At 40.3% G+C, this 110,451-nt stretch overlaps 1 protein-coding gene across 5 annotated transcripts; it reads left to right on the forward strand.

Moving 5' to 3' along the window:
- Window positions 1–34,773: 34,773 nt before the first annotated feature.
- On the forward strand, window positions 34,774–106,064 carry UGT8 (UDP glycosyltransferase 8). 5 transcript variants are annotated; one of them, XM_084627529.1, is made up of 6 exons: window positions 34,774–35,325; window positions 59,631–60,454; window positions 88,957–89,099; window positions 96,733–96,809; window positions 100,745–100,964; window positions 103,782–106,064. In XM_084627529.1, exons 2-6 carry the CDS (start codon window positions 59,633–59,635, stop codon window positions 104,143–104,145), a joined length of 1,626 nt encoding a protein of 541 aa, XP_084483655.1. In that variant the 5' UTR covers window positions 34,774–35,325; window positions 59,631–59,632; the 3' UTR covers window positions 104,146–106,064. The 5 variants fall into 5 exon arrangements, with proteins under 5 accessions (XP_084483655.1, XP_084483654.1, XP_084483657.1 ...); XM_084627528.1 differs by lacking the exon at window positions 34,774–35,325 and adding an exon at window positions 35,572–35,637; XM_084627531.1 differs by lacking the exon at window positions 34,774–35,325 and adding an exon at window positions 48,609–48,687.
- The last annotated feature ends 4,387 nt before the right edge of the window (window positions 106,065–110,451 follow it).

A 110,451-nucleotide genomic window follows, 5' to 3' on the forward strand; every position in this document is an offset into this window, starting at 1 on the left:
GTCTCAGGATCAGCCGGGGGCCTTTCCTGTGCACATGGATCTCTGCTGGGTGAAGGACTGGACCATACAGGGAGTTAATGAGTACGCATGCACTAACTGTTTTGCAACATCCCTTATGCTGGGGAACTCAGCACAAGTGGCTAGTAAGAGTCCTGACAGCATAACCTAACTCCCAAGAATACCAAGGGATTTGTGATTGGAGGGCAGAACCATTTCTGTTTCCTCTGAGCATCAAAGATCACCCTCCAATGGGCTGATACAATGATAATTCTGTGATAATGCTCTGGGTGTCCCTAAACCCGGGGTGGGCAAATTGCGGCCTGTGGGCCGCTTTCGGCCCATCAGACGTTTTTATGCAGCCCTTGAGCTCCTGCCGGGGAGCGGGGTCAGGGGCTTGCCCCACTCCACCCACCCTGCGCTCCCCAGCTCCCGACTCACAATTCTCTTGATGAGCCCCATCTTCCAGCATGTTGAGCCACACTGCACAGGCATGACTTCACCACACTCTTTCTGGGATCAGAACCCCCCCCCCCTACATGGCAGCCCCTCCCTACCCCCTGGGCAGCACATCGAATCCCCTCCCAGTCTCCTACGGCCCCACCCTTGAGAGCCTCGAAATCGCCCAGGGGCCACACCCATCCCAGCTAGGGTGCCTCCGCCCATGGCAGTGCCTGGTATGGCCACCTTGCTGTCACTGCCAGCAGGGCTCCTAAGAGTCCCTGATACGGTCCCTGTAGAGCCCGCCCCCGCTCCCCAGCGCCACACCCCAAGAGTTCCCACTCCCTGCACCTCGGTAACATCCCTTATAGAGCCCCCCCTCCACCACCGGGCACTCATGGCCCGCCATATAATTTCCATATCCAGATGTGGCCCTCAGACCAAAAAGTTTGCCCACCCCGCCCGAAACCTCTGACAGCTAGAAGCTGGAACTGGACACAGGGGGGATGGATTGCTTGATAATTGCACTGTTCTATTCACTCCCTCTGACACATCTGGTTCTGGCCACTGTTGGAAGACAGGATACTGGGCTAGATGGATCATTGGTCTGACCCAGCATGGCCATTCTTATGTTCTTAAGAGGATCCTGAAGGAGTTCTCCCCCTTCACTCCCCTATCCTACAAATCTTCTCATAAGAGAAAGCAATCAGGACCACAGGTAGCAGTTCCAGATTTTTCATATCTTAAAATGTATTGAATATGCTCTTAAGTGTATTCTCATTTCAGTGCCAAAGTTCTACATTCCACTCAAATTTGATGCCCCTTTGCATTTGATGCCCTCTTGCTTTTATCATAAAGAAAGAAACTGAGGTTGTAGAAGTATTCATTTCTTTAGTGTAAACAATTCTTACGTCATTTTAATTTTTCTGTATGAGTACATTTTTTTGAGTCCTGTTGTCTTTTGCTTTCTATAGAACATAATATGAAGGAATCCATGAACAGAGGGGGATTTAAATAACCATATTTACTAATTCTCTCTCTCTCTCTCTCTCTCTCACACAGCATCTCTGGCAGGGTTCTGGATAGCTTCTGCAACATAGAAAACAGAGCTCAACTAGAAAACAGAGCTCACACAAACTATTTTAGAGGACTTCTACTACCTAATTCCTATACACTACAGGTACCTTGTTCTGGGTCTTTGTCACATTGTGTCTCACACTCTGACCTCATCAAGTACTAAGGCAATGGAATATTCTTTAAAACCCAGTTAGGTTTCAGTCACATCCAGTTCTTAACACCCCTGAACTGAAGGAGGGGAACGCATTCTTGCTATAAGTTGTATATAAAAAGCAACCCTAATTTGTGTTTTTTCCCCCATATCAACATAAAAGAGAAATAAAATAAGTGTATTATTGAAACATACATTTAAAAATATACCTAGTTCCACAAGGGCAAGCTTCTTAACTTCAATGCCCTTTCTGCCAAAACAATACAAGAGTAAAAGTCAGTAATAGTGGGGGTTTTTAAAGCTACGAAGTACAATAAAAACAGGCCTCTGGCAGTTGGAAGTGTAAGAGCCAAAAAAAAATGCAAGCCAGTTTTCACAAGACACCTTGTTAACTAAACACTACTTTTGACAGGCAAACTGTTTTTTTAATAGACTGATTTGCTAAGTAATAAATCACGAGGGCCTGATTCTCTTATCCCGACTCATTAAACTCAACCCTGTGCAGCACAAGTCCTGTGCACTACTTGAATTCTATTTAGGCCCCATTTTACATGACACTTAAGTGGTGCCTAGAGGTACTGGCCCAGTGAGCAGAGGTGAATTTCAACTGTTGAGAAATACCTTACTCTGCAAATAGTCCCACAGATTCCACAGTCCCATATGAAGACTGAAGCTGTGCATAAATGGCACAGCCTAGTTCTGAGTTAGTTAGTACTTGGTCCTATCACGCTTTTATTGGTTTTATTTAGTATTCTTATAGACTTGAAGCCTACTAAGAGCTTCTATTTTGACCTGAACAACAAAGACAAGGGGATTTTCTGCATATTCTTTTAGAATATAAATATACTACTCTCTTTGAAAGCCATTTGGATCCCTTTTTAATTTTTTTTTCTTTTTCGCAATCAGACTTCTAAGTATTTGCCTTTCCCCACCTTTCTTTTGCTCTTGGGTACAATTCTGCCACCATTACTCACTTTGAGAAGCAACTTATTCAGCAAGTACTCCCACAATAGGCCCTGAATGGTGTAAGATCAAGGGAAGTTTTCCAGAAGGCAAGTAACCTTCCTTATTTGACCAGGAGTCTGCCAAAAATTAAGAAAGAATAAACTGATTATTCAATGCTTTGCATCTTGTATACTAGTCACACATACCTGTTCAGAGGGGCAGCATCTTACACCAGATTTCCCTCAGATGTAAATGGGCACACAAGTGCAAGGCAGTGGAGAATTAGACTATTTTTAATTATAGAAATAGAAACGTTTTATGTTCAGTAGGAGTACTCAGGAAATAGTAAGTAATGCTAACAAAAGCAGAAATAGCCAAGTAGTAACTAGCCAAGTGATAAGGACATAGGTAGAGGTCATAGCAGAGCATGTTGCTGAGACACAATACCCCAAACACCAAAAGGTTTTCTTCCTCCGAAAGGCAGACTATCCAGGTTGCATGACTACTACTTTTGTATTAAATTAAATTAGCTTGTATTAATGGAAATCCCATATCTATCCTTGTAGTAAAAACAAAGTATTGTTATTTTCTTATTTCCATAGGAGAGGGAAAACTGCATGTTCTGTACAAGTGGCAAGTGCCTTCACGCTAAAAGATTTTCCCAACATGTCTCCCTTCATGTGAAAGTCCTATTTATATTTAATTTTCTAACTATTTCACAGATAAGTTCATAATGTTAAGAGTTTGCATACTCAACATATTCCCCAAGTCTACCTCTCTGTATACACTTCAATTTAACCTATCAGACACATATGCCCATTTGCTCTAGTGTCAAGTAGTTCCGATAAAATGTGGGGCTGATATGAGTCATGTACAATGCAATTCCAACCTAGCCGGTTGAGAATATTTCTCATGTGCTCTATGTATGTACTGTGTACACTAAGCTATATTGATTTTTAAACAGTTTTTTTTTTGTTTTGTTTTTAAATTTGAAGGGTTTTCTACTGGATCTGACTCTTCTTGGTTTGATGTTTTTATTCCACTCTCTCTACTTCTAAGAGTAGTTATTATCTCAAACACTTTATTACTCAAGTCATTTGGGCAAGCCAGTAACCTGTCTTGAATGTTGATATTAACTCTATTTACAGAAGTGCCAGTTTCTAAAGACCTCTCACTGTGAAGCGGATTCAGGAGATTGAGGTTTTTTGTTTCTCTGGGAAAGGATGTTTATTTTCAGAATTACTATTAAATAGCAGCCCCACCTCTACTGTTTTTGCCATTCCAGAATCTTTGCTTCTTGTCAAGTAGATTTACAATAGCGTTAGAATTGTCCTATTTTGGTATTATAAAGGAATTTAAGACTATGCTGAGGGTCCTGCTGAAAGTATGAATAATGGAGAAGATAAAGTTATAGAGTATAAGAAATAGCAAGTATCATAAGACTAGTTTCAGAGTAGCAGCCGTGTTAGTCTCTAAGGTGCCACAAGTACTCCTGTTCTTTTTGCGGATACAGACTAACAAATTTATTTGAGCAGAAGCTTTTGTGGGCTACAGCCCACTTCATCAATTGCATAGAATGGAACATATAGTAAGAAGATATATATATATATATATATATATATATATATATACACACACACACACACACATACATACACACACACAGAGAACATGAAAAGGTGGAGTAAGAGGTTAATTAATTAAGATGAGCCATTATCAGCAGGAGAAAAAAACTTTTGTAGTAATAATCAAGATGGCCCATTTAGACAGTTGACAAGAAGATGTGACGATACTTAACATGGGGAAATAGATTCAATATGTGTAATGATCCAGCCACTTTCAGTCTCTATTCAAACCCAAGTTAATGGTATCTAGTTTGCATATTAATTCAAGCTCAGCAGTTTCTCGTTGGAGTCTGTTTTTCAAGTTTGTCTGTTGCAAAATTGCCACCTTTAAATCTGTTACTGAGCGGCCAGAGAGGTTGAAGTGTTTTCCTACCGGTTTTTGAATGTTCGCAAAAAGAAAAGGAGTACTTGTGGCACCTTAGAGACTAACCAATTTATTTGAGCATAAGCTTTCGTGAGCTACAGCTGACTTCATTGGATGTTATGATGTTTTGAATGTTATGATTCCTGATGTCAGATTTGTGTCCATTTATTCTTTTGTGTAGATACTGTCTGGTTTGGCCAATGTACATGGCAGAGGGGCATTGCTGGCACATGATGGCATATATCACATTGGTAGATGTGCAGGTGAACGAGCCCCTGATGGCGTGGCTAATGTGATTAGGTCCCATGATTGTGTCACTTGAATAAATATGTGGACAGAGTTGGCATCAGGCTTTGTTGCAAAGATAGGTTTGTGGGTTAGTGTTTTTGTTGTGTGGTTGCTGTAGAGTATTTGCTTCAGGTTGGGGGGTTGTCTGTAAGCGAGGAGTGGTCTGTCTCCCAAGATCTGTGAGAGTGAGGGATCATTTTTCAGGATAGGTTGTAGATCTTCGATGATGCACTGGAGAGGTTTTAGTTGGGGGCTGAAGGTGACGGCTAGTGGCGTTCTGTTATTTTCTTTGTTGGGCCTGTCCTGTAGTAGGTAACTTCTGGGTACTCTTCTGGCTCTATCAATCTGTTTCTTCACTTCAGCAAGTGGGTATTGTACTAGGCAGCTCTCTAACGCCACATTCTACAGGTCATTATCCTCTGATCCCACTGAGGATTACCAAAAGAAAGTACACCATCTGCTCAAGAAACTTCCTGAAAAAGCACAGGAACAGATCTGTGCAGACACATGCCTAGAACCCTGACCAGCGGTATTCTATTTGCTACCCAAGATCCATAAACCTGGAAATCCTGGATGCCCCATCATCTCAGGCATTGGCACCCTAACAGCAGGATTGTCTGGCTATGTGGACTCTCTCCTCAGGCCCTACACTCCCAGCTGTCTTCGAGACACCACTGACTTCCTGAGGAAACTACAGTCCATCGGTGATCTTCCTGAAAACACCATCCTGGCCACCATGGATGTAGAAGCCCTCTACAGCAACATTCCACACAAAGATGGTCTACAAGTTATCAGGAACAGTATCCCTGATAATGTCATGGCAAACCTGGTGGCTGACCTTTGTGACTTTGTCCTCACCCACAACTATTTCACATTTGGGGACAATATATACCTTCAAGTCAGTGTGGCACTGCTATGGGTACCCGCATGGCCCCACAGTATGCCAACATTTTTATGGCTGACTTAGAACAATGCTTTCTCAGCTCTTGTCCCCTAATGCCCCTACTCTACTTGCGCTACGGTGATGACATCATCATCTGGTCCCATGGAAAAGAAGCCCTTGAGGAATTCCACCATGATTTCAACAATTTCCATCCCACCATCAACCTCAGCCTAGATCAATCCACATAAGCAGTCCATTTCCTGGACACTACTGTGCTAATAAGCGATGGTCACATAACCACCACCCTATACCAGAAACCTACTGACCGCTACACTTACCTACATGCCTCCAGCTTCCATCTAGGACACACCACATGTCCATTGTCTACAGCCAAGTTCTAAGAGACAACCGCATTTGCTCCAGTCCCTCAGACAGAGACAAACACCTACAAGGTCTCTATCAAGCATTCTTACAACTACAATATCCACCTGCTGAAGAGAAAAAGCAGATTAACAGGGTCACTAGGTCTTGTCCTTTTTATCTAGATGAGGAGAAAAAAAAAGGGTTGAGCCTTCCTGCAAATCCAGCATAGGCAAATGCAGAAATACTCTGCAGGGTGGAGGATAATTAGAGGGCAGGACCAGGAGCATCACCTGATGTCAATGTTAAGAGAGGACAGGACTACCTTTACTGAACACCTTTATAAAAAAGTCACATAGTAAAAGCCTTATCCAACAATCCATCAATACAGAAATAGCCTGTAAGTATGGATCTGGTAGGTATGTTCCTCTCTTTCCCTATCATTTACTTCAGTTTATAATGATGACTCTTTGGAAATATAATTATATATATAAATATATATAATTATATATAATTATAGGGTTCTAATGTTTGGGGCTGGACGCTCACCTCTTGTTCCCTTCTGGGTGAGCAAGTAGTTTGGAGAAGGAGGGGTGGGGCAGAACTAGGTGTCCTTAATGAAGCATCTTAGCTATATTCTAACTTCTTGGGGAACCATTTGTAAAACAGCTAGTTCACAGCTATTCTGTGGCACAATCTCATCAAATCAATTAAAGGAAATATAGTAGCAATAAGGCACCAAAGGGAACAAATGCCACCTTTGCTGCTTTGTTATGATATTGGAGCTGTGTATATATGTGTGTGCCTTGTAGCCAAATCTCCCACTCTGTTGCAGTATACTTCCTACAACAGATGGAAGTACCAAAAGTCACAAGTCTGTGAAAGGCAGCACATTTTTCTTTGATGCATGCATAAAACTATCCCTTTATAAAAGTATCCCAAATTCTTGCATGCAACACTGAAGGCTGTTATGTTCAATGTGAGCATGAAGCCAGGCACTGGGGGCAGCAATGTCAATAATCTTTATACAAAGATTTGTGTTAAAAAAAAAAAAGCTTTATCTATAAATAGCCTTGCTGAAGAGTCCTTCTGGATGGTTTTGTAATTACCACAATAACTTTTCTTCCTATGGACTTGCACTAAACTCCACCTTAGTCTTTTGTTGATCAGTACCGAAAGCTGAAACTTCTACTAGATCTTCAGTAACTCATTCATAGATTTCTAATATTATTTGTTTATAAACTGACTTTGAAGATCATCATCAACTGCATAGGAACAAACAATTTTATAAAGAATGGCAAATAAACCGAAAACCTTTGTTTGGTGCACAACTGGCTGGGAAACCATAATAGTAGTTGTCATGTATGTGACTCTGGTAAGCTGAGTGCCAGTTCTGGCCAAAGCCTAGGTATCAGCTGAGAACTGACAAACTCACAGCAGGAATCGGGGCCAATTCACTTGTGTATTAGTATAGATCAAAGTGATTTTTAAATGCATAAGAATGTGTTTGGTGTTTAAACTTCATGAAACCTAATGAGATGCTGCATACATTGTTGTCACTTACCTGTATCCTGTTAGAATGTAATAGCAAACGTTCTCAGTGTATTTACACCTATAACTAAATAACCCATCAAACAAGAAAGAAGCCTTGTGTAATGCAACTGAAAAACTTTAACAGGAAGTGCTATTTGTGCGTTTGAAGGCAAGTGGTCATTGTGTGTGATGATCAAAGACTTTAAATGCACTCCACTCTCTCTGCTATGGATAGTTACGCTGTCAGGTTGTTTTCTATGAGAAAAAGTTATAAATATGGACCCAAGGAAAAAAATTTCATGTCTGGATTATTTGGATTCTAACTGGGCAGAATAACCTAATGAGAAGATGGAGATCCCCAGAGTTATTCTGGGTAGCTCTGAGAGACTTTTGGGAAATTGGCAGATTACTACATCTCTGCTACCATCTGGAATTATTGATTGTGACTCACCCCTCCCACACCCCAAACCCAGCTCCGTTGAGTCATGGGCATCAACAATTTTCCTCCACTGGGTAGCCAGAAAAAAAAGTTTGAAAACCACTACTCTAGGGAAACAAAGACTATATTGTATGGTATCTATCCGTACACTTAGGTGATGAATCCTCTGTACCAGGGTGGGAGCCAATTCATTTCCAAATTCATAATAAAACCTTGATTTAACAGTAAGTATCTGTTCAAAGATGGGCCTTGTTTGCCTGTTTCAGTTAGGGGTCTAAATCAGGCAGAAAGGAGACATGCATATTTCTTGTTGTGTCAGTTGTGCTACCAGAACTTTTGTAAATAATCTTAGAGCTGTAGACATGCCAAAGGGTGGAGCTTTCAGTTGGTAGAAGCCAATATCATAAATGAAGTTGTAATGTCATGAAGGTAACCCTGGCATGTGGTCAGGCAGAGCACTGGAGGGGACTATCACCTCAGTTTCCCCTTATCTGGCGTATAAGCAAGTCCAGGCTGGCCTTTTTAGTGTTAAAAAATGTACTCTCTTCACAGGGTCTCATTTATTTAAGAGAAAAGGGCAACACACATATAAACAAAAGTTTCAGTCAGCTACTCCTCTGGAAGCTCTTCACCCTCAGCTAATAAGTCTTTTCTTGCTTCTCCAGGCCCATAGCACTCTGAGGCTGAGTTACCTACCTGGAGCCTGGCCCTCTGGTGGGCATTCTGAGGGCAGTGCATCTCTCTTTGTTGAGCCAGTCTCTAGTACTTGTCCAGTAGATGCCATACCCAGTTTTTTCTCCTGGGCTGCTCCAATCTTTTGCCTGGGAGCACTTTCTCTCTGAGCCTGTTCCTTTATCTGTGAGCCTCTGTTCTCCAGTGAGATACCACCAAGTGTAGCTTCCTAAATGGCTCCCCTGAGGAGCCTCTCTCTTCAGGAGCTTCCTCTGTTCTGTGCTGACCCCCCACTCCCCCCCCATAAACCTTTATTTGGTCCAGGTGCTCCTCACTTAATTAACTGCTGCCCAACTACCTAGGCAATTAATTATCTGCAGGTGGATCTGGATTGGCTCAATCTCCTTAACAGAGGAGTTCCGCCCCCTGTAACAATAATGTAGGGACCATTTGTGAGAAGATTAGACAGGTTTCATTAAGCTCTGTGAATGAGGGGAAATCTATTTGAGTAAGAGGCAGCTACGGTAGATTTTAGGGTTTCCATTTTGAATCTATGCAGGAATTTGTGGAGAAACTTCAGATTCAATATGACCTTACTACCTCTGGATCTTTTTTGGTAGTATAAAGAGAAAAGAATATGGGCCTCCACTCTGGAAATACAGGTCTATGGCCCTTCCCATAGTGGTGGTCTAGTGCCTCTAACAAGGCTACCCTTTTTTTTACATCAGTATCATCAAAACCCAGCCACATTGTAACACATAATAAAATCACTCTTGGGCCTTTTAATGTGGAGAGCTTTAAAAAGGATGTTATCACCATTTTACAATTGGGGAAGCAATTTGAAAATAGAATAGAGGCCAAAGGTCATCAAGTAAAGTATTTGTTGCAAATTGTTTAGCTTTGATGTCTATTTCCATGTTGATGATTAAATTAAATAAGTGTTGAAACTACCATAACCACATTGTCTGTTTGTGTATATTTTAATCACATAACAATGGATGTGAACTATGTGAATGGTGTCCCTAGCCTCTGTTTGTCAGAGGGTGGAGATGGATGGCAGGAGACAGATCACTTGATCATTACCTGATCATTAAGGTTCTCTCCTTCTGGGGCACCTGGTATTGGCCACTGTCAGCAGACAGGATACTGGGCTGAATCAACCTTTGGTCTGACCGAGGATGGCCATTCTTATGTTCTTATCAGTAACACAGCATAGTTCTCCAGCTATCTGTCTACAAGCAAGATTTAGGAGGTAGCTTTGGTGAAGGATTTCTATAGCTTCCAGCTCTTGCTTCAGATGGAAACTTTAGTGGCCCTAGTGAAATGTACAAATTCATTAGAAATTTGAGATCAATTTTCTTCTGGAGAAATTATGTTTAGCGGCAACCGATACCACTCCAGCACAAATGCAAGTACTGAACTTTCATTTTCAGTGGCCAATAGCAGGCCCAATTTGTGCAATTCTCTATGACTCTGTAACACTTTAATTGATCAGGTGGCACTGACACTTACGTTTCTTTCCCTCCTAATCCAGTATCATGCGAGATCCATATATGTTATATTTGTGACTTTCTTCCCATGCTAAGTATTTGCCTGCGTCCACTTTGCTAGGCACGGCCTTTGCCCACTAGGCCAGTACAATCCTTCATGAAAAGTAATGCTTGTGTGCATGCTTGCAGCCTCTCCAATGTATACGTGTTTACAGCCACACACCCTTGGCAGAGCACCTCTTGGGTGGGCAGTCACCAGGCTGTCGTGTTTGAGGCCCACCATACTGGGCCCCATCTGCTCTTTAAGCCTCCTAAGTTTGAACACAGTCCCAGTGTGGGCCTTGGTTGAGGTCTCTAGGCACAGTCATGGGGTATAGCTCCTCTTTCTAGCACATCCTAAGTGAGTGCCCTAACTACCAGGCTACTGACTCATTCTCACACTCTTTCTCTTGCTCAGTGACTTATAGCATCATGAATGACTATGAATTGCCACTATGAACGGCAAGGGTTGGCCTTGGATGAGAAACAGCAAGTGAGAATGACTCTACAGCCTGGTGGTTAGGGCACTCACCTAGAATGTGGGAGACCTAAGTTCAAGTACTTGCTCTAGTGACTATTTAGTTATTTATAACAAGTGGAACAGCTTCAGGAGGAGATTGAGAATGCCCCATAATGCAGTGACCAGACAACGCTCTTGTAATGCAAGAGACTCAAATCCCTTCTCCCCATCAAGCAGAGATGGGAAATAAACACAGGTCTCCCATACCCTCAGTGAGTGCCTTAAGGGAGGCACCACCACCCTATTTTGTGAATTCTTTGCTTCCTTTTGTCAAAATGCCTAAAAATCCAAATGAATTTTTTCATAATGAAACAAACCAAACATTGAGGACTGGAGAGGTCTTTGGGCTTGGGCAGAGTCCTCTGGGATGTCCAGGATCCTTCCCCTGCAGTTCATGGCTTCTCTTCAGAATCATAGAGCTTCTCTCTCTCTCCAGATCAGCTAGCATTCTCCGACGTTGGATGGTCCTGAGGCTGAAGAGGACAACCCTGCACAAAGCTTCTTGTATTTTGCCCCCTTATCTACTCCTGGTTTCTTTGCTCTGCTGCTAGGGATTTTCCACTTCCCCTTCCTGCAGAGAAGTTGGAGGGAATAACTTCTCCCAGCTTTGGCCAACCCATTGTCCCAAGGTGTTTCCACATTAACAGGCAACCACTAAGGTTTAATGACTGATTATTTCCCCTGGTCTGACAGAGATATGCTAGAGCCCTTTTTTACAAATGGTGTATTTCTCATCCACACAGAGGCAATTTTATAACATCAGCCAGAATTCATCAGTTTTACTTAGATTCCTCAAATCATCACAACATGGTACACTTCTTTGGTGAGTATCTTGTCATTAGCACACTCAAGAAACAAATGTAAATATTTTTCCTTTTTTGGCACTACTTCCCCATTCCTACATAAACACGGGCTGATCCACGCAAGTTATGCCAACATAATGTATATCACAAAGATGGTAGTTGCTTCATCATTAACGGCACAGGGTACATTTATTTCTTCACATTTATACTGTGCATCTTGGAACATCTCAGCAACTTTGCCAATGTAGTGATGGATAAATTTCATTATACAGCCACTACATCAGGATAAATCACATACCGTTTCACAACTGCTTACTGACGGTTACATTATAAATTCATGCCTACATATATTTTGCAGCCAGGTTTCCGGATCCGTTTATAATTAATACTTCTAGCACAGCATAGATTGTAATACAGTAAATGTGCATTGTTGACTATTTCTGACTCAAACATCTTGTCCTAACTAGTCATACAATTCTAAAGATAATGTCCCTGTATCTCTCTGCTCTACTGACTTTATTGTTCCAGCAGCACATCCAGCTCTTGAACATCTGGAGATGTCCAGGTAATCTCCACGCCAGAATTTAGCATAGAGTGGAAAGAAAATGAAGTAAGAGTGGATACAGCTGTAGGTAGGAGGAAGGGCAGTGTAGATACAAGTCTAATAGGTTATACTGGTAGTAAAATAACCGTGCCTAATAGGGTACAGAATGTGAGTGAGGCCAAACAGCAAAAATTAAGATGTTTGTACACTAATGCAAGGAGCCTAGGTAACAAAATGGAGGAACTAGAGTTACTGGTGCAGGAAGTGAAACCAGATATTATGGGTATAACAGAGACCTGGTGGAATAGTAGTCATGACTGGGCTACAGGTATTGAAGGGTATGTGCTGTTTAGGAAAGACCGAAATAAAGGTAAAGGTGGTGGAGTAGCATTGTATATCAATGATGAGATAGAATGTAAAGAAATAAGAAGCGATGAAATGGATATGACTGAGTCTGTCTGGGCAACAATTAAATTGGGGAAGAAAACTATTAGAGCCTCCCCTGGGATAGTGCTTGGGGTGTGCTATAGACCGCCGGGATCTAATTTGGATATGGATAGAGCCCTTTTTAATGTTTTTAATAAAGTAAATACTAATGGAAACTGTGTGATCATGGGAGACTTTAACTTCCCAGATATAGACTGGAGGACGAGTGCTAGTAATAATAATAGGGCTCAGATTTTCCTAGATGCGATAGCTGATGGATTCCTTCAGCAAGTAGTTGCTGAACCGACTAGAGGGGATGCCATTTTAGATTTGGTCTTGGTGAGTAATGAGGACCTCATAGAGGAAATGGTTGTAGGGGATAATCTTGGCTCAAGTGATCATGAGCTAATTCAGTTCAAATTGAATGGAAGGATTAACAAAAATAAATCTGCAACCAGGGTTTTTGATTTGAAAAGGGCTGACTTTCAAAAATTAAGGAAATTAGTTAGGGAAGTGGATTGGACTGAAGAATTTATGGGTTTAAAGGTAGAGGAGGCCTGGGATTATTTTAAATTAAAGCTGCAGAAGCTATCGGAAGCCTGCATCCCAAGAAAGGGGAAAAAATTCATAGGCAGGAGTTGTAGACCAAGCTGGATGAGCAAGCATCTTAGAGAGGTAATTAAGAAAAAACAGAAAGCATATAGGGAGTGGAAGAAGGGAGGGATCAGTAAGGAAAGCTACCTTATTGAGGTCAGAATATGTAGGGATAAAGTGAGACAGGCTAAAAGTCAAGTAGAGTTGGACCTTGCAAAGGGAATTAAAACCAATAGTAAAAGGTTCTATAGTCATATAAATAGGAAGAAAACAAAGAAAGAAGAAGTGGGACCGCTAAAAACTGAGGATGGAGTGGAGGTCAAGGATAATCTAGGCATGGCCCAATATCTAAACAAATACTTTGCCTCTGTCTTTAATAAGACTAAAGAGGATCTTAGGGATAATGGTAGCATGATAAATGGGAATGAGGATATGGAGGTAGACATCACCATATCTGAGGTAGAAGAGAAACTCAAACAGCTTAATGGGACTAAATCGGGGGGCCCAGATAATCTTCATCCAAGAATATTAAAAGAATTGGCACAAGAAATTGCAAGCCCATTAGCAAGAATTTTTAATGAATCTGTAAACTCAGGGGTTGTACCGTATGATTGGAGAATTGCTAACATAGTTCCTATTTTTAAGAAAGGGAAAAAAAGTGATCCAAGTAATTATAGGCCTGTTAGTTTGACATCTGTAGTATGCAAGGTCTTGGAAAAAAATTTTAAGGAGAAGGTAGTTAAGGACATTGAAGTCAATGGTAAATGGGACAAAATACAACATGGTTTTACAAAAGGTAGATCGTGCCAAACCAACCTGATCTCCTTCTTTGAGAGAGTAACAGATTTTTTAGATAAAGGAAACGCAGTGGATCTAATTTACTTAGATTTTAGTAAGGCGTTTGATACTGTGCCGCATGGGGAATTATTAGTTAAATTGGATAAGATGGGCATCAACAGGAAAATTGAAAGGTGGATAGGGAATTGGTTAAAGGGGAGACTACAACGGGTCCTACTGAAAGGTGAACTGTCAAGTTGGAGGGAGGTTACCAGTGGAGTTCCTCAAGGATCAGTTTTGGGACCAATCTTATTTAATCTTTTTATTACTGACCTGGGCACAAAAAGTGGGAGTGTGCTAATAAAGTTTGCAGATGATACAAAGCTGGGAGGTATTGCTAATTTAGAGAAGGACAGGGATACCCTACAGGAGGATCTGGATGACCTTGTAAACTGGAGTAATAGGAATAGGATGAAATTTAATAGTGAGAAGTGTAAGGTCATGCATTTAGGGATTAATAACAAGAATTTTAGTTATAAGCTAGGGACGCATCAACTAGAAGTAACGGAGGAGGAAAAGGACCTTGGAGTATTGGTTGATCATAGGATGACTATGAGCTGCCAATGTGATATGGCTGTGAAAAAAGCTAATGTCGTCTTGGGATGCATCAGGAGAGGTATTTCCAGTAGGGATAAGGAGGTTTTAGTACCGTTATATAAGGCACTGGTGAGACCTCACCTGGAATACTGTGTGCAGTTCTGGTCTCCCATGTTTAAGAAGGATGAATTCAAACTGGAACAGGTACAGAGAAGGGCTACTAGGATGATCCGAGGAATGGAAAACTTGTCTTATGAAAGGAGACTCAGGGAGCTTGGCTTGTTTAGCCTAACTAAAAGAAGGTTGAGGGGAGATATGATTGCTCTCTATAAATATATCAGAGGGATAAATACCAGAGAGGGAGAGGAATTATTTAAACTCAGTACCAATGTGGACACAAGAACAAATGGATATAAACTGGCCACTAGGAAATTTAGATTAGAAATTAGACGAAGGTTTCTAACCATCAGAGGAGTGAAGTTTTGGAATAGCCTTCCGAGGGAAGTAGTGGGGGCAAAAGATCTATCTTGCTTTAAGATTAAACATGATAAGTTTATGGAGGAGATGGTATGATGGGATAACATGGTTTTGGTAATTAAATATTCATGGTAAATAGGCCCAATGGCCTGTGATGGGTTTTTAGATGGGGTAAGATCCAAGTTACCCGGGAAAGAATTTTCTGTAGTATCTGGCTGATGAATCTTGCCCATATGCTCAGGGTTTAGCTGATCGCCATATTTGGGGTCGGGAAGGAATTTTCCTCCAGGGAAGATTGGAAGGCCCTGGAGGTTTTTCGCCTTCCTCTGTAGCATGGGGCACGGGTCACTTGCTGGAGGATTCTCTGCTCCTTGAGGTCTTCAAACTACAATTTGAGGACTTCAATAGCACAGATATAGGTGTGAGGTCTTTTTTAGGAGTGGTGGGTGAAATTCTGTGGCCTGCATTGTGCAGGAGGTCAGACTAGATGATCATAATGGTCCCTTCTGACCTAAATATCTATGAATCTATCTGTTTTGGTGTGGACTTAGAATTATAGAATATCAGGGTTGGAAGGGACCCCAGAAGGTCATCTAGTCCAACCCCCTGCTCAAAGCAGGACCAATTCCCAGTTAAATCATCCCAGCCAGGGCTTTGTCAAGCCTGACCTTAAAAACCTCTAAGGAAGGAGATTCTACCACCTCCCTAGGTAACGCATTCCAGTGTTTCACCACCCTCTTAGTGAAAAAGTTTTTCCTAATATCCAATCTAAACCTCCCCCACTGCAACTTGAGACCATTACTCCTCGTTCTGTCATCTGCTACCATTGAGAACAGTCTAGAGCCATCCTCTTTGGAACCCCCTTTCAGGTAGTTGAAAGCAGCTATCAAATCCCCCCTCATTCTTCTCTTCTGCAGGCTGAACAATCCCAGCTCCCTCAGCCTCTCCTCATAACTCATGTGTTCCAGTCCCCTAATCATTTTTGTTGCCCTTCGCTGGACTCTCTCCAATTTATCCACATCCTTCTTGAAGTGTGGGGCCCAAAACTGGACACAGTACTCCAGATGAGGCCTCACCAATGTCGAATAGAGGGGAACGATCACGTCCCTCGATCTGCTCGCTATGCCCCTACTTATACATCCCAAAATGCCATTGGCCTTCTTGGCAACAAGGGCACACTGCTGACTCATATCCAGCTTCTCGTCCACTGTCACCCCTAGGTCCTTTTCTGCAGAACTGCTGCCTAGCCATTCGGTCCCTAGTCTGTAGCTGTGCATTGGGTTCTTCCGTCCTAAGTGCAGGACCTTGCACTTATCCTTATTGAACCTCATCAGATTCCTTTTGGCCCAATCTTCCAATTGGTCTAGGTCCTTCTGTATCCTATCCCTCCCCTCCAGCGTATCTACCACTCCTCCCAGTTTAGTATCATCCGCAAATTTGCTGAGAGTGCAATCCACACCATCCTCCAGATCATTTATGAAGATATTGAATAAAACCGGCCCCAGGACCGACCCTTGGGGCACTCCACTTGATACCGGCTGCCAACTAGACATGGAGCCATTGATCACTACCCGTTGAGCCCGACAATTTAGCCAGCTTTCTACCCACCTTATAGTGCATTCATCCAGCCCATACTTCCTTAACTTGCTGACAAGAATACTGTGGGTATTCTGTGGGTAATACTTGCTGAGTATGCAAAAGCAGATCCTTTATAAAGGAAATAAAATACGAGTAAACATCTAGTGATGGCCCATAAAGTTCCACGCTATTAGGACACACTATTTTCCATGCAAAGAGAAACATTTGTGTAATTGTGTCATGAAGCAGTTAGCAACCGTCTCACAGATGATGTGTCTCTTCACATATATGAACCAATGAGGAATTTCAGCACAAGCATCATATCTTACTCGAACAACGACAGGATACCTATGTTCATTTCCATGCCATTTCACATCTGCAACCAGCTGTGTCATAGGTATGGCCAATGTAATCTCACAGCACAGATGGGAAAACTCATTGAAGTTCCTTGCGCTAACAATGACTAGCTGTGCTAAAAATGAATAGTTTCCACATCCCATGTCTATATGGACAGAGGAAGGTTTATATATTTTTTCATAATGTGATGCCTTTCCTGAAACAAAAAGCTTTGACACTTGTATCCACAACGACATTTTTTTCTGTACAATGAATGTTTATGACTTCCTCCCTTTTAGATCCTTTATGCATGGCATGATGATCAGACTGACATGTCTGATTACCATTTGGGCAATGGTGACCATTTGGATACAACAAAACAGTCATCACAATCCTTGTCCTGGGTATGCAGTTTAGTGGGATGATTATATAAGCCTTTTATCTGGTCCTCTGACCACTTTTGTCCCCTTTCTTAGTTAATACCCAGCACATAACATCTTCCTCAATTGCTCCTTACTTTCCTACTTCCATGAGCCATCTTCTCCCTGGTCTTTCACTTCTTGCATTTCCCCACTTTCAGCTTCCTGATAGGAATCTTCCTGCTCCTCTCCCTCCTCTGCTTCTATTGTGTTTGTTACTTGTCACCACTAGTCTCTAAGAGCCGCCTTCCCTCTTCCTGCCTTCCTTATCCTCATTTCACCTTCTGCTTCTCTATAGTGTATGCAACAGAAAGTGTTTGTGTCAGTGGGGGATGTCTGTGTTGTACGGAGAGCAGCCTCCTATTGACAGTGTTTCTCTTGTCTTTGCTGACACGCTCTCCTTGTCCAGAATGAGCAAATAAGGTGCATGTCAGAGATCTGTTTCACCCAAAAATATTTTTCTAGGGCACTACGATCTCTGTATGTCCAGGTGGGAAGGGTGACCTTGCCCATCTACCTCTGATACTGTTATTCCTCTAATTCATGGTACCACTGGCTGCTGCAACACCTTGTTACCTAATTACGATGTAACATTTTTTTAAGTAGACTCACTCTTCTCCTTAGCTACTGCTCCTTTTAAGATTATGCACAAGGCAGCAATAATGAAGAACACAGAGGGAAGATGTGAGGCAGCTCTGCTCAATGCAAACATGCATTAGATGTGGAAATGCATCCTGTAAAGCCTTCTTGCACTCCATGAGGGGAATGCAATTCCAAATGGGTATACATAACTCTGTACAGGAATAGATCTAAATGTCCTCCTACTTCTTCCCTCCCCAAAAAGCAAAATTCACATGAGCTATGTCCTTTAGGTCTGTTTCTTTAATAAATAAATCCTTCAGCTGCTGAAAAATAAACATAATATTGCTTTGCAACCTTATGTGCACTTAATTCATGACCTTAAATTGTTCCATAAATTATTCATTAAATAAAACAAAACCCCTCATTATGTCTATTTTAATAAGGAGAAATTGGGGCACAGAGTGAGCAAGGCCCTGATCTACAAAGTGATTTTAAGCATTGCAATGCTGAGTGTTGCGAAGCTTAATTTTTAGAAACTTGGCAAGTCAACAACAATGGGATCCACAACGCCTGAGTTAGGCACATAGGCTTCCTACACAAGGAATGGGGAAAGATGAGTGATGGGGGAATGGGGAAAGATGAGCCTTAACATATGATCCACAAAAGCCAGTGGACTAAAGGTTCTGAGGGTGGTGGCACCAACGTCTCTTTCTCCTCCAAATTTTGAATTGGAGCCTGATCTGGTAGGCAGCTTCTGAGCATGCCTACTGGATCAGACCCCACAGGCAAGGTAGGCAAGTGAGCATGTATCTTCCCCATGTTTGTGGATCATGCTGGGTTTTAGGTGTGAGACAGGTATCTGGATACTTTGAATGAGACAGCAGTGCACATGCCCAGAGGCAGAATGTCAGGCACCCGGGGAACTTTTACAACAAAAATTTAGACACCAAGTGAACTGATGCATCTACAGTTTGGCGGCATCCAAAGTGGGGGTTTTGTGGATTGCAGTGGTCTCTAAAACTGGGAATTAGGTGCCTCAGTACCTCTGTGGAGCTGGGTCTAAGTGACTTGCCTAAGTTCATACAGAGAGAAAGTAGTAGAGCTAGGAACAGAACCCTGCTCCCCTACGTCCCAGAACATTCCAATGACTGAACTTGCTTGTTTTTTTTTTTTAAACAAATTAGAAAAAGAAAAACCCAGCACCTATTTTTGTGGGGATAATCCAAGATCAACTTGCAGCAGCAACAGTTGTCTAATAGCAAAAACTAATTCAGATGTGCGCTGCCCCTATGACATCCAAATGGGGCCGGTGTAAAAAGAAGGAAGTAAAAAACAAAAACTAACATAGAATCTTGTCTTATGCCTGATTAAAAGGATAGAGTCTAATTATCAGTTACACTAAGGAATCTTTACAATTCTGTAGCAGTGAATAGGAGCTTAAAGTGGGCAGAAACAGCCTTCTGTGAATATCCCTTCTCAGAAGGTCTCTACAACTGGTGTATAGCATAGATGACAGACTGGCAGCACATTGGGGCATTGTACTATAGTGCATTGTACTATAGCCTTTCTCTGTATTTTCACCTATTTTTGCTTCTGAGAGCCCAAATGGGGCTATGAGAAGCCAAATGGATGGCCAGGATCCCCTGGGGGACTAACTTGAAGGGGAAAGGAGTCCAGGAGAGCTGGCTGTATTTCAAGGAATCCCTGTTGAGGTTACAGGGACAAACCATCCCGATGAGTCGAAAAAATAGTAAATATGGCAGGCGACCAGCTTGGCTTAATGGTGAAATCCTAGCGGATCTTAAACATAAAAAAGAAGCTTACAAGAAGTGGAAGGTTGGACATATGACCAGGGAAGAGTATAAAAATATTGCTCGGGCATGTAGGAATGAAATCAGGAGGGCCAAATCGCACCTGGAGCTGCAGCTAGCCAGAGATGTCAAGAGTAACAAGAAGGGTTTCTTCAGGTATGTTGGCAACAAGAAGAAAGCCAAGGAATGTGTGGGCCCCTTACTGAATGAGGGAGGCAACCTAGTGACAGAGGATGTGGAAAAAGCTAATGTACTCAATGCTTTTTTTGCCTCTGTTTTCACTAACAAGGTCAGCTCCCAGACTGCTGCGCTGGGCATCACAAAATGCGGAAGAGATGGCCAGCCCTCTGTGGAGATAGAGGCGGTTAGGGACTATTTAGAAAAGCTGGACGTGCACAAGTCCATGGGGCCGGACGAGTTGCATCCGAGAGTGCTGAAGGAATTGGCGGCTGTGATTGCAGAGCCACTGGTCATTATCTTTGAAAACTCGTGGCGAACCGGGGAAGTCCCGGATGACTGGAAAAAGGCTAATGTAGTGCCAATCTTTAAAAAAGGGAAGAAGGAAGATCCTGGGAACTACAGGCCAGTCAGCCTCACCTCAGTCCCTGGAAAAATCATGGAGCAGGTCCTCAAAGAATCAATCCTGAAGCACTTGCATGAGAGGAAAGTGATCAGGAACAGCCAGCATGGATTCACCAAGGGAAGGTCATGCCTGACTAATCTAATCGCCTTTTATGATGAGATTACTGGTTCTGTGGATGAAGGGAAAGCAGTGGATGTATTGTTTCTTGACTTTAGCAAAGCTTTTGACACGGTCTCCCATAGTATTCTTGTCAGCAAGTTAAGGAAGTATGGGCTGGATGAATGCACTATAAGGTGGGTAGAAAGCTGGCTAAATTGTCGGGCTCAACGGGTAGTGATCAATGGCTCCATGTCTAGTTGGCAGCCGGTATCAAGTGGAGTGCCCCAAGGGTCGGTCCTGGGGCCGGTTTTATTCAATATCTTCATAAATGATCTGGAGGATGGTGTGGATTGCACTCAGCAAATTTGTGGATGATACTAAACTGGGAGGAGTGGTAGATACGCTGGAGGGGAGGGATAGGATACAGAAGGACCTAGACCAATTGGAAGATTGGGCCAAAAGGAATCTGATGAGGTTCAATAAGGATAAGTGCAGGGTCCTGCACTTAGGACGGAAGAACCCAATGCACAGCTACAGACTAGGGACCGAATGGCTAGGCAGCAGTTCTGCAGAAAAGGACCTAGGGGTGACAGTGGACGAGAAGCTGGATATGAGTCAGCAGTGTGCCCTTGTTGCCAAGAAGGCCAATGGCATTTTGGGATGTATAAGTAGGGGCATAGCGAGCAGATCGAGGGACGTGATCGTTCCCCTCTATTCGACATTGGTGAGGCCTCATCTGGAGTACTGTGTCCAGTTTTGGGCCCCACACTTCAAGAAGGATGTGGATAAATTGGAGAGAGTCCAGCGAAGGGCAACAAAAATGATTAGGGGACTGGAACACATGAGTTATGAGGAGAGGCTGAGGGAGCTGGGATTGTTTAGCCTGCAGAAGAGAAGAATGAGGGGGGATTTGATAGCTGCTTTCAACTACCTGAAAGGGGGTTCCAAAGAGGATGGCTCTAGACTGTTCTCAATGGTAGCAGATGACAGAACGAGGAGTAATGGTCTCAAGTTGCAGTGGGGGAGGTTTAGATTGGATATTAGGAAAAACTTTTTCACTAAGAGGGTGGTGAAACACTGGAATGCGTTACCTAGGGAGGTGGTAGAATCTCCTTCCTTAGAGGTTTTTAAGGTCAGGCTTGACAAAGCCCTGGCTGGGATGATTTAACTGGGAATTGGTCCTGCTTTGAGCAGGGGGTTGGACTAGATGACCTTCTGGGGTCCCTTCCAACCCTGATATTCTATGATTCTATGATTCTATGAAATGTAAGTCAGTGCAGCTACAGGCTGGATAGGCACATGAATGGTCCCAGAACATGGAGACTGCAAAGGCGATCTAAATCTACCTTTGGTCCCCACTTTCATGCCTATCCCAAGCATAGGAACTGAGTAAATTATAGTTTGATTCATAGGACAGAAGGAGAAGAGTAGAAACTGATTTTATTTGCCTATGTAAATAGGTAATATCAGGGAAACCATTTTTATTTTTTAAGCTCCCAGGCTATAACAAACAAAAAGGATTTAAACAAAATAGAAAGAAAAAGATTAGCAGTTTCCTTCTCAATGGTGTTTATAAAAATGCATTGTACTTTGTTGTAAAATCTCTTAATGTTGTTGTATACACATATTGATACCAGTCTGGAGAGAAGTTTAAACTGTATACTTTTGGCTTTAGTCAGGTAATGAATAGAACATTGCACAAAAAAAATATATACATTTTAATTTTCGTCTTTGTATAGTCCCATTGTTTATTTCAGCCTTCCCTACTGAGACTCCTTGCACTACACGCCTCTGGTTGCATTCCACTCGAGACAAAGGCTTATTTTAGGGATTGTACCTCTCACAAAGAGATATTGATGGATCAGGAGTCAGAGTTTGGACAAATGACTATTTTATTATAACACAGCCTAATTGTTTAAGCTTTTCATTATTCATCACTGTGGCTCAGCAGTGAATGACTCCTCCCCCTGCCATCAATAAAAATGCAACTTCAGAGAAATGTAGATTGTGTTTCTACTTTCCTGACTCTCTTCTTGCAATGTTTACTATTCATTTACTTTTACTTTTCAGCTTGCCTCCAAGTAACCAGGAAAAAAAGAAAGAAGAGTCATTCCTGCTCTTCAGAACTTGGTTCATTAGAAGCCTAATTCCAGGGAAAGTCAGCTAGTAGATGGCATGGCCAATTGTCTACCATTCAGTTGGTTTCATGGTCATCTTCTTAACTGCCACACTCTGCCCTGCACTTTACTTCTTTATCATGCCCTGCCCCTCCTTCATAATTAACAAACTCCCTCATTCATACTAACCCTGGCTCTCCTTTCACATCCATTTCCTCATGCCCTGTGAAGGTTGCCTGTTGCATAATCCAGAACAGCTACAAAGAAGAAACAAAAAAGGGCCAGTGCCAGGACACCATCAAACAGTCAAACCTATGAGGAAAGGTTAAAAAAACCTGGGTATGGGGAAGAGGAGACTTGTGAGTGACATAATAACAGTCTTCAAATATGTGAAAGATTGTTACAAAGAGGACAGTGATCAATTGTTCTCCATGACCGCTGAGGGTAGAATGAGAAATAATAAGCTTAATCTGCAGCAAGGGAGATTTAGATTAGATATTAGGAAAAACTTTCTAGCTATAAGGATAGTTAAGTATGAATATAGGTTACAAATGGAGGTTACCTGCCTGACTTTGGAGATTTTTAAGATCAGGTTGGACAAACACCTGTCAAAGATGGTCTAGGTTTACTTGGTCCATTGGGGCTGGACTAGATGACCTCTCAAGGTTCCTTCCAGCCCTACATTTTTATGATTCTGTGCTACTACCTTGCTGAATATGAATGCCCACAAGAAGGATCATTAAGAGAACACCACAGCAGATATAATGAAATATGGAGATCTTGCCCAACATTACTTCATGGTTTGGTAGAATACAGGACTCTGTGGTGATGGGAAAGCTATTATTCAAAACTTGTTTCCATGTCTGGAATCTGAGAATAAGGCTATCTCCAGGTAGATATCCAAACCAGACAAAACATCTCCAAACAACATGGTAATTAAGCTAGACCTAAAGAACATACATTTATAGATTTTAAGGCCAGAAGGGACCATTGTGAACATCTAGTCTGACCTCCTTTAGGCCATAAGACTTCCCTCAATTAATTGTTGCTTCAAGTCCACTAGCTTTGTTTGAATTACAGCATATCTTTGAGGAAAAAGATCCAGTCTCGGTTTAAACATTTCCAGTGATGAAGACAGCCTTTGGTAAGTAGTTCCAGTGATTATTGTTGTCTGTGTTAAAAATGTGCCATATTCCTAGCCTGAATTTGCTAGTTTCAGCTTCCAGCCATTGATCTGGTTATACCTTTGTCTGCTAGACTGAAGAGACCTCTATCATCAAATTTCTGTTCCCCATGTAGGTACTTATAGAGTGTGATCAAGCCACCCATTAACCTTCTGTTTGATCAGATAAAAAGATAGAACTCCTAGAGTCTTTCACTTTAAAGCATAAGGTAGAAGATAAGAAGGAAACCGCTACAGGTCAAAAGAACTCTTAAGTTGAAATGACAACGAAGGAAAAACAGGAACCAAAATTGTTTATCTAAAGCAATGATATAATCCTGAATGGATTTGGGACACAAACAAACACTAGACTAAAGACTAGAGACTAATTTTCTACTTAGGAGAATACATCTGGATAAATACATTTATGAATATATGGGGTGGGGGAATGCAGACAAAGTAATCTGAAAGGGTTAATGCAGGAACCCCAAGAAGGAAGAGAGTGAGAGAGGAAGGATGACATGAGACACCTGAGACCAGAGGCCATACTTCTGACATGATGCCTGTCTAGAGGGTTGAAGAAAAGGGATAATATATATTTGGGTCATGTAAAATACTGGTTATTTTTCTGTATCGACAAAAAAGTGGAACTATCTGGGTTAGCTTATGCAGAGAATCAGACCCTTTGGTACACATGCTATTGATTTTATTTTAATAGGACTGAATCTGCCAGATTTTGAATGAGACTCAAACCAATAGCCTCTAAGAACTGGACTGGGCCCCAATTCTCCCGCCAATCTCACCTATCACCCCCTGATTTATGAATGACACTGCGGCTTAGGCATCTGGATTTTAGGCACATCCAGGGTTAGGTTGCAGCTGAGTAAAGATGTTGTGAATGCAAGTGGTGCCTAAATATTGGATTTAGGTGCCTAATTGCTACTTTAGGTACCAAAGTTCCTTTATGAATCCAGTGCAGAGAGACTGGCCCAAGGTCACACAGTAGGTCAGTGGCAAAGGCAAGAATAGAACCCAGTCTCTTGTGTCCCATTCCAGTCCCCAATCCTATCCACTAGGCAACACTGCCTTACAACTCCTTGATGTGATCTATAAGGAAACCACAACAGCAAAGCTGTGAAGCATTCACCCATCTTGTTGCACTTATTTTTCCTTTTATCTTATTTGTGTTTACATTTTAAACTATGGCTCAATGTGTGGTCCATAAACCAGCTAAAAGAAGTAACTTAGAGCAGTTTGGCTTGGGATTTAATGCTTCCATTTCATGTTTCCAAAAGGACTTCCTTTTTGCTTCTAAGTCTGATTCCTGTCTTTCACAGTAGGATCTTGTGTCCTATTCTTTTTGTGTAAGAGACATAGGATAGTTTGTGTGGTGTATTGAGGACGGTGTTGGAATTGCAAGCTATCGCTTTAAGAGCAGGAGTTGAGGGTTTGGTTCAGGGGTCTCTTAGAAGAGTCTGTTTGAAAAGAACCAGTTTAAAGGAAGGTGGGGTGAGTTGTGACTTCCTGCCTTAGGGAGCAGCCTGTTTTTCTCTTTCCTTTGTAGGTGTTAGGTACTATCATTCCGAATTCCACAAAATAAAGTAGTGTTGCATTGCAACCTTACAGTAAGAATATTTATATTTTTATCTAAAAGTATATGTGTATGTCCAATAAGAACAACAGTTTGCTTGGTGTCATCACTGTCAAAAGGATGACAGAGGAAAGCTGATTGTGCAGCAACAGCCCTAGAGTCCTTGGGAATTCACAATGTAATTGAATATTTGTAAGTGACAAGAGACCACCATCATAATGCAAAAAGATAAACCCATCTCCTGATGTCATATAGCTCTGCATTAGACTGTGAGTTCTGAGCTACAGGGGTGGTTCTTACTTCATCCTAATAACAAAGGTTGCTGGAAGAGTCACTTTGTTGTAAACACTGGAAATTGGTCAGTTGTTTTTGTAAATGATGATCATGATAATTATTATTAAAAACACTTCTACAAAAATAAATTGCATACAAAAATATATCATAAGGCCCCAATGCTGTAATCATGTTCCTTGGAGAAAATCTATTGGCCCATGTGAATCCCCACTGAAATAAAGTCTTGTTTGACGATATGCCTGCACTTGAATTTGTAAGCTTTTGTAGCCTTTTATTTTATTTAAAGTTAATGCAGTGATGTTGTATTACACCACCATGGGTTCCGCTCTCGTTGCTACAGTTTCAGGCTCAACAGAATGAAAGTGCCTCTGGTGCTTTTCTCAAATTGGAGGCTCACACAAAGTCTAAGGACAATGACCACAGACACAATCACAAGTAGAAAGTCTTATCTGCAATGACAAGTTTTATTAAAGCAATAAGTACGGTTACAATTACCCATGCATATAGAAATCCTACAAAAACCTATGTAATAATTTAACTGTGGTCATATTCATATCCTCAAAGATATTTTTGGGTCTGAAGGACTTCTCACCAACTGATCATCATTAGATGGATATTCCTGCTGGTTTTTTTCCCCATGGGTATTCCCGCTTTTAGCCAACCAGGGAACACTTTATATATTGTAATTCTAACTACGCCTAACACCTCATGCATATGGCATGAAGATGTCAGCCCTCTGTCCCCTATCTGTACTTTCATGCTCCATAAATCTTAGGGTGCCCCATTTTTATAGGTTGTTTGTAGTTCCTCCTATTCTCATGAGCATCAACACATGACAGGTACCCTGCAGTCAAGACAGACATTTAAAGATGTCACAAGCAGGTGTCTCGTGGTTTCGGAAAATACATTGCCATCTACTGCAATCACCTATTGGCACATCTTTACAGTAATCTTGTGACCTGTGGGGCATAGGGTTATTCCTAGGTCACCCACTCATGTCAAGCATTTGTAAGCCTATGGCCTAGTATGGCTAAGTTAAAATCTTAAAGGTCTCAGTCTATAGGCCTTGTTTTACAGCCATGCTTTACTTACACACCTAATATACACTCATCACTCCTAAATACTGATCAATTCTATATTTCTATGATCCCACAATTTAAATCTATTTAGCATACATGTATATGAAAGATCATATAAATTGACCATAACATCACATAGTACAATGATAAATGGATGATAAAGTTAATTAATTGGCTACAGTTCCCCCCCACCTTTGACAGGTTGAAAAAAACCCCAAAACCCTTTTACACCAGTTATATAACAAACACTGTAATTCATAACTTAACACTTATATGTACTTGAAACCTATATGTAACTTAAATCTAGGTGTATACATGTAACTTAATTCTATACTTATTAAGGGTTAGCTATTTCTTCAGGTATCACCTCAAGTGGTGGATCTACTGTTCTCCTGGACTTCGGTACAGAAGCATATGGAGATTCTGGAACTTGATGTGGGTTTATGCTATGCATCACTCCATAAATACCTCCTTCTCTAACATCAGCTATAGATGCTACTGGTGAGGTAACAGTAGCTAAAAAGGGAATGGAAATAGTCCTAATTTTCCTTGACTATTCTTGTTTCCTGTTGTTCTGGAACAGTCTGTTGTTATTCTGTTTGAAGTGCAGTGTTAAGGCAATAATATAGAATCTGTGTTGTCAAACATGCATTTTTTTTCCCTGATAAAAATGGCTGGCTGTATCTGGTCCTCCACTTCCTCTTTTGTGGTCAACATCGCTGGTTCCTCTGTTTATGGAGAAATATTTATTTTCTGGTACAGCTTTAAGCAATTGGCAGGGTAGAATTTATCTACCTTTCCTTTTCCTCTAATGCTAATTTTGTAACAGAGGAACTGTATCCATAATATAGTGTGGACCACTCCATCAGTTACATAAATTGTATTCTTGTACCACCTATGTTAGGAGCATAACCTGATCTCCAATTTCCCAAGCATTCTCTCTATGGCCTTTATCAAAATAGGCTTTTACCTTCCATTTAGACTTTCCCAATTCAACAGCTACCTGCAAATGAACTTGGTTAAGATGTTTCTTTAATGCTTGCAGATAGGTCTCTAGTTTGACTCCTTCTTGCTGCATGCCACTGATATGCCACAAAAGGTGTTCTGGCATTCGTCAGTCATCACTTCAAAGGATGTACGATCTGTGAAGGCAGCTGGAGTTGCCCTGAGTGTCATTAAAATGCTTGGAATCATGGTATCCCAACTGCATCCACCAGCGTCCTCAGAATTAATTTGATGGTGCAATTTGTTCACTATACCCTTCCCAATAATTAAGATCTATATGGAAAATGCAATTTTTGTTCCATTCCCAACAACTGTAAACACCTTTGAAACACTTGCCCATTGTCAGTCTGTTCCTCTGTCTAGCGTACCAGGGAGTCCCCAACAAGAGAAGACTTGTTCTACCAAGATCTTTGCTTTGGCTAAAGCAGTGTTTAAAGGGAAATGCTTCCACACATTTAGAGAATAGATCAATAACAACAGGAAGGTATTGGTTTCCCCTGATCATAGTAGCTGGACCAATCTATGAAAAAGCAATATGCTTCTGTGATTTTTATTTGGGGAGGCATTAATGTGAAAAACTGGGTCAAAGGTTTCCCTTGATCAACATCTGGGTACACATGATGGTTCCCAGAATACAACAGGGCACCTAATAACAGAGCTAAGGTCTGTACTGGGGACACTGTTATATCCTTGCCCTGCAACAACAAGGTCCAGTGTGCCAGTTGAGCACTAGACACCTGTCCATCATTGATTGGATTAGAGAGCAAAAACTGGAGCTGTGTATGTGTGGAATGCAGCATTATTGGGTTTAAACCAATTAAAAATGCAACATGCTTGATTTCCCAGATGGTGGCCAATAAATATTTTTCACAGATGAAATATTTGAGTTCCACTGGACTCATTTTTCTAGGGGCATAGGCTACTGGCCTGATTTCCCCACGCCTCTCTTGAGAAGCTACTGGCCTGATTTTCCCACGCCTCTCTTGAGAAGCTACTGCTGCAAGTGCAGTTGTACTTGTAGAGATCTCTAAGTGATACCGTTTGTTGGGTTCTGGAGTGATTAGCACAGGTGCTTGCATTACTGCTTGCTGCAGTTCTACAAATGTATTCACATGCTGATCAGTCCAGGCCCAACCAATCCCTTTCTTCAGAAGTTTATACAGTGGACTTGTAATGGAAGCCCTTCTGTTGGACTGGTGTTCTATCCCCTCAAGGCAAGATAATAGCTAAAAAAGAAACTTCTATGGGGGAAAATTTCCTCCTGTGATTACAATAGTCACTGCCATTCTTCCACACTCATGCTTATGCTTAGCAAAAGCATCTATATGTTTATCCACTAATGGCTTCACATGTGATCTTCCCTCTGCAATGTTTTCCCTTGCCGGGGGGCGAGGAACGGGGGGAACCTGAACAGGACCTGTTCGATTCATGCTTTGTGTCCTTGTGGATCCTCATTCTCCTCCCCTTCCTGGCTCCCATGCTCTGAAGTGAAGTCAATGTCCAGGATAATGTACTAGCTACTATAATGGGTTGGTGTGGCTTGGCAATCCAAATTCATAGATTGAAATTCTCTGTCTTTTTCATATCCTGTTACAATCATTCAACATCCAACTCCTTATCTGACCTTTCACTGACACTGCCTGTCTGTTTTCCTTTTTCCCCTTCTTTAGTCCTGACAACCTCTTCAAATCCACCCTGTGCTCCCCTGAAATCATCTGTGCCTAGCTGTTCCTCTTTTTCTGACTCTCCAGAGTGTTCACAAGTCCCTTTCTGTTCTCTTCCTGTCTGTATCTAGTCCTGGACCAGGTAAGTGGGAGTGAGGGTCTATGTCCTAATGCTGGCTGGTCTTTCCAAGGTCCCACCATGGCTCCTGGAGTATAGGAAGTTGGATTGGTACTACATTAACAAAATATACATGGGGGCAGCTGCATATCTGTACACATATCTTCCTCACTCTCCATCTCACTCTCCATCTCTGGGACATCTTGGGCTTCCTTTCCAGTCTCACCATCTATTTTTACTACCTGAAAATATATGCCCTCCAGAGTATCACAGGTTTGTTCTAACTCTTCAATTCTCAGAACTAGTTCTGCAATTTTCACTTCTTGCCCAAACAAACATTCCTGGCCCACTGTTGCTTGATTTCTCCACACTGTAATCTCATAAACAGCTCTTTGTAATTGCTGCTTGCAGCAAGTCAGTTCTTTTGCAAGACCATCTCTCTGATAAATAAGAATAGAATTCTTATTCCATTGTCTGAATAAGCTGCTCTCTCAATGCCTCATTAATCCTTTTCTCCTGGGATAAGGCTTGTTGTGCCCGATTCAACTGGTCTGTTTTCCTTCCTAAAATGTTACATGCAATATGGTCACAACCTATTGATATTCCCTTCACCTTCTGAGGTTTTCTCTTTAATGTTTCTTTCTTAAAAATGGAACAACTTAAGTTCCATGGATCTGGGTGGTCTGTGAGGGTTTGATTATTCAGAATTTTTGCTAACCTTCCACGATAGGTTTCAATGTAGTCCCGCACAGAGGCCTCAAGGGGTGTCTGTGGGGCCACTGCAGCAACTACCTGAACTGGCACCTGACCTTGTTCAATGATTCTCTTAGGAGTTCTCAGTGAGCTGTAGCCCACGAAAGCTCATGCTCAAATAAATTGGTTAGTCTCTAAGGTGCCACAAGTCCTCCTTTTCTTTTTGCGAATACAGACTAACACGGCTGCTACTCTGAAACCTCTATTAGGAAGGCGTCCCTCCCTCCCTTTCTCCATATTATCACTAAATATTCTCTGGCATATTAGCCAGGCTGAGAAGCGCTTGTGGGGCTTTCTTCCCCTTCAGCTGCTAGCAGCCGCAGTACAGAATACACGGAGAGGAGGGGCGGAGATGAAGGTAACCCCACAAAGTTTTCCTTGATCCATCATTGGTGGTGCAATCCAGAGGAGCCTAATGGTTTGGGGAGCTTATTAGGAAATTTTGCGGAGATTACCAGTGGCAACTGACCATCGAACTCACTCTGCCATGCTTGATAAGGCCTTCTTCCCATATGCAAGTGCTGGCTCTCTCACACACAAGAGCTATTTATCTATTTGGTACCACTATATGATAATCTCCCCCTTAAACATTACTCATCAATAAGACAGCTTAATCAATTTCAATAACTGCAGTATCAGTGAGAGGATACTTCCTCTTTACATTTTTCCTTGGGAGCTCAGATTTTACAATATCATATAGACAGATAAACAAAACCACATAATAATGCAATAGATAGCACACAAAACCCAGGAACAAGCAAAACAGTTACTGTGAGCATGACATGATTCTCCTACCTGCATGAAATGATTTTTATCAATTGATTTTCTCAAGTAGGGGTACACAAACCATTCCCCTATTATCAAAGGTGGTCTTTTCTCTCCTTTTTCTTCCCTGTAGTCACTAGAATCTCATCAGGATTACCATTCTGTAGCCTTTTAATTTATTTAAAGTAAATTTAGTGATGTTATATTACACCACTCTAGGTTTGGCTCCGGTTTCTACAGTTTCAAGCTTAACAGAGTGAAACTGCCCTTGGTGCTTTTCTCAAATTTGGAGGTTCTAAGAACACACGAAGTCTAAGGACAATGACGACAGAAACAATCACAAGTACAAAGTCTTATCTGCAATGACAAGTTTTATTAAAGCAAGTATAAAGTCTTATCTGTAATGACAAGTTTTATTAAAGCAGTTGTAAATACAGTTACAATTATCTATACATATAGAAATCCTACAAAAACCTATGCAATAATTATAACTGTGGTCATACTCACATCCTCAAAGATATTCTAGGGTCTGAAGAACCTCTCACCAATTCATCATCTGTAGAAGGACAGTTCCTGCTGGGGTTTTTCCTGTGGGTATTCCCACTTTTACTCAACCAGGGAACCCTTTATATATTGTAATTCTAACTATACCTAACACCTAATGCATATTCAAGGAAGTGTCAACCCTCTGTCCCTTATCTGTACTTTTACATCCCATGAATATTGGGGTGCCCCATTTTTATAGGTTGTGTGTAGTTCCTCTTATTCTCATTAGCATCTATGCATGATAGGTATTCTGCAGTCAAGACAGACGTTCAAAGCTGTTATAATCAGGTGTCTCATGGTCTCAGACAATACATTGTGGTGCATTGCAATCACCTATTGGCACATCTTTACAGTAATCTTATGACTTTTGGTGCATGGAGTTATTCCTAGGTGACCCATGCATGTCAAGCATTCTTAAGCCTATGGCCTAGTAAGACTAAGTTAAAAATCTTACAAGCCTATAGGCCTTGTGTTACAAGGTAATTTTTGGTAATTTTTGTTCTCTTCTGGACCATTATAGAACTTTTATTTAAAACATAAAGGAAAAGAGATCTCGTGAATTAAAAAATTAATATTTTTAAAATCTTGTAATTTTAAAACATTTTGGGTTATGATTTTTATGAGGTTTGCTACAAAAATAGTTTTGAAACAGCATAAACATTTTCAAATGCTGTTGCTGTCTCTGCACTTGCTAATCTAAAACAAATCAAAAAGTATTCACTGCAGATGATTGAGAAGATGTGAGGAACTCTTTACAAAAGGAATGACTAAGTATTTATTTAGACTTTTACTGCTCTACAATTAATGAGCTCCATCCAAAGCTATGGATGTCCCTGAAAATCATTTAGAATACACAAAAATAAAACACATGCTGACAGTTACCCAATATCAAATAACCAGTTAGCAATAGTGTGACGGGTTGGACCCCCTGTCCGGGATGCCATCTGATGTATTGGGATTTCACTGAGCCTGCCTGCTCCACTAGCCTGGGCTCCCTCTCCCTGTTTTGCTGAATTAGGCTATCTAGCCTCTGGCAAAACACACACACAGGTAGGGACGCACCAGCTGTAGAATCACACAGAATCTTCAAACAGCTTTCTATGAGAAGACTCAGCTAGGAAATCACCCAGCACTCAAGTGCAGCTCCCCTCTGGAAAGTACACCTAAAATAGTATTGTCTTGCGCTCTAGAGAAATCTATACAATGTAAGCTCATAAATTCACCCCCTCCCGCAATGCAGAGGAAGATATACAGATTTTAAATGATTATATTTTAAAGTGATTATAAAGGATAGCAAACAGAACAAAGCAGATTACCAAGCAAATAAAACAAAACATGCATACTAAGCTTAAGATCTTAAAGAGACTGGTTTCAAGAAATAATATCTCACCCTAAATATTGTTTTAGGCAAGTTGCAGAGTTCCTGTAGTTTAGAATTCCACTTATTTATCTTTACAGACTAGACTTCTGTCTTAGCCTCAGTTCAGCCCTTGCCTTTCCCACCGCTCAGTTCCTTTGTCTCTTTAGGTACTTTCTTCTTGGGCAGGAAGACAATGGAGAAGAGACCTGTTTGCCTTTCTCCCCAGCCTGAAATAGAATTTATATAAGGTGCAAACCTTTTGTTTCCTAGTCTTGACCTCCCCCACCCCTTTTAGTGGAAAATTACTAAAAGTCCAAGATGGTGTTTAGTACCAGGTGACCTAGTAGTGTCACAGCTACATCCCAGGACGTCTCTCTGGAAGGAGAGAGATTAGTATCTTCAAAGTCTTATTGTTTCTTCCTAATGGCCCATCAAGGCTGATGGCCTGTTGTCTGGTGGGTGTCTCCCAAACACACTCACAGTTTTAATTGTTACATAGTCAATATTCCTAATTTTATATACAGAAACAATACATGTATACACATTGGATAATCACATTCATGCATCCGATGAAGCGAGCTGTAGCTCACGAAAGCTTATGCTCAAATAAATTTGTTAGTCTCTAAGGCGCCACAAGTACTCCTTTTTTTTTTTTGCAAATTCAGACTAACACGGCTGCTACTCTGAAACCATTCAGTAAACTATAACCTTTCTGATGATACCTTACAAGACCCATACTGCATAAAGTATATCTCAGTTATGCCATATCCATATCATATCTATCCTTCCCATTAGGATAGTTTGGTGTTTCGCCTTTAATATTGTCTCTTTGAGAAACTGCCAACTATCCTGAACTCCTTTTTCCCTTTGATTTTCTTCCCATGGTACCATACCGTACCAGTTCTCTTAGTTTTTTAAAGTCCATTATCCTTATTCTGCTGCGCTCACTTCTTCCTTAGTTAAAGTCCCTCATTACTACCAGGTTTTGTGTTTTGGATATTTCTGTTATTTTTTTCTGGAAATGTCTCATCCACCTCATTATCCTTATCTTGAAAATATCCACAGCTAAATCAGATGTATAAAAATTGAGTCTAATAAATGCTTCAGGACATAAGCCACCCACTAACTCAAGATGCTCTCAAGAAACTTCCTCTACATCCATTCTTCCATGATTGTTCACTATAGGGTTTCTTGCATCTTCTTCTGCAGAATCTGATACTAGCCAAGACAAGTACTGGACTAGATGGACTACTGTTCTGATTCAGAATAGTAATTCCTCTGTTCCTATCTACATTCCTAACTTTTAAAAAATCTTACATGTATAACCATCAGGAGTTTGGAGCACAATGCAACCAGCACAACAGGGACATGAAACACCATGGTCCAGCAGCCAATTGGTTCTGTATCCTAGAATTCAGATAATTCTGGTGCACTAGGACTTGGAATTTTGAGGTGTGGGAGCTGAGGAGGGGAGGATTCAAAAATTGTCTGGCTCCATCAGGATGGAGGTGAAGGAGCCCTGTTTTTTCAGCACTGCTGCACCAGGGGGAATGGGGGGGGGGTCTAGGTTTTTTTGATACACTAATTGGTTAGGCTTGTTCATTTAAGAAGTGGAATTTTGGGGACTGGACTTTATCCTAGAGTAGCAACAGAAAGTCCAGCAGCAATTCTACTCTCCCTTTCAAATCTTGTTTTCCTAACATAGAAGTTTCCTCCATGTACCTGATACCTACCTCTTTTCTCTCCAGAGGGCTGCTGGGGGAACGGGACAGGCTGATTGGAGAGCAGGAGAGACGGTCCCGCCTGCTGGAGGCGGAGATAAGGGGCTGCCCCGTTGAGAGATCCCTGCTGTAGTGGGAGTCTGGGCAGTGTATGGAACTAGAAGGCGCTTGATTTGGAGAGCAGATCTCAGAGTGGGGGGGAGGGTAAAACATACTCGATTTGGCTGACAGACCGACCTGGAAGCTGCATCAGCACCGTGGAGAGTGTGGACATAGGCTCTGGACATATGTGAATATCAGTCCATGTGCACAGCGTGTGTTAGGGTGTCTGGGGCACAGCGCTGAAGGGAGAGGCGTGGAGGAGGTAGAAGGACGTGATGAGGCGTTGAGGGGTGGCTGAGTTTGTGTCCCCTTGCCGATCCCCAGATTTCAGAGACAGCAGAGTCCCGCAGGAGACTGAGAGGAGGCGGGCAGCCGGGCTCTGCCTGTCCTGGCGAGCAGCAACGGGCTTTTGCAAGAAGTCCCCCATTTGTATCAGACACGGAAGTGGCCTGGGAAGAGTCACACAACCTACCTCCCCGAGCCCGTTGTTTCTCCGTGTGACAACAGCGGCCAGTGAAACCTGGGCAGCAGGGAACAAAGCCCCGCTGTCTCCCGCCCAGTCCAGCGGCAGCGGCCAGAGGAACAGTCCTGAAGCAAGGTGAGGGACGGAGAGGCAGGGCTGCAAAAAGACCTGGATTATGCTGGACATCCATTCGGAGGGGAGGGGTTTGCGGGGTGTCAGCGGGGCATGGTGGGCTGGAGAGGAGCAGAAGGGGGGATACGGGAGGGAATAGGGGGTGGGGTTGGGACGTGCCGGGAATGGCTCGGACGGGGTGTGGGTGGGCCTGAGGGACAGGTACGAGGTGGGGAAGGGGTAGACCAGGGGAGCTTCTTCTGATGCTTCTCCACAGCCCGCACAACTTCGCTCCAAAGTCCAGCCCTAGCAATGGAGCAGGGGTGTCCTCCGTGCGTAAGTGCGCGCCGGTGTTGCGCTCGGCCTTGCAGCCGCGGCCGGTCACCAAGGTGCGGCGATTTACTGCAGGTTCAGCGCCGGGTATTGGTCCCGAAGCGGGCTGGGGAGGGGGGGGGGAGGCTCTTATCCCTCCTTGTGGAAGTGTGACCCCCCTCAGGGATCATATGCTACCGGAGGGGGGCCAGGGGCACGGGAAGAAGGTGACTGGGCTGGGGCCAGTGCCCAAGTGGCCCATTGGCGCTGGCAGGCAGAGGAGAGGGGCACAGTGGCTGGGGGAGGCATGCAAGTCTGAAATGGGGATTGTCCTGCTGCTGGGTGACTTGTCTCAGCAGAATAAGCAGGATGGGGGTAGGAAGGAAATTGAAACTGACTTTATTGGCACCAGTGGAATCCCCACTGGAGGACAGGGGGCTGCACTGGGTGTCTGCCCTGGACTCTTCTGTAGATGGACTAGATGCTGGTGGATGCATCTGTGCTGGTCTGGAGGAACCCTCGGCAGTGTTAATACAAAGGCAGGTGCCCGCTTGCTCCATTTCTCAGCCAAGGGTGGCTAGGCCTGGAGAGCTTGGGGAATAAATCCCGGGCTAGAAGTAGCTGAGGGGAAAGAAAGTTTTTGGGTCTGTCCCTGACTATCCCTGTTCTATGGCTGCCTTCATCCTAGCTTTACTCACTAAGGAACAATGTGCATTAGATGAGATTGTGCAGTAGGTCTAGGTTTATAGGCGCTTCAGTTTTATATGATAAAATGTCCCTGAATGAGACAATCATGCTCGGTTGGAATTTTAAATTAACATTTGCAGGGGTGGTTTGGCCAGTTGCTTTGACAGTACTAAATATTCCAGCTTGATTATATAAAATTAGGCAGCTAAATCCTTGTTTGGGGGCCTACCACAAATATTTAAATGCCTAAACAGATTTAGGTGCCTTTAAGTACTTACAGTTGAACATTTGGCCCTCAGAGAACATCTCCTATGTGTGCTGCACTTTCACTGAATGATAAATTCAATTTAATCAAAAATGCCTTGCTATGTAATAGAGATGGAAATGGCTTGTCTCGTTTTTGTAAAGTCCAGCCACATGGAAGGTGGAAGGTTGGTTTTGTATGAGAGTCTCCAGTTTTGAGAGCTCATTCTTGATATTCTCCTGTCTCCTGTACAGGATGCTGATCAGGTGGTTCCTCAGTTTCTTTGAGAGTGTGTGGCACAGTCTCTCACCATAGTCAGAGTAGTATGTCGATTGCAATGGATTTTTTACCTTCAGTCCATTTGGTATGATGTCCATCTGTTTGCACTTGGAGAGGAAGATGATGTCTGTCTGTATCCGTGCGAGGCCACTGTGCGAAGCTTGCACAGGCCACTCCAGCAGGCTGTAGCCAGGAGTTTGGAATTGGGACTGAAATGGCAGTAAAATATTGGGCGGTCATCGCCAATCTGCTTCAGAAATTATTCAAGGACCTCAGGGATTTGTGCAGTTCTTGCTTCTGGGATGTCCTGTTCGCCTCTGGAATCTCTTTGTACAGATTTGAAAGTAGCTATACTCGAAGAGAAAAACTTCAGAAACAGACTTCAAAGAGAAACAGCAGAACTAAAATTCATTTGCAAATTTAACACCATTAATTTGGGCTTGAATAGGGACTGGGAGTGGCTGGCTCATTACAAAAGCAGCTTTGCCTCTCCTGGAATTGACACCTCCTCATTTATTATTGGGAGTGGACTACATCCACCCTGATCGAATTGGCCCTGTTAGCACTGGTTCTCCACTTGTGAGGTAACTCCCTTCTCCTCATGTGTCAGTATATTTATGGCTGCATCTGTAATTTTCACTCCATGCATCTGAAGAAGTGGGGTTTTTACCCACAAAAGCTTATGCTCAAATAAATCTGTTATTCTTTAAGGTGCCACCGGACTCCTTGTTGTTTTTGTGGATACAGACTAACACGGCTACCCCCTGATACTTGAGTGCGTCATTAGTTTTCAGAAAAGACATCACTCTGTATACCCATATAATACGGTAATATTATATATGATCAGTTGATTCAATTGCTTATCACCTGAGGTTCAACTTCCTGTATTTATAGACTGGTAAACCTTTGAAAGGGATTCTTTTGAAAAGTAAACCCAGACCAAGCTTCTCTCTGCTGCTGGGTGTAACCTTGCTGTTTCTTCCCCGCACCTGTTAGCTTGATAGCTTTATTTATCTCTCTGGCATGCCAATATGCCTTCATTGTCTTTACCTGATGACAAAGCTGGTCCAGACAAGCCACCTATCTCTGCTTCCAGTCCATCCATTTCCTAGATATGTCCCTGTTGAAGAGTGGCACATGCCCTCTCATGGCTGGGCATGTGAGCAGATGTTTTCTTATCTAGTAGCATATGCTGAGGGCTCCTCCAGCAGTCTCTCTTCTCATGGTTCAGACAAGTCCCTTGAAAGTCTCTCCCCTACTGAGGTATCAGTGTCTCAAACAGACAGCAACCTACATGACTCTAGTCACTAATATGATGCCTTCTGCCCCTCCAGGGCTCCTTTTCTGGCAGAATTGTGGCCCAAGGGCTTTCCCTGGAAGTTTTTTAATGAGTTTCAAAAGTGAAACTGGAACTACTACAAAAACAACTTTGTTCTCCTTCCTCAGGCTTAAACCTTTAATCTATCCAGGGCCCTCCATTTCTGTAGTCTTCTACAGGGTTAACTTGTTGGAGTCTTGCCTCTACTCTATCTATTCTAAGGCTGTTGGTTGGCTTTTTCTCAGGGCTACTCCAGGAGTTTCCTTCACTTCTGCTGAACTATCTTATCAGGGCCCATCCCAAGATGTAAACTCCCTCCTAAAGCTCCTCTTCAGTTGATAGCCTGACTGGGCTTCTTTCCATGAGGCCCAGGTCCTGGCCTTTTATCAGGCTCATCCCTGGAGCATGTTCCACCCCAGTAGCTTCTTTGTATGTCTCTGGCTTCCCATTGCTATACTCTGAGTACAATTAGTGAGTTCTTCCTTCTTTCTGCAGCTCCCTTCTACTTTGGGCTTCCTCTCTTTACAGGAACCACTCAGCTGCTTCCCCAGCGGACTCCTCTTTAATTAGGCCTTCCCCACCTTCCAGGTCCAGTCAGGTTTATTAATGGACCTCCGGCCCACGCTAACCTTTTCACCACCAGTGCAGGGTAAACACACCAGGACAGTCCCCTTCTGTGCTCCTCATATCATTCCCATTTTCCCACTTGTTTCTCTTGAATTCACTTCCCATCCACACAAGCATACCACGCATAGTCCCCACTGTGGACCTGGAGCACTGGGAGGGTAGACGGTTCTGATACGGCCATTTGGTTACCATGTGATCCCCATTTTCTCTTCTTTCCTCTTATGAATTCACTTACCCTCTTAGTCTCTTGTCATTGTTAAAAGGAAAGGGGGAAGCCAGCATGAGGGAAAATTCTTCCTGTACCAGAGAAGAAATGATCAGGAGACTCCCTGATGGGATATCTTCTCTCTCAGCATGTGCGGCTGTTCATCTGTCTACTGTTGGGAAGGCATGGCACCCACCCACTTCAGATTCTCCTGCCTGATGAGGCCTCATTTAAATCGGCCATGGTGGAGAGAGAAGGAACTCTGGAGAAGCACAGTACCCTCACCCTCGAAGAAAAAAGAAGAAAAGATGGGGGCTGAGGCAGTGGTGAGCTGGAGCCGGTGCGAACCAGTTATTAAATGTTGAAGCCGGTTTAGAACCGGTTGTTAAAGGGGTGGGCAAACTCCGGCCCACGGGCCACATTCGGCCTGCCTGAGCTCTCGACTGGGGAGGCTGATGTGCAATCTGTATTTCAGAAGGGTACTGTTGGGGCTCCTACTTTATATGTCATTCTGATGTGGGAGCTGAGTCTCCTGGACCAAGTGCCCATGGGGTTTACAGTTGCTTAGTCTAGAATGGGTGAGCAGTAATTAGTAATATTACTGTGGCACCCAGTAATTGTCTATACTAATTGTATAGGCCAACTATGAACATGAGTTCAATACTAAAATTTGCAAGACAAGGACCCAGGTTCAAAATGACATGTTAACAACAAAAGTCTTCAATTTTTTGAAAACAATATGCTTCTGTGCTCACTAATTTTTTCCAGAACCCAATTGTCCTTTCAGAAAAGAAATATTTCAAAAGTCACACAGCCTTAGTCAGCACTGCATCAATATAGATGTCTCTAAAGTCTGCTCTCTTGTCATGAAAACCTACTCAAGCTTGATATTTCTATATTACTGTTTGCACATTCATGTTAATTATTATAAACCATAACATGTTATATATTTCAGATAACAAGTACTAACTTTTAGGTACTTCATGCCCATTCGTTTTCATATTTAAAAAATAAGTATTTTTAAACATGGAAGGCTTAGTTGAAAAATAATGGACATAGTGTACCTTAAAGTTAGTACTTGTTATATGAAATATATAAAACACTGAGAAGCAATATTTAAAAAGGCAGGAAAGCAAGTTTATTCTGAGAAAGGGGCAGTTTCAAATCCAAGCTCTGATAATCTGAAGTAAAACTGATGGGAGTCATTCTAATTACTTTTACTTTGTCATAGGAAAGTGAGAAGGAGTATGGTACTAAACTAGTTCTGCTGATTTTTATCCTTCATGCTAAGAAAAATACCTTTAAGGGTATAAATTCTAAAACAAAGACAAATCAAGTATGACCAAGCTATAAGAGACATCATTTTGAAATGACCTACAGGATCAGTGATTTAAGGGTTGTGTAAACCAATGCATTTCAAAAATGGTCTTCTGGAAAAAAGTAACCTACGCAGCATATCTTAAGAAATAAAGTTACTTTAATTGATCTGAATTGAACAAGCTTGCCAGCAAGCGTAATTAAAACATGTATTTTAATATAGTTTTATTTCCACTGCACTATTTGACATACTTGATATATCTTACTTTGCAATTTTAATAATATGATTTATTACAGTTGGTCACTTGTAGGATGAAGCAGAACAAAAGAATTCTTTATTGCCCTTTTAATCCTTCTAGATGCTTGGCTGTCATACGATGGCGTGGCGTGAAATGGGGATAGCTTGTACAATGCTGGAGCTAGCTATATTAGAAGCAAAATATCAGGGCATCACTCTTCCCCCAAATTAAACCCCAGTCTGAGTAAAATAAAATTATTATTGTTTTTTACCAAAACATTGCTTTTTCAAACTCTGACACTGATCCTTTTGGTCAGATTCTGCACTATGGCCTGTAGAATCCTACTGAAGTATCCAGGAGCACATAGCCTGCATTCTTTTCAGCCCTCTCAAAGACATAATCAAGCCTTTTAAAATACATCCACTGTTCATCATACTGCACTGTAACTTCTCTCCTCTGCCACTCCCCACAGAGCAGTGCTGCCGTGGAAAGACCTATCATTGAAGGAAATGTTTTAAATGAACTGCATCTTTTGATACTTAAGAAAAAGTTCCTTGTTTTATACTGTCTTCTTATGCTAGTCTACAGGCATGAGACATGTTTCCTCCCTCCCTCCAGAGGGAGACAAAACACTGAGGCTTCAATATGGTATCATCTTCATTACATGTGCCACTTTGGTTGTCAGCCTCCGGCGGATGAAGGTCCGTTTAATGCCTGTGACCCTTGGGAGCTGAGGTAGGCCTTGTACCCTCTAAGGCTCTGGGGTTTGCCATCTACCCTTGGATGTCCCTATGCTCCCCTTGCGCCTACAGCACAGGCTGCTGGTTCTTTACTTCGCTCCGTGTTTCTGCCTGCGTGGGCCAGGAGTGACAGGGAGTGAGCTGGTTCTGTGTACCCCCCCCGCCCCTGCCCCCCGGCCCCCGCCCACACCCCCACGCCAGGAGTGGCTCAGAGATCTTTGGCGAGAAGTCTCTTCTCTCACCGTCTCCTGATACGGTACCGAGCGCAATACACTCTCTCTCTCTCCCTGCAGGTAAAAGGCTTTCCTCTCGTCCCCCTCACTTACTCTCATTCCTCCACTTTACCCTGGTGTCTGATAAGCAAATGGTGGTTAATGGTGACTGACTTGTGTGCTCTGTTCGGTTGTTAAATTATATTGGTTGTATTTTTGGTGGAAGTGCAGTATAGCAATGGGAGCAGGGCCACTATTCTCAAGTGTTTGTTATTAAACACGGATAGTGCTGTAGACTATGTGCCTATCCATATTTTATATCTTTTTTTCCCCCTTGTGTTTGATAGGACAAGATTATAGCTTGGGGTTACTTTTGTGCAAGATGGCTGAGCAGTGTGAGAAATGTAGCCGGTAGCTTTGTCAAGAAGCTTCCCCAGAAGGGGAATGGGCACTGCCAAGATATAACATAAGAGTGTGTGATATCCTCCATTCCCTACATGATTTTTATGACTCCACAGTACATTGAAGTAAGAATTGTTCAGTTTGCAAACATTCTCATGTTTTATATGGTGAAGACTCCAATATGTTACAACACCTTATATCAAGATTTCCTATCTCAGTTACCAAACTATGTAGCAAAACTTAACAGGAGTCTCTCCCTTCTCTGCGATACCACATCTGCACATTGTTGGTGTGATTACAGTTGAATTCTTCAGTTATTTTGAATCATTCTGAGTAACTTTTGCTGGCAGGCTCTGTGAGAATGCAGCTTTCCTGTCAATATTTCATTTAGGTTGTACACCTTTGCTTGAATCCCTATTTTGACCCAACCTCTTAGACTGTACCTTGATACTTAACGGTGTTTAAATTTAGTAAAAGAAAGTCCAATTTAAACGGAAGATAAGTTGTATTTGTTTGGTAGTAGTGAAGCTTCACAAGAAAAATATTTTGAATGAAGGTGAATATGTTTTGGCATTATTAAGACATTGGACACCTGATGTTATAATAAACTCATTAGCCTGAACCCCTGAACCTGTGATCCTCAGTTTCATAAATCTTCCATTGACTTGATTATTAGTTTTACCGCGTGTGTACAGATCCACTGAAACTATAGCAGAACACACCTTTAATCTTTTTGATAGCAGTAGTAGCCCACTTAGGCTGTTCCAACATTGTCTTCAGTCCCTATAATTCTAGAGCATGAAGTCTCATTTTAAGCATCTGTTTCGGAGAGTCATTGGTGTAATGATAGCAGAAATTATGTATCTCAATTACTATTAAACATTTATATATTAGGACTATCTCATGCTTCAGAAAATTTTGATTCTAAAGTATGTTTAAGAACTTTTCTTAAAACAGTGTTTTAGATAATACCAGCACTTTTGGATGCAGTTATCCAAGAGGGTTGCATGTTACAAGTAAGCCTGACAGTTTTGGAAGAGAAAGATAAATTTGTTCTCTAAGAAGAGTAATGTCACCACTGGCATGCCCCATCATGGCTGGACATGTTTTAACAGGCTCTCCTTGACTACAGCACCCTGTTGCAGCTGCTCTAGTCCTTCAGTGATCTGCTTCATCTCATGACTTGGCCCTCCAGCCAATCCACTTTTTACCCATTGCAAGATAATAGAGTCCAATGCCATTGCATCAGGTCTTCAGCCACAGCTCTAAGCCCCAACATCTTTACACTCATGCATCTCAGGGTTTTCTAGTGTCCTTATCCCTATCTGTGTGTGCGGGGGGTGGAAAAGGGGGGGCCTCACGCCATCTTCTCACAAGGCTGATAGAGAAACCTAGGTTTTCCCACTATATTGTATCCCAGCCTAAGGACCCTTTGGTAGGCAAGTAAGGTCTATCTACTCAGACCTGCTCCCTGTCACTTATACCTGTTATCAGGCATCCCCCACAGCCTCTCTATATTCACCCCTCTGTCAGGGGTGGGATTCGTGTTTCTCCCATGGACTCCCTCAACAAATCCCAAACCCAAAATACAAACAAATGAACTCTGCCCTCCTTGAGGTTGACCTTTCATCTCTGTTAAGTGTTCCCTGTTCTGTTCCAGGTCTCTGTCTCTTTAGAAGTCCAGATTCTTTCCTTTTACCTAGGCTCCCATTCTCAAGGGACTACAGAGTTTCTTCCTATTGTCCATTTATTCTGTGCTTCGTCTCTTTATTCTACCCACACACCTCCTTACCCAGCTGGGACTCCTCTTTATTTGGCTCTGGCCCACCTCCCAGGTGCAATCAGGTGCCTGAATTGACTCTCCAGTTCCAGTTAACCTTTTAATTACCTATGAATGCCACATACTCCATTACAGCCCCTTTTAAGAAAGGTGCATTTAATACTGATTCTTCTTCATTATTTTCTTCTTGAATGTAAAAGGTTGTTTAATCTACCTCTAAATTTGTACTAGATGAAGTCAGGTAAAATCGGTTATATAAACAACTGTCTACCCCCCAAAACTGCCATAAATTGTCCTGCAGGCATCTCAAATCCTTATACAAAATCAACTGACTCCCTTAGTAAACCCCCTTGGCAGTCAGAACAAACCACTCAGTGCTTTGACTGAAGCCATCAGATCTGTTCTCCACTTCCCACCCAGCAGATGTAATATTTTTTATATCATGCTCTCAAATGCAGTATGCTGCTTCCATGGATGGATTTGGGGTGCAGCTGTTATTATTAAAAATGAGACGAATAAAGAGTAAATGCAATATTCTGTCTTCAGCTGTACGTGCAGGGCTCCCATTGACTTCATAAAAGGCTCATTCAGTGACTTGAATAGGAACCCATAGCTGCAGTCAAGGCCAAAGTTTGTACCTATTCATTTTCGTACCTAAAAAATTACAAGACGGAATAATACACTGTTTCAATAATCCCAAACAAGATACATGAAATGAAAACCTTAATATAAATCCAGATGTCTGCTGTAGTTGCTTTAGGATCTTCCTCCCCCACACTGGACAGTGTATTATTTCTACACACCGAGGTTTTGTGGGTCTGTAGACCTTTGGTACCGTCATCCCTGTTAGAACTTCACTGGCTGCTGTAGAATGACACCAGGCATGAGTGTGACCCATTTTCTTTACACTTCTGTAGCAAGTTTGTTTCTTACCCCAAACTGCGGATTTAAAACTTTCTCTTTAAAGCCTACTCTCAGTGATTCTGACTGAATTTAGTGCTCACAAAAAATACTGGAGTGACTAAAGTGATTTACCTATAGAACATGTAGAACACAGACAACATCATTACAGGCATAGGTTCCAAACCTGCAGATGGTAGCTTGCAGGTGCAGCAGTCCAGCTGCACTTATTCAGTTGCAATATCAGAACCTTCCCAGGCCTTTCCTCATATCTGACCTGGTGGGACCACCTGTAATGGCAGGACAGTACGTCATTCTCCCTGTTCATTCAGTCATTTTCCTTTCTTCTAAGACTGGTGATATATGGTCTAATTAATGCTAATTTGGTGGCTTTGTGGCATTGCCTTGTAACACTCCCAATATGAATGCTGCATGACTGACATTGAAACTAACCCTCCCACCCAAACATACTTTACAATTCTTTGATTTTTTTTCAAAGGTATTTTGTTTGGAATCAAAATGGAGAGTAAGTCTTTTCTTTCTTTTCCGTTCATTTCCCCCTTTTTGATGTCCTCTGCATGAGGTATATGACTTGTAACCTTTTGAATTGTCACCTGCTTTCTGTTTGACTGCTGCACCTAACCTTTGGGTTGGAATGTAGGCATATGATTCCCTTAAGTGCCTCTATAAAGCTATTCTACCAGTAACATAGCAGAGAATTAAGCGTGTGTCAGAATCATTGTCCAATAAAATATACACCATACAAACTCTTTAGATCAGATTCAAGCCAGGCTATAAGTGGGTGCACCTCTGCTGAAGTCAGTGGAATTGGGCCAAGTCTAAACTTGGCTCCTCACCCACAATTCTAAGGTATTTGAGGTACGATAAAATGACTGGCATCCTGCCCTTACTTCAGTTCAGCAGTTTTAACTACAGTAATGACCTTCATTAGTGACCTTCAAGTTGTTTCTGATGTTTAAAAATATGAAAAGAAAACACATTTTTAAAACATGTAAGTCCATAAAGACCTGACCTGTATTTCCTTAATAAAGTGGTGCTTAATGAGAGTTTAGCCTAATTTGCTTTATTCAGCCAAAATTCCTCTTGACCTCTCTGAGAGTTTGACCAGAGTAGAGAGAGTACAGTATTGGGCCTTTGACAAAACTTGTGATATTGAAATCCATTTCAGCTTTTTAATTTTTTTTTTGTTCTACTGCTCTGTTTAAAACTGATTTCTGTTTTCACCTCCCTGTTTCTCTGTCATTTATGAATTCATTGATAGGTCCTACCTCTGTTTTGTTTCCATTTCTTTTTCTGTGAGTCTTTTTCAAATATAAACTCTAGCAGTATAAATATTTTTAGTAGTAGTCACAATAACGAGAATAATACCTAGCTCTTATATAGCACTTTTCATCAGTAGATCTCACAGTGCTTTACAAAAGAGGTCAATAGCATTATCATCAACATTATTAGCAACTTTCTGAACATTTTACCTATGATCTGTTTTACAGAGTGATGTGTATATCCTCTAGTACAGGGGTCGGCAACCTATGGCATGCGTGCCAAAGATGGCACGCGAGCCCATTTTTAATGGCACGCTGCTGCCTGCTGGGGCAGCAGCAGCGTGCCATTAAAAATCCTGCCCTGCCCATCCTGGCCCGGCCCAGCCTGCTCTTCTCTGCCCCCCGCCCCACCTGCGGGGACAGGGGGCAGAAGTTTGGTCCTGCTGGCTCCCCTGCCACTTCCTGCAGTGTCCTGGGTTCCTGCCCCTCCTCCTCCTCTCCGTCCCTCCCTGCTGGCCGATCAGCTGATGGCCCTTGCCAAGGGGTGCGGGAGGAGCCGGGTCAGCGTGCTCGCTGCTCTCGGCGGAGGCAGAGAAGAAGCAGGGGCAGGGCCTTGGAGGGGGGTGGTGGAAGCGGGGCATAACCCCTCCAGCCCCCTGCCGTGAGCACCCCACGACCGCAGCCAACACCCCCAGCCCTCTGCCCTGACCCCCCCTCACACACACCCAGCCCTCTGCCCTGAGCCCTGCAGTCCCGCACACCCCCCAGGCCCCTGCCCTGAGCCCTGTAGCCCCCTCACACACACCCAGCCCCCGCCCTGACTCTTGCACCGCCCCCCCACACCCCATGCACCCTCCACATCCCCACCCCCACACTGAGCACCAAACGGGAGCGCCTGCACCCCCCACCCCACATTCCCACCTGCACCCCTCCCACCAAATGGGAGCTGCCCAGCTAAGCTCTCCACACCCAAACCTCCTGCCCCAACCCTGAGCCCCCTCCCTCATTCTAGCTCCTGGCCACCCTACACCCCAATCCCCAGCCTGCTCCTTCATCCCCAGCCCTGTGCTCAGTGCACTCCCACCCTCAGCTCAGTGCAGAGAGGAAGAGAATGGGCCAGAACCAATGAGAAGGTAGGTACCCACTGTATGTGGGCAGGGCTGGGACCCCAGACCGGCAGGGGGCTGAGCAGGTCCAGCAGTCGGGATCCCGGCTGGCAGGAGCCGGAGGATGGAACCTCTGAGTGGCAGCGGCCTGAGCCGCTCAGCCCACTGCCGGTCTGGGGTCCCGGCCGCCGGCCCCACACAGCCTGCTGCCGGTCTGGGCTGAGCAGGCTGGTGGCATAAGATCAACATTTTAATTTAATTTTAAATGAAGCTTCTTAAACATTTTGAAAACCTTGTTTATTTTACAGTACAACAATAGTTTAGTTATATAATATATAGACTTTTATAGAGAGAGAGACCTTCTAAAAAACATTAAAATGTATTACCGGCACGTGAAACCTTAAATTAAAGTGAATAAATGAAGACTCGGCACACCACTTCTGAAAGGTTGCCAACCCCTGCTCTAGTATATAGTACTTCCCTAAGCAGCATTTGCGGTCACTGGCCATAGAAAGTGTGTCTACCAGCAGGGATGACATTGTACTGCTTACAGTTTTGTTTTTTGTAGCATGAAGGGTGACCTCTGATGGCAGCACTAGCAGACATATTTACTGATGTTGATTCTGATTGTGTGTGCCCATTGGGTAATACAAAACAGTCTGATCTGCAGTACTCCAGCCCTGGGCCAGTCTTAAGCAAATGTTATAACACACACCAAATGATATGATGAAGATCCACTCTCCATGTTTGGAAATTACAGATTTACAGTCTTGTAATGATATGTATATATGTGGCTGAGAAAAACATAAGTCTAATAAACACATTAATGATTTCCCCAGTTGCCCATCAATACTATTTCCCCCTTCTGATCTGCTGCAAATCAGGGAATATAATTTGATTTCATTCCAATTTAATATTTTAAATAAAAAATACCCAAAAGATTTTAACAGCTCCACAAACACAATTTATATTTCTCGTTCTGAAGTTTTGATTTTATTTAGGCGATTATAGGGTAATGAGAAAAAACAACATTGCGGGTGGGTGGAAAGATTCAAATAGTTAATCTCAGTGGCTGTAATTTGCAACCTACCTAAATCTCAATTTTTTCTGTTTTGTAATTGAATAGTATCTTGTGATACATGTCCAGTAGCTTTAAGAAGAGCCTAATAAATTCATTGTTAATTAGGATTTGAATCCAGATCTCTAGAGGTGAAAATCTAGTTTATTAATCTGCTGCTTTGCTGAGCTCCCTTATGTGCTCTGGTATTTGTTAAGTTGTAGCAAGTAACTCAATATCTCTTTGTAGGTTGACAAGACATCTCTGGCTAGAAAGATCGCTCTTTTGCTGCCATTGCATCCCTACTGCTTAATATGAAGGGCACCTTTTTATCCATGGTTTCACTTCTTACTGACTAGATTTAAGAAATAAACAAAAAAATTAATGTGTTTGAAGAGTGAATATGCGTGGATAGAAGGTAATAGTATTAATATTAACAATGCTTTCCCTGGTTTGCCTGCTGGTAATATTTACAAGTAGGCCACTTTTAGTTCATGAAAGACACTTCTTTTTTTGCCCTATCGATTTCTCTGGGGGGTTTTACTTGAAGTGTAAGAACAGGATCTAAAGTCCAGATTTTGCAAGATGGTCTACAGAGCTGGACCTCTGTGATATGTAAAGCCGCACTGATTTCAGTGGGGCTCTATACAGGTGAAAGGGGCCTGTGTGGATCAAGCTGTAAGTCTGGAGGTTGAGTTTGATTTCAAGTGGATTGAAGAACAGTGAAATTGTTATTGCAATTCTAGCTCTTGCTTTATCAGTTTGGGGAGGGGGAGAGGTGTGGAGTAATGTTTTTGTTTGTTTGTTTGTTTTTTATAATTTCAAAAAGTCATTGTTTTTAGCATGTTGTTATAAAGGAAATGTATTCAGAAATCCAGGAATTCTTCTGGTCTACAGAAAAAATGTGTTCATCTACAGGTCATCTATGCTTGTGCTTAGTTTGCTTTAGCAGATCATTAAGATCTTCACATTTTCTTCCATTTAAAAGTCCGCATGTAGTTCATTTACTTTATGTGCAGTTGTTAGAACGGGTTTAATGTTTAACCTTTTGATTTTTGCAATATTTAACTTTCTCTTTCCGCACCCCCTTATGCAAGCCACTTAATTATAAGTACTACTCCAAGTTTAAAAAAACCTATTGGTTTCTTGCTTCCTTTTGGCTGCGGGCAGTAAGCGTTTAAATTCAATGCTAGGTTTCTGAATAACTTTAATTTAAAAAAAACCTATCAATCTTCTGGTTTACAGGGATATTGACAATCTGTTTAGGCTCACAAATTTTCCTTATTTTATTGAAGGGAAATTCTCGACAAAATCTTGGAAAGAAATCTTTTATTTTAAATAATTATAAAAATTAATTTGAAGAAAAATGTGTGTGCTTTCATGGAGTCTTTTAATTAAGAGCAGAAATATCGGTGACTTGTTTGCGGTTTTTTGTTTTGCCTATTTTCTGCTGTATTCAGCAACCTGGCATAACAGCCTGTTGACATTTAGATCAAATCTGCTTTGTTGATTAGATAAATTATCTTTTGAGAAAGAGGCATAGGCTGATGGCCTGAGGATGATAGGGTTGCCAGGCATCTGGTTTTTGACTGGAATGCCTGGTCGAAAAGGAATCCTGGTAGTTCCAGTCACCACAGCTAACCGAGCCACTAAAAATCTGATTGGCTACAGTGGCTGGTATCCTGTGGCTCCTGGAAGTGACCAGCCTGTCCCTCCAGCTCCTAGGTGCTGGTCAGCCCACAGCACAGGCACCACACTGAACGCCAGCTCTACAGCTCGCATTGGCTGGGAACCGGAGCCAATGGGAGCTGTGGGAGTGGCACCTGTGGATGGGGACAGCTTGCGGAGCCCCCTGCGCCTAGGAAATAGAGGGAAATGCCATCCACTTCCGGGAGCCACCTGAGGTAAGTGCCGACTGGAGCCCGCACCCCAACCCCGCACTCTAAACCCCTCTGCCCAAGCCAAGAGCCACCTCCTGCACCCCAAACCCCTCATTCCTGGCCCTACCCCAGAGCTCACACTCCAGCTGGAGCCCTCACACCCCCGCACCCCACCCGCTTGCCCCAGCCCAGAGCCACACTCCAAACTCCTTGGCCCGACCCCCCCCAGTCCAGAGCCCCCTCCTGCACCCCAAACCAGTCATCCCCACCCCAGAGCCTGCACCCTCAGCTGGAACCCTCACCCCCTACTGCACCTCAACCCCCTGCTCCAGCCCGGTGAAAATGAGTGAGTGAGCGAAGGTAGGGAGAGAGCGTGCGTCGGAGGGAGGGGAAATGGAGTGAGTGGGGGTGGGGCCTCAGAGAACGGGCAGGGAAAGAGTGTTTGGTTTTCTGAAATCAGAAAGTTGGCAACCCTAGAGTTGGCGCTAGAAGCTCCTAGATTCTGTTTCTAATTCTACTACTGACTAGCTAACTTTGAACATGTCCTGATGGAACCTCTGCAGCAAACACAACTACGATTAGCCTTTGGGCTACTGTAAGTTACATCAGAGGATAGAATTCTGCCTTCATGTACACCTGTGGAAACCCAGTGTCTATCCTTAGGTCCTGGCCCTGGCAGATACCGAACATCTCCTGTTAGGTGCTGAAACCCCTCAAAGACTCCCATCAAAGTCAACGAGTATTGAGGGCTCTGTGGAACTTGCTGGAAATGCCCAGCATGTTCCAAAACTGGTTTCTCACGGAACACTAATGATACAAGTAGCTTGAAGAGAAGCAGCATGATCTAATGGATTAAGCATGGGACAAAAAGCTGGGTTTAACTCAGTCTTATCAATGGTTTGTTTTGTTGCCTTAAATAAATCACTTAACCCCCTCTGTCTCAATTTCTCCCATCTGTAAAATGGGAATAATAATATTTAATAGTGATGTTGTGAGGATTGATTAGTATGCAAACTGCTAAGTGTTATTACATGTCTTGGGGCAGCTCCTTAGCTGTGCCAGAGTGTAATCCTTTCAAGTCCCCTAATCCTGAGCTGGCTATGGACTGAAATGGCCTCTACTGTAATTTAGGGAAGCCAAGAGCTGATATTAGTAGTGTTTGCTGTAACAGTCTTCTTGGGACATCTATGCTCTCAGAGGATCAGGCAGAACCCTTTGTGATCTGACATGGTTCTGGTACACTCTGTGCTCTGTGCTACCTGATAATTCCCCTCTGTTGGGGGAAATCATCACCAACCTCAGTAAGGCATCTCTCTGAGATCAAGACTATAGCCCTTTATGTATAATATTAATGTTTCTGTTAGGGATTATGTATGTATTGTTGTTAGCATACAAAACTCATCAATTGCAACGGGAGTTTTTGTAATACATTTTGAAACATTGTATAGGTGCTGAAAAGAAGCATTACACTAATAGTAAAAGTATTGTGTTTCTTCTGCATTTGTATTGACTGGATTATGGTTTCAAAGGAGGAATATCATGTCATTGCTGCAATATTAATGTGTATTGCTCAAAAATGTGAATGAGCAACCTGTGGACATTTATTACGTTTTATTTTATTTTTCATTGATTCTTTTTATGCTGCAAAAGAAATATAACACTATTTGTAGTAAACAAAACATTATAAGAATTAAGGTACTCTACACTGCATATATTAATACTGCAGTTTAATTGAGGAGTTCTGGTGACATTGTGTTACCATAACCCTCAGATGGAATTACAGCCTTAATTTATGTAGCTTTTGGGGGTAAAGTAATACAATGAAAAATATTCCCTTTGGCTACGTAGTATACTTACCTCTTCACTGAGATTAGAGGGGATCTCTTTAGAACACTCCTACCTTGTACCAGCCCTTCAGCTTTTGTTACATTTCTTTTGTATTGATGTTAAGAATGTAAATACCGTTTATTTCTCAACAAGAATAGTATGCTGTCATGTATTATGTGTAATATCATATTTGTTAACCGAGGTTGTAATTTATTACTATAAGAATGTTTATAGCCTGAGGAGATGTAGTTGCTAAATGTTTATAATAATTTTATTAGATGCAGTTCAGTTAATCACTGATTTTATTATTGGCTATTTTATGGAAGAATTGATTAACAGATTTCTAGATTCCAAGACCAGAAGGGACCATTGTGATCATCTAGTCTGACCTCCTGTATATCACAGGCCACAGAACTTCCCCTCCCACCCAAAATTCCTAGAGCAGATATTTTTAGAAAAAAACATCCAATCTTGATTTTAAAATCATCAGTGATGGAGAATCCACCATGACCCTTGGTAAATTGTTCCAAGGGTTAATTATTCTCACCGTTAAAAATTTTAGCCCTATTTCCTATCTGAATTTGTCTGTGTTCAACTTCCAGCCCTAGCATCATGTTAAACCTTTCTCTGCTAGACTGAAGACTCTATTATTAAATATTTGTACTTACAGACTGTAATCAAGTCACCCCTTAATCTTCTCTTTGTTAAACTATATAGATTGATCTCCTTGAGTCCATCCCTATAAGACAGGTGTTCTAATCCTTTATTCATTCTTGTGGCCCTTCTCTGAATCCGCTCTAATTTATCAGCATCCTTTTTGAATTGTGGACAACAGACCTGGACACAGTGCAATTGCAAGACCAGGGTAGGCACATGTACCCATTCCTAAACTACATCTTTGTCCTGGATTGCACCTGAGCAGCCACAAAAGTTTTGACATATCTGTCTGTTCACACTGCAATTACATAGGTTTATCATCAGCACTGACAAACACAACCTCTCTTATACAGTCATATGCTGATCTTGCAGTTAACAGAGGACACAGTAACCCTGTCAGCAGAGTGATTTTTTGAGATTCAGTCAGTGATCTCCCAAGTGATATCCAGTACCTTCTGCAGACCTTGGTATTATTTTTAGTCAAGATTGGGGCTCCAGAGGAAGTGAAATAATTCATAGTGTGATAAGCAGAGAAACTGAGGTTGAAAGAAGAGATTCCTCTACCTGTAGCCCAAAATATTGCAGATTTATTCACAAGCAGAATTTGTGTGCAGCTGTTTATAGAAGATCAGCTAATGATATGTTTAACAACTCAGTTTGTGCAGGCAAATTCACATTTGCAAGCATATGTAAAGGTGCTGTATGTCAGCTTTTAACAAAAACAAATAGTTTCTTTCAGTTTATGTATATTATTCATTTTGAAAAATGTTATCTGTTTATCTCCAGAGGAACAAAAAGGCAATGTGCATGACATTTGGATTAGATTGACTTTGACTCACCTTTGTGTGTGTAGCTTATTTAGTTAGTTTTATTGTGTTTGCATAAAATTGGAAGAAAAAGCTGAAATATAAGACAACATCCAAAAACATTTTAAAATACCTGAATTGTTCTTCTTTTCAGCACCAGCAGTCATAATACTTGTGTGTAAATAGCTGCTGGTATATCTGATTTCAAAGTCATACTCTGAAGTATTTTTAAAGTTTTTAAATAAAATACTTACATTGTTTAGAAGCTTGCAAATATAACTGTAGTCTTTGCTGATTTTGATGTGTATAGTGGGATTTAAAGGTACTCTCTGAGACCAAAGGAAGCTAATGGAGCTTTTTCAAAACATGGATTAAAAATGATCCAGTTTAAATGGATTTTAAAAAGTTTGCCTGGACATTATGGATTTGGGCAGATCTAGTTTCAAATTTTGTTTTAAAAATTGTTCTTGACTATAGACATGGGGCGAGCTAACTAGCTGGTGTAACTTGGTGTAGTTCTATAAAGTCAGGGAAATTACACCAATGTACACCAGCTGATCAAAAGGCAAACTGTATTTAATATGGGTTAGCAGGAACTGTTGACAAATCTTTTTGTAAAGTGGTTCCACTAATTCAGTTTAAAACCCAGTGCAGATGGAACTTTCACTTTTTCCATGAAGCATAAAACTACATCTAAACAATTTTTTGCAGAATTCAGTCATTTATTCACTTTGTTGCTTCTATACCAGAACCAATGATATTTTAAACAGTGCTGGGAATAGGTTTTTCTAGTAAATTTCTATTTGTTGTTCTAGCTGGAAGGTGGTGTAGCAGCAATGTGCAAAATGTTCTAGACCTCATAGTACATAAACAGAGTTTAAAATTTCTAGATGACAGATTCGTGGACAGTTCAAATCAAATGGGAACATTTTAAAAAGAGCTCAAACTTAAGGCATAAAACTGACAATCGTCTGTGTATCACTGTCTTCCTGGGAAGCAGAGAGCAGGTCTCAGTATTTATTTAATCTGTGGAGCCAAGGTCCCATAGGAAGGAAGAATGCTAACAAGCTGCTTGTTATGGTTTATATTACTAGATGGTGTGGAAAGTGTATTTGTTTCTTCAAGCTAAAAGCAAACAAGAGGAAAAGATAAGTGCCTTAAATTTCCATTCTAGAAGCAGTTACTGCAATTTACTCACTTTTTTTTACATTTGTTTCTGTAATTGAATATTAGAAAAAAATTCTTGTGTTTTTTGCTGGTGATAAATATTGTGCGAGGCTCTTTTCCTCTCAAGGAAAACCTAAATCAATGGCAGATGCATCCATGAGGTAATATTGGACACAAAGGCTACATGGGTAGCAGTACAAAGCTTAGATTCCACCTAAATCTTCAAGGCAGTGTTTAAATCGGAATTAAGTAGTGCATAGGCCTTGTGCTAGTCTTCTGACTTTGTTGGAAGTTACTTGGTGCTCACAACTTTTGAAAATCAGGCCACTTATTTAGGTGTGAGAAGGGACAACTGGGGTACCTTTCTTGATGCACAACATCATATTTTAGTGACCCAAAGGTATTTGAGGACCTGTATAACATTAAAAAACAAATTAGCCTAATTTAAGGGAATTATAAGAACATAAGAATGGCCCTACTGGGTCAGACGAAAGGTCCATCTAGCCCCGTATCCTGTCTTCTGACAATGGCCAATGCCAGGTGCCCCAGAGGAAATGAACAGAACAGGTAATCATCAAGTGATACATCTGTCACCTATTCCCAGCTTCTGGCAAACAGAGGCTAGGGACACCATCCCTGCCCATCTTGGCTAATAGCCATTGATGGACCTATCCTCCATGAACTTATGTAGTTCTTTTTTGAAGCCTGTTATTGTCTTTCCCTTCACAATATCCTTTGGCAAGGAGTTCCACAGGTTGACTGTGTGTTGTGTGAAAAAATACTTCCTTTTGTTTGTTTTAAACCTGCTGCCTATTAATTTCATATGGTGACCCCTAGTTCTTGTGTTATGAGAAGGAGTAAATAACACTTCCTTATTTACTTTCGCCACACCACTCATAATTTTATAGACCTCTATCATATCCCCCCTTCGGTTTCTCTTTTCCAAGTTGAAAACTCCCAGTCTTATTAATCTCTGTTTATGACAGCCATTCCATACCCTTAATCATTGTGTTGCCCTTTTCTGAACCTTTTCCAATTCCAATATATCTTTTCTGAGATGGGGTAACCACATCTGCATGCAGTATTCAAGATGTGGGCAGACCGTGGATTTATATAGAGGCAATATGATATTTTCTGTCTTATTATCTATCCCTTTCTTCATGATTCCCGACATTCTGTTCGCTTTTTTGGCCGCCACTGCACATTGAGTGGATGTTTTCAGAGAACTACTCACAATGACTCCAAGATCTCTTTTTTGAGTAGTAACTGCCAATTTAGATCTCATCATTTTATATGTATAGTTGGGATTATGTTTTCCAATGTGCATTACTTTGCTTTTATCAACATTGAATTTCATCTGCCATTTTGTTGCCCAGTCACCAAGTTTTGTGAGATCCTTTTTGTAGTTCTTCACAGTTTGCTTGGGTCTTAACTATCTTGAATAGTTGTGTATCATCTGCAAATTTTGCCACCTCACTGTTAACCCCTTTTCCAGATCATTTACGAATATGTTGAATAGGACTGGTCCGAGTACAGACCTCTGCGGGACACCAGTATTTATCTCTCTCCATTCTGAAAACTGACCATTTATTCCTACCCTTTGTTTCTTATCTTTTAACCAGTTACCAATCCATAAGAGGACCTTCCGTCTTATCCCATGACAGCTTACTTTGCTTAAGAGCTTTTGTGACGGACCATGTCAAAGGCTTTCTGAACATCTAAGTACACTATATCCACTGGATCCCACTTGTTCACATGCTTGTTGACCCCCTCAAAGAATTCTAGTAGATTGATGAGGCATGATTTCCCTTTAGAGAAACCATGTTGATCCTTCCCCAACAAAGTACGGTCATCTGTGTGTCTAACAATTTTGTTGTTTACTGTCATTTCAAGCAGTTTACCTGGTACTGAAGTCAGGCTTATTGGCCCGTAATTGCTGAGATCATCTCTAGAGCAGTTTTAAAACTTGGCGTCACATTAGCTGTCCTCCAGTCATTTGGTACAAAAGCTAATTTAAATGATAGGTTACAGACTACAGTTGTTAGTTCTTCAATTTCACATTTGAGTTTCTTCAGAACTCTAGGTGAATAACATCTGGTCCTGGTGACTTATTACTGTTTAGTTTATCAATTTGTTCCAAAACCTCCTCTAATGACACTCAATCTGGGACAGTTCTTCCGATTTGTCACCTAAAAAGAATGGCTCAGGTTTGGGAATCTCCCTTACATCCTCAGACGTGAAGACCGATGCAAAGAATTCATTTAGTTTCTCTACAATGGCCTTATGGTCCTTGAGTGCGCATTTGGCATCTCGATCGTCCAGTGAGTAATATTACTCACTGTTAAGCATTCAAAAGCCTTCTGCTAATAGAGGATCAAATGAGTGGAGTGGCACTCTCTCTGTCCTTCCCCATTTGTGACACCTTCTCTCTCCAGGACCGGATTAACTTTTTGTGGGCCCGGCGCCAAACATATTTGTGGGAATTAAGGGGCCAGGGGCAAGAGCAAAGTGGGAAGGGTGGATTTGATTTAAATCATGATTTAAATCACCAGTCAGGAAGACTCGATTTAATCATGGCTTTCTACATAAAAGTGCATTCTTGTTGGTTGTTATAACCTTAATACATATTCTTCACAACTCAGAGATGATGTAGGTTTCATTTTTAGAATGTACACACACTATATATTTAAACAGTGATTTATTTGGAAAACTTCTCAGATGAGTTTGTTTGGTTATTTCATTTACCAAAGGTAATTAAAGCAGATATTTATGAAGTTATGGGGAGGTGAACTATTCAACTATTCAACTATCCAATTCAACAGGTTAATCATTAATATTTGGAGAATTTTTGTGCCATGCTGTATTAGGAGGAGAACATCACCAAACAGACATTTAAATTGTTTTATTTAACTAAAACAACAACATTAAGTATTCTGGATTTTTTTCTTCAACAGCAAACATATAATATTTTAACAAAAAAGCCTATGTGAAAAGCTTCTCACATTTATCTCCAGACTTCTTCTCCTTGTCCAGATCTATTCCACCCCCAAAATCTTCTATTCATTGAATTTTTTGAAACTTTTCACTTTTAGAGAGAGGTAAGGGATTGACAAATTTGCAGAGGGACAATAGAGTTGAGGTCTGTTATTTCTCACCTCTATATATTATTTATTTATGTTAAAACATTTTTGCTGTTAACAAGCATGTTACCTCTGGAGACACAAATCCACAGTGTCAGAACTATAAAATGAAGCATCTCTGATGGTATCTTCTGGACTGAGCACTGAGTCCCATTGGGTAGATAGAAAGATTAACCTAAATAATCTACACAGAAGCCTGTGGAACCCCATAAAATTGGGTCCCTAATCCATGAACTATTAGAACTCATTTACAAAACTTTTCTTAAACATTACATGAATATATTGTCTCATTCTATAGAATTAGAATTTATAATCCCTATTGCATGATGAGATATAATGTATCTTAATTAAAACTATCTTTAGATAGGTTTTTTCCCCTCAAAAAGCATTTTATAAAAAAAAATCTGATTTTTTTTTAAATCCCTGATTTTTATCCACCCTGACAGTGGGGCATGGTGGGGGGGAAGGATTGGTCCCCAGCTGGAGCGAGGCTGGGGTCAGGGGCAAGATGAGCACAGTGGGGCATCGGGGGAGGATTAGTCCCTGCTGACTGGAGCAAGGCAGGGGCTGGGGGCAAAAGCACAGCGGGCCGGGAGCTAGGGTTGGTCCCTGGAGCAGGGAGGGGCTGGGGCTAAACTGCAAGCACAGCAGGGCTGGGGAGGGGGTAAATAAGATCCCCCCCCAAGCCCATGCCCACACAGCGGGTACCTACCTTCTCCCTGGTTCTAGCCCATTCTTTTTGTCTCTCTCTGCACTGAGCTGCCCCTCCTCCAGTGTGACGAAGTGGGACTCTTCTTAATGTGTTCTCTGAATACTGTGTGAGTGCCTCAGTTTCCTCTATGCATTTCTTAAGTATGTAGCTGGTGGGATAAGGATGTGTGATTGCTGCAGAGCCCTAGGCAGGTGTGATGCTGTCTGCACAGAGAATGGCTGATAGGGGTGGAGGGTCTGGCCAGGAGTTAGGGTGAAGTAACATGGGGAGTTGAGATGTGTTGAATCAAGGACTAAATTAGCAATGCAAACTTGTACATATCAACTTCCTATGTTACTGCAAATTTCAAACAAGCATAACAATTGTATTCATGCAAAGTATAACTTTCAAAGGCTCAGAATTCAGTCATATCATAATCAGTTTTGATTTGCAACACTCACAGGTACTTCTGTTTCAGAGAGGGCTATTGTTTGGACTATAACATTGTTAAAAGATAACATTAATATATGTATGGAAAGTTTGTATGTGAGTTTTCATATTCTCCACCTACTGAGAAAAGCTTGAACCATTTTTGTCTCAAACTTAAAAACTAAAAAATATAAAGTCAGCTTCAGCAGAGGTCAGGCCTGGAAAATGCAGGAGAAAGTTTTTGAAGGCTACAGGCAACTGTGACACCAAGAGCTTACAATGGAAATACACAAAAGGCATTGTTGCTCTCATGGTAATGAGTGCGCATCTCAAAATCTGCCATCCCAATTGTTGGAATTCTCAACTGGGAGAGTCAGGAGTGCATTGGCAGAGATGGTGCTTCTAGATACAGGGTTGAGGCACGTTGGTGGGGAAGGCTGTAGTGCTACTACACAAGCTGTGCCTGTTATGTAGATAAACAGAGGAGTTTAGCCTCTAGGTCTTTGAATCCTTTATGAATATTAAATTCACCCAAAATACTGAAATGAACTGGCTGCAGGCATGCTAGTGCTCCAAAGCCTCAGACAATCTGGGTTACAGAGGACACTAAGTTCTTGTTTCCCCTTGCTGTTGGATACCATGTATAATTCAGAAGCCATGCACACAGTATCTTGCAGGAGGGTACCAGCTGCATTGTCCTCATCAGCATTCCTGCCATATAATACAGGAGCTGTATCAATATCAGAAGAAATTGCTTGCTCACCTGTATAACCAGATGGAAGGGGAAAAGAGAGAGAGAAAAAAATTAAAGCCTAACAAGAAACTAAACACAATACCTGAATCTTTTAAACTAAGTAGCTATCTTGTTCCCAGTGAATGCTACTAAAAAGACTTTGGGATAAAATGATACTAAAGGTTATCATGGCAAACCCTTGAAAATGTAATCATGTAATGTTTGTTTATCAAACTCTAAACAAGTAGGATTGAAATCTGTTGAAATAATTTTTTTCTTTTATCATTTCAGCTATGAAGTCTTACACTCCAGTTTTCATTCTCCTGTGGGGCGCTGTCGGGATAGCAAGGGCTGCCAAAATCGTTGTTGTGCCGCCAATTATGTTCGAAAGCCATCTATATATTTTCAAGGCCCTGGCCTCAGCCTTGCATGAGCAAGGTCACCAGACAGTGTTCCTCCTCTCTGAGGGCAGACACATCCCTCCATCTGATCACTATAGACTCCAACGTTACCCAGGGATCTTTAATAGCAGCACCTCGGATGATTTTCTTCAGTCCAAAATGAGGCGTATTTTCTCTGGAAGACTGACAGCCCTGGAACTGTTTGACATCCTGGATCATTATTCTAAAAACTGTGACATGATTGTGGGCAACCAGAACCTAATGCATGTCTTGAAACAGGAAAAATTTGACTTGTTGCTGGTGGATCCTAATGAGATGTGTGGGTTTGTTATAGCTCACCTTTTAGGTGTTAAATATGCTGTTTTTTCCACTGGCCTTTGGTATCCAGCAGAAGTAGGTGCTCCGGCTCCTTTATCTTACGTTCCAGAATTTAACTCACTTCTCACAGATCGTATGAACCTTCTAGAGAGGATTAAAAACACTGTTATTTATCTGGTTTCAAGATTTGGAGTCAATTTTTTGGTTCTGCCGAAATATGAAAGGATAATGCAGAAACACAAGGTGGTGCCAGAGCGGTCGATGTATGATTTGGTTCATGAGTCCAGCCTGTGGATGCTGTGTACAGATATAGCACTAGAGTTTCCAAGACCCACGCTACCAAATGTTGTTTATGTGGGAGGTATCCTCACCAAACCGGCCAGTCCTCTACCAGAAGTAAGGTTTGCTGAGCTTTATGGTCATTTTTGTAATATCTGGATTAGTCTTATTTCTTAATGAATTTGAAATGTATTTAAGTTAAATGGTGACCTAATATCTTAAAAATTTAAAACTTGTTTTTGATGTTGTGTTAAATACACAATAACAGTAAATGAAAATACTTTGTAGCTAGAAACTCTGAGCATAAAAGCTGTTCTTTCATGTAGATGTTCTCCACTTCTCTTATGCTTGTTCCTGCTTTGAAGTAGATGTTTCATGATCCAGCAGAGGGACCACAATGTGTGATAGCTTGGCTGCTAGAAACTGAAGTCCTAACTGAGTGAAATGAATGTAGCAGAGAGATAAATGTGATCAGATGGACAATTTTACATACAGAGATTTCATTAATATCCTACTTCATCTTATTCCCAATTTCATGATGCTGGTATGTCATCTATTATACATTATTCTGTTAGCTAGGGGAATAGAGGATGTCCTGTTTTTTTTTTTTAATATATATATATATATAAGTATGAATCAGAAAAGTTGGTAACATGACAGAACAGCTAACCAAACAAGTGAGAACTAGTGACAGAGTAAAAGTTTGAAGTCTGAATAAAATAAAATACAACCACAAAACACAGTAAAACTAAACTTCGTACAGAAACAGTGCCAGTGCTACAGCCAATATCATTTTTAGCAAACTGGCCGCAGAGACCTGAGAGTTCGCAATTAAATGTAATTACTTGAGTGCATCATGTGCTCTTGACACATGATATCTAGGAATGTCCCTGTTTAGTAACACCAGGATGACTGAAAGGCAGAACAAAACTTTTCAACAAGCTGTTTATATAATGATTTACATATGCATTGTCACCATTGTCATGCATTGTCATTGTGGTTCAGTTAATGGATTCTGCTGGCTAGCCTGGAGAGAATATTGGATATCTGGAAGGATACAGAATTGCGGTAGAGGAATTTAATGTTCCTGTTACCACCCTCAGTTGCTTCTCCCATGGAACTAGTATATGGAAAGATGGGACTACAGCACAGGAAACTTGTTCAGGATTTCTAGATTGAAAACAGAGCCTTATATAATCGTTTCTGTTGATAAGATTCTGTGTAATAGCCCTGCATAAAACAAACTATAATTTATGGATATTGTGAAAACTAATGAAATAATCCTTTATGTTTTTAATATTGCTTTGAAGTTCATATATGTAAACTATTTTAACATTTCACATGATTGATTTAAAGAGTTATTTTGAACTCCATTAGTAATTATTAATGTATTCAAAGATTGAGAGAGTGAGAGAAAAAGACTCCAGCACCTCTTTGGATTCACAAGAAAGGCAACCAACTGAAAATAGGGAAAGTCTCTTTGATGCCTCGGCATACATTTTTGCAAAACATCTATAATATATAGTCCATCTTAAGAACTTGGATACCTAAATTAGAGATCTAGATCCTCTGTTGCAACTGAGATACATTCAGAGCAAAAACATAAGGCCGGGGGCAGAGGTAGCTCTACTCCAGTGACGAGGCTGATTTCTAGCATAATTTACAGTAGCTTCAAAGCTTCTGTAAAGTATGCACAGATGCCCATAACTCCAAGGAACCAGGCACGCACCTGCGGAGTTATTGGATATAGGAACTTCCTGGCAATTTCTTCTAGAATGAACTTTTACGTGGGATGTTGGGAGGGTAGTGGTGTAGAGCTGCTACTTTGGATTTGTGCCACCTGTGATTCCTGAGGAATCCTCCAGGAGTCACTTATCATATATCAGCTTCTCAGTGGCTCTGAGGCATTAGAGTGGCCCTGAGAGTTGGAGTCAGGATCCCAATAAGGGCAGTCCGGGGCAAGGGCAAACCTGAGGCTGGAAGTAGCAGTGGAGTTCATTGTCAGGTCCAGGCCAGGGCCAATACTAAGGGTCTGACTCTGAGTCAGGTTTCAGGGTCCAAGTCAGGAGGTGAAGTCCAAATCAAGCCAGGAATTCAAGAGCAAGGAACTGTCATGGAAGCCCCAGAGATCCACACTGTAGCCTGGACAGTTCCTGGGATGCTCCTTAGGTTTATATCTGGCAGGGAGCCAATCAGGAGCCATGGGGCTGCTGTCTGTCAAATTATTGAGGTAGAACTGCCCATGGATTGTGTCCTCAGTGGATCATGGGAAGTGGCATGCAAACTAGTTACAGCTGCTGCTGGGTGGTAGGCTAGAGATGTCAGCTGCTTGGTAGCACTACAGGTGTGGCTTCTAGACCTGTGGGCCTTATAGTTGGGTCCAGTGTCCAAATCTGTGTTCTTAAAATAGGCACTTATTTACCCCCTCAAATACCACTTTTAATGTTCAAGTGTAGATCCCAATTTAGACATATACATTTTAACATTAGTTGCACAGCTGTAGGAAATTCAGTTGACAAGGTTTGTTTTATTAATGGTGGAAAGGTTGTATAGTGAAACCAACTCATTTGTGATCTGTTATATTGGGGAGCACTAAATTGTGAGCTCGGAACTTCATGCAGCAAAGAATAATACATGTGCATTACAGTCCTGATCATGTTATCTCACAGCCTCTGTGCTGCTCAGAGATATAGGAGGCCTACAGGAACAGACCATTACCTGGATGTTACAGAATTCAGCTGTCTGATGTTGAACCAGTCGTCAGTTAGAAAAATGGGCATGTTTGCATGCAATATTGGAAGGGAGGGAAAAGGAGAGTTGTGAAGCTTATTTAATTTGGCCAGAATTTTGAGATTTGTGTGCCTAAAGGCAGCTATAGGCTTAATGTTGCCACATAAGTAATGTGGGCTTCATTGGCATATTTAATAGACCTAGGATAATCCTCTTGCCCCCTACAGGATTGTCTAAGTCAATACAATTGAGTTGCTCCTATCCCACTGTGTGCAATAATGGTTTAAAACTGAATGAATGGCCAGCTTGCAACATGTAAAAAGGTGACTCAGTGCCCAAAATTGGGTATGTAAAAACAGCTCTACAAACAGTGAAAACTGAGGGTGATTGCTAATCGCATATAGAACATCTTAAATGTAGGTCTGGATCTATTTGGTTCTAAAACCAAAGAAAAATATTAAGTTTATGCCGTGTGCAGTACTTCATTTGCTTATAAATGTTGCAATTGAATTTATTCACCTTGAACTTTTTTGGGGGGGGAGGGGGGCATTAGTTATCAGGTTTCGTTAACGTGATTTTAATTTCTTTTCCAAAATCAGTTGCTGTGCTAAAAGGCATCTTTTGAGTTTGAATTAAATTTGTAATAAAGTCCTAAAGTGTAAGGTTAGAAAGGCCCCTTATGGTCACCTAGTTTGACCTCCAGCACAACACAGGTCATAGAGTTTCATCCAGTAATTCCTGGAGTGAAGGAAACTATTCTTCTCTTCTACGTAAGTGAACTCTATTGATTAAGTGAACACTATTGAGTCTAATAACTTGTGGTTGAATTAAATATTTTCTTTTAGAAAGACATCCAGTTTCAGTCTTAAGACTCCAAGTGATGATGAATTCTCATGAGTAATTTGTTATGAGTTATGACCCTCATTGTTAAAAATTGCATCTTATTTCAAATTTGAATTTTTCTAGTTTCAACTTCAAGCCATTTCATTTGTTAATGCCTCTCTCAGCTGGCTTAATAATATCAGCTATCTTCTGGCTGAGTAGGTACTTACAGACTATGATCAAGTTTGCCTCCTTATTTCCTTAGATAAACTGAATAGATTATCGTATTCTATTGTGAGGTATATTTTTCAGTCCTCAAATAATTTTTGTAGCTCTTCTCTAAAACACGCTCCAGTTTTTAACATGCTTTTCCAAGTGTGGACACCAGAGTTATACACAGTATTTTACTAGTGATAATCTTTTAATACGTACGTTAAATGCTTTCCACAAGGCCTGTTGGGATTCTTTCCTCATTTTCATATATCTACATGGATTAAACAAATGCTTTCTTTTTAAAAAAATCTCTAGGTAGGTACAGTATCTAGTCTTTTACATCCCACACTTCTGGCCAGAGAAACACAAGTGCACTAATCTGAGACAAACATAACCCTACCTTAGAACAGAAATGTTTTAGAATTGTTTCAGCCTTAATGAAAATAAAACATAATCTAGATGAGGAGGCATTTTGGCATTTACAATGTGGGTTTAGCAGACTCCAAAAAACAGCTAAATTTTGTTCAATGAGGATAAAATTGAAGCTTTAGAAATTTTTTTCTTTGGAAAGTGAGGTGAGATTTTTTTCAAATTTGGATTTTCAGACAGAAGTAAAGATTTCCCCAAGAAATAATTTGTTATTTATAAGATGTGATTGATTGGTAGATAATACGATGGGAAACTGAGAAATTCATGAGGAAGAGCATATATATATTACCAGACACACTAGAAATCAAGAGATAATGTGCTTTCTGATCTGCAGTGACTGAAGTAACCACAAAGCATAAATATGATATTGCCAACCTAAAATGTTCAAAAACCATGAGTCGGACTCCTCAAAATCATGAAACTAGCTTAAAATAATGAGGGGGGTCATTTTAATGGTACATTTGAGGTTCTTTTTGATTGTCTTCTGGTACACTTGGGTCACATTTTCAAGTTTTATTCTGCAACCATAAGGACTAAAAAATTACTATTTTTTAAAAGAAAGCTGGTATTCCATGACTTCAGGAACAGGAGCATTAAGGCAAACATCAAATATGACAAAACTGATAATAAAATAGTGAGAGTTGGAAACACTATAATAAATCTATGAGTAGTATAGGATGTAGCAAATACTTATTGTATTCATATATATTTAGTTTTGTGAACTAAAGCAATATTCATCTTCTCTTTCTTGAGTTTTGTTGGGCAGTTAATATTTCATGTATAGAATATTAAAGAATGCAAAAGCAACACAAAGTTGGGAGGTTGCGTTTTCCTTAATGTGCGTGTTTAATATTCTCTTATCTAAATAGATTCTTCTCCACATAATGCTACTGCCTAGAATATGGGCCACAAGTAAATTATTGGTTGATCAATATGCTGCCATTTAATAGTTAGAAAAAAACTAATAAATGTAACAGTGCTTTTAAACTCACAAAAACAATTTACAACAACCTGTGGAGGGGAAAAGGAGTAGACTATTTTTTAAATAGTGAGGGCTAAAGAAAGAACAAAGGTCTAGTCATTAAAGTAATCACAGAAGCATTATTCTTAACTCCACGTGATCTAGTAGTTCATTTTGCACTTGGTCAGGAATTAATATAAACCTTCATTACTTTGGTTCATGTAATTACAGTCCTTGATTTAATGCCAGTGCAATTATCATCTACTAAAAAAATGGCTTTCAAGATAACAAACAAAACAAAAAAAGTTGCATGGAAATCAGAAGTACCAAATGTTTATGAGGTAGCTGAAGTAAAGGAAAAAGCTATATTACATTGTGACTTTGCTAGTTGCTACAAGCCCCATTTGTGGGGCAGCATGTCACTGTATAACCCACACACCTCCAGGATGTGGTGTCTTGTCCCATCTAGTGGCGCTGTGACCACTTAGAGAGAGAGTTAAATGAATCTGCTCTACAGCCATAGCTAACAGCCACTTGTCTTTTAGGTCATGCGGTAGAGGCTCATGCACTAAGCTCTAGAGGCCCCCGGTTCAATCCTGCCCGCTGCTGACCGGGATCTGTCTGTGTTACAACTGCACTATCCCAAGAGTAACACTGTAAGCCGAGTGTAACTCCAAATCACAATCTACTATCTGATTTTCCCCTTCTTTGTAGCTGGGGGAGTAGAATCATTGAGGTGTAGAACGGAAAGGAGAACCTCAATAGGTCATCTAGTCCAGTCCCATGCACTCAAGGTAGGACTAAGTAATAACTTGACCATTCCTGAAGGTGTCTGTCTAACCTGTTCTTAAAAACCTCCAATGATGGAGATTCCACAACCTCCCTAGGCAATTTGTACCGGTGCTTAACTACACTGACAGTTAGGAAGTTTTTCCTAAAGTATAACCTAAACCTCCCATGCTATAATTTAAGCCCATTGATTCTTGTCCTGTCCTCAGTGGTTAATGAGAACAATTTCCCACCCTTCTCCTTGTAACAACCTTTTATGTACTTGAAATCTGTTATGTCCCCACTCAGTTTTCTCTTCTCCAGACTAAACAAATCCATTTTTTTCAATCTTTCCTCTGTACCTTGATTTAACCCCCTATCTATCACCATGTCTGTCTCCCCAGGTTTTGTCCAGTTTCCATGGGAAATGAGTAGTAGCTCTGTAGAGGCTGCTTTTCCCCCTCAGCATTACTACCTGCCATGCCTTATACTACATTATTGCCCCGTGCAGGAAAGGCCAGTTTGGCCCTCACTGTGCTTAATTTGGTCTTTCATTTTACAAATTATTAATATTAAAGATAGTAATTAAAAATCAATTTGCTGCAATGAAGCTGTGCTCGATTTTACTAGCTAGGGATGTTGGCCAGCATGTATAATAAAGGGTTAAACACTGAGGGCTAGATCTTTCAATCCTCCTTCATGTTGGTGAGCACTTACTGATACAGCAGTCCCATGGAAGTCAGTGAGACTGCTCATGTAAGTGACTGTTCACCTAGGTCAGTGATTTTTCAACCTGTGGTGCGTGGACCCCTGGGGATCCGCAGACTGTTTCTAAAATTCCCAAAGGGGTACACACCTCTACTGGACATTTTTTTAGGGGTCCACAAATGCAAAAAGATTGAAAACCACTGACCTAGGTGAGTGAAAGTTATATGGTCCACCTGTGTGAATTACTATCTTAGAACATATAAGGTGGATCAATGCCCAGTGCATGTATTGACAGCTCCATAAGTAATGCTGAGAGAGTCTGATTAATAGTGGCATTTAAACTGTCTTAAATATCGATCTGGATTAATTTGGCTGAAAACAGAAAAATCTATGTTGCACAAAGTATTTCTTTGTAATTGTTGCAAATAGACACTTCAAAGGATTTTCAAATACTTTTCGTCAATTATTATCCGTACAAGGAATTTTAATATCTGGAGTCCAGAATATAGACTAAAGAAGATGTGCAATAGAGATAGAGTATTATCTGGGTTATACATTCTAATTGGTTCTTCTCCACTTGTGTTGTGTCTTCTTTTAAGTATGTCTAGGAAATATCTAATTTGTAGCTACGTACAGAATACCTTTGCTGCTTTGCAATGTGGAGCGGTTGATTTGAATTTCTGTAAAATATAACCGGTTCTAAACATATTGAATTACAGATGCCCATTTATAAAACCTCCAGTTTGGAGGTTAACCCTTATGTTGTCTATCTTAGGAGTCTCAACAAGCTGATTCTTGATCTCATTCTGTACCATATAAAATTGCTTCATATGCTATTCTTTTTTTTTATAATAAACAGGTTGTATAGTGGGAAGAGTCGTTCATAAACTTACATTATCACACGTACAGTAGAGTATCCTGTTGAGGGCAATGTGAGTAGATTCATTCTTAAATCATCACAGCTAAAGACAGAAAAAAAAGTCCAGTCATTAAAGACATCACTGAATCAACAGGATCTCTACAGTAATACTCATATAGTGATTCCATGCTGATAATGGTAATACAGTGTGGCAAACTAATAGATAACCTTTTCCCTTCCCCTTTTCTCACTCTCATTCTACTTCTTTCAGGGGGAACTTCTTAAGTTCAATGACATTGGTTAATATTAAATAAAATAAACAATGGAAAATTCTGAATTATGACATTCTTTTAAAACAGACTGTGTTAGTTATCCATTAATCAGTAAGATAAGAGATGTCCTTGAATGAATGTAGGAGTCTAAGTTTACTCCTCTTTAGTATTCTTAGTCAGGTATAAGGACCACTAATTAGAAGTATCAAATTCATACTGAAAGAAAAGGACATTGAGAATGGTCAGGGAGCTTATCTACAGCTAAAGGATCATAATGGATTTCATATATGCTCACTTAAGTGTACAGAGACTGTAGATTATATGGAGAGTGCAGGCTTCTCTCAAGCAGTCCCCAAATTTAGGTTTTCATATTATTAACATTATGAGATGATCTCTATTAACTAACATATAATCACAAACTACAGTCATATATATCAATATACATCAAAAAAGAAAAAATGAATTATTTAAATATATTTCATTTAACACATAAATTTGCCATTTAATTATATAGCAGCATTAATTTAACACAAAATAATATTTTTAATCTGAGTTTAAATTTTAGAGCTTCAAAGATCCTGAAGGTTCCTGAATCTAAAGTAATATATATATAAAACTAGCTGATTTTGAAGTAGCTTTCTTGTTGGGTTGAATGCAGTTATGTGCTGCTGTGAGAGGGAGGAAAAATCCTAGAAAAATGACAAGCTTTTATCTGAGTAAGTAAGATCTCTCATTTCTATTGTAGCTTATAAAACTGAGTGCCTATCTTTACATTTCTGAAGGAGGATCACTACATATCAAGGATGAAGGATGTTTTGTGCCTAATAAGCTCTGTTATTTTAACATTCTTTTTACCTGTAGATCAGTAGTTTTGGAATCCATTCAGAAAAACACTTTCCAATACTTAATCCTTATAGTCAGAAACCGCAGCCACTGGGAGCTGCGAGTGACCGTACCTGCAGACGTTCAGGTAAACAAAGCGTCTCGCAGTCTGCCAGGAGCTTACCCTGAACAAGCCACGAACCAAGTTTGGGAACCCCTGGTCTGTGGTTTAACAAGATGTATATGTGATTTTCATTAATTGAGGGGGCGGGGGGAATTAGTACTTGAAATAAGGATTTTATAAGAATTCTGATGGAAGCTTATGGAGACATTGTAGGTGCTGTACTGCATGATGTGCCCCCCCCCCATTACCTCCTCTTAAAATAAATTTCCATATAAAATATCTCCCCACCAATTGCCCCATTCTGATCTGCTGCACTCACTGGTTCTGGTTGTTGGTTTAATCTTAGAACCCAGAACCTTAATACGATCACTTCCTTGCTGTCATAATTTCCATGTCTCCAGATACTCCTTTCTCACTTGTCATTTGAAAATAGAGTTCTCAAGTTTATGGATTTTGTGGGAAATCTGCATTTCAGCTAAATTTGCTGTGGGAAATCTGCATTTCAGCTGATATCTGCATTTCAGCTGTCTGTTCCACTGCTCTGCTAAGTCAGGCAATGTTCCATAGATGACCAGTCCAACACCTGTCCAAATAACCCTGAAGCCTAAAGAAAAAGTACCCTGAGTTAGGCACCAGAAGTCTACCCAATCTGATATCAAATCTACTGACTGTTGTTTATATTTCAGTGCACTACAGATACATTATTATTGACAAGGCCTCAAGCCTTACCTGCAGAAGCACTCAAATATCATTCCTCTCTTTTACAGATAAATTGACAGAGGTTGCACAAGGTTACTGCAAGCAAAGCTGACACTAGATCCTGTATCTCTAATATGTCAGACTAATCTCTTGTCCTCTCAGCCACATTGCATCTCCAAGTGAATGCGTGTAATATGGGCTTGGCTATGATGGCTGCAGCTAATGACCTAACCAATAGACCACAATCCTCTGTGAAACCCTGGAACAGAATTTAAGATTCCTAATTTCTAGTACTCTACTGCTGTCTAGCAAATAGTCATGTGAGCCACTGGCAAATTTGTTCATAAAGTATCCCTGTGGCAGCTGGTCCATATGTAGTAGCATAAAATAGGTACTCCGTTAGCTCAAGAAGTAGAGATCTGTGCTGAGACCTGAAAATTCAGGGTTCAAACTTGCAGATGCTCAATGTGGGTCAAATTCATTATGGTTACACATGACAGAATTTGTTTTTCCATTTTTATTTTTTGTTTAAAAATGGTTTATTTAATTTTGCAGTGAAAAACCATTTTTATAAAAGGTCTAGAGATTAAAAAAGTAAAATTAGATTTAAAAAAAGTCTTTTTTTTACATTTTCAATATAACAGATATACAAATAAGAATGCATATTAAATAGTGATACATCTAAGATTAATATAGTGCAGTGGTTCTCAAACTTATTTGATCAGGCCCCCCCTTCTTTGTGTCAGTAGTTGTTTACTCTCCTCCCCCAAGTACATATACTGCCACACAGCTCTGAAGGCAGAGCCGAGAGCAGGGGCTGCTAGCCAGGCGCCCAGCTCTGAAGGTAGCGTTATGCTAGCAGCAGTGCAGAAGTATGGGAGACAATGTGAAAACTGGTATTTGTCATCACTTTTCACAGCAGACTTAGTGCCACATTTGCTACCCTTAACTTCTGCTCTGCTGCTGCCACACCGGGGCTACCAGAGCCCCACCACCTCCCTTGGGGGCCGGGGGAAGGAGAGCCTGAGCCTGAGCTGCCTCCTGGTGAGGGAATGGCGTGCGGGAGGGGAAGGAGAGCCTGAACCTGGGTGGCAGGGCTCTAGCTGTCCCCTTTATTCCCTGCCTCCGGGCTGTGCATGGCCCTTCTGCATGAGCCCCAGCCACCCAGGGCTAACAGCCAGAGCTCTTTAAAAAAAAAAAAATGTAAAAAGCACACAGCCCTCCCTTGACACATTCCTGCGCCACTCTTGGAAGTCCTGCCCCATAGTTTGAGAAACGCTGATAATATAGTGGGTGACATCCTGGCCACATTACAATTGATGGGAATTTTCCTATTGTCTTCAGTGAGTCCAGGATTTCACCCAGCATTTCTAAAGAAGTACTTCACCTCCAACTTCATTATTAGATAAAATATAAGTACTCACAGAAGTCCTTACAAATAACATTTTCTTTGAACATCTAACGTTTGTTTCAAACCATTTTCAGTTACTCCATACAAATGAATGTCAGCATAATACTACATATGAGTTGTCTTAGATTTGTAAAAGACAAGAGGACTCCAATCTGGTGCTCACTGAATGTGTGCCTAATGAATGGCTTTCAGAACAGTGACTTGTTACACCTCACATGAACTACAATGAACAACTGTTAAGGGTACTGTAAAAGTTTTAGCTGAGTTCTTTTCTGTGTCAAGTTGGATGTTTAATGTCATTTTAACATTATTTTTTGAATTTAATTATAAATTCCACTGATAGGATAGGAATTAATGACATCTTAATGGTGTCTCCTTTCTTGTCCAAGAGTAGCACCAAACCCTGCAGGGTAGTAGGTCATATGAGATTCTTGGTTGAGAGAAACACATTCAATGATATTGTAAAAACATAAATTCTTTTGGTCCTTGATTTTATTTTTAGGAGCTGCAAAGGCTGGGTGAAGGCAGTGAGGTGCTTGTGAGAAAAGGGAACGGGAAGAGGGATGAAAAAAGGAAAAACTGGTGCAAATCAAGGTCCAAACAAGTTAGTACTGAGTAATCACTGAAGAATAGCATCCAAGTGTAGGGCCTTGTTGGTTTCTGCACCTGGACTTATAAACTAGAAAGTACACCCAGAAAAGTGGTTTCAGTTTTTGTTTAAGACTGATTAAATATCTGTGGGAAAAGATGAAAGGTTCCAGAGTTTAACTTACTTTATGAAATTAATTGGGACAAGAGTATATCCTCCTGGGAAATAGGGTGTCCCGGAGGGACCTGACTGGCAAGAATTAAATAAAAAAAGAAAGCAGACTGTATTAATTTCACTGATACTTAAAAATTAAGTAGCACATGGGAACAAGAGGCAGAACAGCAGATGTTGTTGTACTCCTCTACTGCTGTATTTTGTGTGCTTCTATAGTGGGATGGAAGTGCCCAAAATGCTAGCCTCTGAAGATGTCTGGTGGGAGACATCATCAAAACAGGATAGAAGGATATGGATGTGGAGAGAAATTCATACGTTGACCACAGGTACCATATACACACACCATCTTCTCCTGACCTTTTCTTCTTTCCACATCCCGCCTCACAATAACAAAATAATGGAATAATGCCCCTCTTTCTCTGCATAGTCAAATGATATACCACCTCTGAGTATGTAATGTGCTTGAAATCATAACACTTTCCTGAACACTTAGATACCCCAAACTCTGGACCCTTAGCCACTATTCTTTTTGTAGCTCATGCTTATTTTGAATCAGGAATGGTTTCCTCTTTTGGCTTACACGATAGGGCCCAGTTTTGTTCAGCAACACCCAGGCAACCAGTGGAAAAACTTGCATTTCACAGTGCCGCATTTAAACAAATGCAAGCTTCACTGATTTAGAATACACCAGGAAAGTTAGGACACTAGGAAAAACTTAAAAAAAAATACAGCCATCTATATACTTCTTTATTATTGTTTCTTATTTGTATTATTGTAGCCCCTCCTCCTCCATTGTGCTACTTGTTCTTTGCTTAGGAATTGATAAAAATAAAATAACTATAGATTAACTGACAACTTGTTACTGAAAATTACTTTAATTGTACTTTCTAAATTAAATCTGTTTTTTTCCTCTGCTGTAAACAATATTTTAGCATTTTAAAATTATATAAAATATCACATAGTGTGTATGTGTTTCCGTTAAAGAATGATTGTCCACAGCCGTATTCAGAGAGCAGACATTGTTGCTACTACACATTTGAATCTACGAGCTGAATAGGGAAAGCTTCTGATATTTAAACTCAGTTATGTTTTTATATGTGAACTTTGTTTATTTGAAACAAAGCTCAGTATTAGGCACCACTGGTTACTGCCAGCTGGGACCTCACCCCATAGTCACAGCTGTGCATTTAACATTTAAACCAGCTAAGAATAGCTAATTAGAAAATCAAACTGAACAAAGCTCACACAGTAGTGTCAGCACAATACCATTTTTGTCTGTGAAGGATAAAAAAGATTTTTTTTCCATATAATAATAATGGTTGGAGCCATAAGTGCTTATTCCAAGTGTACAGATAGAACTTTAGTAAAGGATTATTACACACTTAAACTCCTCACTCTTCAATAATATAGTCTTGTGTAGAAACCAGGAACATCGACAAATATAAAAAAGAGCAAAGCAAGGTCATAATATCTGCTTCTTTGTGAAATGCTGGCTATAATAAATACTACTCATATAGGGAAAGGAGAGGACTGCCTTGACAGTCTCTATGAACAGAATATATGTGAACCTTGAGGAAATGAGTTAAAAAAACATATCTGGCTTCTGCTGGAGCTAATATTTCCTTTGAAACATGGGAGACCAGGATACATCACTGATTTTAGTCAGCAAGCAGGAAACCTTTATTTAAATAATTGATTTTTAATCTTGTTTTGCATTTGTAATTTTTAATTATTTTTCTAAATAAAGGTTCAGTCTCATTAGCTGATAACCATAAAACATGTTGATATGCAATCAAATATAACATTTATACTAAATTTGATATTTCTTTTTGCTAAATAGGATATACTATATAGGTATTTATTTAGGCATTTCTAGAGTTTAACTTATATGTATGTACATTCTTAATTTTTACATCTGTTAGGTTAGAATGCATTTCTTACTTAGTAGAAAATAATATTTACTTAAGATTTGCGTCAAGCTGCATTTAGACAGAGTGTAAAATTCAATTAAAAATGTACAAACCCAGCATTTTAAAATTGTTTTTATTAGTTAAAAAAAATGACTTAAATGTGCTGGAAAACATAAGAAAAAAATAAGTTTATCAAAACATGTTTTTGTATTTAAACCTAACTCATGTATTATACTAAGGAAGTATTTACTGAAGTTAGTCAAGTGAAGGTATGGGAAAGCCACCATCCCATGCCCAGGAATATGTGAGACACTGTACATCAGGTAAAAAGAAAAGGAGTACTTGTGGCACCTTGGAGACTAACAAATTTATCTGAGCATGAGCTTTCGTGAGCTACAGCTCACTTCATCGGATGCATTCAGTGGAAAATACAGTGGGGAGATTTATATACATAGAGAACATGAAACAATGGGTGTTACCATACATACTGTAACCAGAGTGATCACTTAAGGTGAGCTATTACCAGCAGGAGAGCGGGGAGGGGGCTGCGGGGGGCGGGGGAGGGAACCTTTTGCAGTGATAATCAAGGTGGGCCATTTCCAGCAGTTGACAAGAACGTCTGAGGAACAGTGCGGAGGAGGGGGGGAATAAACATGGGGAAATAGTTTTACTTTGTGTAATGACCCATCCACTCCCAGTCTCTATTCAAGCCTAAGTTAATTGTATCCAGTTTGCAAATTAATTCCAATTCATCAGTCTCTTGTTGGAGTCTGTTTTTGAAGTTTTTTTGTTGAAGAATTGCAACTTTTAGGTCTGTAATCAAGTGACCAGAGAGATTGAAGTGTTCTCCAATTGGTTTTTGAATGTTATAATTCTTGACGTCTGATTTGTGTCCATTGATTCTTTTACGTAGAGATTGTCTAGTTTGGCCAATGTACATGGCAGAGGGGCATTGCTGGCACATGATGGCATATATCACATTGGTAGATGTGCAGGTGAATGAGCTTCTGATAGTGTGGCTGATGTGATTAGGCCCTATGGTGGTGTCCCTTGAATAGATATGTGGATACAGTTGGCAATGTGCTTTGTTGCAAGGTTAGGTTCCTGGGTTAGTGATTCTGTTGTGTGGTGTGTGGTTGCTGGTGAGTATTTGCTTCAGGTTGGGGGGCTGTCTGTAAGCAAGAACTGGCCTGTCTCCCAAGATCTGTGATAGTGATGGGTCGTCCTTCAGGATAGGTTGTAGATCCTTGATGATGCGTTGGAGGGGTTTTAGTTGGGGGCTGAAGGTGATGGCTAGTGGCGTTCCGTTATTTTCTTTGTTGGGCCTGTCCTGTAGTAGGTGACTTCTGGGTACTCTTCTGGCTCTGTCAATCTGTTTCTTCACTTCAGCAGGTGGGTACTGTAGTTGTAAGAATGCTTGATAGAGATCTTGTAGGTGTTTGTCTCTGTCTGAGGGGTTGGAGCAAATGCGGTTGTATCGTAGAGCTTGGCTGTAGATGATGGATTGTGTGGTATAGTCTGGATGAAAGCTGGAGGCATGTAGGTTGGAATAGCGGTCAGTAGATTTCCGGTCTAGGGTGGTGTGACCATTGCTTATTAGCACTGTAGTGTCCAGGAAGTGGATCTCTTGTGTGGACTGGTCCAGCCTGAGGTTGATGGTGGGATGGATATAGTTGAAATTGTGGTGGAATTCCTCAAGGACTTCTTTTCCATGGGTTCAGATGATGAAGATGTCATCAATGTAGCACAAGTAGAGTAGGGGCATTAGGGGACGAGAGCTGAGGAAGCGTTGTTCTAAGTCAGCCATAAAAATGTTGGCATACTGTGCGGCCATGCGGGTACTCATAGCAGTGCCGCTGATTTGAAGATATACATTGTCCCCAAATGTGAAATAGTTATGGGTGAGGACAAAATCACAAAGTTCAGCTACCAGGTTTGCTGTGACATTATCGGGGATACTGTTCCTGACGGCTTGTAGTCCATCTTTGTGTGGAATGTTGGTGTAGAGGGCTTCTACATCCATAGTGGCCAGGATGGTGTTTTCAGGAAGATCACCGATGGATTGTAGTTTCCTCAGGAAGTCAGTGGTGTCTCGAAGATAGCTAGGAGAGCTGGTAGTGTAGGGCCTGAGGAGGGAGTCTACATAGCCAGACAATCCTGCTGTCAAGGTGCCAATGCTTGAGATGATGGGGCGTCCAGGATTTCCAGGTTTATGGATCTTGGGTAGCAAATAGAATATCCCAGGTCGGGGTTCCAGGGGTGTGTCTGTGCGGATTTGTTCTTGTGTTTTTTCAGGGAGTTTCTTGAGCAGATGGTGTAGTTTCTTTTGGCAACCCTCAGTGGGATCAGAGGGTAATGGCTTGTAGAAAGTGGTGTTGGAGAGCTGCCCAGGTCGGACGACTGATTTGCACATCAGGACCGCTACGGACCTCCACCAAAGTTTCCTCTGGCTTCGCCCTGCCCAGGCATAGTTCACCATCTTTCGGGTCCTAGCACGTACGCTCATGCTCCACCTCCCCAACGGGGCGGGTGAGACGGGCCGGTGGTGCGCCCTCCACGAATCAGTGGCCTCAGGTGTTACAGACAACGTCGGACCTTGGTGTGGAAGAGGAATCTCATAATGGCTGGCAGAGCATTGTTGACATCATCCTAGTGTCCAAGACTGATGGAATGACTCGGTTTTGTATTGACTTTAGGAAGGTAAATGTGATATCCACATTTGTTGCCTCCCCCATTGACATTTGATGCATATCCCCATGCTCCGAGGCAATTAGTTATTAGAGTGATTGGCAGCCTCCACAATAGATCTCAACCCTAGATCTGATCAAAGGCTACCAGTAGATCCCTCTAACAAGGAGTCTCAAGTGACAGTGTCCTTTGCAACACCTTTTGGCCTGTAACACTTCAAGACTATGCCCTTCAGCCTTCACAGGGCTGCATCCACCTTCCAAAAAGTGAGGGACACAATCCTGTGACTGCACAGCCAGTATGCAGCAGCCTACGTAGATGATATAGTCATTTACAGTGGTTATTGGGAGACATACCTTGAGCATACAGTGACAGTCTTACAGGCTCTGGAGGTTGTCAGCCTCATGGCAAACCCAGACAAGTGCCGATTGGGTTTTCATGAGTTCATGTGTCTGGGACCACCATTGAAAGGCACACTTAGGCCTTTAATCAGGAAGCTCCAGGCCTTGACAGAATGCCCTATCCCATCAACAAAGAGGCAAGTTAGACAATTTCTGGATCTGTCTGGCTACTATAGATGATTCATACCCAGCTTCACCATGATAGCCACACCTGTCACTGACCTGGTGAAGAACTGTAGGCCCAAGAAAGTTGTCTAGTCTGAAGCCGGCAACTGAGTCTTCAGGACCTTGAAAGACCGCCTGAGAAGTGAACCATTCTTCTTCCACCCTGATTTCACACGATGGTTCATAACCTACACCAATGGCTTCCAGCGTAGGGCTAGGGGTAGTATTAAGGTATTACCTACTGGGAAACACCTTCCTCTTGATTACAGATCACACACCCCTCTGCTGACTCAATTCCAGATCACCACGGACAACTACCAGCCATGACATGCCCTAAGGAGAGGAATAGAGCAGTAGGAAGAGGCCCGGATTGCAGGTAGTGAAAGAGGGTCCATGGGTCAAAAACGAATGGAATGGGAGGGCTTGCATTTCCCTACCACATTACCACTAGGTGGTGCTGCAGACTGTAGCCACTAGGCAGGGAAGGTCATCTCCACTCACAGAAAGACAGAGAGGACGCGGTTGTGGTAATGGACCAGGTCATGAACAAGTGTTTAGTTTCCAGGACAGAGAAGAATGGATGAATTTTTGATCTGTTGTCAGGGAAAGAACTGCAAGATTTGGAGGTGATGGCATAAAGTCAGGGAGCAGTCAAAGATTTCCTTCAAGTTGCAAGACTGGGTAAGTGAGTGGTGATGAGAATTGTGTTAAAGAAGTGGGGTAAATGAGAGAGTTGAGGAAGGTAAATGAGTAATTTGTATTTAGCTTAATTTGTCTGTGAGACATCCAGGAGAAAATGCCAGAAAGTTAGGCGGCTAATAGTCTTCCTCATTGTTCAGGGAGAGGTAATATGTGATCTACATGTCAGTTCTGGAGAGAGATAATTACTCCATGAAGGATTTAACCCCAACTGATTGTAATTGTGGAATGTCTTGGTGGATGGAGCTTCCAGAATGTTGAAATCTTGGTGGATGGAGAGGTGACTGGAACCAAAGCCAGGGAAAGAAAGAGTCCTCTGGATAAGATATGTATGAACTGAAGAAAGGGGTTTTCATTGTTCATTATTACTGTGTAATCTAAGTGTAACTGAATGCTTGCTTTTCTACATGGCATAGTCTAGTATATGATCTTACAGTAGCATTGTGTAAAGTGTTTGGTGTGTAGAATGTGTACTTTAGTAGTACAAGAGATATGGTTTTATATATACTGGAATGGGATGTGAAGAACTTGAAAAATCATTGTGTGCACACCAGAGAAAACATGAGTTTCAGTTGTTCATACTTTTCACATGATGCTATGAGAAGATTCTTTTTTTAGAATACTACTGAACTTGCACAGTACCATCAGGCAAAATAGCAAAAAGTGTTTGCTTTTTTGTTATTGAGGACCTTTTCCAAGCCCCAGTGAAGTCAGTAGGAGTCTTTCTGTTGATTTTAGTGGGCTGTGGATCAGTCCTCGACTGCCCGTGCTCTTTAAAATATTTGTTCCATCCATTTTATGCTTCTGCATGACAGATGTCATGATTTCAAAAGTTAGTGGCATACAGTTTTCAAATAGCTGCCAATATGCTCTTCGCACTTGTTTTCTGTTTCTTTCCAGTACCATAGAGTACCAGATCTATTCAGTCCCTGCATATGCCAGACAAACAGATTGAGAAAGGAACAAACATTTCCTTCCCAACACACTTTTGCTTTCATCTTGTAAAACTTAGATAGATTCTACAATAAATAATAAGAAAACACAAGCATAATTGCCAAGAACAAAATATGAATCTCTATGGAGACACATGGATACCTCTTCCCTGTCCCTGTCAGCTTCCTCCACTAACCTAACTTTACAAAGCTTGTTTTAACAGCACTCTGTGGGACTAGAGCTATTGTAGCTGTTACTGCAGATGTCTACCTTGATGTAAAAAAATCATGTGCTTTGCAGCCTAGCTCTAAGACTCTTTGTGTGGGAGAAGTAGGAATAAGCGAGTGCTGAAAAGAGTTAGAGTATGTGTGTGATGAATAGGGAATGCTGGGAATGCAGTCCTAATAACTGATGCCTGTTTGTAGCGTACTGCTCTTTTCCTCCACCTCAGCCTCCTGGAACAGTCTTTGCTCATGTCGGGAGGAAAATGTGGAAAGGAAGAGAGTGAGAGAATAACTAGAATTAGGATCCTGGCATGTCCATTCTCTATGTAGCTCTCTCTGTGTGTCTATCGTACAAGGTGCCCATTACTTTAGTGTCTGTGTGCTTTTATGTGCATGTAAAATGTGTTATATGTTATACCATAAACAGGAAATAACGATCATGATTCTGCCATAAAGATGCTGAGAAAACACCAACTGCACAAATAGCTCTGTCTGTTTGTCTGTTTTCCCAAGAATGAGAAATCATTTGATAGCGATGACAATCAAGACCTTTTGAAATACGTTGATGGGATTTTTTGTTTGTTTGTTTTGTTCTTTGAAAAGCAATCAAGTGCACCCAAAGGGCATGTTCCATTTGGGATGTACCACACTTGTTAATGAAAGCAACAGTCTTTAGAGTTCTTCTTAAGAAGATGTTGATATATTTAATGCATTAGGAAATCTCAAGTTAAAATAAATATAAACTATACGAATAGCTGATAGTACATTGCAGATGTGGACAAAAAGTCACCACTGTTATTATTGCACTATCACACAGTGGGGGGCAGGTGAATCGCAATGAAATAATATCTTTCTCTATCTGTCTTCTATGTCAAATCACAAAAGTGATGAAAATTTGAGTATTACTTTATGATACACTGCGCCCATAACTTGTAGGGCTTGATAAACCAGTGGACATAATAATAAAATGAAAGAAGTTGACGTTTATTAGAGTTGGTTGAATAATTCATTGGGATTTGTGTGTGTATGCATGTTTTGGCTTTTTTATTGCATACTAAACTTTATTTCATTATTTGACTATCTGTAATATATATAAACTTAAAACGCAGTAAAAAGATACTGCGCTGAAAATCTCAAAAGGTATTGCAGAGGCTTTTTTGTTACAAATTGAATGGGATGAGGGTTTCTGGAAGCAGATTTGTATGTAAAACAATTTCTGCTGACTGGATATCATCATGATCTCATGCCCATAAAACTCTCACTGGAGTAAAGAGGACTGTACACAGGACCCTTCAAGAATGTTACTGAGTTAAATTAAAGCAGACAAAGGAATGCAGTGTGTTTGAAGGATGTCTGAACTGATATTGAAGAAACCTGAAGAGTGCAGAGAAGAAAATGCATCACATTCTCCTGAGCTAAAATAGTTCCTGCACTACCTAGATTAAGCACTCAGATCACTGAATTTATGATAGTTCAGGACAACATGAATACCATTTAAATGGGATAAGAGGGGGAAAAAAGTATGCTGATCCACCCTAAATGGATTTTGAATGCCAGGAACTAAAGACATGTCTACACTACAAAATTAAGTCATCCTAACTTACATCAGCGTACAGCTGCCATAGTAATTACATCACTTGTACATGTATACACTTTGTTCCTTGTGTTGGCGGTGCATGTCCTCACCCGGAGTGCTTGCACCGATTGAATTGTCAGTGTGGGGAATTGTGGGATGGCTTCTGAAATCCAGCAACAGTCAACATTGTCTACACTGGCACTGCATCGACCTCAATACATCCACACTGACGCTATGCCTCTTGTGGAGGTGGAGTTATTAAGTCAATGTAGCAGGTGAGTTATGTCGGCGGGCGTGAAATTTTAGTGTAGACACTTAGAGTTAGGTCGACATAAGCTGCCTTGCATTGACCTAACTCTGTAGTGTAGATCAGGGCTAAGTGTTTGCAGAAACACTGGTCCAGTGACTCACGCTGGCTGAGTGTCTGCAATTTAAGACTCTTAGGCCAGGTTTACACTATAAACTTACGTCGGTATATCTACGTCATTCATGGGTGTGAAAAATCCAGTTATACTGACCTAACTCCCAGTGTAGACAGTGCTATGTTGATGAGAATGCTTCTCTCATCAACATAGCTACTGCCTCTTGTGGGAAGTGGATTGACTATGCCGATGGGAGATACTGCACCACTGTAGACCTGCTCTTAGACTGCCTGCAACCTCACAAAATTAGAAAGAAACTTGGAGAGCAGCAACTGAGACCTGCAGGCTGAACTGACACAGGAGGGGAGTCACTGCCAATTAAAAGGTGTTGGGACCCGTGCACGTACCGAAAAAACAATAAAAAAAAATGATGGCGCTAGATAGAAAAGTAGTTGAGACATCCTGGAAGTGCTGGTGGTGTTAGTGGAAAGAAGCAAAGAGAAGGAGCTGTAAGCCACCAGAAAATACCTCCCAGTGGAAAAGCTTTGCCAAAAGCCAAAGAACGTTTTTCTCTGTAATGGCTTAGGATTTATTAGGTAAAAGGCATATACAGGCCTTTACGGTGTGCTCTTGGGGTTGGTGATCTGAGTTTCCTCTTAGAGAATGCCAGAAAGAGTTTTATCATGTATCATCTCTTTACCAGACAAGACTGTTTAGTGAAATGTGGAGAAACTGCAGCTGGAGAGAGAGGGGACTCAGGGATAGTGCAGGGAAATTGGCTTTACTTTACTGGTTTCTGTCCAGTTGCGTAAGGCCCATTTGAAACTGACATTTGTCCCTTTTCTGGAAAGCACTTGAATAAAGGAACTTTAAAATGCCCAAAATGAGATCAAGGTAAAAATGGTTGCAGACTTTAATGGCAGACAAGCCAGGTCAGGGATCAGGCAGACCTAACTGAACTTGGAAACAGGGTGAAATCATGGCTGCCCTGAAGACAATGGGAATTTTGCCATTGACTTCAGTGGGGTCTGGTTTTCATTCAGGGCATTTCTCTCTCTGGTTGCAGGGTGAAAAGCAAGAAAACACTTTGAAAAATAATGTTTACATCTTAGGAGAAGAAACACTGGTTTTGTAAGAGTGAATTTTCCTGTTTGGTAACATGTCATTACTGTTTAATGTTCACAAATATTTCTGTTTTTATTAAACAAACATATAGGATTATGGAAGGAAAGACACACAGTAGAGGCATTTCTGTGTCCAAGTCTATAACCAGCCCCACAAAGCATATTTGTAAGTGCATAGATATGGGACTGCAAGTTTACATTAATGACAAAAGTGGGTGTATCAATAAAATAGTGGCACTGATGCTGCAGTCTTAAGTATGCAAGTTATTCAACTGGGATTACTTGTGTGACCAAGGTTTGACAAGATCCAGCTCAGTATTTTGTATTTTACACTTGTAATCTTGCACGAGACTTGTGTTAGGGGTGCAAGATCAAGAACTCAAAAGAGAAAATTTCTAAAGATGAGGCGGTGACTGCAGAGCCACAGTAATTATGTTGGTAAAGCACTGATTTTCACGTTCTAAGGGCTCATTTCATATTCTGTTTTTTCAAATTCTAAAAGTGTCAAGTTGCACATCTTATATATTTTATATAATATGCATTAATAACAGAGTACTAGAAAATATGACATTTGTGCAGAGTGGCTCTGTTAATGTTTAGAAAACACCCTGATTTGCATGCTTCATTTTGCAACCTTAATGGTGTGTTAACACTAATTGTTTAGATTTAATTTCCTACTTTTTAAATAAAAATACTAAAGAGATAATGGGAAAAATTATATATAAAAAAAGAAAATCTAGGGGAAAGCTATTACAATTTATAAACTTCTCAAGGAGAGTGTGTAAATTCTGGTTGTGCACTTCTTCAGCCCATAGTCTGATTATTATTTTTACATAATATTTATATTACAATAGTGCCCAGAGGCCCCTGTGAAGGTTAAGGCCCCATAGTGCTATGCGCTGTACAAACAAATTCAGGGACATAGTCCCTGCACTCAACAGTTTACTATCTATTTTATTATCTGCAACCCATGCACAGTACTTCTAATTTTCAGCACCAGCTTGGGCATATGGGCAGTTCAGGAAAGTAGGAGAGCAATACCCCTGAGTATGTTCCTTAGCTAGAGGCCTATGTAAGCCTTAAGCAAATGGTATTAAGGTAAATCTGAATTCAGAGACCAGGATTCAGGCTCACCGGATTCAGGGTCACCTGGACTTCTCCTGGGCTGCCACAGGTAAGAGCAGCCCCTTAGAGCTATGCCTAAAAGAATAAGATGGTTCTTTATAATTTGGCATCTTCGGGGACCAACCAAGTTTCCAATGAAATCAGTGGGAAGCTTTTTATTGCATTAACTAGTAGTTGGATCAGGCCTTAAACAGAGTAAAAGGCAAAGCAGCCATATAATGAGTTAGGTACAAACAAAATTTATCATTTGTCTTGTCTACTTGGGCTTTAAGCAATTCAGCACAGGGACTGTCTTTCTAAAATTTTGTACAGCATCTAACACCACTTGTATTATCCGTCTTGTCTCATTGGACTTACCTTTGGTTTACCTTGTAACAAACACCGTAGCTGTTAACTGCTATTCACATATTGGAAGTCATGCATCCTATCCAATAGGAGCCAGCTGTTTAATTCAGCCTAGCATAGATACTGCTACTGTTAATGTTTCTTTTATTTACCTTGAAGCTGCTTAATTACAGAAGATAAACTCTTCAGGATTTCCCTCAAGGATATTTTCACTTCCTGTTGCTGGAAGTGAAAAATAAGTGAACAGTAGTGCCAGCTAAGGTGTGTGTTGTCTTTGTTACAAGGGAAGCATGCCATGTTTGGAATTCTGTTGCGTGAGAACAGTTAAAGTACACTCAGTGCCAGTGTCTGTGTCCCACACCATCCTCTTCTGTTTGTGTAATGGCATTGGATTGAAGGGGAGAAGCACAAGGGTGCCTAGTTGTAACACCTAAATCAAAGACTATGGAGATATGGTTGACACTGTGTACTGCAGTTAAGTAGGGCCCTACCAAATTAACGGCCAGGAAATCTGGTCTTTTGTGTGTTTTTACCCTATGCTATGTAGATTTCACAGGGGAGACCAGTGCTTCTCAGAGCTGGGCAGCCAGAGATTGGCAGCTGTTGGCTGGGTGACTCACTCTGAAGGCAGTGCCCTACCTGCAGCCACGCAGAAGTAAGGGTGGCAATACCATACCATGCCATCCTTCTGCGCTGCTGCCTTCAGAGCTGGGTGGCCAGGGAGCAGCGGCTGCTGATGGAGCATTCAGCTCTGAAGGCAGCAGTGCAGAAGGGTGGCAATACCATACCATCCTTACCTCTGCACTGCTGCTGGCAGCCGCTCTGCCTTCAGAGCTGGGGTACCAGCCGGCCTCACAGAAGTAGGGGTAGCAGTACGGCCACTCCTCTATCCCCCCCCCCCAACAATGACCTTGTGACCTCCCCACAACTCCTTTTTGTTACAACACCCTGAAATTTTCATTTAAACATCTGAAATCATGAAATTTACCATTTTTAAAATCCAATGACCGTGAAATTGACCAAAATGGGCTGTGACTTCTATAGGGCCCTTAGAATAAGCAATGCAAAGTTCCTATGGTCTCTCTTTCTCTCTAGTTCTGAACATAATACTTTGCATTTCTCTAGGGCCTTTCATAAGATCTCAAAGTGCTTTTCAGATGTTAATTAATTCTTTAATAAAGCCTCAAAAATCTTTGTAAGGTTGGTATTCTAATGTCCATTTTCTCTGTGGTGAAACTGAGGCATAAAGAGTTTAAATTACCAGCTGAGGTAAAAATAGAACAGAGATCCTCTGACATGCTGTCTTGTACTTTGGGTACTTAGAAAAATCCCAATTATAAGAATACATATATACTAATAGAGTTATATCACTGGCCTCCTGATCAGAAAAAGGCCATCTGAGTGCACAATCTCAAGGGAAGTCAAAAAGGCCTCTAAGTCTTATAAAACAATAACAATGGATGACTTCAACTAACAATATAGGAACTGGTCATGTGTCACAATTGGCCAGGTTTAAAGATGCACCTTACACAACACCTCACATTACTGTTTCTGGAACAGCTTGTTGTAGAGCACACACAAAGGAGAGGCTATTCTCAATTTAGCCCTAAACAACACACAGGAAATGGTTAAGTTGAGCCATTATATAAAAATTACCACAATTTGATTAAGTTCAACATTTTCAAGGGAAGAATTATACCAAAAATGAGCTCTGCAACACTAAAATTTAAAAAGGATGGCTTCCAAAAATGAGGAAAGTAGTCAAAAAGATCAAAGTATAGAAATTAAAAGTGTTAGAGTCAGCGTGGAGGCTAATGGATACAGTAACAGTCGCGGAAGGAATGCAGACCCCCCCCAAACAAAAATGAATCAGGACGGCAAGGGAAAAAATATGGTTAAGTGGCAAGATGTGACTCAAAGAGGCGTTCTTCAGAAAATTGAAATAATTTTTGTATTGTGTAGCAGGAGGCAGTTCACTGGCCACTGGTACACATTTTGTATTTTATTAGATATTAGTTTTTGTGGTCTTGTGTCCTAATATGAAAATAAATTATATTTATACCGTTTGGGCTGCTGTTGACAGAACAAGCTGCAGAGTGTAAACAGCCCACTTGATTTTCCTTTTACTCAATTCTCATGCCCATTTCCTATTGCTGTGTGGGAATTGTAATTGTGGATCTTATAATAAGTCTGTATGAAAATAGCAATGAATCATGGTTCCAAGAAATCAAATAGCATTCTGAAGACTAGGATCTGTAGCTCACGAAAGCTCATGCTCAAATAAATTGGTTAGTCTCTAAGGTGCCACAAGTACTCCTTTTCTTTTTGCGAATACAGACTAACATGGCTGTTACTCTGAAACCTGTAAGGCATTGGTATTAGTTTATAGCACTGCCTGACATCAGTTAGGCACTGCCTGACATCAGTTAGGATCTCAATAGGATTTGAGTTCGTGTTTCCAAAAGCAAAAGGCAAGTCTATTTAGCACACTGGCCTCCTGGTCTTTCTTTTCTTGATATCCTGATGACATTGTTCTCAAGTTTGTTTTGGATTTCTGTTTAGCTAGCAACTCTTCTTTTTCTGATCTACAGAGATGTTTTTACTCTGACTGTGCAGGGCTTTGCTATCACAGTGTTCTTGGGAAGTTTTATCTGCTGGCTTGGGGTTATATAAACTTTATTTCAACAACGTCAACTGAGGGGTTCAAATTTTGCTGTCTCTTTTTTTGTAGTTTAACTGTTACAGTAAATAGGCAGATGACCTGTAATGGAAGAAAAACGAATTCCAGTGAAAACTAATACTGTACATTTCATTTGATTATTTTACACCGTGCATCAAAAACCGGGATCAATCAATAAGGAATTTTCCTGTGCTTCCTTCGTTTTGTTTATACAAACACCAGCTTGACCTTATAAGTTTTTTGCTGACTATAACAAGACCAGGACAAATTACTTAATATCTCTTTTGTGTTCTTCTCGGGAGGAGTGTGTCCTATTCTGAACTCTGGAAGACTTTCTGCACAAAATTCCATCCAAAAAAATCTGACAGTTTCTGTGACTCCACACACCAGCTATATTTTAAAATTACTTTTTTAATATTAATTATCTGAAGCTGCTAACAGGTTTTTGCTTATTGTATTAAAAACAAAGAGTGCAATCCTGACTCTATTGAAGCCAATGACAAACCTCGCACTGAATTCAGTAGAGCAATGATTTCACCTTACCTGCTGGTGAAAATAAACATTAATACTGTTGCTGTTTTTCTTATGACTAAATTCTTTCCAGCAAGTGACTGATGTGTTGTGGAACCATTCTGATATCCATTATGATGAGTTGTTTGGGGAACATTCTATTGCAGGCTCTTCTTTAATATCAGTAGTATTTTCTGTCACATGCTTCTATGGTAATATATTATATTTGAAAAGTAGCAGTTAACATTTCATGTAGCATCCAATACAATTATTAGCCATTGAAATATTATCTTTCATAAAAGTTTTGATACTGCTTTGTAAATATAACCATTGAAAGTTCCAGCCAGTGCCATAAAGTTCTGCTGATTGTGGAAGAAGTACTGTCACCGTCACCTCCTTACACAGTAGATTACAGATGGACTGCTACTTGCAATGCACTGGAAAGTGAAAATGACCTTGTCTTAATAAAAAGTAGCATGTGCTGTATTGTTCATTCTCTCCTCACCTTCTAATTGCCTCTAGTGATCAGCAAATTAAATTTATTTGATACAACTAGTGGAGACTGGCTTCTCCATTGACTGAGAATGTGACAGTGTTATTACCTAAAACATTTTCAAAATGTAAATATCTCTCTCCGTAGGCAGATGAATGTCCCACAGTAAAACAAGCATGTCTAATGCCTAGTGGGCACAGATTACCTCACTGGTTTTTGAGCTACTGCCATGCCTAGGGGAGGGCTTGTTTAACTTGGGTTCATTAATGGAGGTACTGAATCATTCCCTTAGGCAACTGGGCCATGCCCTCTTCCCTGCCAGTGCCACCTGTTTGGGGGGATGGGCAGATTATCTGTGCATCCCTTGGTGGAGAGGTGTTGTGTGGAGACATGGACATACTTTCCATTATTGGAAGCCCTGTGCCCTGAAATTCTGAGGGGCAGAATCTGGCTTAACCTGGAGATGAATGGGTGCTTGTGCAGTAATTACAAGTCTTTAATTGTGCTATGTACTAGAGAAGGCATCCCAGTCTGTGCTACTGTTCTTTCAGTAGGTAATGTTAGGATAATTCATTTTTTTTAATCTGACAGCATATTTCCTCATGTAATTCATTGCAGATACACAACTTTTATTAGCTTACACTGCAGGGTGAATCTGAAAACCCGTTAAATTCCTAAGCGATAAAAGTTATGTGCACTTTCACCTCTTCCACTGTTACATTGCTTATTAGAGGTGTATATAGTTTTTGCATGAAGGAGTTCTGCAGAAGTGCATTACAAGCGGCTTGCTGTTTAGAGAACATTAGAGGAACTAAAGAAACAGTGGTAAAACATATGAGTACAGTGTAAGAAAACTGACTATTTACATATTATATATCTTGTATCCTATATGTACTTTAGTGACAGAACTGAAGAAATTTGCCTTTGGTATATTTGTATATTTTAATATAGTCTTCATAGTGAAATTCTGATTTAATTGCAGTCAGTGCGGGGTTTGCCTTTGACTTCAGTGGTGTCAAGATTTCAGCTTCGGTTTTTAACTTGTGTAGAAGGTTTTGTTTGTTTGTTTTGGGGCAGTGTTATTTTATAATATTGTTATTTTATGTCTTTGGAATGCTGCGCATGGCTATCTAAATAAACTAAAGAGGCGTTCAGTGAAGTTCAAAGGTAAAGAAGTATCTAAGCCTAGGATCTGGCTATTCCTAGTGATTACCAAAAATAAAATGGCTTGTGAAGTTCGCCAAATCCCTAGTTCTCTACTCTTTTGTACTTATAGCAACCTAATAAAATATCTTTTCCCTTTAAAAAACCCCTCTATTTACAGTTCCTTCCCTTCTTCGATTAAGGCCAAACCTCGTATTCTGGAGTTTTGTTTAGGGCTTTATTCATATGTTGCATATATCTTATTCTTATGCATTTGCATGCACCTGAGCTGATTTTTCAAAATACGCAGCTAGGTGTACCTGTCTATCTGAGATCAGATGCAAGTCTGCTTCTATATGTAAACGATATTTGTTACCTTAACAAATTAGGAAAGAATCTCTTGACCTGTGATATTGGCTGTTAATATGAAGGCTTTAATTAAACCCAGACTGGGGAGAAATTTAATATTAATAACTTTCAAAATATCAGTTATGTAGTCTGAATCACTCTGTTATTATACCACCTAATTTCCAAAATTCAAATGCCTCGTGAAGCACTGCTAAGCTGTTCAGTGACTGACAGACAAATTTCCAGTATGCAACGGTAATTTTATTCTGATGCTTGTTTTACGATGCTTAGTGCAAATTTTTGTTTCAACAGGATCTTCAAACATGGGTGAATGGTGCTAATGAAAATGGCTTTGTCCTTGTCTCATTTGGAGCGGGAGTGAAATATTTGTCAGAAGACATAGCAAATAAATTAGCATATGCCCTGGCAAGACTTCCTCAGAGGGTTATCTGGAGGTAAGAACTACAGTATAATATGTGTTTGAGGTAGATTTGAAGGTTTCTTACCGCATATTTAACTGGGAATTGGTCCTGCTTCGAGCAGGGGGTTGGACTAGATGACCTTCTGGGGTCCCTTCCAACCTTGATATTCTGTGATTCTATGATTCTATTTGGGCTGTCCTGGTTTGGAGGCAAATTGAATTTGGGACACACAATGTAGATAGGCAGGATAGCAGGAGGCAATTAATTCTTTCATGAAAGGTGATATTTATTGTCCTTTCTTAACCTCCCTCCCCACTTTCTCACAGAAGCAGAATTTGCAACACTGTCCTTGTAGTCAGAAACACAGCAGTCTCCTAGCAGAGTGTAGTTCAGGTTATATTCAAGCACTGGGATGTAAGCTAGAAAAAAGATAGAGCAACATGAGGAACTTTGTGAGGGTATGTATAACATTTGAGGCTTTTAAACATCACTGCTAGCTAAAGACCTCATATTAGGAATTGGGAATGACATTATCCTATTGACTTCATGTTGGGGATGGGGCCAGGGAAACAAACATGACAGGAAGGAAGGAGAAAGGGGGGCTGTGTGTGAACAAGAACCTTTGTTAAGGTAGGAAATTCCTGTTCTCTGAACTCTCACTCTCTCTCTCTCTCTCTCTCTCTCTCTCTCTCTCGCTCCTTTGTCTCTATTTGTTTCAATCTGTCTGTCTTCCTTGCCTGCAGGTCCCTGTTGTTTGTATTGCTCCATATCCTTGTCTTTATCTTGCCTGTTAAACACAAAGAAGGAAAGAGAAATATCTCTCCCTTTGCTTGACTGGAGTGATTAGGAGATCCCATGGATGTGGAGATTCCTCTGTCTAAGCATAAGGCATTCTCACCATCTCCCCCAGATCTCAGACTTACCCATAGGTACTTGAATTCCTTAGCTTGCTGTGTAACAATAGTTAGGTAGGAGTGGGTGAGAAATTCTGCATTTCTAGCATCTCCTGGTTTGAGCTAGAGAGCCACTCCTTTACTATCCGTGACAGCACTTTTGTTGAATGCAAAAGTTTAACAGCTCACAGCAATGCAACACAACAATTTCGAACAGGAAATTAATAATAATAATCCTGAATCTCCTTTCTGGAGTCTGCTCAGGATGAGGGAGCAGCACTTTATTTCAAATATATCAAATTGCCCTTCTCTAGGAGTGGAACATTTCATTGTCTTCTGGTAGCTGTTGTTCCTGCTGTCATTTTTAATGAACATTTGTAGTTATGTATGCTTTATGTATTATGTATTATTAATTATTAATTATTAATTATTATTATTATTATTATTATTATTACTAAACAGCATTGAACACAGTGATCCAGTGTTCTGGCCCCTCCCTGTCCCTTTCTTTATGTTGAAGTTTTATTTTTGTCTCAAAAGTGACAGACTGCACGGTATTCTAAAACATAATTGCCCGTTAGAGACAAGACACCAAGAGGGCACAGATTATTTAGAAAACAACAAACAGCCGGAGCATAATGCTTATCACTCTAACTCACCCTTCCCTTTGGGAACTGTTGGTGTTCAAGAAGGCTGGAGGTTCCTGCAGCAGTCAATTTCAGCTTGAGCTGGTGAAAATGGACAAGGACACAGAATAGACCAGCTCTGCCCTTTCTCCCAGGGCAGAAACCTCCCAGTTTCCTATGTCAGGAGACTCCCTGATCAGCCTCCTTAGGTGATCACAGACCCCTACCAGCTGACTTGTTGCCAGGTGACCTCTTTCCTGACAAATTAGTTCTCCTGGGCAGGGGCCAGAATTTTGTGTAGGGTTCTTCTGTTTGTATAAAGAACCATCAAGATTTAATAATCCTCTATTGTTAGCCCTGAGCCACTGCCCTTGGAATTTCAGCCCAACATGGAGATAAAACCCCACATTCAAAATGGATTTTTCAGCTTGATAAAGATACATAGAGAGCGTACCCAACAGCAAACAGAATTCATCAGCTGTACATAAACAGATTCTGCAAGTCATCACACACACACACATCTGTAATTACAGAATAATCAAAGAGTAAAGCACGGTAAAAATAGTATAGTATGTGAAGTGTGGTTGCAGGATTCTGCATATCTTACTACTCACCATTATTCAAAACACTATTTTGGCCCTAGTCCTGCAAAAAGGATATTTATGCTCCCACTGGCCCACTGTTAATCATGGGAGGAAAGTATTTATGATGTTGTCCACCTGGCTCAAGGGAACCAGAGACTGCAGTGTAGTGAAGATATTTCTTAAAAAAACAAAAGTATATATTTTTGATACTGTCCTTTCAAAAGGCTTCATCTGAGTCCAGTGTATTTCAGCAAGGGCCATCCTTATTCTCCTCCAAAAATGTTCTTATCAATTGTTTATATGACGATACGAATTGGTGTTTTGAAAGGTAACATTTTGGTCATATCCCGGGGAGCAATCATAGTAGCAGCTACTGTTATCCTCATAAAACATTTTGTTGTTCAGAACATACAAACACCAGCCCTTAGAATCAAGGCAGATATTATCATGCATTTTTGAACATGCATATCTGATTGCCATTCATCTTAATGAGGGAAGGTCGGAGGCAAATGAATTGTCAGTCAAGGCTGCTATCACTGAACTAGACAACTCTCTTCTTCCTCATTCTTTTTTGCCTGCAAGCATAAAGATCCACTGTCACCCATCTCACCTGTCCTCTCTCTATGTCTTTGTTTCTAGACCTCATGGATAAAAACTAGAAGAAAGAAAAGAGAGAAGTGAGAAGGGAAAACCCAGCAGGCATAAGAATCTATAGCAGAGTATCTTATCCATGGAAGGGAGAGTGCCTCAAGCCAGGGCTTCCCCTAAATTGGCTTTACAGGGCTTGGATCATGGCTTGATTCACTGTATGTGGATCGTAGCTGCCTAACATATATTACAGAACCACTAGGATTCTGATTCTACTGAGTGGTTGCAAAACCCTCTTGGCCTTTAACATAACCTGCCCCCTATCTCTTAGGAATGATTGCTACTTGTCCTGACAGCAGATCCAGAACTTAAATTGCTGTAGTACTTACCTTGTCAGTCTTTCACTCATCTTTTTCCATCTCTCATCCCCATTTGCATCTTTTGGAGTCCACAGAGTTGGGACAGCGAACCCATTTTATCTGAAGTCAGCATTGTGGTCAGGGCAATCCAATTTCTGAAGGACAACTTCTTGCAAGAAGTTACAGATGGAAGATTCTCTTTGAGCCTTGCCAGACAATGTTTTATTGGGTAGTCTTAACAAGGGATTCAACTATTGTTCTTTCAGGGTAGCAAGATACCGGTACCGAATATTTAATAGTGTTGAAATCCGTACAAAATCTGTGATGTTGGTTGAACTGTCTTCTTATATTTACCTTTTTTCAACAGATATGCTTTTCTTGTTTTGCCTCCTGCCTCCTCCTTTCATCCTTTACATTCACATTTTCTCATTAACCACCAGTAGCTTTTGGTTTTATTGCTCTTTCCTGGGAATTTTATTGTAGAGGAGTTAACACTCTCCAAATACAATTTTTATAGATTAAAAAAACTGAAAACCAAATACAAGCTTTTGCTTGTTATTTTCAACAGTCAGATGAGTCCATAATAAAAATACTAAAGTTTACACAGTATCATTCAGACAGAAGGATAGATTAAATGTTTTAGAAATTGGAATCACTCCTCCGGCCAAAGAAATGCATCAGCTCTTGGAGTGAAATATGACAACTTAACACTATGCAATAGTTTAGGACAGGAGGTGAACAAGTAAACCTTAACCAACTGACACTGAAGGGGAATTTTTTGGTAGTCTGAATATAATTACCTTTATTATGGGTTCACAGTTGCATAGATTAGGGTGAATATGGTTGCTTTAGGTGTTTCCAAATAGGAACATTGTCTTTTCATTATGGATAGGGTATCCTCTCCTGGGAAGAGAAGGACTGGGTCCTCTTAGCAGAAAATTTTCAGGGCTACTAACTGGGTATCATCATTATCCTTTCACAAGCTTTACAAGTAGAGCTGATAGAGAACTTTCTGTCAAAAAAATTTTTCAACAGAAAACTGGGTTTTCAATTACACTCATGTGTGTATGTAAGGTGCCTGCATTCCATGTCAAATATTTAGTTTTCACTAGAAGATGAAGAAAAAATAGGTCAAAAACTGAAATTCTTTTGGTTTTAATTTTTTTAATGAAAAGTTGAAATTTTCAGTTGAAAAGGTCTGTAAAAATGATTTTGCTGCTATTTTTCATCAACATTTTTGCAGGGTGAAAAAAAAGACTATTTTGACCAAATCTTTTTACAAGCTAATCTCTACTAAATGGCTTTTGGTGCAATATTACAAGTGTGCTGGTCCAGTAATTTTTTTTCTTTTGTGGGATGGGTGAAAAAGAGATGAATAGCAAGAGAAATTATTTACTGTTTTCTTGTTTGTCATGGTCTCCACTTGAGTTTTTAACACTCAAGTAAGTAAACTGATTTCAGAAGAGCTGAACATCCAGGTGCTCCCACTGGCTTTACTGGGAGCTGCTAAGTCCTCAGCACTTTAGAAAATCAGGCTACTTAATTAATTATGTGCCTAAATACAAATTGAGGAATTTTACTTTACATACCCATGTTCTTCTGATCATTCACCTATGGAAATCTCTTCTTGAGTTTGAAATGGGTGTGCTGTGCAGAGGGCAGTGGAAGCGTTTCAAAGACGTACTGAAAGTACATCTTAAAAATGGGGGCATCAACCCAACAAACTGGGAGGACTTGGTGCGGAACAGAACACAATGGCACCACACCTTACACCAAGCCACAGCTCACTTTGAGGATAACAGACATGCTCATGAGACAGAGAAGTGACAAAGGAGGAAAGAAAGGGCACAACAGTCCAGCCAACAACTATGTCTCCTCCAAGATTACATCTGTCACTCCTGTGGGAAAATCTGCAGGGCAAGAATTGGGCTCCTCATCCACTTAAAAACTCACCAATGAACCCCCTCGGCAGATATCATCTTCACATCAAGGGATAGCCGAAGAAGAAGCTGTGTCTTGTATAACTGAGCTTTTTAATTCCTGTTAAGTGGAAACATACTTCTGCTTGTCATTATTCTTTTCTGTGTTAAATGGGAAAAGAGAAGAAGCATGATAAATGAAATTACTGTTAGGTAAATCTCTTTTATTGCTTCCCTATATTCCCCATCAAATTGTAGCCAAAGACCATGACATAGTTTATTTTTTACTTTATATATATTTTGGTAAATAGCATAGTTTTTTAAGAAATGCACAGAATGTGCAGCCTAAATAGTGTAAGCCATAAAATGATGTATTATTTATTTAACTGATAACATGAGGCTGTTCCTTCTTTTCCAACTAATAACTATATTCTGGGTGAAATAAACTCTGAAATCAAAGGTCCTTAATCCAAGACGTGGCTGAGCAAACGTGGAGCTTCCCCAAGTAGTTCTTATGCTGTGCTTTCTCTCTTCCCTCTATTAAATGTGTTATGATTGACTGCTATAAATCCCTAAGCACCTTCATAATTCCCAATCCATATTCCTACAGGTTGGGATTTGCAAATCAGTTTAAGGGAGTTAAGACACCCAACTGCCATTGAAAGTCTTAGCCACAGTAAATATGGCTCCCTCTAGTTCTGATTCCCTGTATGCGCCACAAGTCTTTGTATTAGATTTTTGCCCCGGGGGGAAGACTTAGCCCTCTCTCCCCTCTTACCACTGATAGTAATTCCTTTTAAATAGTTTTTATTGTCAGGACCTAGGGGAGGTTGCATGACTGCAAAGGGAAGTCACACATTGAGCTGTGTTTGTTGTGGATATGTTGATGGGGAGTTCTGAGTAGAGGGATTTATATAGTAGTAGCCAGTCCATATAGCTTTATTAATATTTTCTTATTCAACAAAATGTCCATAGAGAGATTATACAAACCTTCTGCTCTATTTAATAATAGACTTCAGCTAATCAGAGTATTAGGGATACAGCGTGGCTCAGTGGGTCACACCTGAGAATACCAGATTCAGGACAAATTGCTGAGAAATAATGCAGACTCACCCCCAAAACTGGTGGTTATTCTATCATTAGATTATACCAATCCATTAAAAAAAGTAAACTTCTGTCTCCAGTTAACACCAGTTAACAAGAAGTCAAAAATGCAGTCTCCTTAGGCATTCCAGCACTTATTCACCACCCAGACACTAAATTTTATGATGAGTGACTATTGATAACCAGTTTAATCAAACAAAGGGTTTTTTTGATCCCAAGAGATCAACCACATACCCAGGTCAATATATAACTCAGATCTTACCCAATAATCATGCTGTTGCCAATCCTTTAGTAATTAAAATCCAAAGGTTTATTTGTAAAGAAAGAAGAGGAGAATTAAAATGGTGATGGAAATCATACACACAAGTGAGTGCAAAGTTCTTATATCAGATTTGAAGCAGTGATGGAATAAAGTGCTTGTTTGCAAAAGTCTCTCTGGAAATTACTCAAATGGCTTGGGAGTCATCAAATCCTTGTTTAGAGCTTCCTTGTTAGATAGAAATCCAGTTCAGAGAAATGAAGCAGGAAACGAAGACAAAATGGAGATGTTTCCAGGGTCTTATATACCCTATCCCTTGTGACTGGAATTTTACTATCTCAACAAAGCTCACAGTCTCAGTTCGCCGAAAATTACAGGCAAAAGATGGAGTCCAAGGTCACATGTCAAGTCACATACTCTTACATTGCTTTGATGGCTCACAGGAGCAGCCATTGCCCACTTGGAGGCTAATGCATCCACAGGAAGATTTGCTGGGTTGGATGAGCTTCTCCTATGCACCTTGTGAGAGTCAATTGCTTTTGAATGGCTATCAACACAAAGCTGTCTGGCTTCAATGAAGATTTTACCTGGTGGGTCTTCCCCCTGGAACAAACACATATGGGATATAGATCTATAGCCAATATTCATAACTTCAGATACAGAGAAGATATATGGATTTGAACAGGTCATCTTTAGCAGATCATAGCTTTTCTATTGACACCTTACATGATGTACTTTGTACAAGATTTGTTGCAATTGTCTAACAGTGGCAATATCAATTATATAAATGGACATGTTTCAGTCATACAGCATCACACAGGGATTTGTCGATTGTATGGGTATTAAATAAAAAACTATACTGCCATTACGCAAATCAGACATACATATCTATCTGGCAGCCAGAGTGTAGGAAAACTAAATAACTGAAATTACTCTTTTCAGAGTAACAGTCGTGTTAGTCTGTATTCGCAAAAAGAAAAGGAGTACTTGTGGCACCTTAGAGACTAACCAATTTATTTGAGCATAAGCTTAAAGCCAATAATAAAGCTTATGCTCAAATAAATTGGTTAGTCTCTAAGGTGCCACAAGTACTCCTTTTCTTTTTGTGAAATTACTCTGTAGTTATTGATCATTACTTTGTACCATTGGAACTATCTGACCTGCTGACACAACTCCAATTCCATGTAATGGTACATAAATAAATCCTTTCCCCATGTGACTGACTTTTTTGTAATATTCAGGGATCATTTGGTTTGGATGTGTGTTTCAAGTCTATCAATTTCAGAACTTTTGAGAATTTATTTTGAAAGATTGCTGTCTGCTGTGCATTTTAGGTTTTCAGGAAGCAAGCCAAGGAATTTAGGAAACAATACAAAACTCAGAGAATGGTTACCACAAAATGACCTCCTTGGTGAGTACACAATGTGGTGAAAGCCTGTTTTTTAAAAAAATAAATAAATAAAAAAAAGGTATATGCAGTTGACAGTGCTGTAACATTTGTTATTTTAAAGCAATCAACTTCTGTACCAGAAATAGTGCTGCAAGAATGTAGAACTCAGAATAATCTGAAGGTAATTAAGCCACTTTTTATGCTCTGAGTGCAAAAGAAAAGTAATAATCCTGGCTAATTAGTGAAGTTTGTCATGTATTAAGAACATAACTGAAGACTTCCATTTTCAGTTGCTTACAACTTTCTGAAAAATTCTCCATTCCAGCTGTAAATTTTCCATGGTGGTTTGTTTGCTTGTTTTACATGTTTGCTTGCTTTTTGGGTGGGGGAGTTTCAACAAAATCCAAATCTTTAAAATTTGAAAATTTAAATATGCCACTTATCTGGAGGACTTCTCGTGCTAATAATTTACAACAAACCAAAACCTAATTGATTTCAGTGTTTAAAATCTCAAGGAAATCTTTTTCAGAACACTATGACACTAAAGACAAGGTCCTGCTATCTTTCCTCAGATTCCCCATCACTAAAGTGGTAATTGATTCGTTAATGTTTGTACAGCTCTTTGAGTATATAAAGTGCTAACTAAGGTAAATTGGTTATTATTATAATTTGGTTGTCATAATAGTTGAAAGGCTTATTCATTTTTGGTTAAATAATCAAATTATTTGAAATTAGGGACTCCAAAGGAACCAAAGACTGTGTCATCTTTAGTTAAGCACTTACAACATCTGTGGTGTCTGACAGTTGGATTGCTGCAAAGATAGTAATGATGTTCCCAATGAACAGGTCAACAACTGAAAAAAGTCATGGCTTTGACTCAGTCAGTGACTTTTATTGGCCAAAATTCTGCAAGAGAATTTGTACCACTTGGAAAACCACCCAGGAATACCCAAACACAAAATTTGATGAATTCATTAAATTCATCCTTTCAGTCAGCTGGCAGTTTCTCTTACATAAAACATTCCCCATCTCCTATGTTTTTTAACTCCTCCCCAAATGCATGTGCCTGGACTCTTGTATAAAGTCACCACCCTTTACGTGGCCATGGCTGTTCCTCAAAATTAAACAATTATTTTTCTTAAATACAAGGGCTAAACTAAGTCAGGTGTATCTACAGTGGCTGTTCACTGTCTTCCCTAGTCAGATAAAGTGAAAATCAATAAATTATTATAATTTTATTTATGCATTTATTATTTGTATTGTGGTAGTGGGTAGTGGCTAGAGGTGGGCTCTATATAAGCACAAAACCAAATTATATTCTTTGCCCCAAAGAGCTTATAATATGTTACTTGCTTTATTCCTTTTAGCTCAGTATAAATCCCTTTATCATTCCAACGAAACATAGTCCTGATCCAAAGCCTTTGAAATTGGTAGAAAAACTCCTATTGAATTCAATGGGCTGTGGATCAGGCCACATCTGAGCAAGGGGAAACCTATATGTACATAATATAACAGAGAAGACACAGATTCCTTCCTTAAGTTGGGATGAAAGAGAACCCCAGTGGAGTCTGCTTTAAAGCTTCTGTCTTGAGTCCAGACCATCCTCTTGGTCAGAGTCGCTGAGGTCTTTAAGATCATTGTCCTTCTCTCCTTCCCCAATCTCAGCTCTATTTCTTTCCCTAATGGTTGGTTCTATTAAAACTAAGATGGCCAACTATAGATCATTCATAGAACTTCATTAGTCCACCTCCAAGAGGGCTGAGAGAGAGAGGATTTATTTCACATTTCTTTTAGTTTCATAGCTGATTTAAAAAAAATCAGTACTTTGTGGCCTTCATAAATGGGACAACTGCACTGAAGAAAGCTTTATAACTGCAAAAGCTATGCAATCATGAGATAATATTTTAAAAAGAGAAGTTACTTATGTAGAAATTTGCTACAATCATGCTATCTTGGAACACTGCTGACCCATAACTATTAGTAAGTTGAGTACTATATGATATTTGCTTTACCAGCAAACACTTCAAATATGCAGTCTTTGCTGATGTTTTCAGTGAAAATTCAGAAACACACACACACTTGATTGAAACCTCAGGAATGTGTATGTGTGGCAATATAGTTATATATTTGCTGCTTGTTCCTACAGAAGCATTTTCAGGCATAGGATGTGGATTACAAATGGATAACCTCTCTCAGTTTATTTATCAGGATATTAAACCATTGCTGGGTTATCTAAGCACCTGAGAAATAAGAAGTCAAACAACTGTATCTCAGACATAATAGTTTATTTGTAAAGAATGTTTTAGATTTATTCCCATGAGCTTTTTCACTTTGTGTCAACAGTGTATGAAACCCTGGTGAGCTTAGGACCCAGTCAAAGCTTATGGTTGCTTCTAGGTTATCTAGAAGCTGTTTTCAAAACAATGCCAGTCTAAAGATTCATTCTGAGGAGTAACTTATTAAAAAGCAAGTAAGTAAGTGTGTGTGGGTGGGTGGGTGGGTGGGTGAGAGAGAGAGAGAGAGAGAGTATTAATTATAATGCAGTGATGAGGCAAATGAGTTTTAACTAAAGTAGTTCTATTGTGGTAACCACATTGCACTGAGTGAGTCAAATTCTTTTATTTAATACAATAATATATTGTTACTGTTACAGTCAGACCATTTTACCCCAAAGAAATTAATTATTCTGACACTAAAGACTCCTATTTTTTATGAATGGAGCTCGGCTGTTCTCAGTGGTGGCAGATGACAGAACAAGAAGCAATGGTCTCAAGTTGCAGTGGGGAAGGTCTAGGTTGGATATTAGGAAACTCTATTTCACTAGGAGTGTGGTGAAGCACTGGAATGGGTTACCTAGGGAGGTGGTAGAATCTCCATCCTTAGAGGTTTTTAAGGCCCGCTTGACAAAGCCTTGGCTGAGACGATTTAGTGGGTGTTGGGCCTGATTTGAGCAGGGGATTAGATTAGATGACATCCGGAGGTCTCTTGCAACCCTAATATTCTATGATTCTATGAATTCTTGGGAATAAGGGTTCTCTCCTTGTTTCGGTTATAATGCTAAGTTAGTATGTACCAATGGTAATAATCAACAACAGTCAGTTAAAAGTAATCAGCTTTGGTCCCTCATGAAACTGATATTTTATTTAGTTAAAAATAAACACAAGGCTTTACAGGATGCTCCAATTCAATCCTATTATTCCTTCAACTTTTCCAACAAATCAATGTAACCTGAAACCACTCAGTAATACTTTCCACTCTAAACAGAAATCTGAGGAAAGGATACCTGGAATGTGCATCTTTGTGCTGCTCTGCGGTTACCATGTGAACATAACTTCAGGGTCTGCTGGAGTTGACTTAGTCAGAATTCCTCAATATCACACTTACCATTTATATTAGTTATTTAAAACCATGTTATGAAATGAGATTTTCATTTTATTGAATATACCCCATCTTGTATGTTGGACTATAAGGAATGAGAAAACATCGATTGCAAAATTTCTAAGGCCTAAATGCAAGAAGTTACTTGAACACACATGTAACTTCAAGCAATTGCGTGCGCTTTCCTGAACTGAAGTCATAGAAACTTGAAAAGAGCTGCAATATACTCAGATTTATTAAACCATTTTATACTGTGCCTCACAAAATCTTGTTTGAAAAAATCGTTCAAATTGGTTTAGACAAAAACAGAGGCTTGGAAACAAAGGATAATGATAAATGGCAATATATTAATTTGGCAGAGAGAGGCATCTAACAGGGAGCTGGTTTTGTGTACTCATTTCACCAATGAACTGGGAAAGGGTTTAAAACAGCACACTATTCAAATAATACTTGATTGGGAAGAGTTGCTGAATGTGGTAATTGGTCTTTTCTATTTCTAATTTCAGTAATTTTATGATACATAATATACATGTTTGTAAAGCATTTTCTTTCCTTTACTTCACTTCTCCTCTCTGTAGGTCATGCTAACATTAAAGCCTTCCTTAGCCATGGTGGTTTGAACAGTATTTTTGAAACCATGTACCATGGAGTGCCTGTGGTGGGAATTCCCCTCTTTGGAGACCACTATGATACTATGACCCGAGTACAGGCCAAAGGCATGGGAATATTATTAAACTGGAAGACAATTACTGAGGATGAACTATATGAAGCACTGGTGAAAGTCATTAATGATCCCAGGTAAGGAAATGTTTTTTTTCTGAATTGTCATTGTAGGTTAAATCTTTATGTAGATGAGGATTTGAATGCACAAATATTTATGCAAATAGAGATTTCTGCACACAGCTGTGTTCCTGCCTGGTTGTCCAGTATGCACAAAGAAATGTAGGCATCATGGATACACAAAAAGTCAATCCTTTAAAACGTGGCCCTATACATAATGCAGACAAATCTTTCAAATAATTAGTACTCTATCTGCCATATTAAAAATCATTATCCTCATTTACTTTTCTTGTTAGCACGTTCAGTCACCAGGTGAAGATCCATGACCATTAATCCTATATTTCTCAGGGACAACAACAGGCCCTTTCCCCACACACTTTATCCTTCTCTGTAAAGCAAAACATCTGTATATCTGTCTTGATGGAATCACTATGAATCAGTAGTAACATGTAGAATGGTCATTTTTTGCTGTGTTGACAGAAAGATTTAAATATATTTTATGCATATACGTGGCTCCATCAGCTGGAATATTTAAATTGTAGGTGATCCAAAATTGTTGTCTGGGTCCTATGGTATAACGGATACAAAAGAGTAACCTTGTCTTGTCTGCTCGGTTTAGAATAAACACAAAGTTCTCTTTTCTCATCCCAGAAGCAGATTTATCTTGGTGCAGAGGTGTGTCATTCAGGCTGATCAGTAAAATATTATCATCTCTACAAAGGATTATGAATCTGAGGTCTTGAGTTTCTCTCATAATTCACCTGGACTCAATAATAGCCTGGGTTCATAAGCTGGCTTCTATGTTGGCATGTCTGGAACTACAATTGTCATGTTTTCATCTGCAGACACTTTAATTTGGCACATGTATTAGTCACTTCAGTCTGATTCTGTTTGCTTACCATTACTCTTATATCTGAAGTCCTCTCTCACTGCGTGGCTAGAGGACAAGTCTTTATGGCTGAATTTGCTCTTGGATGTCCCCTTAATTTGTCATGACAGACACTTTGGATGAAGTGTCCACTAGTCTTGTAGCAGAGAGAGCTTTCTCTTTTGACAGGCTGGAGACTGGATGGTCTGGCATGTTATTACTATTCAGTGGCAGGATGAAGGGCATGATATTAAGGATCCAAAGACATAATAGCACCACAGAGGCACACTGTAAACAGAGTGGCATGAAGAACATTGATGGGGCAGCCAAAGACTACCCTGTCTCTTGTGCACAGAAGGAATTAACTGTTCCTATTGACCTTTTATATTGAGTGAGTCTTGTTGCATTCTAAGACACACTGACTGATTCAGAGTCACTGCCAGTCAGGAGGACGGGAATATCATCAGTTCACATCCGTGATGATTTGTCAAAAATGTGGAATCTGTGAAAGGGCCCTGATGGCTTCCCAAACAAACAGGAAGGGAGAGGTATTCTTTTCCAGATTTTAGAGACCTTTATATCTGGGGGTTCCACCAAGCATATGGCTTCTATTCTGTCTCCATCTGCAGGGTAGAAGAAGTTACACCCACTCTGGGCTTGCAGAAAGGAACCTGGAGAAGTCACATTAACAGATAATAAATTACTATAAGCTGTTAGCAACCTGTGGTGAACAAAAGCATGTTGGTTTTATAGCATATGGTTGTGTGAGAGATTTCACTTAGTCTTGTTATAGTGACAAATTCATGCTGTCATCAGGACTATTGCCATTGGTGACAGCACACATTCTCATGGAGTGTGTCTGGGTTCACACTGTAGCGAATCTAAGAAAATCAACTGCTAAACCCAGTGATTAGTGTATTTAATCATGGTACTTAAGAGGAGGAATATTTATGTATTAAATCCTTAATCCAAATGCATGTTATCCTTTGTAGCACATAGACTATTCCTAAATTAAATAGGTCAATGTTCTAGCTAGTTGTCTAGTGGATTACACTGTTGGAGATTTGGACACAACTTATCGGGTTGATAGGGACAGTGTCTGTGGGTGACACTTTTATTGGCTTAGGGCAGGATAATGCTATGAGTAAATGAAACAGTCAGTAGGAGTAGGATGTTAATGAAGGAAAAATACCTATGTAGGAAGTTGCAAAGGAAATCTCATGAACCCCACTTACATCAGACTTCCACTGTACAATTATCTGATATGAGGAGGGGAGGTCCGCTTTAGTAATCTGTTTGTCGTGAAATAAAGGGAAGAAGGAATCCCCATGATCAGGGCATTCTGATACTAAAAAATAAATTTAAAAAATGCATCCCAAACACGAAAGATCTAGTGTCAAACAATATAAAAATCTGTTCAGACTATATTAGAGACAGGGCATATCACTTTATTCTACACCTCTCTGATAATAGGCAACATTATTTTCCATATTTCGTTGGACAGGAGTATAAATGAACAATATGTTGGACAGAGAATGTGCCTAGTTTAGTGGGAGGGGAAAATGTCTCTAATTTGTTATGTTTAATTTTCAGTGTGAATGAAATTCACCCCATGCAGAAGGCCAACAGAGGAGCAATGCATCACTAAAGTCCCATTTAAACCCTTCTGCTGGCTCTCTGCATGGGGTGAATTTTACCCCATATTAACATATGTACAGATATAAATGTAGGTACAACTATTGTCAATATTTATTTTTCTCTGAATACTTTTACTATTGCATTGAAGAGGACTCACCTGTCCTATAGTGCATCTCAAACACCTGCCAACTGCTGTTCTTTGTCATTTTCCTACCAAAATACCCCACTCAGTATGGAGAAATTCAAGTACATTTCTGTGTTCACATGGATACTTGTCATTTGAGAGCAAGATAATATTCCTAATTTGTCACATTGTTTCTTTCCTGCAGCTACAGGCAACGGGCCCGAAAGCTGTCTGAAATTCACAAGGACCAACCCGGACATCCTGTTAATCGGACAGTGTACTGGATTAATTATATCCTCCGACACAACGGAGCACAACATCTACGTGCTGCTGTTTACACCATCTCTTTTTATCAGTATTTCTTATTGGATATTGTCTTTGTTGTACTACTTGGTGCTGCCTTATTTTATTACATTTTGGCCAGGATAGCAAAGTTTATCCACAAACAAAGCAAACGTCTTTGGTCAAATGATGAACATAGCACCATTAATGGACATTACCACAACGGGATACCAAATGGCAAATATAGAAGAAATGGTCATATTAAACATGAAAAAAAGGTGAAATGAGCCAACTACCCCATGTACAGTAATGAATCAGATCAATAATTGAATTTTATCGCTGTAACTTAATCTAACAACTACTTAAAGTAAAACATCAGTAAACAGTTCTAACACTCCCCTACAGTATGTAATCTTATATGATGAGATTCTACAGAACTAAGAAACATCTTTAAAAACAAAACAAAAAACACAACCTAAAATGCAAAATGTATTTTATTCTTAATACTGATGCAGAGAGGGTATTTTGGCACTGACATTTTTAGAAGCCTTAATTCTCTGAAGTAATTAAATGACCGTATTTATGATTTTCCAGTTTTTAAACCTGAATGTGTGCGTCCCAGATAAGGAAAGGTTTCCTTTAACTTGCAAAGATTTTCTTTTTTTATTTTATATATATACCCCTCTTTTAGCTGAGAGTATTTTAGAGCTAGCTCTGTGTTCTATTTGTTAAAGGTTTGACATGTTGCTTAAGAATGATGTTTCAATAAAGTCATCTTTCCCAGTGTTTGACACGCAGCAATTAAGTTGCAGATTGAGAATGCAGCCATAAAAAAGAACTTTCTCAAAACTGAACATTGAAGAAAAAAGGTAAAAATATGTACTGCTTTCCCCCCCAATAGGCTACATAATTCTTCTGTTCTTTGCCGTTGCTTTAGAGAAAGGGATTTTGATCAATCTGGGATAAGTTGTAAATTTTATATTTATGTATGTTTTATTTTTATTTTATTTTGTGGGGTTATTTGCCTTTCCCTACATAAATAATTTATTCCACTGGAAGAAATGTAGGGGAGTTTTAATTAAATGAATAAAATGGCTGTGTGTGTAGAATGCATAATTAAGAAAAATAAATGAAACTCAGAAAAAAAATGTTTTGGCCCTGAGCTCAGTGTAGAAGGTTTGCTATGGCCCTTGAGCAATGCAGAATCAAACCACTATGTAGGGTTTGTTTAAGAAAAGTTGAATGTCTTTCCTAATAATTATTATTATATTATTAAGTTTTTTCTAAATCACAGTGTTGTAGATGTTCTCTTTAAACAGTTCTATCTGGAAAAAATATTAACTTATATTGGTCTGGACCACACAGTTCCTGACATAGTTGCCAACACTAAAGTCTCTGAACATGGGATGGGTTCTCTGGGTGGTAACCAATGCATGTTTAGAGGTTTTATGTCATGTATGACATTAAACCTAGCAAACCAAACACAGTTCATAGAGATTGTCTCTTCTGCTCCCCACTATGGCCCCACCCCTCAGCAGTCTCTGTCAATCATCGAGCTGACATGCGACTTCTCTGTCTTTTGAATGAAGAGTGGGGATGCAGGGCACTGGTCATGAAATCAGAGCTGTCTTGCTGAACCACAGTTGGCAACTATGTCTTATTTCCATGTCATTCTGTTTACTTGGAATTTGTACTACACATGTTGTGAGTGTATGCATTGTTTATTTATAGTTTGAAATCCCATGAATGACAGAGGAAGGAAAGAAGCCCATTTACCTTGTGTTGTTCACTAACATGGGAAGAACTGTGAAAATGACAGAATGCTGAGATCATCTTCATACACAGTGACATTATATTTCATTATCATTCCATCAGGAGCCTCTCTTCTATAGCAATAAATAACATTACAAAAATGTTTCTAATATATGGTACAGTCATTTGTACTGCTTTCTGAATACTTGAAGAAAATGGTGTTATAAATAAGCCAATTACATATATCTTTTTACAATCTTATCAGTACATGGCAACTAAAGGAACACATCGAGGCGATGAATGGTGGGATGGTAACAGGATTTTGAGTGTATGATGAGTTGCTTTTACTGTTTTTGGTTTAGTGAAAGTACAAAAGCACTTACTGGATGATTAAGCATAATTTAATCTTCACTGTGATAAAACTTATGTAATAAACATGGATTTAATAGAGAAATACTGTTGTTGGAAGTACATTTTTAATCAGATGATTCATATTTGTCTGGTTTTGTGTATATGCATTAACTCACTCAATGTGTGTATGTATAACTGTATATATGTATATTAAAATACATATATACTGCACTGGTCAGTATGTACACTCAAGGGCATGGTATGTATGTGAAACTCCAAACATAAATGTTTTGTGAGCATTATTCTGTTTCCTCATAGTAAAAAGCCCATACTGACAAAGATTATAGCATTGATTTTAACTGAATCCCCTGCCAGATTAAAAATGCAGTAGCCTAAGAATTTCCAACATTTATACTAAACTCTCCAATAATGTAGAGTTTGCAAGAAAGAGGTGTTTTTTTTTTTCTGAAGCATATTTTATTTGTAAATAACTTGGTTTTATTTGGCCATCTGTAGGGGAGGGCAAACCAAAAAAGAGTGATAATAATATATAAAATCAGATATTGATTTTCTAAATAACAAAGTCTTCATATATCAACACATTTCATTTATTATTGTAGTGTAGACATTCATTTAATACTGACTTTTATACCAAACCACTGCTAATGTGTTCCTTTGAACTAGTCTTTTGCACTGAGTAGGACTGACTATGTTAAATTATAAAGTTTAACAAGATATAGGGGGAAATATATTTGTTTTACAGAGGTGTTTATTAAAATGTATAGGGGTTGCTCTCTGACTAACTAAACAGTGTTTCAGTGTGGAGTCTACATTTGGTCTGAGGCTGAAGGTATTTTGCATTTCCTCATACACCCATCTTCCCCCATTACAAGCTTTCCTATCAGACAAACTCTTAGTGGTTGATTGCACCAGTTGTACTATTCTTCCAGAAAGCAGCTCTGGCAATAGTAACAGTGTGAAACTGGTGTGAGTCTAATCAGTTTTCTTCTCAGCTCTTGCTGGCACAGGGTAGTAAAAGGGGTCTGGCCCTCCCCGGCCTTGCATACTGTGTAGTATTTACAGCTATACAAAGTGAGTACAAAGTGGGTTTAAACCGCTACAATCCATGTAATTAAGGAGATTTCTTATTTGGAGCCCTTTACATTCACTTTGCATAGGTATAAATAATTACATGAGCTCTCAGGTTGTGGACAATCAGAACCAAACTCATTACGCAGAAATAACATGGTATTATCTAGAGGGAAGTTGAGAAAAGAGGCAAATGTCTATATATAATGAAGGATATATAGGGGATGCAGAAGTTGGAAGCTTTCAGAAGGAAGGGGAAGGAGGGAAATCTCAAAAAGGAAGTAGAGAGATTGAAAGACAAATAAATAGCTAATTATTCAATCTTTGGATGGAAACTGTATTTGAGTTTCTTTTGGCTACTATGCTAACCAGTGGTGATATTTGCATAGGCTGACAAAAGAAATTGAGGAATTAAATCTCTTTCCAAAGTGTTTGATTGCCTCCTACCATAACTTGGCAGAATATGTGGGAAGGAGATCCTACAGGCAAAAAATAAATGAAAGAAATACCACCTGAGCTAATGAAGGACAGGGACTGACATACTGCCATCTGTAGAGTTTGCTCCTTACTTCCCTTCCCGCTCCTCGAGAGAATATGAACACATACCATACTTGAGAGGTTCTGAGGATGTCAGAAAAAACTGCAGATCCTCCAAGAATGAGTTCAGCCCTGAAATTGCTGTGATGTGTTCCCCCTGTTTATTTCTGACATGTACTTTGCTTATGTGCAAGCAACTCTCGTTGACTTCTGTAGTGATCACACACATGTTTTGAAGCGCAGACTTTGGTCATTAGGTTGTAAGTGGCCTCAACTGCCATATATGTCACAGCTGAGTTGAGGGGGCTCAGTACCTGCTGTAGATAGAGGGCGCACTTGAAATTTCACTTTAATTTTAGAGGCATTCCTGGCATCAGCAGAATTTTCAATTTTAAATACAGGGTATATGTATGCTGAACTTTATATGCTTCTGTGTTTGTTGATATTTTATGTGCCCTAAGAAGTGCATGTTTTGCCTATTTTTTAATTAAAATGTTTCATACTGGCTTTCATGGGGGGGAACTCCTCCCACATTTGAGCACCTTCTAAATACTTGTATAGGGTAAAAGGTACCTTGCACTTTGTGGCCAAGGTGGGAAACCCACTACAAATTCTCCATTGGTAGAATTAGCAACAGTCATGGTAGGCACTGTGACAGCAGCACATGGTATTCACGTGGGCTGGGATTTTCAAGGAAGCCTAGGAGAATTAGTTATCCAAATCCTACTGAAAAGGGATTTGAGCAACCAGTTCTCTTAGGTGCCTTAAAAAATCCCAGTGATACTTGGTTATAAATAAATAAAACAGTCAGAGGCTAAATTGCTTGCCTAAAATGTGGCTGTTTGATCAATTAAAAAATAAACCTGTAAGTGATTTTCTTTCCAGTAAGATCTCCCATAGAAGTAGCTTTGGAAGATGGATATTAAAATATATTAACTTTGAGGAAATAGAAAATAACTGTACTGCCCATTTCCCCCCCACAAAATTTATTTTAGAAAATTAAAAGTGCACCATATTGTTTCTCTCATCTATTCCTGTTCATGACATTTTTTGACATACAAGTTACAAGGATTTGGAATTCCATGAACTATTGTCTATTTATTTTTCTGATTTGAGTTTATATATTTAAACAAGTGTAAGGTATTAATTATTATTAGTCAAATCTGCACATCTAAAATGAAGAGAACATTAAAATGGGTAAGTATGTGTATCCAGATTTGGTAGATATGCTGAGTACTCACCATTCAATATATACAGTGGCCTCACTTTTTTGCCAGTTTTCAAAATACTATAGATTGTGGCGATATTCTCTTTGCTTAACAAGGAGAATACGTCTCAAACTAGTAATACCTCCAGAACAAGCATGAACTTTTCAAGTGTACCCACTGTAGATGGCAGGTATTGCACACACTGAGAACCTTCTAGGAAGTGTTCAGTACCTCGAAGGATTGGGCATTCCTGCCCCAATCCTGCAATTGCGTCTGCCTGTTTAGAGTCCCGCTGACTACCTTAGGGTTCTGCCCTCAAATCCTCCACTGATTTCCTGGGGGTTGCAAGGCACATAAATCAGGGCCAAATTTGGTCAAATGTATTCAGTAATAGTACAGGCGAAAAGTCAGTCCCACTGCAACTGTAAAAACTGAAGATCAACTCATTTCCTAATGCCAAATCCTGGTCACTGATTTCAGTGGGAATACTTGGGCCTAAGTGAAGCAGAATATGAGAAATTACAGACCTCTGAATTTGTAAGGAATGATAGACAATTTCATTTTGTTTTGAAGTTCAGTCATTCTAAAAGAGAAGACTTTGGGTTGAGTTGCTTAGGTTTTCCATGAGATGTGTGAATAGCTTTAATAAATTATAAACTTGCCTGCATAGTGTCTGGGAAAACATGACTTCCATAACAAATGTAATGTTCGAACAACTGATGTTTGTTTGATAGCCTTTACTCTGTTAGATCTATATGTAGGGTTATACTCTGCATATTTGCCCCAGCCACCTGCCTTGTATCACACCATTAGAGCTAGGCGCTGCTCAACAGATGTTCCATCGAAGGGATATACTATCCTCTTTATATGATGCTGCCTTCCTGTTATGACAGTGCAAGTATAGTTTGTACTTCAGTGGGACCAAATCTCATTCCCTTTTAGAGATCTATCAGGGGCAACATGGATTTGGTACATACTATGATGTTCTTCCAATATTTTAACAAGAGGATCCCCAGAATTTCCTGTATATATTAGGGTGTATGGGTGCATTGCGGTGGATGGACTGACGAATATTCATTCATTTCTCATTGAAATGCAAATGCTCTCTCATAACTAAGGAAGAAGGCAACATCTCAACAAAGGGCCCAGCAGCGAAAACATATCAGAAGTCCCACTGAAGTTAATGCAACTGTTTTTGTGAGTCAAGTCAGGTATGGACATTTTTGCAGACACACTACCAGGCCCAAACCTACTATACTGCACTTGGCTGAAATATTTGTATTTTGTTTCTGAAAAATATACTGTGGAAGCTGATAGTAAAGCACAGAGTTCAATTTGTAGCTGTTGTATTAAAGAACTCATAGGAGTAATGCAGTCTGTAGGTATCTACCCCAGGAAAAGACTTTAAAATGCTAATTATATTTGGTGCAATCTGGTCCATTCCAAAGGAAAAGAAACATGCTGACTGAAACAACATTACAAGCATATAGATAAGCAGTCTCTAGCAGGAGTAATGTAGCTGTATACAGAAAGAGGGTGAATGCATCAGAGGCAAATAAATCATTCCACAACTCCTTTCAATTTGATAATGACAGAATTTGAACCCGGAGTCGCAAGGACTCTCTGAGAGTCCTCTCTAGCACATCACTGGGTGTT

This window comes from Lepidochelys olivacea (genome assembly GCF_965140295.1).
Source record: "Lepidochelys olivacea isolate rLepOli2 genome assembly, chromosome: 4".
Classification (NCBI taxonomy): Eukaryota; Metazoa; Chordata; order Testudines; family Cheloniidae; genus Lepidochelys; species Lepidochelys olivacea.

What these genes read in the sequence shown, in the direction of transcription:
- UGT8 (XM_084627529.1), top strand. Translation starts at nt 59,633, where the DNA reads ATGAAGTCTTACACTCCAGTTTTCATTCTCCTGTGGGGCGCTGTCGGG. An exon ending in CGGCCAGTCCTCTACCAGAA is followed by an intron (nt 60,455 to 88,956) that starts GTAAGGTTTGCT and finishes TTGTTTCAACAG; the next exon opens with GATCTTCAAACATGGGTGAA. An exon ending in AAAGTCATTAATGATCCCAG is followed by an intron (nt 100,965 to 103,781) that starts GTAAGGAAATGT and finishes TCTTTCCTGCAG; the next exon opens with CTACAGGCAACGGGCCCGAA.